Consider the following 144,179-nt stretch of genomic DNA (forward strand, 5'->3'; position numbering starts at 1 on the left):
CATGAAATCTAGAGTTAACAAAATGAATGAGAGTTTCAGTAAATGAGTTGAGACTGTGGTGAGGTCAGTTGATATCACTGAAGTCGAAATAGTGGTCTTGGAGTGGGACTGGGCTGTCACCCTCACCTCACCTCTGGAATTCAGCTGTTTATCAGTTTGTGAATCAAGTCTGTAACAAGCTCAGGAACTGAGTGGCCCTGGCAGAACCCCAACTGGGTGTCACAGAAGGTTATTGCTGAGCAGCTGCGTGACAGCACTGTTGATGACACCTTCTATCACTTCACTGCTGAGCGAGTGTCGACTGATGGAGGGGAATTGGCTGGGTTGGCTCTGTCCTTCGTTTTTGTGTTGGACATCCCTAGGAAATGTTCCACAATGTCAGTAGGTGCCAGTGCTGGAACAGTACTTGTCTTGGTGGGCAGCAATTTCTGGAACACAACCATCAGTATTGCCACAATGTTGGTAGGGCTGACAGCCTTTACACTACTTCTCCATTTCTTGATCTGATTTGAAATAAGTTTTCAACCAATTTGATTCACATCTATGATGTCAGGGACCAATGTAGAAGGCTCATCCACTTGGCATTGCTGGCTGAAGATTGCTGCAAATGCTGTTGCCTTGTCTGTTGCATGGATGTGTGAGACCCTCCATCAGTAAGGGTGGGGATATCTGTGATGCTTCCTGCAGTGAGTTTAATTGTCCATCACCATTCCTGACTAGGTGTGGCAGAACTGCAGAGCTCAGATCTGATCCATTGATTGTTGGATCACATAGTTCTATTTGGAGTTGCTTGCACTGTTTGGCATGCAGGTTGGGTAGCTTCACCAGGTTGGCACATTTTTAGGTATGCCTGGTATTGCTCCTGGCATGCCCTGGGGAACTCTCCATTGAACTCGGGTTGATTCCCCTGGCTTGATGTTAATGGTTGAGTGGGGGATATACCAGGCCATGAGATTTCAGATTGGGCTGGAGTACAGTTCTGCTACTGCTGTTGGCCCACAGTGAGGCAGAAGTTGCAGGGTCAAGAGGGCTGATTGTGTGGTTGTATTTTCCAGTGCATTGGTAGATGTAATGTGGTCCATCCAGTTTCATTTCTTTCTTGAGACTGTGCAGTGATTAATACAATGAGTGATTTGGTGGGCCACTGTCAGGAATGCAACTTTTAAAAGCAGGTTTTGTGATTTACACATGAAAGAAATGAAACTATCATGGTATTCAAACAGATGAAAGACTCAACAGACAATCAAGGTATTTTTCAATGGATAATTTCAGCTACATCACACTGTAAATTGTTGCTATAAATTCTGTACCTTAGAATTGTGCCCTCCACAATCACCTGATGAAGGAGCGGTGCTCCAAAAGCTAGTGTGCTTCCAAATAAACCTGGTGGACTATAACCTGGTGTTGTGTGATTCTTAACTTTAGAATATTACAGCACTACTAACAGGACTGCATGTAAACAGGCTCAGTCCAGTTAATCAATACATTCGGAAGGATTTCTTCCAAGTTTGATGACGCAATATTAGTCAAAACAGTCGACTTCAACCTGCAATGTTGCTCTTAACAAAAACCTCAGGCTGACACAAAGCTCTCCACCCCACTGCAATGTGGTAACTGGGCCTGGCCTGGGAATTGGAACTGGGACATTTGTAGACTGTGATCTCAAAGGAAGCGAGCAAACACAATTCCGACAGAGTAGTCCTCAAAGATGAGTAGCAAGTTTGAGACAAGGCAGGTGGTATGCCATCATGCACTTAGCTTAACTGCATTTCTTATTTACAGTAGTGTTTTGCAAAGTATAAAGAACTGTGTTTTTTATCATGGTTGGGGAGTTATATCCTCGTTGATCACAGTTGCTGCCTCTCGCTCCTCAAGTCAAATCATAGGATCTGTAACAAAACAATAAACTGCAGGTGCTGGAGATCGAAACCCCAGAAACAAAGTGCTGGAGAAACTCAGCAGTTCTGAGGGCATTGGTGAAGTGAAAAACATGTTACATTTCAAATTCATTGACTCTTCGTCTGAACGGACAAAAGGTCATGAGACTTGGAGCTTACAATATTTTATTCCCCTCAGAGATGCTGCTGGACCTGCGGTTCTCCGACGTTGTGCTTTTTATTTTGAACTTTATTTATAAAACAGATTGGAAAATACTAATCTGCAAAAGTGCATTGTAAACATGAGCATGGTGTCCACACTTGAGTTACAGAAGCACGCCTCAGTTTAAAAACAAGATTTAACTCAAAGTAACATTCCATCTCAAAATTAGCTGAGTTACACCAGGAATAAATCTCATCCACCGAATTTGGCACTTCAGCACAACATCGTGCAGTGTTGTACACAGCCACCTTTACCAAAGAATGATCACATGTCACAAAATTGAAGGCCAAGAGCATGTCTCTTTAAAGGAACTGAAGTCAAACTCTCAATTTTTTTGGAAGGATTTTTATTAAACCTGATTGAACATTTAAATCTCAGAGCATATTCTTTGCTTTTTTAAACAAAGTTTGTGGGAAAGTTCCCACATCTTGCTAAAGGTTCATTTCAGTCTGATACATAGGTCAAGCAAACATCACACTTTCCATTCACTTCTACAAATTGTTTGTAAAATCATGTCACGTTAAAGAACTGGACAGTAAATGCCACTGTATGCAACACGAGTGAAGCCTGTGACAGCAGATTTAGCTTTGGAGGGCAGTGTGTGTGCTTTCTAAATTCTGGGAGCACTTTGGGAGACTGCTCCCAGATGGTGATAGTGAGCATATCTGGAATGCACTGTTTACCTTTGGGAATCCTTGGGAGACAATCTGTGGTTTCAATAGTACTTGGCTTGCGTTGGTGTCCAGTAAGCAATTCATAAGTAACTTTATGTATTGTTGTTGACTACCTGAATGGTATTCAAATCTGCCAGGTTGCCTTCAATAGTGTGAATGCATTTATTGTAAATATTTGGAATATTCCAGAACTTCCCAGTGCTTGGCAAATTCAGGGGGGACAAAAAAATCACATTTGAGTAATTTGAAATTAAGAATCCAAGACGACGTAACCACTGAAGTATTCTATTCAATTAGTTAAATGGAGTGCTCACATTTAAAATACCCGTTATCCATAGGAATGGATGGACTGGCAGAATTGGGACCAAAATCCTAGCTGGGAAGTGTGAAATGTGCTTTGATAAAGTCACCTGCATTTACCAACAATAATTTGGCAAGCTCGGAAATTTAAAAAACAATATGAGTTTCATTGCTGCTCCAGTCGGGTCCCAAGCTCTGTGAAAAAAAATAACAACGGTCAGGTTTATTACATACACTCTGAAACACGTGTTCCTTCTACAGATCCTGCAAATTTCCCCAATGAGCATAGTCCATCCAAATGAAGTTGCTAACTTTGGCCAACTAATTTCTTTCCTAGCCTCAAAAGCCTGAAGAGTGACTAGAAGCAATTACTCCACATATGTGGGAACATTACCGATGAGGATTTTTTCCTTCAGCATTGACTTCCATATATTCAGTGCCCAGAACAGATAAAAAGCTTGTTACCTTTTTTCGAGCAATGATTCAGTGGGAGTAAAACGCTAACCTTTTCTTGCTTAATAATCAAGCTGCCTAAATTTTAAAAATGAACACTTCTTAATAGATCACTAGATCCTAACAAAATATTTTGTGCGAAACAAATCACATGATACAGTTATTCAGATAACAAAACAAGTTTGTTCATTGAAGAACCCAGAGGAAAAGGTCATGAAATAATGTGAGTTTGATATACCTCAATCATCATTTCAAGTGCATTCTCTGCATAAATTCTCCTTTTCCTCCTCGAAGTATTCAACTTCTTGAATAATTGAGAGAATGAAGTCACAGTTGTACAACACAAAATCAGACCCTTCAGTCCAACTTGCCCATGCTGACCAGATATCCAAAATTAATCTAGTCCCATTTGCCAGCATTTGCTCCATATCCATCTTAAACACTTTCTACTGATTATCAGTTTATTTTACTTTATCAGCACTTGAAATACTGACATTTTTTCTCTCCCAACATTGGTGAAAGAAATCATTCACCCAAGTTAGTTTTGTAATCTTTCACAAAGAAACAACATATACCTGAGTGCAACACAAAATACTGCAGTTCCGCGATATCTGGAAACACTCTAAAGGTGAGGCACTGATACTGCACAAGTTTGTCAGCACGGTTTCAATTACTGACAATAATTTAGTAATGTCTTAGCCTTCACATAGTTAAGGTAAATGTGAGATATCTGAATTTCATGAATTGGTTCCTATTGCACTTTGATCAACAAAAATTATTCTTGGTTTAATCTACTCAAAGGAGAAAGTGACGACCAAAGAAGCTGGATATCAGAGTCGAAAAGTGTCATGCTGGAAAAGCACAGCAAGTCAGGCAGCATCCGAGAAGCAGGAGAGTTGATGTTTCGGGCATAAGCCCTTCATCAGGAATCACAGGCTTCAGAAAAATAACTGGCGTAGACTTATGCCAATACATATGTAGAAGGGTCAGAGCATGTTACTATCAGATTAGAGACTAATTTCAGATTTGGTACCATTCAGTGCAACATTTCAGTATGATATTTACATATGTACCGAAAAGAGAAGTTGTCTAAAACTACAAGCTCTAGAATGATTATAGGATTAAACCTGGAAATAAAGCTGGTGAACAAGAATGGCAAAGTGAGGTCCCATCAGTATCGCCTTGGGCAGTGTCAAGTAAGAATTTGAGAGCAGAGTTGCCACTTTGGTGTAATCTTCAGTCTGGGCAAATTGCAGCAAAAAGCTGTTCAATTTTATCTGCAAATTATTGAATGCAAAATCCTCCTTGCACAATAATGAGGCAGCATTTTGAGATGTCATTTTTAAAATATATTATTTTCAAAGTTACTCACAATTAAGAGTGATCACTTGGTGCTGTCTGCATAACACAGTATGAAAAGGAATTAACAAAAAAAAATTATAACCCAAATTCAGAGTCACAAATTCATTGATTATTACATGATCCAGCATTTATAAGTAATCGATTTTTAAAAATAAATACAGATACATTTACTAACTATATTGGAGTACAATCAAGTTTCTTACTGAATAGTGACAGGATTGGACAGAGTCTGCATGGATTTAAGAGAGGGGAATCATACTAAGCAAATCTACTGAAAGAACCTACAGAGTCGAATATTAAAGTAAGAAATTGCAGGACATTTAAAAAAGCTTATCATTAAACATGGTAGACTGGGTTTTGTGAAAGAGAAACTATATTTGACAAATTTGCAACAGTTCATTGAGGAGATAACAAGCAGGGCTGATAAAGGGCAATCCAATGATGTTCTGTGTTTGGATTTTAAAAATGCAAATGATAAGATGCTACATAAAAGTTAATTGCACAATTTAGGAGGTCATGGTATCGGGGTAATATATTAGCATAGATTGGTTAACCACACTGGCTGTTGCCGAGTCCTCACTTGCAGTGCTGTATACAATGATAGCTCCCATATTTAATAAAGGATAAACCAACATCGGAGACCATAAAAAAGAAACTTAGCTGCTTCGAGGACAAAAGGGTTGACGTGTAAAGAATAGATAAGCAGAGGTGATCTTATGGAAACAAGATTCTGAGGAGCTTGACAGGGTGGATGTTGACCACACCAGTGAAGTCTCAAACCAGGGGACATTACATAAGGGAACATTCATTTTAGAAAAAGTAAAGATTTTTTTCTCTGTGAATGGCTAGAATTTTCTCACCCAAACTTTTGTGAAAGTTAAATGTGGGAGGGCAATGGTTGGGTTACTCTTCGGAGTAACATGGTTGTTCTGGCTTGTTGGGCTGAAGGGCCTGTTTCTACATAGTAGGGAATCTGTGATTCTATCTCAAATTATTTTAAAAGAGGGCAGATCAATTTTTGAAATATTGAGCAGTTGAGGGCTATGCAGATCAAGCATAAAAGAGGTGTTGAGGTCTGGGTTGGCCTAGCCATGATCTTATGGAATGGGGGAACAAGCTGAAGGGAATGAATGCCCTACGCCTACTCCGATTCCTTGAGGCTCCATTTCATGTTTTTTTTTATTTCCAAAGAAGAGCGTGATACAATGTGCTAAAGATCTCAGATGTTCTAGTTCAGATGGCATTGATTCATCAATCACAGCTATACAGACATGAGTAGGAATGCAATTCCCTCCATGAATAAAGGAAATCTACTGCAGAGCTCACAATAAGGAAATTCTTATCTTCAGTAAACTCTCCCATCACATCGGTAAAAACAATAACTGCAGATGCTGGAAGACCACAGCAGTTCAGGCAGCATCCAAGTAGCTTCGAAATCGACGTTTCGGGCAAAAACCCTTCACCAGGAATGCTGCCTGAACTACTGTGCTCTTCCAGCACCACTAATCCAGAATCTCCCATCACATTACCCAATATATCAGCTAAAGCAGGACGCACTGCGCATGCTCTAGCTAACGAAACGACCCCGGGAGATTGATGTCAGCACCAGACCAATGAAAGGACGGTGGGCGGAGCTGGATGACCTGGCCGGAGGTTGGTCCTCCAACCAATCAAAGTGAATGAAGGGCGGAGCTAAACTAAACCATGTGATCACCCTCGCGCGCGGAGCGGAGTCGCTGTAATGAATGCTCGGGAAGTTATGGAGAGAAAGGATACGGTAAGGAAAGAAATAAACAGGGAAACGGAAGAAAAACTGTGTTGCTATGAGCGGAGAGGTTTTACAAACAAATTGTGCACGTCGGAAAACACAAATTTGAACGTCCCAGTCCCGTGTTTACAGTAAACGGGGAATTGCCTTAGCGCGGCTGCGGGCCTGAGTGAGCGCCGCCATCTTTATTCGGGACAACGATTCACTGGACACGTGTGGAGCCGCCATCTTTGTAGGGGGCAAGGTGCAGCCAGGCGCATGTGCAGCCTTTCTCTAGTATAGAGTCATTGGGATCATAGCAGCCAAGACTGCTCTGATTCACCTCTGGGCTCCCGCATGACCACTTTGTCAAGATCCAGCTCCCTCAGTCTCGAACCATGGGTGTATTTTTGGTCTGTTTACTACTGTATTATTACTTTTATAGACCCTTTGCTAATGAGTTTTTCACTGCGGCCCAGCCCCTGACCATGTACTGCTCTATTATCAGATTACTTTTTTCTTGAATGTTTTTGATAGTCAAGAATTATTTTTTTCCAATAAGCAAGTGTATTTTCCTTCTATTTCTGACTATCAAATTCTGCACCATTTTCATTCCCTGTAATCCATTTTGCACTCCCTGAAACATCAACTGTGTTTCTCCTTCCAAAGCCCTGTTGTTTATGGAGAGGGTGATGTTTGACTTTCTTGTACAGCTGCAGTTTGTGTAGTGAAGGTGCTCCCACAATGTGGTTGGGTAAGTGGCATTATAGATTATTCATTCAGCAACAGTGATGATTTGAAGATAATGTCCAAATCAACAACAGTTTTTATTTTTATTATCATGCTTATAATTTCACAAAAATACTATTGAGAACTTTAGATATAAGGCCAGAGATGGAGATATTAGGTCAGGTAACCAAAAGCATTGCCAAAAAGCAGGTTTTGAGGGATGTCTTAAAGGTGGAAAGCAGACCTGTGAGGTTTTGGCTGCGAATTTCAGACCATGCTGCTCCAGCAACTGTAGAAACAGCCACACAGGTGAAGTAATGAATTAACAAATGGTTGGGAGTCTCGAAGAAAGTAGGTTATCGAGGTCTCAAAGTGTGTGTGGTGCAGGGAGCTAGGGATTATCACAGCCAGTAATTAAATCAAGTGTGAGAATTTTAAATTGAGGGATATTGGCCAGGTGCTGGCAGGTGACACTAAATTGGGTTGGGGTATCTGGTCGGCATGGACGGGTTGGACCGAAGGGTCTGTTTCCTTGCTGTACATCTCTATGGCTGTATGCTGTTGATTAAAATTAGGAGCCTTTTGATGAATCAACAAGCAGAGATTTAGACTTTCTTGCGATTACAGGGAGGTTCAATGTGTGAAGCTGGCCCTGAGTGTGTTTGGAAAATGAAGTCTGGAGATAACACAAGGTGGATGAAAGTATATGAGCTGAGACAAGGGTGGAATCAGCTAGAAATAGTGGTCTTGGAGTGGGACTGGGCTGTCTCACCTCACCTCACCTCTAGGGTTCAGCTTGTTGCCAGATTGTGAATCAGGGCAGTAACGCAATGTGGAGCTGAGTGGCCCTGGTGGTGCCTAAAATGAGTGTCACTCAGCTGGCTGTTGCTGAGCAGCTGCTGCTTGGTAGCCCTGTTGATGACATCTTCCATCACTTTACTGCTGATCGAGTGTGGAGACTGAAAGAGGGAAATTGGCTGGGTTGGATTGCCCTGTGTTTTGTGTTGAACATCCCTGGGCAATGTTCCACATTGTCGGTAGATACCAGTGCTGGAGCGGTACTTGGCTTGGTGGGTGGCAAGTTCTGGAGCACAAGCCATCAGTATTATTGCCAGAATATTTGCAGGGCCCGGAGCCTTTGCACGACTTAACCGTTTCTTGATGTTATTCAAACTGAATTGAACTGGCTTAAAACTCGCATCTGTGATGTTGGAAACCACTGGAGAAGGCTGAGATGGATCATCCCACTTTGCACTTCTGGCTGAAGATTGCTGCAAATGCTGTTCTCTTATCTGGTGCATGGATGTGTGAGGCCCCTCCATCAGTAAGGGTGGGGATATCTGTGATACTTCCTCCAGTGAGTTGTTTAATTGTCCATCACCGTTCACAACTGGGTGCGGCAGAACTGCAGAGCTCCGATCTGTTCCATTGGATGTAGGATCACTTAGCTCTGTTGCTTGCTGCTGATGCTGTTTGATATGCAGGTAGTACTGTTTGATAATTTCACCAGGTTGGCTCTTCAGTTTTAAGTCTGCCTGGTGCTGCTCATGGCATGCCCTCCTTTCCTGTCCATTGTGATGGGTGAGATCAGGATTTACAATCCCATGAGATTACGGATTGTGCTGGAGTACAGTTCTGCTGCTGTTGATGTCCCACAGTGCCTCAGAGATACCCAGTTTGAGATCCTACATCTTTTCAAAGTCTGTCCCAATTAGAACGGTGATAGTGTCACTCAACACAATGGAGGTTTTTCTCAACTTTAAGGCAAGTCTTGTGTCGCCAAAAGGAATGTGTGATGGTCGCTCTTACCGATACTGTCATGGCCAGATGTATCTGCAGCTAGTCAATTCATAACAATGAGATCAAGTATGTTTTACACACTTGTTGGTTCCCTCACCACCCGCTGCAGACTCAGTTGAGCAGCTATATCCTTTAGGACCTGGCCAGCTCAGTCAGTAATTCTGTTGCAGAGCTAGTCTCGATTGTGGACATTGAAATCCTGTACCTAGAGTACGTTTGACACCATTTTATTGCCTCAGTGCTTCCTCCAAATGTTGTTCAACATGAAGGAGAAGTGATTGATCAGCCAAGAGAGGGCGGGACGTGGTAATCAGCAGGAGCCATGAGACTTCCTGGTCTCCGGAGCCATTGCTGTGTACTCCCAGGGCAAATCCTCCCTGTCTGTACACCACTGTGCCACCACCTCTGCCTGGTCTGTCCTGCCGGTGGGACAGGACATATCCAGAGATTTCAGGAGAAAGTGAAGACTGGAGATCAGAGTCAAGAGTCTGGTGCTGGAAAAGCACAACAGGTCAGGGTGATGAAGGGCTTAGTCTCGAAACGTCGATTCTCCTGCTCCTCGGATGCTGACTGACTGTTGTGCTTTTCCAGCACCACACTCTCTATCTAGGGATGGTGATGGTGGTTTCTGGTCATTGTTTGTAAGGGATGATTCCGTGAGTATGACTATGTCAGGCTGTTCCTTGACTAGTCTGAGACAGTTCTCCACATTTTGGCACCAAAAACCATGTGTTAGTCTGGAGGATGTTGCACCATCGAGAGGGCTGATTCTGTGATTGTAATTTCTGGTGCCTTGTTAGTTGCCAACTGGTCCATCCAGTTTCATTCCTGTGTTGAGACTTTGCAGTGATTAATACAGTGAGTTGCTGGCTGGGCCGCTGTCGGGTTGGCAGGATTTTTTTTCGCCAATGACAATGGTTTCATGGAGATCAGGAGATTCCTAATACTTTTTTTTTTCTTGAATTCAGATTCCACCATCTGTCAAGATGGGATTCGAACCAGGACTTCAGACATTTGTTTTAATATTCTGGATAAAACCCTGGTTCTGTTTCTTTGTAAAACACTGTCCATCGTCCTGTCTCCTCCATCCTCCCCTCCAGCAACGAGTGAGGAGCACATGGAGTTTCTCTGTCACTAAGACTGAGATAGTCTGATCTGCTCCTTCTCTCCCTCCCACTAGCCCACTGAGCCAAACTGCCTCACGTGGTGTTCCTGGTTTTTGTCCTAAACCTACATCTTTCTCCAGTCTCTTGTCAAGCCTTATCAGAGCTCACCTTGACCCTTTACCCTAATCTCGCTAAACTCACTTTCCAACTCTCTTTCCTCCGCTGCCGCCTCATCACTCCCCTTCGCCAATTCATGGATATTGTTCCTTGTTCTGTCTGTTGGTCTTTTTTGGTTATGTCTTTCTCTCCCATTCTGTGAAAAACTAATATTTGACCTCACCGTTGTTTGAAAATCCTGCTCCATCTCCACTCTCCTTTTCCTTTCTGAATTCCTTGCATTTGGTGTCCCTCAACGATCTATCCTTGGTCTCTCCTGTATCTCACGTACATAGTGCCAGGAGGTGATATCATCCAAAACCACTGTGTTAGGTTTCACATGTACACTGACGATGCCCAGCTCTCCCTCCCCATTATCCCTCTCCATTACTCCACTGTTACTCAGTTATCAAACTGCTTATCACATTCCCACTACTCTATTAGCTGCAATTTCCTCCAATGAAACATTGTCACGTTTAAACCCATTGCCTTACCTTTACCTTTCTGCTGAGCCCCTCCCTCCCACTGGGAACTCTGAGGCAGAACGACACTCTTCACAATATTGCTGTTCTATCTGACCCCAAGGTGACCTTCTGATCAGACATCCACACAATCACAACACCGGGAACTCCAATCTCTTAAATGTTGCTCACCCCAACTCCATTGCTACTGAAACCCCTTACCCACGTCTGTGTCACCTTAAACTTGAATCCAAAACAGAACCCTTGATTCCGTGACTCAGAATCTGGTTTCAGACTCCCCTCTCAGTATTTACCCTCAGACACATCCTCTCTGTATTTATCCTGTCAAACCCCTTAAGAATCCCATCTGTCTCAATGAGATCACCTCTCTTTCTCCAAAATCCAGTGAGTAGAGTCCCAACCTTTTAACCCTTTCTTTAAAAGATCATCCCTCCAAACCAGGGATCATCTCATTGAATCTTCCCTGAAACGCCTCCAATAAAGTGACACATTTCCTTATCTAAAGGGACCAAAACTGCTTTCATTACTGTAGATATGGTGGTCTCACCAGCACTGCCACACGGTGCTCTCAGGTATATACTCCAAACTCTAATACTGAAAACTTTTGAAACAAAAAAATTCAATTCCCCTTCCTGATTCCCTCTTGTAACTGTGTGGTAGCTTTCTGTGTTTCCTGAGCAATTACCCCTGGTCCCTTTGTTGTGCAGCTTTCTACAGTTTCCACCATTTAAATAGTACTTTGTTCTTTTATTATCTCCTCCAAAATGAGCAACTTCCCATTTTCCCAAGTTACACCCCATCTGGCAACTTGTTGCCCCCTTCTCCTGTGCATCTCTCTCTTTTCATAATCCTCTTAGACCTTTACAGTTATGCCTTTTCTAGGAGATATCCCCCCTTCCCATTCTTCCAAACATTTATTGGGAGCACTGGGCAGTGGGAAGCAGGCAGAGTTGCTATCTTTTTAGGGATACGCTTTGGAGTGATTGGGAGGATCTTCCTACCCATTGGTCAGGATGGAGACAACTTGCCCATCGTTAGGCATTAGCCTTTCACACCCATGCCTTATTGATGAGGCAGAGCGGCAGCATGGAATGAAAGAAAAGAAAGTAATTCTTGTTCCCCATATCTCACTGGCGCTTGGATCATTTTCTCCAATGTGTTCAGTCACATAAGATCTCAAGTTGGAATCTCCTAGAAACCCACAGATTTCCCTCTGAGTTGACTCCTGATGTCCTCAAAGGTAATATGTACAGTAATCCTGGGCCACGAGGAGGGGATGGTGTGAGTTTCTAACTTGAACTGATAGTGACAGATTTTATAAACTTGTATTACAGGTGGACGTTCAGATGGTGATCTCAGTAAATATTCTGCTAAACTCTGGTTGAATTACTCGGTATATCAGGATCTGGATATTCGCATTGTGTGTGTGAGTATTGTGTTCCAGACCAATCCCATTTGCTGCTTAAAAATTCTCCTTTGAATCATCGCCTTCTCTCAAAAGGTCTCCCCAAACCTTCAGTGTGTCATCTAATCCTTTTATGCTGACCTGAAGAGTGTAAGTTTTATTATTCGAATGTGTAATTTTTGTATAAGAATACCTCAGAGAGGAAGCAGAATATTCTTAAAGGGGAGAATAACCATTTTGAGGGGAGGCTGTTTTTATTGGTATCAATGACATAGGAATAGAAGAGTTCACATTATTGGATCATTGGAATCTCTTGTGGAGTAGAATTGACCTCCATCAGAAGGATGGATTGTACTGGCACTGGAAGGGAACAGTTGCTAGTGCTATTCAGGAGGCATTAAACCAGTGAAGGAATGTGGGTAAACTCAGAGAGAGTGAGGGAAGTGCTCAGTCTGACGCTGGTACAGTTCAGACGTCAAACAGTCAAGGCAGACAAGGGCAAGGCACAGAATGAGCAGTTACACTGCATTTATTTCAATGCAGGAGGCCCGATAGGTCGGGCAGAGGAGCTCAGGGTATGGTTTTGAACATCGCACTGGGATATTATAGCAATTACAGAGGCATGACGTAATGATGGATAGGACCAGCAGCTTAATGTTCCAGTGTATAGATGCTATAGCAAAGATAGAAAGGGGGCAACAGAGAAGGGGGAGAGGTATTTTTGATAAGGGATAGCATTACAGCTGGGCTTCAAGAGGGTATTCCTGGGAGTACATCCAGGCAGGTTATACAGGTGGAACTGAGAAATAAGAAAGGGAAGATCTCCTTATTGGGATGGTACTATTGACCCCCCCCCCCCCAACTTCCCCAATAGTCAGCAGGGAGTTGAAAAGCAAATTTACTAAGAGATCGCTTATCTGTAAGAATAGTATGGTTGTGTACAAGACTTGACCTTCTTTGTTATTCATTCACAGGATGAGGGTGTCACTGGCTGAGCCCAAAGGGGCAGTAAAGAGTCAACCACATTGCTGTGGGTCTGGAGTCACATGTAGGCCAGACCAGGTAAGGATGGCAGATTCCTTCCCTGAAGGATATTAGCGAATCTGATGAGGTTTTTTTTTTTGCAATAATCAACAATTGATTCGTGGTCTTTAATAGATTCTTAATTCCAAATTTTTATTGAATTCTCATTCCGCTGTGTGCCGTGACGGGATCCAAACCCTGGGCCCCAGAACGTTATCTGGGTGTCTGGGTTATCCATCTAGTGATAATCTCACTAGGCCATTTGGCAGGGTGAGTGACTGAGGTATCCGTGGGGCAGCACATCAGCACCAAAGATCCCATGGTTTCTGCGGAAGATAGAAAGGGCTGGGGAGGGAGATATATCCCTGGTGGTGGGGTCTGACTGTAGGTAGCGGACATAGCAGAGGTTATTGGAGATTAGTGGGTGGCAGGTGAGGACCGGGGGATTATATTCTTATTGTGGTTGGAGGGGTGGGGGGGAAGGCGGAGGTACAGGAAGTGGAGGATATGCGTTGGAGTGCATTGTTGATCAAGTAAGAGGGAAATCCGGTCCTTGAAAGAGGAAACCTTTCTGGGATGTCCTGGAGTGGAATTGCTTCTCCTGGGAGCAGATATGGCAGAGGTGGAGGAATTGGGAGTACAGGATCACGTTTTTACAGGAATATCCTCGAGAGTAATCAGGAGAGCAAAAGGGGGACTTGAAATATCTCTAGGAAATAGTTTAACGAGAATCCAAAGAGATTCTACAAATACATTAAGGATAAAATAATAACCAGACAGAGAATAGGACCCCTTAAAGATCAACAAGGCCATCTATGGAACAACAGGAGGTGGGAGAAATACTATGCTATTCTATTCGAGAGAGTTTGGAGAAATAAACAGTGATAATTTGAAAAGTGTCTATATTACAGACGAGGAAGTACTGGATGTCTTAAACAGTAGCAAAATGGATAAATCCTTGGGACCTGATCAGGTTATCCCAGAAATTTGTGGAAAGCTAGGAAGGTGTTGGCAGTGCCCCTCCCTGAGGTATTTATATCATTGTTTTGACAGGTGAGGTGCTGGAAGATGGGTGCCATTATTTAAAAAAGGTGGTAAGGAAAGGCCAGGGAACAAGAGAACAGTCAACCTAACGTCAGTGGTAGGTAAGTTGTTGGAAGGGATTCTGAGGGACTGGATTTACATGTATTTGGAAAGACGAGGATTGATTAGGGCTAGTTAACATGGTTTTGTGTGTGGGAAATTCTCTCTCTCTAACTAGATTGAGTTTTTTTGAAGATGTGACAAAGATGATTGATGAAGGCAGACTGTGGGCGTTGTCTTTATGGACACTGAACGATGTTCCACAAAGCAGACTCGTTAGCAAGGTTAGATAACATGAAATGTTGGGAGAACTAGCCATTTGGATACAAAACTGGCTTGAAGGTAGGAGACAGAGGGTGGTGATGGAGGGTTCTTTGTGGACTGGAGGCCTGTGAGCAGCATTGTCCTGCAGGAATAGATATTGGGTCCTTAAATAAATGAGTTGGATGTGAATATATGAGATATGGTCAGTGGGTTTACAGAAGACACCAAAATTGGAGCTGTAGTGGACAATGAAGAAGGTTAGTTCAGAATGCAACAGTATCTTGACCAGATGGGCCATTGGAGCGAGGAATGGCAGACTGGGTTCAATTTAGACAAATGTAAGCTGTTGGATTTTGGAAAGGCAAATCAGAGCAGGACTTGTACACTTAATGGTAAAGTCCTTGGGAATGTTGCTGAACATAGAGACCATGGAGTGCAGGTTCATTGTTCCTTGAAAGTAGAGTCGCAGGTAGGCAGACTAGTGAAGGTGGTGTTTGGTATGCTTATATTTATTGGTCAATGCATTGAGTACAGAAGCTGGGACATCAAATTGTGGCTGGACAGGACATTGATTAAGCCATTTCAGGAATTATGTTTTAAGTTCGAAATTCCCTGTTCTGGAAAGGATATTGTGAATCTTGAAAGAGTTCAGACAAGATTTACAAAGACTTTGCTAGGGTTGGAGGATTTGGGCCACAGGGAGAGGGTGAATAGGCCAGGGTTAATTTCCCTGGAGAGTCAAAGACTGAGAGGTGACTTCATGGAGATTTATAAAGTCATGAAGGGCATGGATAAGGTGAACAGCCAGGATCTTTTCCCCCCAGTTAGGTGGGTTCAAAACAAGATCACATGGGCTAAAGTTGAGAGGGCAAAGATTAAAAACGGATCTAAGGGGCAAAGTTTTCATGCTGGGTGTGGTGTATGTGTGGAATGAGCTGCCAGATAAAGTAGTGGAGGCTGATACAATTACAACATTTGAAAGGCATCCGATTGGGTACATGAATAGGAAGAATTCTAATGATACGGACCAATAGCTGGCAAATGGGGCTCCATTTGTTGAGGATTCCTAGTTGTCATGGATAAATTGGACCAAAAGTCTGTTTCTGTGCTGTACATCCCTAGGACACTAATAAATGAAAATAAGATATGTTCCTCTTTTGTGGAGAGCCAGTAGAAGCACAGATAATTGTCCTTGGAGCTGAGAAGGTTAAGCAGTGATTTTGACCAGGTGCAAATTTGTTTCTAGGATATCTAATCTGCAGAGAGAGGGGAATTGTTAACAATGTCACAATTTTAGTAACTGTTTTCAGGTAATTGGCAAATAATGTGAATATGTGAACATTTTTTTATTCAGTAAGTTCTGAGTATCTGGAACAGTCTGAATCGCAGCTGGAAACAGACTCAGCAGTTATTCATAAACAGATTTGCAGCATCTCCAGAGGGAGAGGGTACATCCCAAATGGACTGAATAGCCCCAGCCCCTGTGCTCTGTGATACTGCCCCATTGACTGTGAATGCTGAAGCTCATCCCAGGGCAGAGAGAGGGAGGATCCCACCACTCACCTCACAATGGGCCCCGATGATTGATGTCAGCGCAGGCCAATGGGGGGCAGAGGGCAGTACTGGAGGACCAGGTTGTACCAGTTTGTCCTCTAACCAATCGGAGTGAATGAGGGCATCCTCAAGGCTGGAACTAAAGAAAGGCACATATCGCAGAGATCTGAGAAACTGGAGGACATGAGATAGGGAGCGTTCTGTGGCTGGTGAGGAATTATATAAATAAAGAAGAGTTGTGAGGCTGGATGAAGTGACAGTGATCGGGAGAGTTGAGGATGGAGGAATTTAGAGTTAGTGAGGATTAGAGTCCTAATGTTATACAGCAAGGAAACAGACCCTGTGGTCCAACCAGTCCATGCCGACCATAATTCCAAACTGACCTAATTGTACCTGCCTCTGCTTGGTCCACATCCATCCAAATATTTCCTATTTATGTACTTATCTGAAGGTCTTTTAAATATTGTAATTGTATTCACAGCTACCACTTCCTCTGGAAGTTCATTTCACACGTATAATTTTTTTTTTAAAACCCTAATGTCTTTTCTCAAATCTTTCTAATTTTTTCTCAAAATGAATGAACCCCAGTTTTGAATCCCCCTCGTTCCCCCCACCCCCACCCCCGGCTATTCACCTTATCTACACTTAATAAAGTCACCCCTCAACCTCGTGCACGCCAGTGAAAAAAATTCCCAGCCTATCCAGCCTCTCCTTAGAACACAATCCCTCCATTCATGGAAACATGCTGGTAAATCTCTTCTGAACCTGCTCCAATTTAATAACATCCTTCCTATAACAGCACAACCTGAAATGGACAGAGTATTCCAGAAGAGGCCTCCCCAACGCCCTGTACATCCTCAACATAACGTCCCAACTCCTGGACTCAAAGGTCTGAACAATGAAGGTAATTGTGCTAAGCTCCTCCTTAACCACCCTGTCCACATGGAACACACACTTCAAAGATGTGAAGCCCTCGGTCTCTTTGTTCCCATATCACTACTCAAGGCCCTACTTTTATTGAGTGTCAGTCCTGCCCTCGTTTGTTTTGTCAGGATGTTATATTTTGCATTTATTCCAATCCAAAAAATTTTTGAGTATAAAGGCAGTAGGAGTATAATTAAGAGGGAAATCAGGAGGCAAAAAAGGGGCGTGAGATAGCTTTGGCAAATAGGGTTAAGGATAATCCAAAGGGCTTTTGTAAATACATGAGGAACAAAAGGCTAACTAGGGAGAAAATAGAGACCCTCAAAGATCAGCAAGGCAGCCATTGTGTGGAGCTGCAGGCGATGGGCGAGATAGGAAACAAGTATTTTGCATTAGTGTTTACTGTGAAGAAGTACATGGGAGATATAGAATGTAGGGAAATAAATGGTGTCATCTTGAAAAATGTCCTTGTTACAGAGGAGGAGAAAGTGCTCAATGAGTGGCTCAGGAGCTGGTGCAGGGGAAAAGGATTCACGTTTTTTGGATCATTGTGATCTCCTCTGGAGTAGAGTTGACCTGCATAAGAAGGATGGATTGCAACTGAATTGGAAGATATCTAATACCTAGGCAGGGAGACTTGCTAGTGATACTCGGGAGACATTAAACCAGTGAGGGAGTGGGTGTAAACCCAAGAAGATAGTGAGGAAAGAGATATGTCTGAGGCTGGTACAGTTCAGAAGTCAAATAGTCAAGGCAGGCAAGGGCAAGGCACAGAATGAAGTCGGACTGAGCAGTTGCACTGCATTTACTTCAATAGAAGAGGCCTGACAGGGAAGGCAGATGAGCTCAGGGTATGGTTTTGAACATGGCACTGGGATATTATAGCAATTACAGAGGCATCACTCAGGGATGATCACCTTATTGGGGTTTTCTGCATGGATTTCATCCTGGGGCTCTGGTTTCCTCCCACAGTCCAAAGATGTGCAGGTTGGGTGGATTGTCCAGGCTGAATTGCCCACAGTGTTCAGGGATGTACAGGTTGGCTGGCCCTGGGAAATGCAATGTTACAGGGGGAGGTTAGGAGGCTCTCCAGGTCAGTATCAATGTGATGGGCCGAATGACCTGCTTCCACACTGTTGGGAGTCTCTGATAATTCTACTAGTTTTAAAATAGTTACAGAAAATAATATACCAGATCTAAAAGTTAAGGTTCTGAATTGGACAAAGGCTAATTTTGATGGCCCAAGGCAAGAACTTTCATCTGGCCCATCAAGCCTGCTCTGCCATTCAATAAGATCAGGGCTGAGCTTTCCATGGCCTCAGCTCCACATTCCTGCTCTCTCACCATAACCCTTAATTCCTTTCCTGTTCACAAATCTACCTTTTGCCTTAAAGGTATTCAAGTTGATAACATCAACTGCTGCACTCGGCAGGGAATTCTACAGATTCACAACCCTTTAGCTGAAGAAGCTCCTCCTGGACTCAGTCCTAAATCTGCTCCCCCTTATTTTGAGGTAATGCTCTGTAGTTTGACCTGCCCTCAGTGGAAATAGCCTCCCTGCTTCTGTCTTATCTACTCCCTTCATAATTTTATTGTTTCCTATCCAACTTCCCATTCTTCTGAATTACAATGACTATAGAACCAATTTTTTCAATCTCTCCACATACGCAAACCCTCTCAACTCCCAACTCAAACTAGTGACCCTCCTCTGTACTCCTTCCAGTGCCAGTACATCCTTCCTGAAGTAAGGAGACCAAACCTGTACACAGTACTCCAGGTGTGGCCTCAGCGCACCCTGTAAAGCTGCAGCATAACCATCCCTCTAGCAAGGAAGGACAATATTCCCTTCACTGCCTTAATTACCTGCTGCACCTGCAAACCAACTTCCTGTGAATCATGCACAAGGACACCCAGCTCCCTCTGCACAGCAGCATGGTGCACATTTTCACCATTTCATCATCCAGTTTGCTGTTAGTCCGACCAAAGTAGATGACCTCACATTTCCCAACATTGAACTCCATCTGCCAGACCCTGATCCACTCACGTAACTGATCTGTATCCCTGTGCAGACTTAGTGGCCTCTGCACACATTGCTCTACCTCATCTTTGTATCAAATGTGAACTCTGACACTGTACACTTGGTCCTCAACTCCAAAACATTTGTGTAAATTGCAAACAGTTGTAGTGCCAACACTAATCCAAACACCCCTTTATCCCCATTCTTTATTTTTTGTTGGTTAACCAATCCTGTATCAATGATAATTACCCATAATGCTATGCATCTTTACCTCATACAGCAGCCTTTTATGTGGCAACTTATCGAATGCCTTCTGGAAATCCAGGTACACCACATCCACCGAGTCCACCTTGTCCAACGCACTCGTCGTATCCTCAAATAATTCCAGTAAATGCGTTAAACTTGACCTGCCTTTCATAAATCCATGCTTTGTCTGCTCAGTGAGACCATTTCTACCCAGATATCTCACCACTACTTCCTTGAGAGGTTCAAGCATTTTCCCCACTACAGAAGTTAAGCTAACTGGTCCTTCTTGAAAAATAGTGGCACCACATTTGCAGCTTCCAGTCTGTTAATACCATCCCAGAATCCAACAAATTTTATTGAATTATCACGAGGTCTGTTTGTTATTTCCCTCCCCACCTCCCCACCATCTCTTTTAGTCCCTGGGATGCATTCCATCAGAGCCAGGAGACCCATCTACCTTTAGGCTGTTATCTTTCCCAACATTACCTCTTTACTGAGAATGATTGCTTCTGTATCCTCATCTGCCATTGCCTCCATAGGCCTGCGACAATGAGAGTATATGGACAGTATGTTCCTGTTAAGGGCAAGGCTGGGAGGTGTAAAGAATGCTGCCTGACGAAAGATATTGTGGGCCTGGTCAAGAAAATGAAGGAGGTATATGGCAGGTATAGAGAGCTGTGTTTGTGTGAATCCCATAGGAGTATAGGGACAGTAGGAGTATACTCGAGGTAAACCAGGAGGGCAAAAAGGGGACATGAGATTGCTTCAGGAAATAGGTTTAAGGAGAATCCAAAGTGATTGTACAAATACACTAAGGAGAAATGAGTAACCAGGCAGAGAATAGGTACCTGCAAAAATCATCAAGGCTGTCTGTGGAACCGCAGGAGGTGAGAGAGATTCTGTATGAGCGGAGAGGTTTTACAAACAAAATGTGCACGTCGGAAAACACAAATTTGAACGTCCCAGTCTTGTGTTTTCAGTAAATGGGGAATTGCCTCAGTGTGGCTGCAGGAATGGGTGCGCGCCGCCATCTTTATTCGGGGCAAGAATTCACTGGACACGTGTGGAGCCGCCAGGTTTGTAGGGGGCAAGGTGCAGCCAGGCGCATGTGCAGCCTTTCTCTGGTACAGAGTCATTGGACAGGATTTACACAGAGCACATTCAAACTCCGAGAAATGGATGTTTATTTCGGGATTTGTTTTATCATTTATTTAAATGATTTGGTATCGTAAATGAGTTTGCAGGTCATACAAAATTGGAGGTGTTGTGGATAATGAAGAAGGTGACCTCAGATTACAATGAGATATTGATCAGATGGGGTTTAATTTAGATAAATGTGAGGTGCTGCATTTTGGAAAAGCAAATCAGGGCAGAACTTGTACACTGAATGGCAAGTCTCTGGAGAGTCTTGCAGAACAAAGTGACCTTGGACTGCAGGTTCATAGTCCTTGCAAGTCAAGTTGCAGGCAGATAGGATGATGAAGAAGGTGTTCAGTATATTTTCCTTTATTGGTTCGAGCATTGAGTATAGGATGTGGGAGGTGATGTTGCTGTACAGGACATTCGTTAGGCCACTTTTAGCCTGCCTCCTATCAGAAGGGTGCTGTGAAACTTGAAAGGTTTCAAAAAAGACTTTCAAGGATGTTGTTAGGGTTGGAGGATTTGAGCTACAGGGTGAGGCATAAAAGGCTGGGGCTGTTTTGCCTGGAGTGCCATAGGCTGAGTGGTGATGTTATGGAGGTTTATACAATCATGAGGGGCATGGATAGGGTAGATGAACAAGGTGTTTTCCCTGGAGTAGTGGTGTCCAGAAGTAGAGGGCATTGCTTTCGGGTGAACGGATAAAATTTCAAAGGGGCCTAAAGGACAACTCTTTCAGGCAGTAGGTGGGATGAGCTGCCAGAGGAAGTGGTGGAGGCTAGTACAATTAAAACATGTTAAAGGCATCTATATAGACACATGATATGATTAGGAATCATCTACGGGGATATGGGCCAAGTGCTGGCAAATGGGAATAGACTAGGTTTGGATACCTGGTTGGCAAGGATGAGTTAGACTGAAGGGTCTGTGTCGGTGCTATACATCTCTATGACTGTGGGATCATAACAGCTTATACTGTTCTGCTTCATCCCTGGGCTCCCTCATGACCACTGTCAATATCTAGCTTCCTCAGTCTCGAACAATTGGTGTATATTTGGTCTGTTTAGTATTTTACTATTACTTTTACAGACATTTTTGTAAGGTAATTTTTCACTGCCGCTAGCCCCTGACCATGTGCTACTTATTAAATTTTTTCTGGAAAATCTTTGACCGTCAAGAATTTTTTTTCCCCAATAAGGAAGTGCATTTTCCTTCCATTTCTAACAATCAAATAATGCACCATTTTCATTCCCTGTAATCCATTTTGCACTCCCTGAAACATCAACTGTGTTTCTCCTTCCACAGATCCCAGTGATAAATGCCAAAGCCCTGTTGCCTGTGGAGAGGGTGATGTTTGACTTTCATGTACAGCTGCAGTTTGTGTGGTGAAGGTGCTCCCACAATGTGGTTGGGTAAGTGGCATTATAGATTATTCATTCAGCAACAGTGATAATTTGAAGGTAATGTCCAAATCAAGAACAGTTTGTAGTTTTATCATCATGGTTATAATTTCACCAAAATATTATTGGGAACTTCAGACATAAGGCCAGAGAAGAATGACCAAAACCATTGCCAAATAAGCAGGTTTTGAGAAATGTCTTAAAGGGGGAATGCAGACCTGTGAGGTTTTAGCTGCAAATTTCAGCCCTTGTTGCTTTGGCAACTGTAAAAGCAGTCTCATAGGTGAAGTAATGAATTAACAGGTCATTGGGAGTCTCAAACAGAATGGGTTGTCGAGGTCTGAAAGGGTGTGTGACGCAGTGAGCTAGGGATGATCACAACCAGGAATTAAATCAAGAGTGAGAATTTTAAATTGAGGGATGTGGGCCAGATGCTGGCAGGTGAGACTAGATTGGATATCTGGTCGGCATGGACGGGTTAGATTGAAGGGTCTTTTTCCATGCTGTACATCTCTGTGGCTCTGTTGTTGATTATGAATAGGGGCCTTTTGATGGATCAACAAGTTTTGGTAGAGGGAGTACTTGGGCAGCAGAGATTTAGTTTTTCTAGAGATTTAGTTTTTCTTGAGATTACAGGTTGAATGTGGGAAGCTGGCCAGGAGTGTGTTTGGATACTGAAGTCTGGAGATAACACAAGATGGATGAGAGTATATGAGCTGAGACAAGGGTGGAATCAGCTTAGTGGCCTTAGAGTGGGACTGGGCTGTCACCCTCACCTCGCCTCTGGGATTCAGCTGGTTGTCAGATTGTGAATCAGGGCGGTAACACAATCGGGAGCTGAGTGGTCCTGGTGGAGCCTAAAATGAGTGTCGCTCAGGTGGCTGTTGCTGAGCAGCTGCTGCTTGGTAGTCCTGTTGATGACATCTTCCATCACTTTACTGCTGGTCGAGTGTGGACTGATAGAGGGAAATCGCCTGGGTTGGATTGCCCTGTTTTTTTGTGTTCAACATCCCTGGGCAATGTTTCACATTGTCGGTAGATGCCAGTGCTGGAGCGGTACGTGACTTGGTGGGTGGCAAGTTCTGGAGCACAAACCATCAGTATTATTGCCAGAATGTTGGCAGAGCCCATAGCCTTTGCATTACTTAACCATTTCTTGATGTTATTCAAACTGAATTGAACTGGCTTAAAACTCACATCTGTGATGTTAGAAACCACTGGAGAAGACTAAGATGGATCATCCCACTTTGCCCTTCTGGCTGAAGATTGCAGCAAATGCTGTTCTCTTATCTGGTGCATGGGTGTGTGAGGCCCCTCCATCAGTAAGGGTGGGGATATCTGTGATACTTCCTCCAGTGAGTTGTTTAATTGTCCATCACCGTTCACAACTGGGTGCGGCAGAACTGCAGAGCTCCGATCTGTTCCATTGGTTGTGGGATTGTTTAGCTCTGTTGCTTGCTGCTGATGCTGTTTGAAATGCAGATGGTCCTGTTTGGTAGCTTCACCAGGTTGGAACATCATTTTTAAGTCTGCCTGGTGCTGCTCATGGCATGCCCTCCTTTCCTGTCCATTGTGATGGGTGAGAGCGGGATTTACAAACCCATGAGATTACAGATTGTGCTGGAGTACAGTTCTGCTGCTGTTGATGTCCCACAGTGCCTCAGAGATACCCAGTTTGAGATCCTACATCTTTTCAAAGTCTGTCCCAATTAGAACGGTGATAGTGTCACTCAACACAATGGAGGTTTTTCTCAACTTTAAGGCAAGTCTTGTGTCGCCAAAAGGAATGTGTGATGGTCGCTCTTACCGATACTGTCATGGCCAGATGTATCTGCAGCTAGTCAATTCATAACAATGAGATCAAGTATGTTTTACACACTTGTTGGTTCCCTCACCACCCGCTGCAGACTCAGTTGAGCAGCTATATCCTTTAGGACCTGGCCAGCTCAGTCAGTAATTCTGTTGCAGAGCTAGTCTCGATTGTGGACATTGAAATCCTGTACCCAGAGTACATTTGACACCATTTTATTGCCTCAGTGCTTCCTCCAAATGTTGTTCAACATGAAGGAGAACTGATCCATCAGCCAAGGGTGGATGGGACGTGGTAATCAGCAGGAGCCATGAGACCTCCTGGTCTCCGGAGTCAATGCTGTGTACTCCCAGGGCAAATCCTCCCTGTCTGTACACCACTGTGCCACCACCTCTGCCTGGTCTGTCCTGCTGGTGGGGCAGGATATATCCAGAGATTTCAGGAGAAAGTGAAGACTGTAGCTGCTGGAGATTAGAGTCAAGAGTCTGGTGCTGGAAAAGCACAGCAGGTCAGGCTGATGAAGGGCTTAGGCTCAAAACGTCGATTCTCCTTCTCCTCGGATGCTGCCTGACCTGTTGTGTTTTTCCATCACTACAATCTCAATCTCTTGGGATGGTGATGGTGGTGTCTGGTCATTGTCTGTAAGGGTTGATTTCATGAGTATGACTCTGTCAGGCTGTTCCTTGATTGGTCTGTGAGACTGCTCGGCACATTTTGGCACCAAAATCCAGATGTTAGTGAGGAGGACATTGCACCATCGAGAGGGCTGATTCTGTGGTTGTGATTTCTGGTGCCTTCTTAAATGCCGAGTGGTCCATCCAGTTTCATTCCTGTGTTGAGACTTTGCAGTGATTAATACAGTGAGTAGCTGGCTGGGCCGCTGTCAGGTTGGCAGGATTTTTTTCGCCATTGACAATGGTTTCATGGAGATCAGGAGATTCCTAATTCCAGTTATTGTTTCTTGAATTCCGATTCCACCATCTGCCAAGATGGGATTCGAACCAGGACTTCAGTCATTTGTTGTAATATTTTGGAAAAAGTTAAATACATTAGGTTTGTTCACTCACTTTAAATATCACTTACCCAGGTTTTGTTTCTTTGTGAAACACTGTTCATCATCCTGTCTCCTCCATCCTCCCCTCCAACAACAAGAGTTTGGAGCACATGGAGTTTCTCTGTCACTAAGACTGAGATAATCTGATCTGTAGCTTCCCTCCCTCCCACTCGCCCGCCGAGCCAAACTGCCTCACGTAGTGTTCCTGGTTTTTGTCCTAAACTGACATCTTTCTCCAGTCTCATGTCAAGCCTTATCAGAGCTCATCTTGACCCTTTACCCTAATCTCACTAAACTACAGACTTTCCAACTCTCTTTCCTCCTCCTCCCCATCAGTCCCCCTCCCCGATTCACAGATATTGTTCCTTGTTCTGTCTTTTCTGATTATGTCCTTCTCTCTCAAAATCCTGCTCCATCTCCACTCTCCCTTTCCTTTCTGAATTCCTTGCATTTGGTGTCCTTGGTCCCTTCTGTATCTCACGTACATACTGCCAGGAGGTGACATTGTACAAAAGCACATATACACTGATGATGCTCAGCTCTCCCTCCCCATCATCCCTCTCCATTACTCCACTGTTACTCAGTTATCAAACTGCTTACCACATTCCCACTACTCGATCAGGTGCCGTTTCCTCCAATGAAGCATTGTAGTGCGTAAACTCATTGCCTCACAAATTCCTTTCCCTAACTGCCGAGCCTCTCCCTCTCACTGGGAACTATGCAGCAGAACTACACTCTTCACAGTATTGCAGTTATATCTGATGCGAAGCTGACCTTCTGATCAGACATCTACATAATCCCAAACACCAAGAATTCCAATCTCGTAAACGTTGCTTATCTCCTCCTCACCCCAGCTCCATTGCTACTGAAACCCCTTACCCGTGTCTGTGTTGCCTTAAATGTGACGAATCCGAAACAGAACCCTTGATTCTGTGACTGATTCAGAATCTGGTTTCAAACTCCCTCCTCAGTAATTACCTTCAGACACATCAGTATTTATTCTGTCAAACCCCTTAAGAATCTGGTGGTGCGGTCTGATTGTAGATGATGGAAATGACAGAGGATGATGTGTTGTATCTGGGTGGAAGGTAAGGACTTAGGGGTGTGTTCTATCCTTGTTGAAGTTGGAGGTGTGGGTTTCAAAGGCAGAGATGTGGGAAGTGGAGGAGATATAGTGGATTGTATTGACCACATGGGAGGGGAAATTGCAGTCCTTGAAATATGGTGCCATTTGGTATGTTCTGGCTTCACTGGAACACTGCAGTAAGCATGAGACAGAGATGTTGGCCAGGGAACAGGCTCGTGTGTTAAAGTGGCAGGCAGCTGGAAGCTCGGTGTCTGTTTTTGCAGCAGAATGTAGATCATCAGTCGCCATTTCTGCCACCTCCACTGAGATGCTGCCAGACACAGGTTCCTGTCCCCTCCATTAACAGCTATGCACCCAACGCCCCCCCCCCCCCCCCCAGCCAGATGGTAATCCACTCCTTTGTCTTTCCAAATGTTCTGGTCTCTCTTTGGTTCTGTCCCTGCCTATTATTTACTCTTTAACCCCTATCTCCTGCAGTACAAAGATCTGCAGATTAGTTGAATTGGCCAAGCTAAATTTCCCATAATGCTCAGGGATGTATAGGTTAGGTGCATTATTCGTGATAAATATACAGTAATAGGGTAAGGGAATGGGTCTGTTGGGATACCCTTCGGAGGGATGCTGTGGAACTTTTGGGCTGAATGGCCTGTTTCCACACTGTCAGGATTCTAATTTTCCCAGCTCCCATCGGATCTGAGGAAGGGCCACTGGACAGATTCCTGTTCCCAGATGCTGCCAGACCTGCTGAGCTTTCCCAGCACCTTCTGCTTGTTGTTCCTGATTGACACCATCCATACACCTTCTGGGTTTGATTCAGACAGGGGGAGGATCCCACCACTGACCTCACAATGGGGTCCAGCTGATTGGTGGAAGCTTCGGACCAATAGGAAAAGGTGGTGGGACTAGTGGACCAAGTGGAACCAGCTGGTCATCCAAACAATGGGAGTGAATAAGGGGCGCGACCAGTGGGATGACACAGCACCAGTAACTCAGCTGATGCAGTGCCACGTGACACGGCCGTCGGTGAATGTGGGAGGCGGAAACAGGGAAGGGGAGAGTGGCCTCGGAGGCAGGGAGATAATGAGTCACTTTAGACTGGGAAGTTTTAATTACACTCTGTGCGGTTCGTAAATCTGAATTAGAAACTCTTAATCCCGCGTTTGCAGCAGATGGGAAAATGGCTGCAGCCCTCAGGTGGTGAAAGGTCCTGGGATATGGCCGCCATCTTTATTAGGGGCAAGGTACAGTGAGGCACATGTGCATGTCCCCTTCATAGGATTGGGGGGGGGGGGGGGGGGGGGCGTGCAACTTGAAGAGAAGCATTTACACATCAAGCACATACCGAGAAAAAAGTATGTTCTTATATTCTTCCTGCCCTGACTGTGAGTTTTGTTTTGTGAATTCATTTCTGAGGATATTAAATCAGAATAATTGAGGCTGGGATCTCAAAAGCAAGTTTTTACAGTCAATGGAGTAATCAGGATCTGAATATCATTGGCATTTAACTGTGGAAGGAGAAAGGTTTGTCTGATCTGTTTGTGGGAAAATATCTCCAATATTTTTGTTAAGCAGAAAGATGTACAAATTCGTGGTTTGATCACCCTTTGGGTGTGTGCTGTGTTCTGGGCCCTGCAGCAGAGGAAGGAGATATTGGCCTGAGAGGGAGCACAGATTTATCCAAATTACACCTTCTCTCTTTGTAAGAACTCTCAGATTCAGACCCAATCACCCACTTCATGATGTTAACCTGTAAACTTCATATTTTCAATTACCTGCAAACTTCCCATTAAAAGTCCTTTTGGACTCAAATTCCAGTACCTTTTCAGGTGGAATGTTCCAGCTTCTGACAACTGTCTGTTCATTCAGAAACTGCTGAGGTCCATGTTGACTCTGGGTTACAAAGGGCTGAATTGAAAGATGAGATGCTGTCCCTGAGCTCCCATTGAGATGCATTGGAACAGTACAGGAGGCTGAGGGCAGTGTAGGTGTGAGCAGACAATGAAAATGACAGGGCTGCACTGTGAGGGCTGCTTGGCTCAATGAGAGTGTTCTGGAGTTGGGTGTAAACAGAGTGGGGTGAGACAGGGAGAAGGTGAAGCTGAAACTCCGTTTTAGTTCAGGCCTTTCAGAAATTCACAGTCCCAATGGGAACAGCCAGTTTTTAAGTGATACCTGCGGAGTATTTGTTAACAGTTTTTAAAGTACTTTTCCTGAGGGCAGTTGAGAGTTAACCACATTGCTGTGGGTCTGGAGTCACATGTAGGCCAGACCAGGTGAGGATGACCGTTTCCTTCCCTACAGGACATTAGTGAACCAGATGGGTTTTCTAACATTCGACAATAGTTTCATGGTCATCATTCGCCTTTTCATTCTAGATTGTATTGAATTCCGATGCTGCCATCAGCCATGTTGGGATTCTATCCCTAATCATCGGAACACTGTACATATCACTCATCTGGCAGGAATACCATTAAGCCATTGCCTCCCTTTTTAGCAATGTTTAAAAGAAATTTCCATCATTCTGCGTGTACAATGTGAGATAAAATACTGCAACGTCCATGTGTCAGCCTCTCCAAAAGGTCAATCAACAGAAATTTGTTTGGGGCGAAATATTTCACTTTTTTTTGGGGGCGGGGGCGGGGTTGGTTATTAAACAAAAATGAATCCAAATAAAAATCTTATGCCACAGACATGTAATTTCTGAAGCCGGAGGGGGATTACAGAGACAGGGAGGGTTGTGGGGCCAGAGGGGGATTGTTGTCCAAACATCACTGTGGTGTACATGGACTGCAGCATTTCAGGGAGGCAGTTAACCACCACTTTCTCCAAGACAAGTAAAGGTGGCCAATAAATACTGGTCTGGGCAGCAAGGGCAACCCCCAGGGAATAAAACCAAGCAGTGACCTCTCTGAGCTGACTTGCTGAGAAGTTAAAAACCTCTCTGGAATTGGAGTGGACAGAGAAGAGAAACAGAGACATTTCACAGCTGCCCTCAGAGAGACCTCACCCTTGGAAGTACTCAGAGCTGGGGATCAGCTCAGTGAGTTTCAGTCTCTTCAAATATCAATCTTAATCGGTTTTATTTTATTAAATCTGCTATACTGTGTAAGGTGAGGATTTCTTTTTAATGTCTTAGTGTCTCTTGATTAAAAGTCTAAGATATAAAACGTAAGCATTAAGTTATTCTCGGGCAGTATTTTTCGAGCAGTAAGACTGTGCCTTTGTCTTGGTCTGTAGATTGTTAAGGCGGAGAGATGGCCTGTTGTAGAGTGGCGTGCTGTTCCTGTTGGATGTGAGAGATTAGGGAGAGTTTCAATTATCCTGATGATTATGTCTGCAGGAAGTGTGATTGCAAATCCTATTGGATTGCATGGATTGGTGGAGGAGTGATTAAAGGCAGTGAGGAATTGACAGGAGCCGGGGTGGGGGTGGGATGTGATAGGTGGCAGTCTCAGGAATGCAGGATACTGCAGATACAGTCAGGTAGATGGGTTACCTCCAGGAAAGCTAGGAGGGGTAGGTTGGTACTGCAGGAGTCTCCTGTGGCTATCCCCATCTCAGACAAGTATACTGGTTTGGAAAATGTAGGTGGTAATAGACTTTCAGGGGAATGTAGCGCTGACAGCCAAGTTACTGGTACTGAGACTGGCTTCGAACACAACGTGAGGTATATCCAGTTCCACACGATCGATGGTGATAGGGGACTCTCTAGTCAGGGGCACAGTCTGCCGTTTCTGCAGCTGACAGTGAGACATCAGAATGGGGTGGCACTGCCCTGGTGCCAGTGTCAAGGATGTCTCACAGAGGGAGCAGAATATTCTCAAAAGAGAAAATAACCAGTGGGAGGACATTGTACATTGGTGCCAATGACATCGGAAGGGGAAAACATGGGGTCCTGACGAGCAGGGAGATTTGCTAGTGCCACTAGGGAGGTATTAAACCTGTGAGGGAGTCGGGGTAATCCTAAAGAGATAGTGAGAAAAGAGGTGAGTCTGAGGCTGGTACTGTTCACAGGTCAGACTGTCAAGGCAGGCAAGAGCAAGTCACAGAATGAGATGCGACGGACGAGTTGCACTGCATTTATTTCAGTGCAAGAGACCTGACAGGTCAGGCAGGTGGGCTCAGGGTATGGTTTTGAACATGGCACTGGGATATTACAGCAATTACAGAGGCATCACTCAGGGATGGACAGGTCTAGCAGCTTAATGTTCCAGGGTATAGATGCTATAGCAAGGATAGAAAGGGGCCAACAGAGCAGGGAGAGAGGTGTTTTTGATTAGAGATAACATTATGGCTGGGCTTCGGGAGGATATTCCTGGGAGTACCTCCAGGCAAGTTATTTTGTTTGGTACTGAAAAATAAGAAAGGGATGACCATCTTACTGGGATTGTATTATAGACTCTCTCCCAACAGTCAGCGGGGAATTGAGACACAATTTTACCAGGAGACCTCAGTTATCTGTAAGAATAATATGGATGCAATGATAAGGGGTTTTAACTTTGCCAACATGTCCTCGGAGTGCTGTAGTGTTCAGGGCTTGGATGGAAAGGTATTTGTTCAGTGTGTACGAGAACATTTCAGATTCAGTTTGTAGGATGTACCTACTAGAGAAGGAACAAAACCTTGACCTGTTTTCTTTATTCATTCACAGGATGAGGCTGTCACTGGCTCGGCCAGCATTTATTGCTGCGTTTACCCAGAGGGCAGTTAAGAGTCAACCACGTTGCTATAGATCTGGAGTCCCATGCAGACCAGACCAGGTAAGGATGGCATTTTCCTTCCCTAAAGGTCATGAGTGAACCACATTGGTTTTTCCAACAATTGACAATGGATTCCTTGTCGTCACTAGATTATTTTTTTCCAGATATTTATTGAATTCACGTTCCAAAATCTGCCGTGATGGGATTCAAACCCAGGTCCCCAGAACGTTACCTGGGTCTCTGGATTAACTGTCTAGTGATAATTTCACTCCGTCATCACTGCCACTTAGGACATGAGGCAGGGTGATTGACTGAGGTATCAGTGGGGCAGCACATCAGCACAGAAGATCCACAGTATTGTGGCTTAGTGGTTAGCGCTGCTTCCTCAGCACCAGGGACCTGGGTTTGATTCCAACCTCAGGCGACTGCCTGTGTTCAAGTTGGCACATTCTCCCCAGTGTTTGTGAGGGTTTCCTTCAGGTGTTCCAGTTTGCTCCCACAGTCCAAAGATGTGTAGGTTAGTTGGATGAACCACGTTAAATTTCCCATCATGTCCAGATGCAGTAGATGAGGTTTTGGGATGTGCAGGCAAATCTCTGCCTGTTGAGAAAAGATCTTTTTGTGGTCTTGGACAGAGGTCAGAGGGAGAAGTGACCGCACGTTTTACATTCCCGTGGCGGCAAGGGAGGATCAAGGGTGTGGAGGGCGGGTTGGTGGGAGGGTGTGGACCGAACATGGGGGATGCAGAGGGAATGGTCTCTGCGGAACACAGGTAGGGTTAGGGAGGGAAATATGTCTCTGGTGGTGGGGTCTGACTTTAGGTTGCAGAAATAAGAGGTTAATGCGCTGTATCTGGAGATTAGTGGGGTGGAAGGTGAAGACCGCAGGGTTATATTCTTTATTGTGTCTGGAGGGGTGGGGTAAAGGCGGAGGTGCGGGAAGGGTATGTGTTGGAGGGCATTGTTGATCAAGTCAGAGGAAAATTACGGTCCTTGAAGTCGGCCTTTCTGGGATGTCCTGGAGTAGAATCCAAAGGGATTAAACAAATACATCACAGACAAAAGATTAACTGGACCAGAGAATAGGACCCCTTAAAGGTCAACAAGGCTGTCTATGGAACCACAAGGGGTGCGAAAGATATGCAAATATTTCACGTCATTTTTACTGGTGAAGTATATGGAAGCTCGAGAGTTTGGAGAAATAAACAGTGATAACTTGAAAAGTGTCCATGTTACAGAGGAGGTGGTACTGGATGTCTTAAATCGCATCAAGGTGGATAAAGCCCTGGAACCTGATCAGGTGTATCCTGGAACTTTCTGGAAATCTAGGGATCTGATTGTTGGGCCTCTCCTGAGGTATTTGTATCATTGATAGCGACAGGTGAGGTGCCATTATTTTTAAAAAGGTGGTAAGGAGTGGCCATGGAACAAGAGAACAGTGAGCCTGAAGTCAGTGGCAGGCAAGTCGTTGGAAGGGATTCTGAGGGACAGAATATCCATCTGTTTGGAAAGGTAAGGAATAACAGGGAGAGTCAATGTGGCTTTGTACATGCACAATTGTGTCTCACTAACTTGAGTGAGTGTTTTGAAGTGTCAAAGAAAATTGATTCAGCCAGGCGGTGAATAATGTTTATATTGACATTTAACAAGGTTCCACAAAGCAGACTGGTTAGCAGGGTTAGATAACATGGAATGCAGGGAGAGCAAGCCATTACAAAACTGCCTTGAAGGTAGGAGACAGAGGATGATGGAGGGTTGCTTTGCGGACTGGAGGCCTGTGAGCAGCAATGTGCTGCAAGGATGGATATTGGGCCCTTGAATACATGACTTGGATGTGAATATATGAGGTATGGTCAGTCGGTTTACAGAAGACACTAAAATTGGAGATGTAGTGGATAGTGAAGATGATTAGTTCAGAATACAACAGGATCTTGATCGGATAGGCCATTGGAGCAAGGAATGGCAGACGGAGTTCAATTTAGATAAATGTGAGCTGTTGTATTTTGGAAAGGCAAATCAGGGCAGGACTTAATACACTTAATGGTAAAGTCCTGGGGAATATTGCTGAACAAAGAGACCTTGGAATGCAGGTTCATAGTTCCTTGAAAGTAGAGTCACAGGTAGGCGGGGGAGTGAATGCAGCAATTGGTACACTCCCCGTTATTGGTCAATGCATTGAATGCGGCTGTTGTGAAGTCATTTTGTGGCTGGGCAGGGCACTGATTACAGCTCTTCTGGAGTTCTGTATTCAGTTCCAATCTCCCTGTTCTTGGAATAATGTTGAGAAACTTGAAAGGGTTCAGAAAACATTTGCAAGGATTTTGTCAGAGTTGGACAGTTTGAGCTATTGGGAAAGGCTGAATAAGCTGGGAATATTTTCCCTGGAGGGTTGGAGTCTGAGAAGTGATCTTATAAAATCATGAAGGGCATGGATAAGGTGAGCAGTCAGGGACTTTTTCCCAAGTTCGGTGGGTCCAGAACTAGAGGGTACAGGCATAAGGTGAGAGGGAAAATATTTAAAAGGGATCTAAGGGGCATCGTGTTCATGTTGAGGGCATTGCAAGTATGGAATGAACTGCAGAGGAAGGGGTGGAGGCTAGTACAATTGCAGCATTTAAAAGGCATCTGATTGGGTACGTGAAGGGGAAGGTTTTAGAGGGATAAGGGTGAACCGCTGGCAAATGGGACTCCATTAACGCTCTCCGTTATTGATCAATGCATTGAATACAGAAGCTGGGATGTCATATTGTGGCTCAACAGGACATTGATTAAGCCACTTCTGGAATTCTGTTTTCAGTTTGAATTACTCTGTTCTGGGAAGGATGTTGTGAAACTTGAAAAGGTTTGGACAAGATTTACAAAAACGTTGCCACGATTAGAGGATTTGGTCGACAGGGAGAGGCTGAATAGGCTGGGGCTATTTTCTCTGGAGAGTCAAAGACTGAGAGGTGACTTCATGGAGATTTATAAAATCACGAGGGGTGTGAATAAGGTGAGCAGCCGGGGTCCTATTTCCTCAGGTTAGGTGGGTCCAAAACTAGAGCACCTGGGTTTAAGTTGAGAGGGCAAAGATTTAAAAGGGATCTAAATGGCAACGTTTTCAAGCTGAGTGTGGTGTGTGTATGGGAGGGGCTACCAGATGAAGTAGTGGAGGCTGATAAAATCACAACATTTAAAAGGCTTCCAGTTGGGTACATGAGTAGAAAGGGTTTTGATGGATACAGGCCAATAGATGGTAAATGGGAATCCATTAGTTTAAGATTCCTTGTTGGCACGGACGAATTGGACTGAAGGTCTGTTTCTTTGATCTTAATAAATTAAGATGCATTCCTCTCTTTTGCGGAGAGCTAGCTGAAGCACAGATAATTATCCTTGGAGCTGAGAAGGTGAAGCAGTGATTTTAACCTGGTGCAGATTTGGTTCCAAGGTCTTGAATTTGCAGAGAGAGAGAGGAATTGTTAACGCTGTCACAATTTTTAGTAACTACTTTCAAGTAATTGGCAAATAATACAAGGTGAAAATGTGAACACTATTTTACTCAGTAAGTTCTGAGCATCTGGAACAGTCTGAACGACATAGATTCAGCAGGTATTCTGAAACAGACTTGGAATTTTACTTTTTAAGGAAAGATTTGGGGGGCTATGGGCACGTGGGAGGGGACTTGGGACAGATTTGCAGAATCTCCAGAGGGAGAGAGTACAGCCCCAATGGGCTGAATAGCCCCCAGGCCCTGTGCTCTGTGATACTGCCCCATTCACTGTGAATGATGAAGCTCATCCCAGGGCAGAAAGAGGGATTAGCCCTCCATTCTCATCACAATGGGGCCCGGCTGATTGACGGCAGCTCCAGACCAATGGGAGGAGAGTCTGTGTGGTCCTGCAGCCAATGGGAGTGAATGAGGGGTGTGGCCAGCAAGACGACACCTGTCCATGAGCTGTGCAGGTGCAGTGTCACTGTTTGGGGTTGGGAGAGACAGCAGAGACTGGGACAGAGGCTGTGGGACCTGAATTACAAACTCCCGGTAAATTAAAACCAAAAGAACTGCAGAAGATGTAAATCAGAAACAATAACCAGGATGTTCTGGAAAAGCTCGGCAGGTCTGGCAGTATCTGTGATGAGAAATCAGAGTTCAAGTTTAAGATCCGGTGTCCCTTCCACAGAACAGATGTTACTGAGAAAAAAAGTCAGTTTATGTGCAGAAGTTAGTGTGTGGGAGATAAAAGGAGTAAAGGATAGGTGGGGATAGAGTGAGAAGAACGGTTGGATAAAGGAGTGGGGGAGGGTGATTAGCTGTTAATGGAGACTGTTAGTGGCTAACCATAGGTAGTGTGTAATGACAGGCTGTGAGAACGAGGCCTGGTGTGTTGGATGGAGGGCTATGACATGAGGTTGTTAACTTATGGTTAGCCACTAACTGTCTCCATTGTAAGCTGTTCCCCACCTATATCACTCCACGATTGGAGCTACCGAGGACACAAACCTTTGGAATATCATCCCTAATTCCCTCTCTGTGCCTTAAAGATGTATCTAAAAATCGTTCTCTTTAATCAACATTTCCATCATTTATGAAGCATTTGAGGAGATTTGTCAATGTGAAAAGCTCCATACAATGCAGGTAGTTGTTGTTATTGTCTGACATCTGGAGAAACAGGGATGAGCCCTCTCTCTTTCATACCTGATGAACAGCAACAAAATCAGGAAGCACTGAGCATGCTCCAGCCCACAATGGGCCTCGGATTATTGATGTCAGCGCAGGACCAATAAGAGTGGGGGAACGGGAGCTAGAGGTGCTAGTTGGTCCTTCAACCAATCGGAGTGAATGAGGGGCAGGGCAATACTCAACCACGTGATAAACTTCACTGACAGCACAGTGTTGTTGTGGCCAAGGCATTGGAAATGTGTGAAGGTGAAGGGCAGGGGAAAGGAAAGACATATTGACCAGGAAGAGAAGGGAATTTTCATGGTATGGGATGAGAGGTTTTACAGAACTTAGTGCACGTTGTAAAACACAAATTTGAAAATCCAAATTCTGCACCATTTTCCCTCCCTATAATGCATTTTGCATTCCCTGAAATATCAACTGTGTTTCTCCCTCCACAGATACCAGTGATCGGTGCCAAAGCCCCATTGCCTGTGGAGAAGGTGATGTTTGACTTCAAAGTACTGCTGCAGTTCGTGTGGTGAAGGTGCCCCCACAATATGGTTGGGTAAGAGCTGTTATAGATTATTCACTCAGTAACATTGAAGAGTTGACAATGTATGTGCAAATCAACAACAGTTTTTTTTTATCATGGCTATAATTCCACAGAAATACTATTGAGAACTTCTGACATAAGGCCACAGATGGGGATATTAGGTCAGGTGATCAAAAGAATTGCCTAATAAGCAGGTTTTCAGGAATACCTTAAAGGAGGAAAGCAGGTCTGAGGGGGTTAGAGTGGGAATTCCAGACCGTGTTGCCTTGGCAACAGTAGAAACAGCCAGACAGGTGAAGCAATGAATAAACATCGTTGGGAGTCTGAAAGAAAATGAGTTGTCGGGATCTCACAGGTTGTGTGGTGCAGGAAGACAGGGATGTTCACAGCCAGGAATTACATCAAGGGAGAGAATTTTAAATTGTTGCTTGTTAATAGGAGTCTTTTATTGGATCAACAAGTTTTGGTACAAGTGAGCACTTAGGCAGTAGGGTTTTAGATACTCTTGAGATTATATGTAAGTTGAATGTGGGAGGCTGGCCAGGAGTGTGTATGGATAATGAAGTCTGGAGATAACACAGGAATGGACGAGTATTTCAGTAAATGAGCTGAGACTAGGGTGGAGTTGGGTGATGTCACTGATGTTGGAATAGTGCTTTTGGAGTTGGGCTGCTCCTCCTCCTCATCACCCCCCCTCCCCCATTCACAGATATTGTTCCTTGTTCTACCTGTCTGTCTTTTCTGGTTATGTCCTTCTCTCCCATTCTGCTACAAACTAATATTTGACCCCACCGTTGTTGCAAAAACCTACTCCATCCTGACTCTCCCTTTCCTTTCTGAATTCCCTTGTATTTGGTGTCCCTTAAGGATCTCTCCTTGGTCCCTCCTGTTTCTCACCTACATACTGCCAGGAAGTGACATTGTCCAAAAGCACCGTGTTAGGTTTCACATGTACACTGACAATGCCTCGCTCCCCCTCCCCATCATCCCTCTCCATTACTCAGTTATCAAACTGCTCATCACACTCCCACTACGCGATTGGCTGCAATTTCCTGCAACGGAACATTGCAATGGTTAAACCCATTGCCTTCAGTTGCTATTACAAATCACTTTCCCTTACTGCTGAGCCCCTCACTCTCCCTGGGAACTGTCTGAGGCAGAACCACACTCTTGACAATATTGCTCTCATATCTGACCCCAAGGTGACCTTCTGATCAGACATCTACACAATCACAAACACCAGGAATTACAATCTCTTAAAATGTTGCTTCTCTCCACCTCACCCCAGCTCCATTGCTTATGAAACCCCTGACCTGTGTCGGTGTTGCCTTAAACTTGACGAATCCAAAACAGAATCCGTGATTCTGTGACTGACCCAGAATCTGGTTCCAGACTCCCTCATGATGAGAAACATCCTCTCAGTATTTACCCTGTCAAACTCCTTAAGAATCCTACATGTTACAATGAGATCCCCTCTCATTCTTCCCAAATCCAGTGAGTAAAGTCCCAACGTCTTCAGCCTTTTCTTAAAAAATAATCCCTGCAAACCAGGGTTCATCCCAGTCAATCTTCTGTGAAATGCCTCTGATGAAATGATGTATTTCCTTAAATAAAGGGACCAAACCTTCTGTCATTACTCCAGATGTGGTCTGACTCGCACTTTATAAAGTTCCTCTCAGGTATATACTCCAAACAACTCCCTTTAAACTTGCACAGATGTTGTTGGAAATGCGCAGAAGATCATGCAGCATCTGTGAAGAAAAATCAGTTAAAGTTTCGGGTCTGGTCACCCTTCCTCAGATACGTTAACTCTAATTTCTTTTCACAGATGTTGCTAGACCTGCTGACCTTTTCCAGAAACTTCTGTTTCTCTTCCTGGTTTACAGCATCTTCAGTTGTTTCGGTTTTCATATCCTTGAAACTTGCCATCTCTCTTATAGAATTTGTCATTTCCACCTTGGAAAAAAGATTCACATTTGTTTGGTCTCCCCTACCCTGAGGAAAAAAGAAACCATGGCTAGTCACCCTATCATTGCTCCTCATAACTTTATAAAATTCAATAAAGCCACCTAAAGTGTCCAGTGCTGCAGGGAAATAGCCTCAGCCGATTCAGCCTCTCCCTATGGTTCACGTGTTCCAATACTTGCAACACCCTAGTAAAACCATTCTGAACTCTTGCAAGTTTCCCAACATCTTTCCTATAACAGGGAGACTGGAATTGAAAGCAGTCTGGGGATTCCAAAAGTGGCCGAGCCAATAAACCGTACAACCGAACCATGATCTCCCAACTCCTATACTCAATGCACTGCCCAATACCAGCTAGCATACCGCACACCACCTTCACTGACCTGTCTACCTTCAACCACACTTTCAAGGAACTGTCAACCCACACTGCATGGTCTTTTTGTCTGTCAACACTTCCCAGGAACTTGTCATTCAGAGGTTGAGTCCTATTCTGGTAACATCTTTCTGAAATCAGGGAGACCACAATTGAATGTAATATTCTAAAACTGGCCTCCCCAATGCCCTACTCAGCCACAACGTGCCCTCCTAACCCCTATACTCAGTGACAGAATCCCTACAGTGTGGAAGCAGGCCTTTCGGCCCATGGGACCATACCAACCATCGGAACAGCATTCCACCCTAACTCTGTACCCTACCATTACCCAAAGCTCATCCAGCTAACCTGCGTGTCTTTGGATTGTGGGAGGAAATTAAGAGCACCCAGAGGAAGCCCACGCAGACACACAGGGAGAATGTGCAAACACCGCACAGACAGTGGAATCGAACCAGAGTCCATTTATTGGTCAGCGCATTCCATTCAATGTTAGTGTCCCAAATGCCATGTTCAGCACCTGATCTCTCTGAAACTCTACTTTCCAAGAACTAAGCAGTTGTTCTGAGCTCTTCGGAGGGAATTAAGGTCAGGATGAGAAAACAGGAACTGGGTTGAGTTTTAGATCTACAAAATGACTCTCCATCTTTCCACTCTGTTTCTCCCCCTCCCCCCACTCTGTCTGTTCCCCATGCTCTGTCTCCCCACCCCCCAACAGTCTGTTCTCTTTCTCCCCCCTGTCTGTCTGTCTCTCCCCCTACCTCTGTTGGTCTCTGCCCCCCCCCCCTTCCCCCTGTCTGTTCCCCTCCTCTCTAAACCCCCTTCTGTCCCCATCTGTCTCTGTGCCACCCCTTTCTATCCCCCCCCTCTCTTTCCCCACCCATTTCTGACCCACCCTTCTCGATCCAACCACCCTCTGTCTGCCGACCCTCCTTCCCAGTCCCCTAGTTCTGTACTCCCCCACTGCAGGGCAAATATCTTGTCTATTCACCCTATCCATGCCCAGCCTGATTTTAAAAATCTCTTTAGGTCACCATTCAGCCTCTGACGCTCCAGGGAAAACAGCCTATCCAACCCTGGCAACATGCTATAATTCTTTTCTGACCTCTTTAAAGTTTAAGAACATCCACCTGATAGGAAGGAGAACAGAATTAAATGGAATATTGATTCGGCAACTTTTGCAATGTCCTCTACAGTCACAATATGTCATCCTAACCCCTATACTCAATGCTCTGACTGATAAAGACAGGCAGACCAACTGCCGCCTTCACTATCCTATCGACTTGCTACTCTACTGTCAAGGAACTATGAACCTGCACTCCAAGGACTCTTTGTTTAGCAGCACTCACCAGGAACTTACTATTAACTGTATAAGTCCTGCTAAAGTTTGCTTTTCCAAAATGCAGCAGCTCGCATTTTTCTAAACTGAACTCCTCAGCCCATTCACCCATCTGATCCAGATCCTCTTGTACTCTGAGGTAATCTTTTTCCCTGCTACTACACCTCCCATTTTGGTGTCATCTGCAAACTTACTTACAATACCTCTTATGTTCACATCCAAATCATGGATATAAATGGCGAAAAGTAGTGGATCCAGCCCCGATCCTTGTGAGACTCCACTGGTCACAGGCCTCCAGCCTGAAAAGCCCCCTCTGCCTTCTACCTTTGGGCCAGTTCTGTACTCCATGTGATCTAACCTTGCTGAGCAGCCTCCCATGAGGAACCTTGTCAAACACATTACTGAAGTCCATGGAGATCATGTCCATGCTCTGACCTCAGCAATCCTCTTTGTTACTTCTTCAAAAAAACTGAGTCAAATTCATGAGATATGATTTCCCATGCACAAAGCTGTTATTGGTATCCAGGATTTAACTCTGTACATTGGGGTCTGCGTTGCCCAGTTATAGGTGTTAATATTCTGGATGAAGTTCAAGGACGCCAGCATTTTCTCAGTGAGTCTGTATTGAGTCTTGTTCATGTCACCAACACAGGGGAGTTCCTTTTGAAAGGCAGTCCTTGTATCCCTTGCCCACCAGGAAATAGTGTACGTGTCCTTACCTCTGGATCAGGAGGATCAGGCTCAGAGTTGAGTAACAGCATCTTTGAAGAGGCTGATTAGTAAACCTGCCCAAGCCACCAGGCCATACTGTCTCCCAGCTGTCCCTGCCTGAGCCTCCAAACAGACCCTTCCTGTAGTTTCTCTCCTGTCAGACTCTCCCATTGCTCAGTTTGTCCAGGATCCCCTCCTGCTGCTGCACTGCTCCTGTCCCTCACTGACCTGTCCATCCCCCAGTGTTCACCACATTCATTCATTGTTTACAATCTCGTTGTCCCAGTCCTCCAGCCCCGCCCCCTCCACCCTATAGAGACAGCTCAGTGGTTGGCACTGCTGCCTCACAGCACCAGGTACCCCAGTTCGATTCCGGCCACAGGCGACTGTCTGTGTGGGGTTTGTGCATCCTCCCACAATCTAAAGATGTGCAGGGCAGGTGAATTGGCCATTCGAAATTGCCCATAGTATTGATTAAATTAGTTAGGGGGCATAGGTCTGTGTAAGTTACTGTTTGCAGGGTCGGTATAGACTTGTTTGGCCGAAGGGCCTGTTTCCATACTGTAGGGATTCTGATATATTGGGCAGCAGCTGCTGTCAATCACCTGGACTCCTGTATGATCGGGAGCTCGTGCTGTAGGAGGGGAGACAAGTGCATGGGTGCAGTGCTGGCAATTGTGGGATTATGCACAGTATAGGTCAGTGCCTGGGAAGGAGGCTGTGGGTGTGAGGGATTAATCTATCATTAGCAGCTTCATCCCTCTAGGAGCAGGACCCAGGGGAATGGCCCCTCTCTTGCTACCCTGACATGTGATCAGACTATCAGTGGTGCAGCGTTTTGCAGAAAGTTATTAGAACTCTTTTGTGAAGATTCAGGGTTGTTATGGAAAGGGACAAGGATGGGCCTGCAATTAGAATTCTAATTTGGCTCATTTTAGTAAGATGGGTCTTGGCCAGAGTGTGCAGGAAGCTGTGTATGCAGGATGGTTCTCATCAGGAGCTAGGAAACTGGATTCGAAGAGAGAGTGTGTGAGAACTGGGTGTGGAGGAAAGGAGTGGGGGGATTGGTTTGGATTTCAGTTCACAGAAGAGAGAAACTGTGAGACTGAGGTTTAAAGCTTTGGGAGAAACAAGAAAACTACAGTTTAATACTACAATTGTCTTATGAATTTCCATCCTGTATTAACAGTGGTAACTTGTGTGCTCTGTTGTATGGTACTGAAAGGGTGGATTTGCGGATGAGAAATACAAATTGAACTTCATGGTCAAATCTGATAGTTACTTGATCCGTGCCGATCTGAATATCATTGGCCTTTTCATCTGGATGGAAAGGTGTGCATTCTGTCTGTGGGCAAATATTTCAAATCTCAATGTGACTGGAAAAGTACTGAGACACAGCCAAGTCCATGTCAGCGTGGTGAGTGTGGAGAGAGAGTTCATTTGTTTTTGAAAGTCTGAAAAATCATGGTACATTTCCCAGGAACAATGAAGCCACAACTTTGCTTTGTAGAAGGACAAGTCTTTAATTAACCATGCAACCAGAAAGACACAAGGATACCTGCACCATGGGGAACACTATGAAAACGGGATTGTTGTAAAGGGGTTCATTCTCGATCATGGATTGTAATCCATTGGCATTGTCCCGTCGGTTCCAGCCCCGCAGGGAAACACTGGAAATATGATGGATGTAATGGAGGTTTCAGTTATTAAACTGTAAAAAGTGCAGAGCAATTTACAAGGATGTTACCAGGGCTCAGGGGTCTGAGTTATAGGGAGAGGTTGGACAAGGGAGGATTTTATGTTTGGAGCAGAGGAAACTGAGGGGATTCTTTTCTAGAAGTGTATAAGACCATGAGAGGCATGGATAAGGTGAATGCACTCAGTCTTTTTCCCAGGAACTCAAGGATTGGACGGCTTGATTGGATCAGTTGAAGGTTAGAGGAGAAAGAATAAAAGGGAAGCTGAGGGGCAACTGTTTTACACAGAGGGTGGTATGTATATGGAATGAGCTGCCAGTGGAAATGGTTCAGGCAGGAACACTCACAACAGGTAAAAGACATTTGGACAAATACATGGATAGGAAAGGGTCAAAAGCAAATGGGCCAAGTGCAGGGAAATGGAGTTAGCGTGGATGGACTTTCTGGTCGGCATGGGCCAAAGGGCCTGTCTCTGCTGTCAGACTCTATGACTCTAAGTGCATTTGCTATTTCTCCCACTAACTCTGTTGGTATCCTGGGATGTATCCCATCAGGGCAATGAGACTTGTCTACCTTTAGCTACATTAGCATATCCAGTTCTAACTCTTTCACGATAATGGTTATTATCTAGGTCCTCACCTTCCTCAGTCTCCTTATCAATTACTGGCATGTTCTTCGTATCCTCCACTGTGAAGACTGACTGCTGTGTGCTCATATTCCTGAACCCTGCTGGATAGGAATAACTAGGCACAGAACTCAGAGAGGTCTTCTTTGAGACTTTATTGATGAGACATGGCAGTTACCTGGATAGTGTACAAGCAAAACACCTTCAGGCAGCATCAAGTAACTCCCCACCTGTCCAATGTACAGCTCCCACTCTTATACCTTTGTGGTTTGGGACTTTGAATAGAGACTGTCTCTCAGTATTATCTCCATGGCAACGGCAGTTAGAAAGTCTAGTTCTGTTCAGCACTTTGTGGTTAAACCACACACCCCTCCCCCACACCCCTGTGGCTCCCTCAAGTATGTGATAGGTACTTCAGTTTCAGTGGGGCTGTCTGTCAGGATTCTGATGTGGAGGAGCCGGTGGACAAAGTTTAAAAACCACACAACACCAGGTTATAGTCCAACAGGTTTATTTGGAAATACAAGCTTTTGGAGTGTGCTGTGATTTTTAACTTGCTTAGGATTATCTCTATGGTAACAGTTAAGTGCTTCAACAATTAGAGGCCATATGTTCCCCAAACATCATGTTCCCCTCTAGCAGTATAAACTGTTATTCCAGCCCTGGGGATAGCTATTAATCACTTTTCTCCCCCAATCCCATCTCGCTTTCTGTTGATCTTTAAAGTTTTTCTAATCTCCATGGTCATTGCCAATCTGTATGCATTCTATTTCAGTTTGATAGACTCCCTTATTTCCTGAGCCACCCATGGCAGATTATTCCTTTTTTCCTAAAGTCCTTCCTTTTCCCTGATATATACTTTTGCTGAGCACTTCAAAAAATTTCTTTGATATTCCCGCACTGTCCGTCAACTTTCCCACCATAAAGTCTTTGTTTCCAGTCTACATTAGCCAACTCCTGCCTCATCCTATTGTCGTCTCCTTTTGTTTAAGCACTGGATCTTGGGATTGGATTTAATCTTCCAACTTTTCATCTTTGTTCTAAATTCAACCAGACTTATCAGAATTCTTTTATCAGATTACGTGGTGAGGCGATGTTTCCTGGGTGTTTTGGTTTTCATTGTCAGTGACCTTGGCTTTGTAATAAAGTACAGGATGGATATTCACACTGCGAATGTACGACGCAATCTAAAACCATAAATCACTGTCTCCCCTCAGTTTAAAATTGCAAAATCATTATCTCCTACACGCTTCCTCACGATCTAAGATTGGAATGCTAATCCACCTGACTATCTGTCATTTTCCGAAAATCTCCTTTGGTGAAGGTGGTGATTTTTGGATTCAGCTTTCCAGTTATTACCGCCTCTCCAAGAACACCCTGCTTTATCCTCAATCATAGAATAGCCTTTATCCACAATCATAGAATAGAATCTCAACAGTGTGGCAGGAGAGCATTGGCCCATCAAACCCCACCAACCATCCAAAGAGCATCCCACCTGGAGCACTCCATCCTTTTAACACTGCATTTCCCATGGCTGATCCACTGAATCTGCACAATCATGGAGACTGTGGACAAGTCCACACGACCCGCCGAAGCGCAACCCACCCATACCCCTACATTTACCCCTTACCTAACACTACGGGCACACACAGAAACACAAAAGGTAGCATGTGTACCTGAGATGAATGAACCTGGACTTAGGAAAATGTGACAACAATCACAACTAGTTAGAATTACAGAATCCCTTAGGCGCACAAAGAGACTATTCGGTCCATCGAGTCTGCAATGACCTGCTGTCCCACCCTACCTCCATAACCCCACATTTAGCATGGCTAACACAACCCACCTTACCTACACACTACAGGCCATGTTAGCACAGACAATCCATCAAACCTGCACATCTGTGGGAGGGTCACATATTATGTCTAAGTGCTCAGGATTGTGGATGAAGGCTCACAAATACTTGACTCTGACGCAAATCCTCTTTTATTTACAAAATAAAATCTGGGGGAAATTGCAGCCAGACAGATTTCCAATTATCTCATGAGGAAGAGAATTCACAACTTGTGCCCCTGACCCAGGATGCGCAGTGAAGTCACAGAGGTCTGGGAACCATCAGAAATGTAACAAGTTGTGTGCAAGGTGGGGGTGAGACAAGGACAAAAAGACAGTCTGTCACACGGGGGAAGGCAGGAGAAATTAAATTGCAGAAATGGTAGTCCCTCAAGGCCATGGGGAATGGATTTAGGGCTGGGAAAGAAACCAGGAAACAAGGTGAGCAGCTCTGAAAGAAATACATTGAAAAAACAGATTATAACAACATAGAGGGCAGAGTACACATTCTGAAATTGCTGCTCTCATTGGTGAGTACATAACGCTGTAAAGCCTGGGTCATTCTATTACAGCCAACACATGCAGGATAGGCCAAGTGTCCTCGATCTGTGCTGAACTTTCTGATAAATTTATTCTGACATTTGGAATTCAGGTCGGATGATGTTCATAAATTCTCAAATTGGACTTGACTTTAATATTCTGGAGAAATGTTAAATCAATCACAATGATCCCATTCTGCAGACTTTAGTCCGCAGCCCTGCATGTTCCAGCATCTCAGTTACATCCATGTCCTTTTATTCTAATGTGATGCTGGTTACTGCCTCTGCCAGTCCATCAATGAGTTCCTGCTCCCCACCATCTCTGAGTGAAATGAATTCTCCTCTCCCCTTCTTTCTGGGAATTAGTTTCAATCTAAATCCTCCAGTTTCTGACCTCTCAGTTAATGAATAGCTCCTTCCTATCCACTCGATCTGGATTCCTCAGCATTTTATCACTTCAATTAAATCTCAGCTCATCCTCCTCAGAAATCATCCCCAGACTATCCAATCTTTCCGCAGAGCAGATATTTTCCAATTGTAGAAACATTCTGATCAATCTCCTCTGTACCCTCTCTGGTGTGATCACATCAACCCTGGAATAAGGGGATCAGAAATGTGGGCAGTACTTTAACCGCAGTCAATTTCAGGGTTACCCTTAATTCTGTTTGCTAAAAACTGCTCGTGTCCTCCCTTTGCTTTTCTTAACTCTCTCTTTAAATCCTTCCTAGCTGATCTGTAACTCTCTATTGCTTCATCTGTACCATTTTGCCTCATCAACACATAAGCCTCTTTCTTCTTTTTAACAAGAGATACAATTTCTGTAGTAAACCATGGTTTACAAACTCTGTGCCAGTTGGGTCACCCCACAGACATTGACTTTCCAAAGAGAACAATCCAAGATTTTGTAACCTCTCCCAATCCAGGCAACATCCTGGTAAACCTGTTTCCACCTTCCCAAAAGCCTTCACCTTCTTCCTATAATGTGGTGATCAAAACGGCACACAATCCCCGAAAGGTGGCCTGATCATAGTTTTATTATCACTCCCCTGACTAAAGAAGGCAAGCCTGCCATTCACCTCCTTCACCACTTTCAGGGATCTTTCAGCTTGCAACTGAAGATCCCTCTGTATATCAGTGTTGCTCAGGACCCTTCCGTTTATTGTACAAATTCCTCTTGCTTTGTGTCTTCCAAAATGCATCACCTCACACTTGTCTGAATTAAAATATATCTGCAATTTCCCCACAAAACTTTCTGACTCATCTCTTTCTTGCTGTATCCTTTGACATCATTCTTCACGATTCACAACTTCAACAGTTTGTGCCATCTACAAACTTGCTAATTAAAACGTTTACATTTTCAAACTTTTCATTTATATATATTACAAGCAACAGATGTCCCAGCTCTGACCCTTGTGGAACAGAGGCACTGGTCACAGACCTCCAGCCAGCAACATACCCCTACACAACTGTTACTGGAAGAAATATCAAAGAGGAGCCTTGAGTTCTGTGCTGAGCACCACGACCAATGTTTATTCAGAGTTCCTTACTAATACAGGATGGGAAAGGTCCCTCTCTGGCTCCCCCAGATAAGTCCAGCATTTTGATGTGTTTACTTCATACGATCCCCCTGACCTGAACTCCAGAGTTTGGAATGTCAGCTCGGATATTTCCATGTTTCCTTTCCCAGTCTCTGATTCTCTCAGCTCATGCGGCTGCTTTGCCAGTTCTTTTACAAATGGTTTAACCCTATCCTTGTCATTGCACATCTCCAGCCCTCCCACTACCATACCCTGTGGTATCTGCATAGTCCATCCAGTCACTAATTCAAAGGGGGACTGTCCCGTCCCCTTTGCTGGGGTTGTCCTCAGTTTTATTAGGCTGCTAAATAGTACTCTAACCCATCGCTGTCCTGTCTCTGAGAGAGCCTTAGTCAGACTAGCTTTCAGTGTCTGCGTCATTCCTTCTACTGTCCCAGAGCTCTGGGGGTGGTATGGGGGATGGGATTTCTGTTCAGTACCAAACAGGGCACATAGCTAAAGAGCTATGTTCCCTGTAACATTTGTCCCTTGGTCAGAATCTGCAGGGGAATGCTTCCACCCATTGAGTAAACCTATTTACTAAAACCCAGCAGGACTTCCTTCCCTGGGATTGGGTGTGTGTGTAAAATCCATCTGTAATTGTTCCCATGGGCCCCTGGGTCCCTGCTGCTGCCTCCATTTTATTGCTTTCCCTGGCTCACACTGTGAACAGACTACACACCTTCGACAAAACCTTGCTGTATTTCTCCCTGTTCCAGGCAAGGATTGTAGTGGATCATCTGATATTGCATTTTATCCTCCCCAATATGGGCCAGCCCATGATATGTTTTTAATAATGTTTGTCTTATACAGTGTAGTGGCACTGCTGGATCATCCAGACACTGACGTGTCCTATTACTGCCCCACCCTTTTCCCATTCCTGTTTCTGCTGTTGTGGGACTGTTTCTGGGAATATCTTTAAACCTTCCTCTCTCACTTCTGTAGCTACGGCCATTGCCATCTCCTCAAATGTCTGCACTATTTCAGTCAGTATTTCACATATAAGATTATTAAAGGATTGGACACTCTGGAGGCAGGAAGCAAGTTTCTGCTGATGGGTGAGTCCTGAACCAGAGGACAAATTTTAAAAATAAGGGGTAGGCCACTTAGAACAGAGTTGTGGAGAAACTTCTTCACCCAGAGATGGTGGGTATATGGAATGCTCTGCCCCAGAAGGCTGTGGAGGCCAAGTCTCTGGGTACTTTCAAGAAAGAATTGGATAGAGTGATTAAGGATAGTGGAATCAAGGGTTATGGGGATAAGGCAGGAGCAGGATACTAATTGAGGATGATCAGCCATCATCATAATGAATGGTGGTGCTGTCTCGAAGGGCAGAAGGGCCTACTCCTGCACCTATTGTCTATTGTCTATTCACCTGCCTTATCCACAAACTTACTGCCCCATTGGTGTGGGGTTTTGACTACCTTGTGAGCTCTAATTCTCATTATTGCTGCTTCACTGGGAAAGTTAGCTGCTTCCACTAACTCTCTGACCTGTCCTTCATGCTCTACGTGCCCACAGACAGGGTGATGTACCCTCACCGAGCCCAGGCTATCACTTGGTCATGAACTATACCAAAGGCATGCTGTCTCTCTGTGTATATGCTGACTGCCTGACACCTGGCTAATGTCCGCGCTTCTGTCAGGGCTCGTGATGGTTCTGCCATTTCTGGGTAATTCTCCAAAAAAGTCCTCCAATAATTAAACAATCCTAAAGTTTGCCTTAACCCCTTCACAGTGTGCAGGTGGATAGTTTTGAAATCATGGTCTTTCGTTTCACTGGGATTGTCCCCCTCCGTTCCTGATTTGATCTTCCTGATGTGATGTCCCAGGTACATCTCTCCCTACCTTCCCACGCTCTGTGGGTTAATTTTAAGCCCGGCCTGCCTGACCTGACCCAATACTCTATGTAATATCCGGATATGTTCTTTCTCACCAACTGAGGCAATGAGGTGTTGGTAAGATTAAATCGATGCACTCCATCAGCCATATATCGGTGGGATATACTGGAATATTATGAGGTCCCTGAGGTAACTGGATCCAGGTCTACTGCTTTCCTCAGACAGTAAATACTAGCTTATTCTGACCGTTCTAGGTCCACAGTAACCCATTCACAATATCAAGGTCTGAGACTGTATCCTGTTGCAATTTTAATCCATTAAATAAAGTGGTGTGGTTCACTACTGTAGGATACTCTTTAGTGGCAGATTTACTGAGGGAGGTCTAATCAATAGTGAGGTGGGATGAGCTGTCCGGCTTCTGTGAGTTAGTCTGGGATACTGTTGGTCTGACTATTCCCTGCTTCTCTCAATCTGTTACTGTCACAATTATTGCCTTCTCAGCCCCAGCTTTAATGGGATCCAGTTTGGGTGGGGAGTGAGAGGGCCCTCGATCTTTACAGGATCTACAGATAATAACCCACATTCCTGTTTGAGTTACCCGCCCTGCTGTTTGGGTCCTAGCTATAACTCCCCAGATTCTGTGACTGTTCCAGTCTCCCTGCAAGGTAACTACTCTGGAGATGTCGCCTCTCCTTTGCTTCCTGTCCTGGGCCTGGCCAGATTGTACCCATATTAGAGTTTGTGCCTCTACATCAATAGTTGCTCTGAACTGTTCTAAAATGGCAACTTCCAGAATGGTCCCTTCCTCAGTTTCACACTCCCATATCTGAATATATTTTGCCATATCGATGATCTGCATTGGGACAGATTTATTTCATCCAGCTTCCTTGATTCCCTCTCCAACTGCTCTCATTTTAGTAATTGAGGGGTGAGGGGCAAATCCGTTTCGGTAACTGATATAGATGCTCCTTTTATTAATATTTGTTCTGCTGGTTCCCAAACACAGCGTCAATGAATATTCATGTGCCTACGTGAACACAGGCACACACACAATGTGAACATCTATCTCCCTCTCTCTGCCTACGTTCCTTGTCTATGTGCCCTTTCCTGCTTCCCTTGTAACATTGTGGGTCTGGTTACCCTCCCTGTACTGCAGTACCCTCCCTGTACTGTACTACCCTCCCTGTGTTTCTGAGTTTGTCTCAGCTCTCATGGCCCAATTCAGAATGTGATCAGAATGATCTCCCACTGGCAGTCCCACGTTTATAATTACAGTTAAATAGGGTCCCATGTCATCTGTTAAATACATCAAACCTATTTCATCATCACAGGTTGGGGTTTGGTAATCCCCCGTGGTCCTTACACACCTCAGGCTTCCTCTCTGTATGAGCCTCGATAATACCCTTGGTTCCCTGAGACACCAAGGTTATTTTAGCCCATTCAGTCTGTCCCCTCCCCAGTGTATCCCTGTAATATCTGTGAATGCCTGGAGGCAGTCATCGGCTGTGCACTGGGGGGGGGCTCAAACCCTCACCCACTCATTGCAGAGACAGGTTCTGCTGTACGGGCATCTTGGCATAAAGGATTTTGGCCTAACACCATCATCGGTGAGACTGTACCTCAACTAATTCATCCATATTGTCCCAATAAGGCCCGTTATTACCATTTCTCTATCAGGCTGGGTGTTAACACACCAACATCTGTTATTCAGCAGGTGAACGGTTCATGTTTGGTTTCTGTCAGTTCCCTTTGTTGCTCCCTACTGTCTGTCCAAGTTGACCTTTGATGCCCAGTGGTGCCACAGACACGGCCTTCTGGACCTTATAGGGCGGTGGGTCATCCCACCCATTGTCGTCCCTCTGTCCATACGTGGATGCTTTGTCATCTAACCCGTTCCAGTCAGTGTCACCATCCTCACTGCCTTCTGAGGACAGCGGGGCACTCGGTACCTCCCCCACTGTAACTACCACCTGGCCCTTTGGCTTTAAGGCCTCACGTCAGAGAGCCACCACCTTCACTTGTTCCTGTTTCCCATAATAATTCAACACATCCTGTCATTCCTGGAATAACACAGAGCAAAATGTGAATTTGGTTTTACTTGAAATATTAATAATTTGACATTCACTTTACATATCTTTAAAGGTGAAAATTCTACTCTGATTATTTAAGTGAATTTAACATGATCATACAGTGAAAATAACCCTCATAATCAACGATAATGAATGAACTGAATAATATGTGATTATTTGTACAAGTTCTTGCATTGAAAATTCAATTTTATTTAATGTTTGTCACCCATTACACCATGGGCATTGTTATTAGGGAATAAAGTAATGGAAGGATATCAGAGAAAATAAATAGACTTGAATTTTAGCTTCACTGGAATAATGAACCAAAACAATATTTGGAAATATGGGTAAACTACATAACAAAGTTTCCAGTGTCATTATTGACGTGAAAACTATTTTAGTTTGCTAGTTGTTTTGCACTAAGAATAATTGGAACTGAATTGTGATTATGAATTGACCATTTAAAATATATTTTAAAGAGAATAGTCATATATATTTTTTGGAGGAAATTAGGAAAGTAAATAAATATGTATACATTGGTATTAATAGTTTTAAAATGTTTAGAAGTTGACTGGGATTATTTGATTGAGAGAGGCTGCATGATTATTAAGACTAATTCACCTTTTTCATTGCATTGTTGGTTTCACTAGAATCTGTTGTGGTCTAAGCTCTTGTTGTGTGCAATGGACTGTCACTCATAGCTTAATTAACCTGCGAGTCCCTGATCAGGTTTCCTTTGTCTGTAAGACAGTCTGTAAGTTTGGGGCACACCTGCTTTTCTGAGGGGAAACAGAGATTCTTTTCAAAGGAAATAAGTGGCAGTTCTCACTGAGAATGTTTTCTACCACACACCATAAACAGGGAAGGGTTTTTCTGAAGAATTTCATTGTCTATCTATAAACTGATGGTACCTGTGTTTGTCAGTTTGTGGAGGATTCAGCACATTTGTTCTGAGCTGTTTTTATACAAGCAGTTGGCTCATTCTGTCTTTGCCAAAAATGTTGTTTACTTTCCCCTTTTACTGTGATTCTGCAGGTTAGAATATTCTGAGAGTCAATAATGTCCAATAACTGAACATTGAATGATTTTGACTCTAACAGAGCAGTGGCCTTGTTTTCAGCTCATTATTCACTTTCCATTTCCTGGTTGTGTTGAATGTTACAGAAACAGGCTCTGAGCAATGTTTCCATTCACTTGTGTTGGAGTCACTGACAGCCACGTGGTCAGTCAGTTTCAGGCTGATGGATCAGTTTCTCTGTCCTATTAGATGGTGGTCACTTGCTCAGTTTCCGATGGCTCACCTGAGCGTCAGTCCATCAGCTGCTGAAACCCTGCATCCAGCATTTGTTCCCTCTCACAGTGACTACTCCAATACAGTCCCAGCTTGTCTCCCACATTCACCTCCATATACTCAGGATCACCTCAGATTCTACTGTCTGTGTTCTTGCAGCAAGTTGTGTAAGACACCGACTTCAGTTTTAACCTGATCTATATTATGTTCAGAAAGATCATTTCAAAATGTGGTTCACTGCTTCTTCAGGACCTTCCTGAAGAAGGGCTTATGCCCGAAACGTCGATTCACCTGGTCCTTTGATACTGCCTGACCTGTGCTTTTCCAGCAACACATTTTCAGTTGTAATTGTAGTAACCAGTTAATTACAAGTTACTGACAAAATATTTTAAGAGAAGCTGCTATTGGTGGTGGAAATGCTGCTGGTTGGTATAAAAGAGGGCTGGGGTGAATACTGTACTCGGTTTTGATGAGAATGTTGAGCAATGTAAGATTCTTTTATCTTTGTTAATAAGAAGAGGCAGAGATTGTCGCTAGGACATCCACAAACATCTACCCTCACCACCACTGATGTTCAGTAGCAGCAGTGCCAATCAAGCGGGCTGCTTTATTCCGATGGTATCAAGTTTCTTGAGTGTTGTTAGGGCTGCACTCATCCAGGCAAGTGGGAGTATTCCATCACACTCCTGACTTGTGCCTAGTAGCGTTTGGACAGGATTTCAGGAGCCAGGAGTTGAATTACTCTTGTAGCCACTGTGTTTATGTGGTGAGACCAATTCCGTTCCTGATCAATGATTATTCACAGGATAATGTTGATAGTGGGTGTTCAGTCATGGTAACACCATCGAATGTCAAGGGATGGTGGTTAGGTTATGTCTTATATGTGATAGCCTGCATTTGTGTGGCATGTATGTTACTTGCCTCCTGTAAGCCCAAGCCTGGATATTGTCCAGATCTTGTTGTACTTGGACTTGGACTGCTTCAGTACCTGAGAAGTAAATTATTTATTAACACTAAATAGTCACGAGATTATGCAAATTCCTTTTTCTATCAAATGTCACGGACTGTATCTTATGGTCACTCTCCTATTCACTTTCATTATCTTTTTATTTTCTTCTTAATTCAGACACAAATGTTTGAACATCGATCAGTATAAAATTACATAAATTAAAATCACATAGCATGTTTCGACAAGTAAACTAATTGAATGAAATACATTACTTCTGTATTGTCTGCATTTTGACAAAAAATAATTCTCTTCAATAACTATTGAATGGCTCATTTATTGTCCTCAATCCATCAATCTAAGTATTATATTTCAGTCTTCAGTTTACCGATCTTAATGTACGTCTAATCAACATCAGAGCAAAGTGATTTTAAAATATTGAGTCAATTTATTTGTTCAGAATACAACATTTATTAGGAATTCACTATCCTTATAATAATTGCAGAATAATTTGTTTGTCTTTCTAATGTGTTTCGTCAGATCCATATATTATTTTAATCCATATTTTAATTTAATCCATTGAAACAATGCGATTGTTTTCAGGTTAACTATCCCACAATGGAACCAATCATTTTGCATGCAAAACGCTTTGTAAACTGACTTGCTGTTTTGAATAATCACAGTAATCTCAGCCTTATGAATTCAGAAAACTGGAACGACTTTTCACTGCAATAATTCCTGTTCATGTCTGCACATTGCACAGTCATGTAGCAAAATTAAATTTCTCCTTCTTACAAGTGTACTGATAGATTTTCGAAAATCTAAGTGTTGCTCTATCTAATTATTGTTCAGTTCAGTAGGGGGTATAAATGTGTAATAATGGCTCAGTACATGAAGTAATGTGAAGATATTGCAATGTACAAACTCACAATGATTGTGAATATCAATTTTTATTTTAACCATGGAAACACAGTTGAATTGATTAAATTATATTTCACTTCAATGCTCACATTCATTGTATTTCTAATCACAATAAGAGCAAACTATTTCATGTGACAAAATTATTTAAAATTCATCTCACTTTTTTATGGATACAAAATAGAATTAACACCCGTTTGTTCTTTCCTTTCCCAATCACAGTGAAGTTTGAATTGTAGAATGCTAGACTGATACAGCACGGAAACAGGCCATTCAGCCTAACTTGGCATTCCGGCCAAGTTTCCTAAACTAAACTAGTCCCATTTCCCTGTGTTTCTCCCATACCCCTTTGGACGTTTTCTATCCAATAAACTGTCCAAAAGTCTTTTAGATGTTGTAATTGTACCAGCCACTGCCCTTCCTCTCACAGCTCATCCCAATATGTGAAAAACAGTGTGGAAAAGTTGCCCCTCAGACCCCTTTTAAATCTTTCCTCCTCACCTTAAAAATTATTTACACCGTAGAATCTTTAAGACTGCAAAGTTATTAAAAGTTGAGAGGTATTTAGAAGCAGCATAATACTTTATTCATACTTTATCGGTGTTCAAACATTTGTGTCTGAATTAAGAAGAAAATAAAAAGATAATGAAAGTGAATATGAGAGTGACCACAAGATACAGTCCATGACATTTGATAGAAAAAGGAATTTGCATAATCTCGTGACTATTTAGTGTTAATAAATAATTTACTTCTCAGGTACTAAAGCAGTCCAAGCCCAATTCATACTTTAATCAGTGATGTGAAGCAAATAAATTCAAGATGTTGTGATCATTATAATGAACAACAGTTACAAGTTGAGACAATGTTGGTTGAAAAGCAATTCAGTCGACACTTAGATATTTTCTAATCAACTCTGAGGTGTTTTGACACATCTCTGTTGAAGGTGGGAATTGAACCCATGGCTCCTGGTCTACTAGTACACACATTACCATAATATTCCCATGCAGGAAGGGCAGGACTATAATCACATACTTACTGTGTTTATTCACAGGGAAAACTGCTCAGATATTTATTGTTATAATTGGACTAGGATTGTATTAGACAGTTCCATTGTGTAATGGATAAAAAGAATTAGTAATTTCTAATAATGATGGAACGAAGCAACAATGGTCTTAAATAAACATAAATCTCATGATAATCAAGTAAGTCAATTTGTTTGAAGCAGTTATTCATGTGCATAAGTTAAAATTAACCTGCTTTTTAATGCACATGAATTGGAAATAAAGCATTAGTCATTCAATGTGACTACTCAGCGATGGACAACTTCCCTCATTTTCAAAAAAATGTGATTTCTAAGAATTCAAGATTTATTGTAAAAGCATAGAACAAACATTTGTTAATTCTGGTTTATTTACACAAGGAACACGTGTAATTTAAATAATGCTTAACATGAAAAGTACTTAGCTCTTATTGTAATAATCAGAACTGTAACAATGTTAGAATTGAGGTGAAATACAATAAATACAAGATTGTAAACAAAACTGTGGATGCTGGAAATCACAAACAATCTCAGTAATTGCTGGAAAATAACTCAGCAGGTCTGGCAGCATCTGTGGAGAGAGTTGGGCCCAGTGACCTTTCTTCAGACTGCACTTTTTCTTACAACCAATTCAATCCAGCTAAGATTCCACACTTAAAATTATTTTTGCTAAGATTAAGAGATTGTAGAGTGCAATATTGTTTGTATCAGTTGATGTACTGAGACATAGTTCCACATATACAACTGGAGATATTGGATTTCAACAATGATTACCGGTTAGATTTTGGTAATAATTAGTTTTAAAATGGCTGATAACAAATTTAAGAATGATGAGAAAACCCCTATTGCAATGTAATTGTGCAATATGTTGGAAAAAAATTAAATATTTATGTGAAAAATAGTTAGCAATTTCTTAATTGATAAGACTGATTAATGATCCTTCCATTAATACGAGAATTCAAATAAAAGAGAATGAGTGAGTTAAAATGAGTGTTGGGTGAGAGAACTTTGGTTGATTGCAGGTGTGTTGACCTGAAAAGAATGTCAATATTTCATTATGATACTGGCCTTAATAAATAATGGATTGAACGAAAATGTAAATCTCATGATGGTGTGATAATTGAAATGACAATTAAATAATATTTAATGTGAGAATGCAACACTTAAGATGATACAATATTTTCAAAGCAGTTTGTACTGGATAATGAATTAAAATATTGGGTTAATTTTTTAAAAAATCTCACTTTAGAAGATTATTCATCAGAATTATTCTGTCATTGAAAAAACCTCATTTCTTCAAGAATTCTGCATTTACCTCATTTTCTGTCTTTTATCCACAGGGATCTGTACTGGAACCCTTCTGTTTGCGATGCAATTATATAGAAGTGACATGGATTAAAATCTAATTGGGTGAGTTAATAAGTTTGCAGATGATATAACGTTCAGTGCAGTTGGGGACAGTGTAGAGTGTTGTCAAATAATGCAGCAGGAAAAAGAGAAATTGCAGATATGGGCAGAGTAATTAAAGGTGAAGTTTAATCCATACAAGTGTGAGGTGTTTCACTTTGGAAGCTCAAATGTTAAAAAAAAGTAGATAGTTAATGGCAGGACCCTAACAGCTTTATTATTCAAAGGGATCTTGACGTTCAAGACCATGGCTCCCTGAAAGTGACCATGCAAGTAATTAGGTGGTTAGGAAGGCAAATAGCATGCTTGCCTTTATTGGTCAGGGAACTGGTTACAAGAGTCAGGAAGTCATGTTGTAACATTTTAACACTTTGGTTAAGGCATACTTAAAGTATTGTATTCACTTTTGTTCGCCATGTTCCAGGAAGGGTATGGATGCTTTGGAGAGGGTACAGAGGGCATTTACCAGGATGCTGCCTGGATTTGGAGAGGCGAGAAAAATTCAGATTGCTTTTTTGTGAAGTGGCGGAGACTGGGGGAAGACTTGATGGAAGTCTGTACAATCATTAGATACGTAGATAGGGTTGACGGTCAGAAAGTTTTTCCCAGAGTTGAAGCGTCAAAAACTACGTGACATGTGTTTAAGGTTAGGAGGGAAAGTTCAAGGGGCATGTAAGGGGCAATTTGTTTTGTACACAGGGAGTGATTGCTGTCTGGAATGGACTTCCAGGGTTGGTGGTGGAAGCAGATACATTAAGGCTCTTTAATGTTCATTTCGATAATTTGGAAGGATATGAACCAAGGGTAGGCAGAAGGGATGAGTTTCTTTTGCATTATGTTCAGCACAACATTATGGGCCAAATGGCCCATTCCTGTGCTGTACAGATCTTTGAGAGAAAGCTAATGTCTATCTCATATGACATTTAATCTAATCAATATTTAGCCACTGGTGTCAGAAATAGGAAGGAAATAAGTAGATAACGAACTTGACTATAATCTAAAAATATAGTCAATTAAATTTACAGAGGTAATTTTTTTATATTTGTTCTGAATTATCAGATTAGCAACTTTGATGGAGATGTGTTTAAATTGTTTGCAGTTATTGATGTTCTGACCCAAAATTACCCTTGTTAAACTGAAGATTGGACCAGAAACCTGTTAGAAAACTTGAAAATATTCAGAAAGGTGCGATGCACATCATAATTTCTTACTGCCTATACTACAATAACAAAATCTTTCAGGTCTACACCAAAAAGCATTGATTTGCAGCCAATGCTCATTATAAATATCTGAATGCTACTCGTTTCAACAATCAAAGTAATCTCAGCCTCATTTATAAAGAGATATCTTAGACATTTCACTAATAATTACTGTTTATGTTGACACATTGCTCGTTCAAACATTAATGAGATTTCTCATTAATATTCAGTTCAATGATAGCATATTAATAATTTAGTTATTAATATCTAATAATTGATCAATCCAGTAAGGGATATAACAGTGGAATTATGGCTCAGTACATTAACTGATGGAAAGATATTGTTGTGTTCACTCTCCCAATTATTGTGAATATCGATGTGTATTTTGATTTGATTTGATTTTTCTTCAACATGAAGTTTTATTGTATTTCTGATCACAGTAATAGTTAAATTTTTTAAAGCTAAAAAAATTCAAATTTGTGACTTTTTTGTCAACAAGAAAAAAGAATTTACATGCGTATGTTCTTTTCTTTATCAGAGTAAATTTTGAATTGTTGGAAGTTATACATATGTGTAAGGAAGGGGAGCTGCCTGCAGCTGAATAGTCACATTGAATGATTTTTTATTGCGATTACATCCTGCTGCTAATCATTCTAGTTATCTTTTCATTTCAGGAAAAACTGCTTTAAACATATTCCACAGTTGTATTTTGCATGAATTTACAATAAGCGCATGGTATGTGTATTTATCTTTCTTTCATTTCCATGATTTTAATTTTTAAGTAAGAGCATATGTGCTTAGTACCATATCACAGCAAACCCGTTTGGAAATATTGAATCACTTAATGTGTCAGTGTTCTAAAATAGATTACCAATTCATTGTTAGTCCAACAATCACACAGTAATTTAATTTAGGTTTTGTAACAAATATCGTGAGATTCACATTTCAATTTAAATCATTATTTCATAGTGCTAATTTTACTAAGAAAAAATTATCTTTTATTCCAGGTCAACACAACCACAAACCAAGCAATGATCCCTCATCCAACACTGACAGGAAATATCTGATATCTTCTCATTTGAATGTTCACAGAAATCATTGGATTCATATTCAGCCTTACAAATGAAGATACATCTGATTGTTTTCGACTCCAATTCTACATGTTGCGGATTGTAATATGACATTTCTAATCATTTTAAGTTTACAGTGACTAGTTTTAACACTAATTGTTACTTATATCTAATATGTAATCATTGATCAAATCAGTATAGTCGGCTTTAAGTGTGGAATTAAGTCTCAGTGACGTAAGCATATTGCATGGTACAGTTTCCTAATGGTAGCGAATGTTGATTTTTATTTTAATGCTGAAATCCTTATTGATTTGCTGCTGTAGGGAAGCCCTGAGCAGCCTGCCTTGGAATTAAAACACAAAATGGTGGAGGGGAGATAAATAAGACCAACAGTGTGTTTCAGTCTTAAGTTAAAAAAAGAACATTTTGTACAATCCTACTCCAAGTCCATAAGCATGCAATTCCAGACAGTCATACACCAGATAGTGATAAGAGAATGCAGGCACACAGAAAAATGACCAACCCTGACTTTCATTAATGAAAGAATAATTGTCCCAGTGAATGAATAAACACCAACTGCAGGATAGAGCCCAGCTAACTTCCACAGCGGCTGTCAGGGAAACCGGCAGGGTTTGATTGTCAGAAATAGTTACTATTTTAAAATTGCTCAGAACATTTAAAACTTTTCTAATTACATATTCTTGAGAATTGTAAATAAGGCATAGTGAGAGGCCCAAAGGACTGCAGAAATTAATTTTGTAATGTGAGGAAATAAAATGCACAGAGATCCCAAGGCCTGGAGATTATAGCACCTGTAAAACACCATGAACCAATAGGAAATTCGGGCTATCCATATTGATGTTCATCCAAGATTAGGTGTTCTACAGGATTGGGTGTCTGTATCATGATGGAACGACTGTAACCACATTGCATGTGGACATTGTAATACAGAAGGTGTGTAAAAATACTGCTTTTTACTGTACACATTAGTGTGTCATGGACCTCCCTTCCTAGATTGGCCTCGGGGGGATGATCCCTGCATTAACTGATTGCAGCATGAGTAAACATCTTCCACTTGCCTGAGTTCGGCCTATCTCCTCAGTCTTCATTCCCTGTCAGGGGAAATCACTCCTACAGCTATGGTGACATTTAAATTCAATACAAACACTTATTATCTGTGAAATTATTCCTTGCAGAGCGATATCATTTTCATGTTAATTTTTTAAATTTTTGTTTTCAAGAAAACAATGGAGGAACATCCATTTGTTATTTAGTTCAACTTATACTAAATTTTAAATTATTGACAGGACTACACATGGGGGTGGCGGGGGGAAGAACGATTCTTCAGCTCAAATGTCACATTAAGTGACAATTTCCATTTTTCAAATCATGTGACCTCCAAAATGATATTTATTTTAATTTCATTTTGAGGTAGTTTTATTTTCTTCCAACATTAGTTGTCAATGAACAATAATCACACAATTATTAGTTTTTTTTGCTACAAAATGACTCCCTGTACCAAATGTCATTGACTCTATGTTTAGTGCATAATAATACCCACTTTCCCATCCTCATTATTTTCTTCCTAGTTCTGACATTTATCTAAACATTTATCATGATAAAAGTTACATTAATAAAATAGACATGAACCAACCAAAAAAAAGTTGAACGATGTTCAATTGTTGCTGAGATTTTTTAATTATTAAAGCCACGTTTTATATTTTAATTTTCAGTTTATTTATCTTAATGAATAGACAATCGACATCAGAGCAAAGTGCATTCAAAATATTAAGTCAATTTATCTATCAGGATTTTAGAAACAATTATCAATTACAATAATTACGCAATACTTTAACTTAGGCTTTATAACAAGTACAATGTGCTTTTAATACCTTCCATATTTCTTAGTGTGAGTGCTACAACATTAAAACTTGTTTGATAAGGCCAATACGCCCACAAAAGACCAATAATTACCATTGCAACATCATTTGTAAGTATCTGACTTTTGCTCATTTGAAAGATCACAGTCTTCTCAGCCATTGAAATTCAGAGAACACCAGTTAATTTACACTGCAATATTTCTCTTCATTTCTGAACATTACTCAGTGGAATAGTAAGAGGAGATACCTCATTATTCTTAAATTCATTAATAAAATATTTCAAATCGATTTGTTGCCAAAACCTAATAATTGTTCAATTCGGTAAGGGGTGTACATGTGGAACTATGTTTTCATATAATAACTAATGCAAGGACATTGCAATGCACAATCACTCAATCATTCTAAATATTGCTTTTCATTTTAAACTTGGAAACACTTTTGAATTGATTTGATTAGAAATCACTTCAATGTTAACATTTATTGTGTTTTTAATCACAATAACAATTGAATATTTTTCACGTGCAAAATCATTGAAATCCCCATGAATTTTTTGAAGCACACAAAAAAGGGTTGGCATCTCTCTTCTTTCATTAAACAACCACAGGAAATGGTGACTTAGAAATCGTGTATTTTAGAAAGAATGAAAGTTGTCTTCAGCTGAATAGGCACATTGATTGACCAATTCATCATTTTGTTCCAATTTACGTGTAGATCAAAAGCATTGTAATTTGCATTTCTGAAAATGTGGAACTTATGAACATATAGAATAATTATATTCATTTTTATTTATAATGCACAGTAATCACACAATTCTGTCAAGTTGTCGTTCCACAAGTGATCATAAAAATCATGTTAAATTAAGACATTTGTTAACTCCCATCATTATTGTAAATTACTACTGAATTTTCAGAAGATTGTACACAGTATCCAACCATTTAATTCCAATCCAATTATCGCAATAAACATCTGATTAGTTTTCAGCCCTGCCCAGCCTGGTTGGGAATGTTATGAAGGAATCTAGTGCAACTCTGGTCGTGTATCTGTTACCAGACCAGAGTTGTCTGGTCGTGTCTCTGTTACCAGACCAATTTCAATTCCCACCTTGCACAGAGCTGTGCCAGAGCAGCTCTGAATGTTGAGAAGAAAATATCTAAGAATCGAATGAATTGCCTTTCAATTCAACATGAGATATGTTTTCATTTGTTGTTCATTCCAATAATCACAGTATCTGCTATATATATTCTTCAGTCCGCTAATAACAGAATGTATCTAATTACACTCAATCAATATTCTTTGCAAAATATTTGATAATGTTGCATTCACAAAGATGAAATATGCAAAGTAAAGATAGAACTTGATGCTTCAAAGGTATAAATATTAGAAAAAAATTAAGTTATTCTTCAGTTAAATAAACAAATGCCACTTCCTACTATATATCAATTTTTAGTTATTGATCTGTTTGAGTTGTCTGAAATTTGTTTTTAGTTTTCCATTCATCTATTTATATTGAATGTACGATTGAAATGTTCTGAAAATATCCGAGTGCATTCATTTGAAAATTGAATTTGCATATTTCTCTCTAATCCAGTTTATTGCATGATGACTTAACAGTGTTTTGTTCAGCAAACCTCCTGAATTCGGAAAAATTGTCTAATCTTAAATAAGATCTTTCACACCCAGTTATCAGTCTGTTCCTAATTCATGTAAATATCTAAATTTATTGAAATCAATGTTCACACAAAACAGTGCACATAAAGCGACACAAAGATATTCATCATCAGCTGATTACTATTCAGTGGAATAACCTGAGTAAGTATCTTATTGTTCCTAGGACAAATGACAACAATAAACATTTATTTACTATTCTATGCAGTTAATGCAATTGAGGTGCTATATTTCAGCTCAGTCTTTAATGTTGATTTATATTGTTTAAACCAATAATTCTACTTTATCACAGATATTGACTATACTACAATAATGTTGTAAAGCAAATCTTTGTCAATCTAACAATCTTTAAGCTCCTTTTTTGTTGTGTGTGTACAAGAGACAATTCAAATTATAACCATTTTTATTACAAATTGAACAAATACTGCATTTTAAATTTGTGAACTTCCCACATTTTTGCAAAAGGGTTAGCCTTCACTGTATATGTCACATTTAAAAACCTGCTATTTCAAATAATGAGTGCTACAAAATGATTATTGTTTTCATTTCATTGTGAGAAAAGAACTGCTTTGACCATGTTGATTTTTTTGGCATTTCTATTCCAACATTATTCATCATTGTACAAAAATGATAATATTATTAAAATCACATATACGCTACATGTCATTGACTACATTGTTCAGTTTCAAGCTCACTTTCATGACTTACGAATTCTCTTCCTAATTCTGACACAAATCTTTCAACATTGATCATAATATTGATCATTTAATTGATGTAACATATCTCTACAAGGAATCCGTCTAATGGAAATTCACAATTCTTGTATTACGTACATTTTTTACTTAAAAAAAGAATTTTGCTCAATAATCACTGAATGGCTCATTTTTCTTCAATCCATAAAGCTAGGTACAATGTTTTATGCCTCAATTTACTGATCTTAATAAATATCCAATCAACATCACAGCAAAATGCTTTTGAAATATTGATTCATTTTAATTCTTCAAAATACAGCATTCATTATCAAGTCATTGCCATTACAATAATGGCACAATTATTTTTAAATAAGTCTTTTGAACACATACAATGAGATTCACATTTAGATTTAATCTATTATTTCTGAGTACTAATAGTACAGTATGAAAATGCCTTTATTTTTCAGGTCACCTACCCCACAAAGGAACCAATGACTTCCCATCCAACGTCATTGCAAGTATCTGATGTTAGCTCATTTGAATGATCACGGTCATCTCAGTCTTAAAATTCAGGAAAATGTAATTACTTTTAACTGAATTAATTCCAGTTCATTTCCAGACATTGCTCAATCACTTGCAAAAAGAGATTATTCATTATTCTTTAATGCATTGACAGACTTTGATAATTCAATTGTTGCTGATTTAGAATAAAAATAATAATTATTCAATCTAGTAGGTCGCGCAAATGTGGATTTACGGCACAGTATATGAACCACTGCAAATGTATTGCAGTGCACAATCTCTCAATCATTGTAAATATCAATTTTTATTTTATCTGTTGAAACATAGTTGAATTCAATTGATTATATTTGACTTCAATGCTCACATTTATTGTGTTTGTAATCATAATACAGCTTACGGATGTTTCATGCAACAAAATCAAATGAAAAAGAATTAACATCTCTATTCTTTCATTCAACAATGGCAATAAATTTTCATTTTTTAAATTTTGAACATTTTGGAAAGAAGGGATGTTGTCTTCAGTTGAATTCTTGCAATGACTCAACTAATTCACAGTGTCCGCTACTTATTCTCTTTGGGTTCCTATGAAAAGAAGTTAACTAGTTATTCTGGTTGTAATTTCCTGGAAAATATTTGACAAATGTTGTGGTTTTAAAGCTGACAAGACTAAGTGCTCGTAAGTCATCAGTTATTTTGTTAGAAACAGCTTGATTCAAACATTTCGAACACAGACACACACATACACACACACACACACGCACACACACATTGTTATTCTGCTGTGTAACAAGAGGGAAAACAAGTCGCTTTCTTCGGCATTAAGTAAATATATGCCACTTCCAATTATTCATTAGTCAGCTAATTACCGACATTTGTCATTAAAAATTGCAATTCGTCGAAACATTGTTATGAACTTTGATCAAATTAAACTTTTAATTATTGTTTATTCATGAATTGGCGGGATTTTGTATTTTTTATTTTCATTACACCTATTCGTATTGAATGCAAGATTGACATTCTTTGACAATGCCGGAGAGTGTTCATTTGAAACTTGTTTTTGACGTATCTTTCACTGATTTTACTTATTGCAAAAGATTACATGGTACCTCAGTGGTTAGCAATACTGGCTCACAGCGCCAGGGACATTGGTTTGATTCTCTCCTCGGGGGACTGTGGGGACTTTGCACGGTCTCCCCAAGTCTATGTGACTTTGCTGTGGTGTCCTCCCACAATCCAAACATGTGCAGGTTAGGTGAGCTGGCCATGCTAAAATGCACATTGTGTTCAGGGATATGTGTATTAGTCAGCAGTAAATATGAAGAAATATGATTGGAAAAAGTGTTTGGGTGGGTTACTCTTTGGAGGGTCATTTTATTCAAACAAATGGCCTGTTATCGCACTGAGGTAACAGGGATGCTTTCGTGGCATCGCTAGTATTAAGGTGCAGCCCGAGATATAAGCCATGTTGGAACTGAAACGGAGGAATCTCCAGAGAGGCTGCAGAATGACATCGCATCCATTTGAGTTTCTTTAAATCACTGACGAGCAGGAAAATGTAAACGGCGAGGGCGAGTGGGGAAGTGAGGAAGTTGCAGCTGTGGTGAAAGTCCAACGGTCCTCCTGAGAGTGTAATTTCTTTCATTGCTGTTGCTGATTGAATGAGCCACTAACGTGCGAACTGCTCCAAAATATGATTCAGAACCTCTGGTGCCAATTCTCGCAAGTTGAATAACGACAGACACCTTCCAAATGAGGTCTTTCACAGACGACTTTGGGGTACATTTGACAGACAGACAAGTTCAGGAATCCGTGGTGCGCTGTGACACCAGCGCATCAGCTTCTTCCCTGTCTTTGAACCGGGCCGCCTGCGCAAGGAATGCGAATGCGGTAATGCTTTTCTTGGACGGATCAGAAGGGGGTAACTACACTCTCAAACAGAATGGCATATGATCAGAACCAGGTTGGAGAAAAACTTTACAATGCTTTGCACTGTTAGTAAATGGAAAATGGAATTGCATTGCATTGCACTACGAGAGAAGATTTATTCAAGCAAACTCGAAAGCAGGTTTGCACATGGGAAAGCAAGCAAGAAAGCTCCGTTCTTGTCTGTCAAAGGCTGCAGTTGAAGAGCAAAGCAGTTTCTGCCCAGTTTCGGACTGGGGACCTTTCGCGTGTAAGGCGAACGTGATGACCACTACACTACAGAAACAAGCCTCGGTCAGCCCCGCTGGAGGTCAGTGGCATACAGCACTGAAAGTTGAAGCCATTCTACCTTTCACCTTTCTGTTTCCATGAGCTCGTTGTTTAATGGGACTTGTTTAATTTTGGCTATGTGGTGAGCATGGACGAGATACACCGAAGTATCTGTTTCCACGCGGTGTACCCCAATAACGTTGTGTTGCTTACACCTGCTTTAAAGAATTTCGTGTTTGCGGAGCTTACCGTCGCAGTCTGTGGCAAAATCATTTAGTCTGTTCGACTGCTCACGGGAAAGGTAGTATTGTGAAACACTGCAGAAACGAATGACACCCTTAATTTTGCTCCGACTGACCATACTCCGTGAAAGTTTCCCAGATTCTCAGTTAAGGATTTTTGCAGCTGGAAGTTACCTCAGAAACCCTGTTAATTCGTAATGGATTGAGCGAATCGCAAAACAGAAAGCATTTAACACGGAACACAAACAAAACTGGAAAACCAAATGCATTTTCAGACACAGCGAGCATGAATGCTAAATGTGAGACAGTCCGGGGGCATGAGCCATAAAGTAATCACACAACTAACAACAGGGCAATTCCAAACTACTCTTTCAAACATACTGGAGCCTGAGTGCACCACCACTTCCCAGACAATGCTGCAAAGAGACAAAGAAAGAACATAATAAGAATGGGCCATAAAAAGTGAATTTCACCAATCACAGTCTCGATTAGATTACCTTTCCCTTCCGATGACTCCAGGACGGAAATGATGGAAGTGGGAGAAATTCAATAACATATGACATCGAAATAGATTGGAACGATTTTCTCATTGGCCAGAAAACCAAATAACGACGAGTCGACTCACCGTAGGACTCTGTTTCGCAACAGCGATGAAATAACAGTCTCCATTCGGTTCCAGTAAAAGCTCAACTTGCCTGGAACTGAAAGCAACAGTAGAGCTGCTTGCGATTTTCCTTGCGGGAGGCGAACACGATCATGACAGCACAGACACTTTGGAAAATTCGGCACTTTCCCACACCGCAGTCAATTCCCCGGGAAGCAAATCCATTTTTCTTCTGTTTTAAACAGAAATGCAGCAGGGATTGAAACAGCATTTTAACAAGCTGTGCCTTTGGAGCTGTTCAGCAGAAACAGCAGCGGTGGGATTCGAACCCACGCCTCTGTCGAGGCGGGAGCCTTAATCCAGCGCCAATGTTTTGCACTGTAAGTAAATGGAATTGCATTACATTTCACAACGAGAGCAGATTTGTTCAAGCAAATTCGAAGGGAAGGTTTGCACATGGGAAAGCAAGTAAGAAAGCTCCGTTCTTGTCCATGTAAAAGGCTGCCGTTGAAGAACAAAGCAGTTTCTGCCCAAATTCGAACTGGGGACTTTTCGCGTGTGAGGCGAACGTGATGACCACTACACTACAGAAACAAGCCTCGGTCGTCCCCTTATTAGCCATGTGATTGCATAAAGGGTCTGTACTGAGTTGTAATGGTCCATTTTCTATGATTCTTACTCCCTGTATTATCCGAGCAGTTCCATATTGGGCCTGTACTGCGGTGTAATGTTCTATGTTCTCTGAGACTAACTTCCTTTTTTAGCCGAGCGGTTCCACGAAGGGCCTGTATTGCGCTGTAACGCTACATGTTCTATGAATCTAACTCCCTGTATCAGCCGAGCAGTTCCATATTGGGCCTGTACTGCACTGCAATCTTGTATGTTGTATTTGTCAAACATCCTTTATTAGCCGAGCAGTTCCACGAAGGGCCTGTACTTCGTGATAATGCTCCATGTTCTTTGAATCTAACTTCCTGTATTAGCTGAGCGGTTCCATATAGGGCATGTACTGCGCTGTAATGTTCTATGTTGTATTCGTCTAATGTCTGGTGTTAGACAAGGGGTAGCATAAAGGCCTGTACTGCACTGCAATGCTCCATATTCTGTGAGTGTAACTTCCTGTATTAGCCGAGCAGTTCCATAAAGGGCATGTGCTGTAATGCTCCATGTTCTATCTTCTGGTTATCCTAGACCAGTATGGGCCGAAGGTGCTTTCTTTATGCTGTCAGACTCGATGACTCTATGATTCTATGACATTTCCTTTCCCAGATAATGACCTGATAAGGCACTGCAAAGTGTCAAAGTGGTGGAGATAGGCCTTTTCATGAGTTTTTATGATGTACAACGAGTGATGGTTTCATCTGGGAATCTGTTATTACAAGAACCAGTTTTGATCGGCTCTATCTCAGTATCAAGTCCACACAGTGAGAGGATGGTGAGGACTATATTCATGACGGTCCCCACAAGTTGATCTTGGGGCCTGTAGGAATCCTAACAAGTATGCTGACCAGTGAATGTTGGCTTTCAGTTATTGGAGTTTAAAAACAATTTGGCTGATTTCGCAATGAATGTATCAAGGAAAGGGTACTCCATTTCAGTGGTGAATTTTAGCATCAGGTGGCGATCATCGAGCTTTATAAAGAAACTCTTTAATGCAGATTCAAATGTCGCAAACATGTCATCTACATGTTGAAGATATGCAAATGGATAGAGGCTAGGTATCATGCCATCAGAGATGTGTTTTGCATGGTTACCAATAAAGATGTTAGGAAGAGTTTTCCCTCGAGAATATCCCATGGCAACACTATCTATTTGGTCAGACACGTTGTTATTGGAACTGAAGTCAACTGCACAAGGTGCTCAGTTCATGTGTATCATAGACTCCCAACAACGTGGAAACAGGCCCATAGGCTTAAGAAGTCCACACCGATCTTCCAGACAGTAAGCCACCCAGACCCATTCTCCTATTACTCTACATTTATCCCAGACTAATGCACCTAACCTGGAACACTATGGGCAATTTAGCACAGCCAATTCACCTAACCAGCACATCTTTGGATTGTAGGAGGAAACCCATGCAGACCTGGGGAGAGTATCCAAAGAGACACGGGGGACAATATTCACACAGACATTTACCCAAGGCTGGAATTGAACCCAGAACCCTGGTGCTGTGTTAACCAGGAAGCCATGATGCCACCAGAAAGGAAAAAAGAGATGATGTTTGGTGAACACTGAATCAGACACAAGTGGTATGTCTGAATTTCAATGGCTTATTTGAACTGTAATAATAATAAGCTGGCAATGTTGAAAGAGCACGTGGGCATGTTGTCACTCTCAGAACGTAGCTCTCATGTGGTCTTCGTAATCATGAGGGACTCCTTCACTGTGCATGTGGAAAACTCATTTAGATATGATTATAATAGTTTCACAAAGTATTCAGCCAATTCAGGCTGTGCAGATTCAGTAACAGATATGATAGGACAGAAAAGGGACATCGATTTTACATGTCATGGGGAACCCAGACTTGGTGGGTGCAGTGAACCGTGAGAACAATTTCTATCATTGGCATCATTCGGCAGGTTACCACCTTCAAACACGCAAGATCAACAGCTGGGTGCATCTGCGCATGCGTTAGAAGCAACAAATATAATTCCGCAGGACCCTGGTTCATGTAGGCAAACAGAATTTTTACAGACATTGCACTTATTCGATAAGAAATGCATCATGGAGACAACCAACCACTGCTGTATCCCCATGCTGACACCCCGACCAATCAGAGTCCACCTATCGGGTCTGAGAATTAAGATTGACGGCTAACTGTTTTTGCTGCAATGCCATTTTAATGATGAGCTAGCCAATCAGCATCACCTTTCACATTTCAACTCCTTTTGCAATGTTTTCGAAACAATAGAACTGGTTGCCACCTGTACGTGAGCAATATTACTGATATAGTTTGCTTGAAAGTCTGGGATTACAGTTTGGGATAAGGTTGATCACTTTTTGTTGCCTTAGAAATTCACCGTAAACAGAGTGGCTAGAAATTTGGTGAGTTCAGTGAATCTCTTTCTAAAAGTTCAAATTTGTTTGACTTTGAGACATAACAGCTTAGCTTTAATAAACATTCATTAGTGCACAAAACCCATCCATTCTGCAGCCGAGCTTTGAAACTGTTCTTTTAAGAAATCACCACAATTACAGGAATACTGTGAAGTTCAGAGACACAGAAAAAAACTACACCAACAAAATTTATGCTGGGAGAAAGTGAGGACTGCAGAGGCTGGAGATCAGTGTCAAAAAGTGTGGTGCTGGAAAAGGAACAGATGGTCTTGAGGAAGAGCTTATGTTGGAGACATCGACTCTTCTCATCAGATGCTGCCTGACTGGCTATGTTTATTTAGCTCCACACTTTTTGAACAAAATTATCAATTATAAATTCCACAATTTACATCCCACAGGACCTCAAGTAGTAATCAATGTCATGTTACAGTGCAGAAGGTGGCGGTTTGGCACATCGTTTCTGTTCCAGTTTGTTAAATGTTATCTTTTTTATTAATTTGTGGGATGAGGGTGTTGTTGTCTCAGCCAGCATTTATTGGCCATCCCTAATGGTGCAAAGAGCAGTTCAGATTCCAACACATTGCTGTGGGTCTGGAAAAACATGGAGACCAGACTAGGTAAGGATGGCAATTTCCTTCCCTAAAAGCCATTCCAGAATAAGTTGGGTTCTTCAAACAATCAGCGATGGATTCATGATCATGATTACTCTCATACTTGCAGAATTTTCTGAAATTCAAATTCTATCATCTGCCATGGCAAGATTTGAATCTGGGTCCCCAGCACATTACCTGGGTCTCTGGATTAGCAGTCCAACGATAACATCACTGGGTCATCGCTTGACCTGCAATATTAGATTATACAGAATAGCACTTATTCTCTAAACTGCAGTGAACAGCAGTCCCTGTGTATGCTATACTAAACAGCAATTTCTGAGTATATGAAACAGAAGTCCCTGTGTGTATTACAGAGAGTAGCTGTCCCTGTCTGTATTATAGAGAAGAGCAGATCATGTGCATATTGCCGAGAACATTTGTTCCCATGTATTTTCTAACCCTTTCAAGTTTCATAACATGCTTTGAAGAGAAAGAAAGCCTGATATGCAACACAATAATCCAAAAGTAGCCCAACCAATGTGCTGCACAGCTGCAATATGACCTCTCAACTCCCATATTCAATGCTCTGTCCCATAAAGGAAAACATACTAAACACCTTCTTCACTAACATATCCATCTGTGACTCCCCTTTCAAGGAACTATGAACCGTGTTCCAAGGTCTCATTGGACACTCCCCAGGACCTTACCATTAAGTGTATAAACCCAGTCCTGATTTTCCTTTCTAAAGTGCAGTACCTCTCATTTACCTAAATTAAACTTCATCTGCCACTCCTCAGCTCAGCAGCCCATCTGATCAAGATCCTGTTATACTCTGAGGTAACCTTCATCGCTGTCCACTCCACCTCCAATCTTGGTGTCATCTGCAAATTAATAAATATACCTCTTATGCTCACATTCATATAATTTATATAAATGACAAAAAGCAGTGAACCCAGCACCAATCCCTGTGGCACCCCAATGGTCACAGGGCTTCAGTCTGTAAAACAAACCTCCACCACCACCACCATCTGTCTTCTAATTTCAAGCCAGTTGTGTATCAAAATGGCTAGATTTCCCTGTATTCCATGTGACCTAATTTTGCTAACCAGGCCACCATGAGGGAGCTTGTCAAAGCCTTCATCAATCCTCTTTGGTGATTCTTCAAAATACTCAATCCAGCTTGTGAGACATGATTTCCCATGCACAAAGCCACATTGACTATCCCTAACCAGCCCTTGCTTAACCGGATGTGTGTAAATCCTATCCCTCAGGATCCCTCCAATAACTTGCCCACAACTGATGTCAGGCTCACCGGTCTATAGTTCCTGAGAATAGCAGGGTATAGCATAGAGAACAACAGTCCCTGTGAAAACAGAGAACAGCAGTCACATTGTATAATGCAGAGAACATGAATCCCTGTGTCTAATATAGAGAACATGAGTCCCTATGTATAATACAGAGAATAGCAATCCCTCTGTCTATTATCAGTGCATGGGTAGAATATAGAGAACAGCAGTACCTGTGTATAAGAAAGAGAACAGCAGTTCCTGTGTCTTATCTGGAGAACAGCAGTACCTGTGTATAATATGGACAACAGCTGTCCCTGTGTATCATATAGAGAGCAGCAGTCGCTCTGTCCAATGTAGAGGTCAGCAGTTCTTTTCCCTGCGGTGGGGGGTCCAGAACTAGAGGGCATAGGTTCAGCATGAGAGGGCAGAAAAAAATCAACAGGATGTAAGGGGCAACTTTTTCATGCAGAGGGTGGTGCATGTATAGAATGAGATGCCAGAGGAAGTGGTGGAGGCATTTAAATTAAATTAAACTAAATTACAGCATTTAAAGGGCATCTGGTTGGATATATGAACAGGAAGGATTTAGAAGGATATGGACCAATGCTGGCAAATGGGACGAAATTAGGTTAGGATATCTGGTTGCCATGGACGAGTTGGGCTGAAGGATCTTTTTCTGTGCTGCACATCTCTCTGACTCTGTGCCTTAAATACATCAGATCTTTGCTTCACATTGTTCTTAAAATCTCTCATTTAATACATCAAAGTGACTCTCATCATCATCAAAATCCGAACTGTTGATTACTTCAATAGCTTCATGTTCTCCCTTTTGTTTTCTGAAATGCCGTTTGCCATTAGGTAGAGCTGGTGGGTAACTTTGTAAAACTTCTGTTGTTGGGAATTGGAGTTGGTGGGAAGAGGCAGCATGTACCGGGGATGAAGTGACAACATTAAGAGTGAGTGCTGAACATAACACGCAGAAAGACTCAAACGAATCGGATGGTAGAACAAGCTGATTAGCACGAAGGCAAGTCTGACTTGACTAACCGAAAGCTTTCCGCATTCGGATCATAAAGAATACAACATATAAAAAATAAATCTACTGTTCGCCTTTTTTAGTGGGGACGTGCACCATTCCCCGAAACACTGCAATACTGGGATGATGCGTGAAGTTATCGGAGCAAGCTCCTGACACAACTTCGTCCTGCAAAAATCAGATTAATATTCAGTCCCTAAATCAGGGACTTACCAGATATTAAAACTGACAAGAACAGAACTACACATGATCTTAGCCAAAAGGCTGAAAAGCGATACTTGTCGTCTCCCTGACTACCTTAGGACCCAGCCGCTTCCTACATTTACCATCAGCCTGACTGTGAACAAAGACCTATAGCTCACGGCTGACAGTTTCATTGCTGCCTAGTCATTTCCAGATCTTCTGACCAGAGTAAACGATCCGTTTGTCCAGGTGAATTCATTTAATCTTTTCTATGAAACAGTTTGATAGTGAATGTAGATGACCAGCAATGTACCAATCAGCTACGCTGGGGCCGAGTGTACGTCACTAACAAGCCGGTAGTGTGTCTCTGACAGAGTATCAATGAGATTGCAGCAACCCACTGGAACAGAGCTGGACACAGGGAATGGTGCAGCACAGAGGGATGTACTGCAGCCTCTCATTGTCTGCGTCAGCTGTCACTCTGTATGGGCTCCTTCCCTAGTCCCACTCACCATGCTTTTCCCGATGATTGAATCCGGCTCCAGTGGCCCCTCAGGCAGTGCACAGCCAATAGTAACTACTGAATGAAGATGGTAGGGATTTACCTCCTTACCTTGATGAAATGTGACATTCGTTCAAAAATAATTAACCTCAACTCCCCGCCATCATGTATCTATGCCATGATTTGGAGATGCTGGTGTTGGACTGGGGTGTACAAAGTTAAAAATCACACAACACCAGGTTATAGTCCAACAGGTTTAATTCTGTTGGACTATAACCTGGTGTTGTGTGATTTTTAACTTGATATATGCAATTGCCTGGAGTTTGTGCTGTTCCATTCTCTGGTATAAACAAACTGAGCTGTTAATGGTAACAATTCCTGCCTCTCCACAAGGCAAATCAAGGCAAACAATTGAAACGGGTTCTAATTCTGATCGAGTACTATCACTGCCTGGAAATATTAGGCGACTGTTCTGAACGGAAATCCTTAGACTAATCCATCCATCTTGTATTATGTCAACTCTGATCTCCAAACCATTAAACTCTGCCAACCCCGTCAATTGAAATTAACAGAACCATGGTGGACCTGAAGTTCGATCGAGTGAATCAGCAACAAGTGATTTGGCTTTGACTCCAAATACTCGAATTGCAATTTGCTACATTAGAATTGCAAATCAAGATTCACAGAGTCGTGGAGTTGTACAGCACGGAAATAGACACTTTGTTTAAGTGGCTGGCATCCATCAGATAACTTGGATAAACCTAGTCCCAGTTATCAGCATCTGAATCCAGATGCTTTTCAAGTGTTGTAATTGTACCCGCCTTACAAACATCTACTCCATCCACCACCGATGCTGAGTTGAATCAAGGTGCACTGCAAACGTTTCCCAAAAATCCTTCGACAACACCTTCCAAACTGACAATTATTTCCACTTCGAAGGACACCTCCAATTTTGGTATAATTTGCAAACTTACTAAATATACCTCCTATCGCTATATTGAGACACTCAGAAACACATACATATACACAGACAGACACCCATACACACACACAAAGACACACATATCCCAAACAAACATGCACAAGCAGGCAGTCACACACACATATTCACAGATATTGCCAAGGACAGCAAAAGTGAAGACTTTAATAGAATTCATTTTTTCCTAAAACTAAATGACAAATTGGTAAATGTTCAGGAATGTGTGAGCTTACTGGAAATTTGTGCATAATTTTCGCTGGATATCTTGCCTTTAACAAGTTTGTCAACTAAACAAGCAAAAAGTGGTCTGCTTAGCAGATTGTGAGACTCTTTTGAAAGGATGAAGGCTGTACTGTATTCCCGTTGAAATAAAAACCAGCAATGTGTTAAAAAATACATCCAAAGAACTGTGATTGCTGGAAATCAGAAACAAATTCAGAAATTGACTGAGTAACTCAGCAAGTCTGGCAGCATTTGTGGAGAGAAAACAGAGTTAATATTTTGGGTCCAATGACTCTTCTTCAGTACTGCGTTTTTCCAGCAATTGCAGATTTTGGTTCCACCATTCCATTTACCTTCTCTATTACTCACTGAACTCCAATGTCAGCTTTTTCTGATTCACAGATGTGGAATTCCAAATCCCTCTGTTCTGTAGCTATCTGCAGTATTTCTCCATTTAAATAATATTAAACTCTTCCATTTTTCCTGACTTTCTCCTCCTTATATTCCACATGCCAAGTTTTCACCCACACATTTAACCTATCTAGAATGTTCTGCCCACTTGCCTTCCTACTGATTTACAAACTTGGTGACAGTACATTCACTTCCCTCACCCAAGTCATTATTAATATGTTGTCCCAGGACTGTGGCACTCCACTAGAAACTGGTTGCCATCTATACCAGCTGCTCAGCCATGCATTCATCTGCTCTATCCTCCTATTCCTGTCCTCACTAGCTTGTAACACCGTGAGTAATCCAGATATTATTACTCTCGAAGACCTCCTTTTTAAATTCCTGTCTAACACTCTATTTTCTCCCTTCAGAAAATCATCCTTTTTCCTTCCTATTGTTCCAATGTGTACAATGACCTCCTGCTGATCCCTCTCCCCTGAGAGAATATTCTGCACCCTCTCGGAGACATCCTTGATCCTGCACCAGGGAGGCAACACATAATTATGATTTTTTGTTGCTGGCCACAGAAACGTCCGTCTGTGCCTCGGACTAGAGAGTGTCTGAACACAATCAATCTCTTTTTAGATTAGATTACTTACAGTGTGGAAACTGACCCAACAAGTCCACACCGCCCCGCCGAAGAGCAAACCCACCCATACCCCTACATCTACCCCTTACCTAATAATAAGGCAATTTAGCATGGCCACTTCACCTGAACTGCACATCTTTGCAGTGTGGGAGGAAACCGGAACACCCGGAGGAAACCCACGCAGACACGGGGAGAATGTGCAAACTCCACACAGAGAGTTGCCTGTGGCAGGAATTGAACCCAGGTCTCTGGCGCTGTGAGGCAGCAGTGCTAACCACTGTGCCACCGTGCCACCCATAAACCTGACATACCCCATAAACCTGCCACTCCTGAAACCTGACATACCCCATCTCAATACCAGAAACTTGGCTGTTTGTGCTCAATTAGAACTGTTGAATGAAAGAGTTTTCTCTGCAAGAACGACATGAAGATGTTCAAGGTCCTCTAAATACCATTGAGCACAATACTCTTCATTACGGGTCTTATTGTCTTAAACCGATGATTTTTATGACCTTGGTGTTTTGGTGACTGATGTGTTTTCAAACCATGTGCAATGCATAAGGATTTCTTTCAATTTCTTATAAGAAAAAAAACTGCTTTCCATGTCGATTTCTAATTATTTTTTACTCTCGAGTTATTTGTCGATGTGCAATAATCACAAAATTATGGAAGATCCCTGTATCTTATGTTCACTGCAATGTGCACTTTCACTATCTACTTATTTATTTCATACGTCTGACATGAATGTCTAAACATTGGCCATGAACAAAAAGTTGTAAATTAAAGCTACATCTCAATAAGCAAACCAATGGATGGAAACATGTAATTCTTGTAATCCTGCATTTTTGAAACAAAAGCAATTCTGCTGAATAATCACTGAATGGCTCATTTTTGTGAATCATAAAGCTCGCTACCATATTATATTTTTCAGTTTACTGAACTAAATGAATACCCAATCATCATCACAACAAAGTGCTTTTAAAATATTGAATCTTTTTTTTAGATTACAACGTAATTTTCCAGTCACTGCCATGACAGTAATTTGCACAGTTATTGGAGTTAGTCTTTCTAACAAATATAGTGCGATTCGCATTTTAATTCCATCAATTGTTTCTTCGAACGAACACTCCAACTTAAAAATCAATTTACTGTTTAGGTGAACGATCCCATAATGGAACCAATGACTTCCCATTCGATGCCTCATTGTAAATATATGATAATTGCTCATTTGAATGATCGTGGTAATCTCAGCCTGAAGCGTTCAGAGAACTGTAATTACTTTTCATTAGAATGACTCCAGGTCGTTTCTCCACATTGCTCAGTGAAATAATTAACTGAAATTTCTCAGTATTCTTAAATGAAATGATATTATTTTGGCAATTCAATTGTTGCTATTATCTAATCATTGTTCAATATAGTTCAAAGTATTACTACGAAATTATGGCTCATAAATTAAATACAGTAAAGATTTTGCAGTGGGCATTGTGAATATCAATTTTTATTTTGACCGTGGAAACAGTTGAATTGATTTAATTATGTTTAACTTCAATGTTAACATTTACTGTATCTATAAACACAATACAAGTTAATCACTTTTCATGGAACAAAATCATTTAAAATTCTCATTTATTTTCCTAATCATTTATGTTGCAAATGCATATTAATTTTCTTTTCATTCTGTGATAAAAAGCATTGAACATATAGAACTATTTGATTGATTAAGTTTCGTTCATCAGTGTACACTGATCAAATGATTCGGTTTTTTCTTATCATGAATAATCACGAGATTCATATTTAATTAAAGTCATTATTGCTTTGTTACATCATTACTGTAAATTACTAATTCGGTTTGTCAGTTCCTTACACACAGGACATACGCAATTAATTCCCATTCAAATAATTACAAGAAACATCTGATTAATTTTCATTTGAGTTGCCGCCGTAAATATATGACTATACACTTGCCCTTCCCGGATGGTAACATTATGACGGGTTTTTGTGGAGCTCTGACAGTTTCTCTATGACAACATCAGGAGGAATGATTTCAATTTCCACCTTCAGCGGAGATGTGTCAGAGCAGTTCGGAAATTATAAAAAGGAAAATATTAACAGTCGAAATTCCTCTTCAGCAAAATAACCAAATGCAACTTCATTTTATTCATTGGTCAGCTGATCACCTACATTTGTAACTAAACATTGCAATTCATCTAAATACTGGTATGTGCATTGATCAAATTAAAGTTCTAATTATTAGTCATTCATGAATTGTCAGGAATTTGTTTTTATTTTCCATTCACCTTTTCATAGTGAATGTAAGATTGATATGCTGTGAAACTATTAGCGTGTTTTCATTTGAACATTAGTTTCTCTGTCTCTCTCTCTCTCACTCACGTATCTCACTTCATGCATGATGGCTTCAAAGTACCTTGCTAAACTTAAAGATTTTGTTGACTTTAAGTAGTATCTTTAGCACTCACCTATCAATTTAATCCAAAATCATAGAATCATAGAGTCATAGAATCCCTACAGTGTTGAAACAGGCCATTTGGCCCAACAGTCCACACTGACCATCCAAAGATTAACCCACCCAGACACTCCTTTGCTCGATTACTCGACATTTCCCCTGACTAATACACCTAACCTAGGTAAAAACAATGACTGCAGATACTGGAAACCAGAGTTTAGATTAGAGTGGTGCTGGAAAAGCACAGCAGTTCAGGCAGCATGCGAGGAACATTAAAATCGATGTTTTGGACAAAAGCCCTTCATCAGGAATACAGGCTGCATTCCTAATTAAGGGCTTTTTCCCAAAACGTCGATTTTACTGTTCCTCTGATACTGCATGCATTGCTGTGCTTTTCCAGCACCACTCTAACAAAATCTAATACACCTAACCTAAACATCCGTGAACATTATGGGCAATTTAGCATGGCCAAGTCACCTCAGCTGCACATTTGTATACTATCACAATGTTATTGAAATCAATGCTCACACAAAGCACGATACATAAAGCCACACAATGGTCTTCATGACCATCTAATTACTGTTCAGGAAATCATCTGAGTAATTGTCTTATTGTTCCTGAGATTAATCACCACAGTAAGCGTCTGGTCATCATTCCCTCCAATAAATACAATGGGTGTCTCTGAAATTTCTGTTCAGTAATTATTCATGATACTTGTTGCTCAAAGCAGTGTCTGTTCTTATTTACGAGTGGCCAATGATTCTAACAGCCATTGATCTTGATCATATTGTTACTGAGCGCAATAACCACAGTAAACATCTGGTTATCATTTTGCGAACAAATACAAGAGCTATCAACTTACTTTTCAATTCAGTAATTACACATGATACTTGTTGCTGAAAGTGGTATTTATTCTTTATGACAATTGGCCGACGACACTTGACAGCAAGACATGTTGATAGTCCTGATTTGTTCATATTTTCAAAAAAGTTTTCAGGCCATGTATTTCAAAAAGAAGTAATTTGACTTCGTCCAAATTTAAATGTAAACGTTTTCAGATATTTTCCATTCAAAGTGTTTATTTGCTTATTCAGATCGAACTTGAATCTTGCCTCTGTAAATTGAATTTATTGTATTTTCCATTCGTGGAAGTACTCATTACTTGGTACTCATTTTCATCTTAAATCTGATGGAAATTTGAAATACTGATTTCAGTGAAAATTGTATGAATTATACATGAGTGGTCTCTAAAAGAAAATCACAGAAGGCTAGATAGAATTCTTGAAAAGCCTGTATATTTGAATAAAAGAAAACATTCCTTCTAAAAAACAAAGTTAAAAATTACTCAACACCAGGCTATAGTCCAACAGGTTTATTTGGAAGCACTAGCTTCCGCCTGATGATGGAGCAGCGCTCTGAGAGCTAGTTCAGCAAAATAATCCTGTTGGACGATAGCCGTGGTGGTGTTGGATTTTTAACTTTGTACAGCCCAGTCCAACACTGTCGCCTCCAAATCACTCCAAATCAAAACAGTCCTAAGTCTGTGGTTTAACAGCTTAACATTCCTGCAACTAGATTATAATTCTCAGTTTATCAATCTTAATAAATATTTAATCAATGTCATTTTTAATTCCCGGAAAACATCCAATCGTTTTGTTTGTGAAAACACAAATTTTAATTGAAAATTCATTGTTATCACAATATGTGAATTATATTTTAACTCTCCAGTGATGTGAAGTGACCCTTGGACTGAAATTGGACGTTCTAAATTCACCGACAGGCAGCGAAATCGGGACAAATACAAAATTAGTTAAACTAAGTCAAACAGCAGCTGGAATCAATCAGCTCCAGGATGAATCAGATTTTCTTACACCTTGACTTCCAGCCAGTGCCTGAGCATTATACACCTCGCTTGCAAATGTCAACAATGAAGGGTTTTCACACCAACACATTGGATTCTTTAAATCCAGCTCATAACCATATGTGGACGTTTGTCACAAAATTATTAATCATTTTACAAATCATGGAAAATATCTCAAAGCTCTTGAAATAAAAGTAATCACTGCACATAAAGCCACACGATGGTATTCAAGGCCACCTAACTACTGTTCAGTGCAAAATCTTTTGTCAATATTGTATTGTTCTCAAGACGAATAGCCACAGCAAACATCACGCTTTCACAACATCTCAAATATATACAAGATACCTTCTTATAATTTACACACTACATCTTCGCCACCCCAATAATCACACTTCATTGTTTACGATGAAGGATGCTGAAAGTAGCATGTTTTGAGGTAAAGGAATTCCTAAATATAGGCGAGTTTTCTGATAGGGTTCCTCAGTCATCATGATAAAAATGTAATTGCGGCTCAGCACATTGTAACAAATCCCCATTAAACTTTTTCATGTATTTAGTCAGAGACAATGTTTAAAAATTTCCTCTGTAAATGCTGCTGTTTTTTGCTATAATTCCCGTGTTCCTTGTCTAATTATTTTCTTTGTAATGCTTACACAAATGTGTGAATATTGATGACAAGAAAATTTGCATGGATTATATATTGTATTTCTACAGAAGAAAAGCTGAGTCAGCAAGTACAGATTGCAGGAGTATCTGAGAATGTTGAATGATTAATAATGACTGCATATCGAATGTATTTTCCAAAACATCATGCCAGCATTCTAATGCTCAGTTCACTGATACTAATTATTATGTAATCCATATCACAGCAAACCCGCTTGGAAATATTGAATCACCTTAATGTGTCAGTGTTCTAAAATAGATTACCAATTCATTATTAGTTCAACAATCACACAGTAATTCAGTTTAGGTATTGTAACAAATATCGTGAGATTCATATTTCAATTTAAGTCACTATTTTGTAGTGCCAATTTTACAAAGAAAAATGGCTCTTTTATTCCAGGTCAACACAACCACAAACCAAGCAATGATTCATCATCCAACACTGACAGGAAATATCTGATATCTTCTAATGTGAATGCTCACAGAAATCATTGGATTAATATTCGGTCTTACAAATGAAGATACGCCTGATTGTTTTAGACTCCAATAATTAATGTTCAATTCTACATGTAACAGATAGCAATATGACATTTCTAATCTTTTTTTGTTTGCAGTGACCAGTTTTAACACTAATTGTTACTTATATCTAATATTTAATCATTGATCAAATCCAATATAATCGGCTTTAAGTCTGGAAATAAGTCTCAGTGACCTAAGCATATAGCATGGTACTGTTTCCTAATGGTAGCGAATGTTGATTTTTATTTTAATGCTGAAATCCTTGTTGATTTGCTGCTGTAGGGATGCCCTGAGCAGCCTGCCTTGGAATTAAAACACAAATAGTGGAGAGTAGATTAACAAGACTAACAGTCTTTTACAGTCTTAATGAAAAAAAAGAACATTTTGCACAATCCTACTCCAATTCCATAAGTATGCCATTCCAGACAGTCATATTCCAGATAGTGATAAGAGAATGCAGGCACACAGAAAAATGACCAACCCTGACTTCATTAATGAAAGAATGATTGCCCCAGTGAATGAATAAACACCAGTTGTAGGATAGAGCCCAGCTAACTTCCACAGCTGCTATCAGGGAAGCAGACAGAGTTTGATTGTCAGAAATAGTTACTATTTTAAAGTTGCTCAGAACATTTAAGAAGTTTCTAATTACATACTCTTGAGAATAGTGAATAAGGCAGAGTGATAAACCCATAGGACTGCAGCAATTAATTTTGTAATCTGCGGAAATAAAATGCACAGAGAGATCCCAAGGCAGGCGATTATAGCACCTGTAAACACCATGAAACAAGAGGAAGCTGGGGCTATCCATAGCGATGTCCATCTAAGATTAGGTTTTCTACAGGATCGGGTGTCAGTATAAGGAGGGAAGGACTGTAACCACGTTGCATGTGGCCATTGTAATACAGAAAGTGTGTAAAAATACTGTTTTTTACTGTAAACGTTACAGTGTGTCATGGACCTCCCTGCCGAACTTGGCCTCGGGGGATGATCCCTTCATTAACTGATTTCAGCATGTGTAAACATTTTCCACTTGCCTGAGTACTGCCGATCTCCTGAGTCTTCATTCCCTGTCAGGGGAAGTCACTCCTACAGCTATGGTGACATTTAAATTCAATACAAACACTTATTATCTGTGAAATTATTACTTGCAGAGCGATATCATTTTCATGTTAAAATTGTTTTACTTTTTTCGTGTGCAAAAAAACAATGTAGGTACATCTATTTGTTATTTACTTCAACTAATACTAAATTTTAAATTATTGAAAAGACTACACTGGGTGTGTGGGGGGAGGGGGCGGGGGAAAGAACGATTTTTCAGCTCAAATGTCACATTAAGTTAAAGTAAAGACATTTTTCAAATCATGTGACCACCAAAATGATATTTATTTTAATTTCATTTTGAGATAGTTTCATTTTCTTCCAACATTAGTTGTCAGTGAACAATAATCACACAATTATTAGTCATTTGCGACAAAATGACTTCCTGTACCAAATATCATTAACCCGATGTTTTGTTCATAATAATGCTCACTTTCCCGGCCTAATAATTTTCTTCCTAGTTCTGACATTTGTCTAAACATTTATCATGATAAAGGTTACATTAATAAAATAGACATGAACCGACCAAAAATAATTGAACTGTGTTCAATCGTTGCTGAGTTTTTTTAAATTATTAAAGTCACGTTTTATATTTTAATTTTCAGTTTATTAATCTTAATGAATATACAATCGTCATCAGTGCAAAGTGTATTCAAAATATTAAGTCAATTTATCTATCAGGATTTTAGAAACAATGATCAAATACAATAATTACGCAATACTTTAACTTAGGCTTGATAACAAGAACAATTCGCTTTTAATACCTTTCATATTTCTTAGTGTGAGTGCTACAATATTAAAACCTGTTCGATCAGGCCAATATACCCACAAAAGACCAATAATTGCCATTGCAACATCATTTGTAAATATCTGACTTTTGCTTATTTGAAAGATCACAGTCTTTTCAGCAATTGGAATTGAGAGAACACCAGTTAATTTACACTGCAATATTTCTCTTCGTTTCTGAACATTACTCAGTGGAATAGGAAGAGGAGATACCTCATCATTCTTAAATTCATTAATAAAAGTTTTCAAATCGATTTGTTGCCAATACCTAATAATTGTTCAATTCGGTAAGGGGTGTAATTGTGAAACTATGTTTCCATATAATAACTAATGCAAGGACATTGCAATGTACAATCTCTCAATCACTCTGATTATTGCTTTTCATTTTAAACTTGGAAACACTTTTGAATTGATTTGATTGGAAATCACTGCAATGTTAATATTTATTGTGTTTTTATTCACAATAACAATTCAATATTTTTCATGTGCAAAATCATTCAAATCCCCATGAATTTTTTGATGCATACAAAAAAGGGTTGGCATCTATCTTATTTCATTAAACAATCACAGGAAATGGTGACTTGTTAGAAATCATACATTTTCAGAAAGAATGAAAGTTGTCTTCAGCTGAATAGGCACATTGATTGCCCAATTCATCATTTTGTTCCAATTTACGTGTAGATCAAAAACATTTTAATTTGCATTTCAGAAAATGAGAAACTTCTGACCATATAGAATAATTAAATTGATTTTTTGTATATAATGCACACTAATCACATAATCCTGTCAAGCTATCGTTCCACAAGTGATCATAAAATCATGTTTAATTAAGACATTTGTTAACTCCCATCATTATTGTAAATTACTACTGAATGTTCAGTAGATTACACACAGTATCCAACCATTTAATTCCAATCCAATTATCACAATAAACATCTGATTACTTTTCAGCCCTGCCCAGCCTGTTTGGGAATGTTATGAAGGAATCTTGTGCAACTCTGGTCGTGTCTCTGTTACCAGACCCGAGGGTACAATTTCAATTCCCACCTTGCACAGAGCTGTGCCAGAGCAGCTCTGAATGTTGATAAGAAAATATCTAAGAATCGAATGAATTGCCTTTCAATTCAACATTAGATATGTTTTCATTTGTTGTTCATTCCAATAATCACAGTATCTGCTATATATTTTCTTCATTCTGCGAATAGCAGAATGTATCTAATTCCACTCAATCAATGTTCTTTGCAAAATATTTGATAATGTTGCACTCACAAAGATGAAATATGCAAAGTACAGATATTCCTTGATTTTCGTTTGTTCTGAAGAGCTGAGTTCAGACTGCACATAGAACTTGATGCTTCAAAGGTATAAATATGAGGAAAAAATCAAGTTCTTCTTCAGTTAAATAAACAAATGCAACTTCCTACTATATATCAATTTTTAGTTATTGATCTGTTTATGAGTTGTCTGAAATTTGTTTTTTGTTTTCCATTCATCTATTTATATTGAATGTAAGATTGAAATGTTGTGAAAATATCCGAGTCCATCCATTTGAAATTGAATTTGCATATTTCTCTCTAATCCAGTTTATTGCATGATGACTTAACTGTGTTTTGTTCAGCAAACCTAGTGAATCATAAAAATTGTCTAATCTTAAATAAGATCTTTCACACCCAGTTATCAGTCTGTTCTGAATTCATGTAAATATCTAAGTTTATTGAAATCAATGTTCACACAAAACAGTGCACATAAAGCGACACAAAGATATTCAGCTGATTACTATTCAGTGGAATAACCTGAGTAAGTATCTTATTGTTCCTGGGACAAATGACAACAGTAAGCATTTATTTACTATTCTATGCAGTTAATGCAATTGATGTGTTATATTTCAGTTCAGTCGTTAATGTTGATTTATATTGTTTAAACCAATAATTCTACTTTATCACAGATATTGACTATACGGCAATAACGTTGGGAAGCAAATTTTTGTCAATCTAACAATCTTTAAGCTCCTTTTTTATTGTGTGTGTACAAGAGACAATTCAAATTATAACCATTTTTATTACAAATTGAACAAATACTGCATTTTAAATTTGTGAAGTTCCGACATTTTTCAAAAGGGTTAGTCTTCACTATATATGTCATGTTAAAAATCTGCTATTTCAAATCATGCGTGCTACAAAATGATTATTGTTTTCATTTCATTGTAAGAAAAGAACTGCTTTGACCATGTTGATTTTATGACATTTCTATTCCAACATTTTTCATCATTGTCCAAAAATGACAATATTATTAAAATCGCATATATGCCACATGTCATTTACTCCATTGTTCAGTTTCAAGCTCACTTTCATGACTTACGAATTTTCTTCCTAATTCTGACACAAATCTTTAAACATTGATCATAATATTGATCATTTAAATTGATGAAACATATCTCTGCAAGGAATCCGGTGTATGGAAATTCACAATTCTTGTATTACGTACATTTTTTACTTAAAAAAAGAAGAATTTCGCTCAATAATCACAGAATGGCTCATTTTTCTTCAATCCATAAAGCTAGGTACTATGTTTTATTCCTCAGTTTACTGATCTTAATAAATATCCAATCAACATCACAGCAAAGTGCTTTTGTGATATTGAATTATTATAATTCTTCAAAAGAGCATTCATTATCAAGTCATTGCCATGATAATAATGGCACAATTATTTATAAAAAAAGTCTTTTGAACAAGTATAATGAGATTCACATTTACATTTAATCCATTATGTCTGAGTACTAATATACAGTATGAAAATGCCTTTATTTTTCAGGTCACCTACCCCACAAAGGAACCAATGAATTCCCATCCAAAGTCATTGCAAATATCTGATGATTGCTTATTTGAATGATCACGGTAATGTCAGCCTTAAAATTCAGGAAAATGTAATTACTTTTCACTGAATTAATTCGAGTTCATTTCCAGACATTGCTCAATCACTTGCAAAAAGAGATATTTCATTATTCTTGAATGCATTGACAGACTTTGATAATTCAAGTGTTGCTGATTTATTTAATAAAAAATAATGATTATTCAATCTAGTAGATTGCGCAAATGTGGATTTACGGCACAGTACATGAACCACTGTAAAGATATTGCAGTGCACAATCTCTCAATCATTGTAAATATCAATTTTTATTTTACCTGTTGAAACATAGTTGAATTCAATTAATTATATTTGACTTCAATGCTCACATTTATTGTGTTTGTAATCATAATACGACTTACGGATGTTTCATGCAACAAAATCAAATGAAAAAGAATTAGTATCTCTATTCTTTCATTCAACAATGGCAATAAATTTTGATTTTTTAAATTTTGAACATTTTGGAAAGAAGGGATGTTGTCTTCAGTTGAATTCTTGCATTGACTCACTAATTCACAGTGTCCGCTACTTATTCTCTTTGGGTTCCTATGAAAAGAAATTAACTAGTTCTTCTGGTTGCAAATGCCTGGAAAATATTTGAGAATGTTATGGTTTTAAAGGTGACAAGGCGAAGTGATCGTAAGTCATCATTTATTTTGATAGAAAGAGCTTGATTCAAACATTTCGAACACACACACACACACAGTTATTCTGCTGTGTGACAAGGGGATAAACAAGTCGCTTTCTTCGGCATTCAGTAAATATATGCCACTTCCAATTATTCATTAGTCAGCTAATTACCTACATTTGTCATGAAAAATTGCAATTCGTCTAAATATTGTTATGACCTTTGATCAAATTAAATTTTTAATTATAGTTTATTCATGAATTGCCGGGATTTTGTTTTTTATTGTTTTCCATACACCTATTCATATTGAATGTAAGATTGACATGCCTTGACAATGTCGGAGAGTGTTCATTTGAAACTTTTTTTTTCGTATCGTTCACTGATTTTACTTATTGCATAAGATTACATGGGACCCGGTTAGCAATGCTGCCTCACAGCGCCAGGGACATTCGTTTTATTCACTCCTCGGGTGACAGTGGGGACTTTGCACGTTCTCCCGAAGTCTATGTGACTTTGCTGTGGTGTCCTCCCACAATCCAAAGATGTGCAGGTTAGGTGAGCTGGCACGCTAAATCGCACACTGTGTACAGGGATATGTGTATTAGTAAGCAATAAATGTGAAGAAATATGATCGGGAAAAGTTTTTGGGTGGGTTAATCTTTAGATCTTTCAAACAATTGGCCTGTTATTACACTGAGGTGACAGGGGTGCTTTCGTGGCGTTGCTAGTATTATGGTGCGCCCCGAGATCTAACCCATGTTGGAAGTGAAATGGAGGAATCTACAGAGAGGCTACAGAAAGACATCGCATCCATTTGGTTTTCTTTAAATCACTGACGAGCAGGAAAATGCAAACGGGGAGGGCGAGTGGGGAAGTGAGGCAGTTGCAGCTCTGGTAACGAACTGCTCCAAAACAAGATTTAGGACCTCTGGTGCCAATTCTCGCACGTTGAATAACGACAGACAGCTTCCAAACGGTCAGCGCCGTTGGACTGGTTCAGCCGAAACAGCAGTGATGGAATTCGAACCCATGCCTCTGTAGAGACTGCAGCCTTAATTCAGCGATTTAGACCGCGCGGCCACGCTACCAACACGCCCAGCGCGCCATTTTCTTGCACTTCCAATTGTGCTCCTGCATAGCAACAGCTGCAAACTGACGTGAAAACGGTTCTATGATCCCTCTCCGACTCGCACAGTTGCGGGGATGTGCCCGTCTACAATATCAATTTCTCAGCAGATAACGATAGCCCATCAATCCAGACAAAAATCACTGGTAAACTGAGTCTATCTTCTCAGACTGGATTCAGCTACAAATGTATCTGTGAGTGCGTGCAAATATATGATCGGTTATGATTGGGTCAAATTACCATGAGCTACTTGACATTACTGCAATTTCAATTCTTGCTTTGCTAAATGATTTCACCCATTGCTCAAAACAGGACAACTTTCACGTTTTCACGGAACACGAAACACACCGGACTACAGAAAAAACGCACGAAGCTGAGCAGGCCGTGTCCCAAATCGTACCGTGTAGCATAGTTTCAGTCACTGTGTCTGTTTTGCAGAATAAGGTTCCCAAAGAATGATCCACCCTAAAACCGGAGGTAGCATTACAATCCGAGAACGCTCTCGGTCAGATCCACCGACGTCAAGCCGGTGTTCTTCTCTGACCACTGCCTCCTGCTGGCCGACTGTCACCTACAGGACGAACAGCGGGCGGGCAAGGGAACGTGGAACACTAAGCTGTTGACCCCGGGAAACATCGAAGAGCTCAAGAGGGATTACGCAGGTTGGAGAACCGTGAAGCCTCTCTTTGAGTCTCCAGCGGACTGGTGGGAAACGGTAAAAGGGAACATCAAGAGGTTCTTTATCCTCAAAGGTGTCCAGGAGGCGAGAGAGAGGCGGGGAAAACTGTCCCAGCTCCAGGAAAGTATGCAGAACCTGCTCCTGCTGCAGACGATGGGGGTCGATGTCACGGAGGACCTCAAGGAGGTGAAGGGCCAGCAAGCCTCGCTCTTTGCCTCGGAGGCCTCCAGGATAATCTTCCGGTCCAGGGTCCGCTCGGTGGAGCAGGACGAGACGTGCTCGCGTTTCTTCTTCCAGAAGGTGCACAAAGAGAGCTCCGTGCTCAGCAGCCTGAAGAAAGAAGATGGCTCGGTAACGTCATCTCAGGCTGACGTCATGAGGATCAGCAAATCCTTCTACGCCAGCCTGTATGACTCGAAGCCAACCGACAGCGCGGCCTCCCAGTCATTCCTGTCCTCTATCACGGAGGTCCTAGATGACGGAACACGAGAGAGGCTGGACCAGCCGCTATCTCTGGATGAACTGACCAAGGCCCTCGAGTCCTTCGGAAAGAATAAAACTCCCGGAAGCGACGGCTTACCGGTCGAGGTTTATTCCGCTCTTTGGGACTTGATCGGCCAGGACCTGCTGGAGGTGTATGTCAGTATGCTTCGGGCAGGTACCATGAGTGAATCCATGAGGAAAGGCATCATCACCCTCATCTACAAGCAGAAGGGGGAGAGGGAGGAAATTAGAAATTGGAGACCGATCTCACTGTTAAATGCAGACTACAAAATCTTGTCAAAGGTCATCGCCAACCGGGTCAGGTCTGCTCTGGGATCGGTGATCCACCCGGACCAAACCTGTGCTGTACCGGGCAGGAAGATCTCTGAGAGTCTCGCACTCCTCAGGGATACGATCGCCTATGTGCAGGACAGAGGGGTGGACACCTGCCTCATCAGCCTGGACCAGGAGAAAGCCTTTGACAGGATATCGCATACATATATGAGGGATGTCCTCTCCAAAATGGGCTTTGGGGAGGGAATCAGAAATTGGATCAGACTGCTCTACACCAACATTGTCAGCGCAGTCTCAATCAATGGGTGGGAATCAGATAGCTTCCCTGTAAGATCTGGAGTCAGGCAGGGATGCCCTCTCTCACCCGCCTTGTTTGTGTGTTGCATAGAGCCATTTGCCGAATCCATCAGGAAGGATGCGAGCCTGAGAGGGGTGACTATTCCTGGCAGCGGGGGCCTGCAGGTTAAGGCCTCCCTGTACATGGATGACGTCGCTGTTTTCTGCTCGGATCCGCTGTCCGTGCACAGACTCGTGTGCATCTGTGACCAGTTCGAACGGGGCTCGGGGGCCAAGGTAAACCGAGGCAAGAGCGAGGCCATGCTCTTCGGGAACTGGGCCGACCAATCCTCTATCCCCTTCACCGTCAGGACTGACCACCTGAAGGTGCTGGGTATTTGGTTCGGGGGGGCTGGGGCGTGCGCCAAGACTTGGGAGGAGCGGATCAGCAAGATGAGACAGGAACTAGGCAGATGGGGGCAACGGTCGCTCTCCATCGCGGGAAAAAACCTGGTCATCAGGTGTGAGGTACTCTCAGTATTGCTATATGTGGCACAGGTCTGGCCTATCCCCAGGACCTGTGCCGCCGCAGTCACCTGGGCCATCTTCCAATTCATTTGGAGATCAAAGATGGACCGGGTCCGAAGAGACTCTATGTACAAAGACCGGTGCAATGGGGGAAAAAACACGCCCAATGCCACCCTCACCCTGATGGCCACCTTTGTGTGTGGCTGCATCAAGCTGTGCGTGGATCCCCGGTACGCAAACACCAAGTGTCACTACGTACTGAGGTTCTACCTGTCCCCGGTGTTGCGAAGGATGGGCCTGGCCTCGCTGCCGCGGAACGCTCCGAGTAGTTGGACCGTTCCGTATCACCTGTCCTTCGTGGAGAAATTTATGAGGAAAAACACCTTTGACCACAAGTCCATCAGGAAGTGGTCAGCACGTAGCGTCCTTGAGACCCTTCGGGAAAAGGAGAGGGCGGATCCTGTCGAGCGGTTCCCTGAGCAGACTGTCAAAGCCATTTGGCAGAATGCCTCATCGCCAGAACTTTCCAACAAGCACCAAGACGTGGCTTGGCTGGTGGTGAGAAGGGCTCTGCCTGTGAGATCCTTTATGCACGCCCGGACTCTCTGCCCTCGAAGTGGCTGCGGGGGGGACGAGACTGTCACACACCTCCTTCTGGAATGTGCCTATGCAGAGGAAGTCTGGAGAGGAATGCAGTGGTGCTTGTCGAGGTTCGTCCCGAGCAGCGCCGTGACGCGGGACTCCGTGCTCTACGGCCTGTTCCCCGGGACTCGCACCGAGACGAACATTAACTGCGCCTGGAGGATCATCAACTCGGTGAAGGACGCTCTCTGGGCGGTCCGAAACCTGTTGATCTTCCAGCTGAAGGAGTTGACCCCGACCGAGTGTTGCAGACTGGCACATTCCAAGGTCCAAGACTACGTGTTGAGGGACGCGCTGAAGCTTGGGGCAGCTGCCGCCAAGGCGCGGTGGGGAAAGACCACCGTGTAAGATCGGCCTGCCTAAAGAAGAACAGGGGGCCCATGCGGACGTTTTTTGGGCTCTGTTGATGCCTCAGCCAAATATATGTATATGTACAAGATTGAAAAAGGCACAGGATTGTAAATGACAAGGATAAATTTGAATCTGTGTTTGTAAATATGGACATATGTATGGCATGATCAAATGTACAGACCATCAAATCATTTTATGAATAAAGTATATTTTTGAAATATAAAAAAAAATCCGAGAACGACAGATTACATTGTGAGGAAGGTCTGACCTCGGAGCCTGTTCGAGATGCCACTTTCCTTGCCTTTTACCTTAACAGTGCAATTTGCTGCAGAGATGTTCACTCCTGGACACGAGCCACATGGATACCAACTGAGTTGGAAACCTGAGTGGGAATCGATGAGAAAAAGCGACTCAATAAAGTTTAACAAGTTCCATGGTGCTTTTTAGAAATGCAGTTTCTGTTCACCTCAATCTAAAAGGCAGTTTCTGAACATAGTAACAGAAGTCAAAAGGTAATTACCTCACCCCACCCCCACTCCGGAAGAGGTGCTAACTGCCCTTGATTGCTTTTTGTTCTCGATGTGAAGAGCTCTCACGCCTGAGTCACCTTCACGTCTCTGGTTGCTGAGTGAATCACAAAGAAGGACTTTCTCCAGAGCTGCAACTGCCTGACTTCCCCACTCGCCCTCCCCGTTTACATTTTCCTGCTCCTCAGTGATTTAAAGAAAACCAAATGGATGCGATGTCATTCTGTAGCCTCTCTGTCGACTCCTCCGTTTCAGTTCCAACATGGCTTAGATCTCGGGGCGCACCTTAATACTAGCGACGCTATGAAAGCACAGGTCCAGAGGTTCCTCTGAGAGTGTAATATCTTTCATTGCTGTTGCTGATTGAATGAGCCACGAACGTGCGAACTGCTCCAAAACATGATTTAGGACCTCTGGTTCCAATTCTCGCACGTTGAATAACGACAGACAGCTTCCAAATGAGGTTTTTCAGAGACGACTTTGGGATGCATTTGACAGACAGACTAGTTGAGGAATCCGTGGTGCGCTGTGACACCAGCGCATCAGCTTCTTCCCTGTCTTTGAACCGGGCCGCCTGCGCAAGGAATGCAAATGCGGTAATGCTTTTCGTGGAAGGATCAGAAGGCGGTAAATACACTCTCAAACAGAATGTCATATGATCAGAACCAGGTTGGAGAAAAACTTTACAATGCTTTGCACTGTAAGTTAATGGAATTACATTGCACTTCACTACGAGAGCAGATTTGTTCAAGCAACTTCGAAGGCAGGTTTGCAGATGGGAAAGCAAGCAAGAAAGCTCTGTGCTTGTCTAGGCTGCAGTTGAAGAACAAAGCAGTTTCTGCCCAGTTTCGTACTGGGGACCTTTCGCGTGTGTGGCGAACGTGATGATCACTGCACTACAGAAACAAGCCTCTGCCGTTCCTGCTGCAGCTTTGTGGCATCCAGCACTGAAAGTTGAAGCCATTATTCGTTTCCAATAGCTCGTTGTTTCCCAGCGTAATTGACATCTTGAAAACGTAAAAAAAAGACACGTGAAATTGATGATAAAATATTGACAAGGATGTCGTCAGTGTTTGGACCGTAGGGCGAGGTCGACTAGGCTGGGACGACTTTCCCTGCAGCGTAACGGCTGCGACATGATCTGATGGAAGGGTTGGAAACTGAGTATTTACGTGTTTTACCCAAGTTGGGGTGAGTTGAAAACTCGAGAGTATAGGTTTAAGGTGAGTGGGCTGAAATTGACAAAGGACCTGAGGCACATTTCCCACACAGAAGGTTGTGCGTGTATGGAATGAGCTACCAGAGGAAGCGGAGGAGGCTCAGAAAATTGCAAAGGTAATCGGATCATTTTCTGGATAGGATGGGTTTCGAGGGTTTGGGGCCAAATACTGGGGAACTGGACTTGTTTATATTTGGCTATGTGGTGAGCATGCTCGAGATACACCGAAGTATTTGTTTCCAAGCGGTGTACCCCAATAACGTTGTGTTGCTTACACCGGCTTTAAAGGATTACTTTTTAGTGGAGCTTGCCGTCGCAGTCTGTGGCACAATCCTTTAGTGTGTTCGACTGCTCACGGGAAAGGTAGTATTGCGAAACACTGCAGAAAGGAACGACTTCCTTACTTTTGCTCCGACTGAACATACTCTGAAATTTTCCCAGATCCACAGTTAAGGATTTTTTCAGCTGGAAGTTACCTCAGAAACCCTGTTAATTCGTAATGTAATGAGCGAATCTCAAAACAGAAAGCATTTAACACGGAACACAAACAAAGCTGGCAAACCTAATGCATTTTCAGACACAGAGATGCATGAATGCAAAATGTGAGACAGTCCGAGGGCATGATTTATAAACTAATCTCACAACTAACAACAGGGCAATTCCAAACTACTCTTCCAAACATACTGCAGTCTTAGTGCACCATCACTTCCCAGACAATGCTGTAAAGAGAGAAAGAAAGAACATAATAAGAATGGGCCATAAAAAGTGAATTTCACCAATCACAGTCTCGATTAGATTACCTTTCCATTCCGATGTCTCCAGGACTGAAATGAAGGAAATGGGAGAAATTCAATAACATATCACATCGAAATTCATTGGAACGATTTTCTCATTGGCCAGAAAACCAAATAACGACGAGTCAAGTCACTGCAGGACTTTGTTTCACAACAGCAATGAAATAACAGTCTCCATTCGGTTCCAGTAAAAGCTCAACTTGCCTGGAACAGCAGAGGTGTTTGCGATTTTCCGCGTGGCTGGCGAACACGATCCTGACAGCAGAGACTCTTTGAAGTATTTGGCTCTATCCCACACCACAGTTAATTCTCTAAAGCAAGTCCATTTTCCTTTTGTTTTCAACATCAACATGCTGTGGGGACCAAAACAACACTTTAACAATGCTGCCGCGTTGGAGTTGATCAGCAGAAATGGCAGTGGTGAGATTCGAACCCACGCAATTAAACATTTATATATATATATACACACACACACACACACACACACACACACACACACACACACACACACACACACACACACACACACACACACACACACACACACACACACACACACACACACACACACACACACACACACACACTCAACCCTCCACCACAACACTATCCCCTGTAACTAAACAGATATACGTAGAAATGCACAAATACACAACTGTTGACCACCACATTGTTTTATGCCATTAAACAGATATTCTCAGAAACACACACACACAAACACACACAAAACCCCCGACCAGCATGTTGTTGCCTGCCATTAAGCAGAAACACACGCACAACCCTCAAGCACCACATCGCCTGCCATGAAACAGATATACTCAGAAACAAACACATACAACCCTCCACCACCACCCTGTCACCTGCCATCAAACAGATATACACAGAAACAAACATACAATCTTCTACGAACACCCTGTCTACTGACCTTAAACTGATAGACACAGAAACATACACAACCCTCCACCACCATCTGTCACCTGCCACTAAGTACACAGACACAGAAACATAGACACTCTACCCTATAACACCACCGTGTCTCCTGCCATTGAATAGAGATACGCAGAAACACACACAACCCTCCATGACCATCCTGTCTCCTGCCATTGAACAGGTATACAGAGAAACACACACACCATCATGTCTCCTGCCATTAAGCACATATACGCAGAAACACACGCACACAACCCTCCACCACCAACATGCCACCTGCCATTAAACAGTTATACACAGAAACACACACAGCACCCTCCACCACCACCCTGTCCCTAGCCCTTAAATAGATATACACATTAACACACACGCACACAAACCAATATGACTACCCTGCCTCCTGACATTAAACAGGTAGACACCGAAACCAACGCACAACCCTGCACCACCACCCTGTCTCCTGCCTTTAAGCAGATATACACACAAACACACATACATCCCTCAACCACTCCCCTGCTTCCTGCCGTTAATCAGATATACACAGAAACACACACGCACAGCCCTTAAACAGATATACACAGAAACGCACACACATCCCTCAACCACTACCCTGTTTCCTGCCGTTAATCAGATACACACAGAAACACGCACACACACAACCTCCACGACCACCCTGCCTCCTACCATTAAATAAATATACACGGAAACACATGCACAACCCTCCAACACCGCAATGTTTCCTGCAATTAATCGATTTTACACAGAAACACATGCATAATCTTCCACCACCACCAGCCTGTCTCCTGTAATTAAGCAGATATATACAGAAAAACACACACAACTCTGCACCACCTCCTAACACCTACCATTAAACATACATACACAGGAAATAAAACACACATGGACAAACATCCCCCCCACCAATACTCTGTCTCCTGACATTAAACAGATATACACAGAAACACACACACACACCCCTCCATCACCACCCTGTCTCCTACCAGTAAGCACATAGACACAGAATCACAGACAACCTACCCTCTACCCCCACCCTGTCTCCTGCCATGAAAAAGATATATGCATAAACTCACATACACACACACACACACACACACACACACCTCCATGAACACCCTGCTTCCTGCCATTGGACAGATATACACAAAGACACACACACACATCAAACTGTCTCGTGCCAGTAAGCACATATACACGGAAACATTACACACACACACACACACAGACAAACACACACACATGCGCACACACACACACACACACACACACACTCACTCAAATCTCCTTGACCACCCTGTCTCCTGTCATCAAACAGATATACATGGAGATATACACACACACAAAACCTTCCACGAAATTTATAGCTGAGGGAGCGGCAGTTACGATGCGATTAGGCAAAATTTAGGAAGTATAGGATGGTGAAGGAACCGGCAGGGGATGGGCACATTAGAAATGTGAAGCTTATTCAAGGAAAAGCTCCTGAGTGTCCTACATAATTATGTACCTGTCAGGCAGGGAGGAAGCTGTAGAGCGTGGGAGCCGTGGTTTACAAAGGAAGTGGAATCTCTGGTCAAGAGGAAGAGGGAGGCTTATGTTAGGATGGGATGTGAAGGCTCAGTTAGGGCACTTGAGGGTTACAAGGTAGCCAGGAAAGACCTAAAGAGAGAGCTCAGAAGAGCCAGGAGGAGACATGAGAAGTTGTTGGCGGATAGGATCAGGGTAAACAATAAGGCTTTCTATAGGTATTTAAGGAATAAAAGAATGACAAGAGTAAGATTAGGGACAATCAAGGATATTAATGGGAAGTTGTTTGAGGAGTCGGAGGAGTTAGAGGAAGCACCAAATGAATATTTTTCGACAGTATTCAATCTAGAAAATGACAATGTTGTCGAGGAGAATACTGAGATACAGGCTACTAGACTAGGTTGGATTGAGGTTCACAAGGAAGAGGTATTAGAAATCCTGCAGAGTTTGAAAATAGATAAGTCCACTGGGCCAGATGGGATTTAGCTTGGGATCCTCTGGGAATCCAGGGAGGAGGTTGCCGAGCCTTTGGCATTGATCTTTCAATCTTCATTGTCTACAGGAATAGTGCCAGAAGACTGGAGGATAGCAAATGTGATTCCCCTGTTCAAGCAGGGGAGTAGAGACAACTCTGGTAATTATAGACCAGTGAGCCTTACTTCAGTTGTTGGTAAAGTGTTGGAAAAGTTTATAAGAGATAGGATTTACAATCATCTAGAAAATAATAATTTGATAATGGATAGTCAGCACGGTCTTGTGAAGGTTATGTCGTGCCTCACAAACCATATTGAGTTCTTTGAGAAGGTGACCAAACAGGTAGATGAGAGTAAACCGGTTGATGTGGTGTATATGGATATCAGCAACGGATTTGATAAGGTTCCCCACAGTCGGCTATTGTTCAAAATTTGGAGGAATGGGATTGTGGGAGATATAGCATTTTGGATCAGTAATTGTCTTGCTGAAAGAAGACAGAGGGTGGTGGTTGATGGGAAATGTTCATCCTGGAGTCCAGTTAGTAGTGATGTGCCGCAAGGGTCGGTGTTAGGTCCACTGCTGTTCATCATTTTTATAAACGACCTGGATGAGTGAGTAGAAGGGTGGGTTAGTAAATTCGCAGACAACACTAAGGTCGGTGGAGTTGTGGATAGTGACGAAAGATGTTGTATGTTACAGAGAGATATAGATAAGATGCAGAGCTGCGCTGAGAGGTGGCAAATGGAGTTTAATGTGGACAAGTGTGAGGTGATGCACTTTGATCAGAGGAACAGGAATTCAAAGTACTGGCCTTATGATAAGATTCTTGGTAGTGTAGATGAGCAAAGAGATCTCGGTGTCAAGGTACACAGATCCTTGAAAGTTGCCACCCAGGTTGACTGTGTTGTTAAGAAGACATTAATATAGGGATCGAGTTCTGGAACCATGAGGTTATGCTACATCTGTACAAAAGTCTGGTGTGGTCGCACTTGGAGAATTGTGTACAGTTCTGGTCACCGCATTATAAGAAGTATGTGAAAGCTTTGGAAAGGGTGCAGAAGAGATTTACTAGGGTCTTGCCTGGTATGGAGACAAGGTCTTCCGAGGAAAGTCTGAGGGACTTGAGGCTGTTTTCGTTGGAGAGAAGAAGTTTGACATGTGACTCAATAGAGACATATAAGATAATCAGAGGGTTAGATAGGGTGGACAGGGAGAGCCTTTTTCCAAGTACGGTGACGTCGAACACGAGGGGCATAGCTTTAAATTGAGACGTGACAGATATAGGACAGATATCAGACGTAGTTTCTTTACTCAGAGAGTAGTAAGGGTATGGAATGCTTTGCCTGCAACAGTAGTTGATTCGCTAACTTTAAGTACATTTAAGTCGTCATTGGACAAGCAGATGGACGTACATGGAATCGTGTAGGTTAGATGAGCTTCAGATTGGTATGACAGGTCAACGCAACATTGAGGGCCGAAGGGCCTGTACTGCGCTGTAATGATCTATGTTCTATGTTCTATGAGCACCCTGCTTACTGACCTTAAACGGATATACGCAATAACGCACATGCATACACAACCCTCCACCACCACCTTGTCTCCTGCCAGTAAGCGCATCGATACAGGAATACAGACACTATACTCTCCACCACCATCTGTCTCCTGCCTTTAAGCAGTTATATACACAAACACATACGCACACACATCCCTCGATCACCACCCCGTTTCCTGCTGATTATCAGATATACACAGAAACACACACACACAACCCTCCACCACCACACTCTCTCCAGCCCTTAAAACAGATATACACACAAACACGCACACATCCCTCTACCATCACCCTGACTCCTGCCCTTAAACAGATATACACAGAAACACACATACATACAGAACGCTCCACCGCCACCCTGTTTCCTGCAATTAAACAGATATACACATAAATACACACACACACAACTTTCGACCACCACCAGTCTGTCTCCTGTCATTAAGCAGATATATACAGAAAAACACACACATAGTTTGAAGATATTAGGAGGAAGGTGTAAAGGAGATGTCAGAAGTAGTTTTTTTTAAATATACAGAGTGCTGTGAATGCATGGAATGCGTGACCAGTGGTTGTGGTAGAAGCAGAGTTATCGAGGACATTTAAGCGACTTCTCGACTTGCACATGGATAGCAGTGAGTTGAGGGGTGTGTAGGTTGTTACTATATTTACATTAGGATTGAATCTCCGCACAACATCGTGGGTGAAAGGGTTTGTTCTGTGCTGTACCTTCTATGTTCTATGTTCTTTGACAAGGGTGAGTCGATCTCTGACTACTTAATGCCAACTGTAAAAGATGTTTAAAGACGTCATTGAGTTGCAAAGGTGTCAGCACTATAAGTATGTTTTGGTCATTGTCGATTTCTTTTCCTTGATGGGTTGAAGCTTACCCCACTTCCAATGTTAGTGCTAAAACTGTTGCAAATATTTTACTCAAGGAGATTATTACCTGCTTTGGTATTGGATTTTGTCTACCTTCTGACAATGCCCCCCACCCCCATTTTATTGGAGATATAAATGAGGAATTATGCTCTCATTTTGGGATCCACCACCAACTGTTTTGTGCTTATTTCCCACAAGCTGCAGGGTTCGTGGAGCATGGTGACCAGAGTCTGAAAAGTAAACTTGCCAAATGGACTTCTGATACAGGTCTTTCCTGGGTTAGGGTGGTGCCGCTGGTATTGTTCCACCTACAATATACTCCTGTGGGGAAACCTCGCTTGACCTTTTCAAGCGCTCACACTCTGTATGATCTGAATGATAAAATGCACTGTATCTGATCCGCAGGACGCACTGCAGAAATTATCCCATCCCAGCAGACTGAGCTGCCTCCATTGATCGAGCTGTCTCTATTGGTAGAGTATCATACAGTTACAGAGAATATCCTGTGATGACATCCTCGAAGGTACTTGCTACAAAAAAGCTGAACACTGTGATCAGCGCTAACACAGAGGCCCAGCGGGCCCATAAACCAGAAATCAATGGATAAAGAGATTTTTCTTTTTCGAAGACTCTGATTCAGACCATCATCTTTAACACTTTTTTTTAAGATTAGATTAGATTACTTACCGTGTGGAAACAGGCCCTTCGGCCCAACAAGCCCACACCGCCCCGCCGAAGCGCAACCCACCCATACACCTCCATCTAACCCTTAACTAACACTGCGGGCAATTTAGCATGGCCAATTCACCTGATCTGCACATCTTTGGACTGTCCCACTAACTTTCTGGGGAGAAAATGGATGTGGGCGAGCGGACAGACTCAGCTGGTTCCAACCTTTACACCCATGGTCTGTGTGATAACAAAAGCCGAAACCTGGAATTGTTTATCTTGCTTCTGAAAAACAGGTGAGTAAATTTTGAAGGTCATAGATATTTCTTCCTGGTGTTCATGAAATGATCTAGAGCAGAGTACGGTTCCCTGAGTATGGTCTGACTTCTGGGTTATGGACTGTGATATTCTGCTCACATGATCTGAACACATACCAAGTAATGACTCAGTCACAAGATCTGCTGAATCGGATTCCGTGAAGAACAGAAGCCGATGTAATGAAAAGAGCCATAAGAATGGGAATGCAGCAACTTATTTTCCAGACTCGAGGAGAGTTCATAGTGCTGTTTCCAGGGGTCAATATCTGTACAAGTAGACTGAAACAGCTTTGGGTGTTATTGTACTACATCTTTTGTATAATGGTGCAAAAGCATGGAACTTTTGTGTAGAGGGGATAACTTCAAAATCCTCAATGAGGCAAAACACACAAATGAGGTAAACAACAAAGTAACCACATAATTTGGTGTTACATCATGGGGGGAACTTCCCTGCTCAAATTTTGCTCAAAATCGCGCTCTGTCTAATTCCTAAGACTGAGAATCGAACAGTGAATGGTCTATGTCAATAAAAACTACTCTGATCTCACAACTTCAGCATTTCATACTCACCCCCTTATGTATGTCTGGCAATAGCAATTGATCCCTCACTGTGTAACTTCAGCACACGGAGAGAACAAATTATCATAAGGACAACAGTCATGTATGGGACTGGGATTTGACCCGATTCTGTTGCAACCAATCGATTCAGCTGTAATTGAAATTGCTTCCACCTTTCCTGTGTCGGCAACAAGATTGCATAGCTTAGTGGTGAGTTTTCATGCATTGAATTAGACCCAGCATCCTTTCTCACGTTGAAATATACAGCGATATAAAGACTTGATGAAAGACACGGGCAGTGTTTAATGGACTTTAAAGATGTTCGGAATGATGCGGCCATGATGCCATGTCATTAGAAACGATGGAAATGAGGTTTACTTGGAGATAAAGCCACTAGAAACGAAAAGAAGTGGTTTAATGGGATGGTGGCATAGATAAGGAATAATGCGGGAGAAATCAGGAAAGACTTAATTGTATCCGAAAAGAGGTTATCCAGCTGATATGAAGTTGTTAAGAGTAAATACGAGGGAAATTTCCTCGTTTAGGTGAGTGGAAACTAGAGGTTAGAACTTCAAACCCATCGGGGCACAATCAAGAAATTTAGAGTAGGCATTTTTTATTCTGACAGTTATTGAATTCGGAGATGAATTTTCGGAAATATAATCATTTTAGGAGCTTATTCAAGAATATTTGAAAAGCGTGTGCAGGCAGACAAGAAGTGAATTAGATAAATTAAATTAGATTACTTGCAGTTTGAAAACAGGTCCTTCGGCCCAACAAGTCCACACTGACCTGCCGAAGCACAATCCACCCAGACCCATTCCGCTACATGCACCCCTGCTCCTAACACTACGGGCAATTTAACACAGCGAATTCACCTAACCGGCACATTTTTGGACTGTGGGAGGATACCGGAGCATCCAGAGGAAACCCACGCAGACACAGGGAGAATTAAACAGTGGCAGTGATTCTGGGCTGCCTGGATGGGGATGAAAAATGGAAACATTATCGAATTGGTTAACATTCATAGGAAAGAAATTGCATAACATCTGCAACTGAAAATGTTAAGGATGAGAAGAGCTGGTGGAGTTGGAAGGTGCAGCAACTCATTCAACATGAAATATTATATACTGTAAATGCACTGAGCTGTTTGGTTTAGCTCTACATTAAATGGAAGTCGGTTAGCTCAGTCCACTGACTAACTGGTTTATGAGAAAAGTGAGATCAACAGCGTGGGATAAATTTTCGCACTTTCTCAAGTTTCCACAAGGATCATCATCTCCCCCACTCACCTGATCTGTAATACTGTGGTGCCTCTAGTGAGCAACATTTGGCCTGTCGATGTAAAACATCATTATCGTTGCCATCTGTTGGCTTGAACATTTGGTCATAATCAACCGAAAGGGGAGTGAGTCTCCGCTTGAAAAATCCTGCGTCAAGACTCAACCTTATTCCAGATGGACCCTTTGTTCCTCCCTACAGCAAAACTACTTGCCCAGATCCTTTACCAAGTTTACTGACAACAGGCAAACTCAACAAAGAGATAAATCTAATACTTTCGATTGATTGAATGAGCTGTGCAGCTTGCAGGAAATTGAATGATATGAAACGATTTATACAGACTTTCCCAGGATGTATTCCAGTGCTGGGTCAGCAATTTGAGGAAAGTTATTAAGCTGAAACTTATCCTCTGTTTCTCTATCAACAGATGGATATTCACTGGGGGAATATTTGCAGATATTCTGTTAATAATTGGCATGTTTAACAAAGGCAAATCTTTTCCCCACGTCAGAAACTGGACTTTTCAAATAAGTGCTACTTTACTCAACATTGTTTTCAACTGCGCTTCAGTCTGATGTTTCAATAATCCCTGGTCAATGTCAGTAACAGCATCTTTAGATAAGCATTGAACATAAAACCTTGGCATGTTATGCACCTTTGAGTATTCGGCTCTGACCAATTGCGCGACTGTTGCCGCAGACAGCGAAACTGTCACGTGACCTACACGTACCTGGAGAAGTTTAACTCAACTGCTCTAGTTCTGCTGTGATGATTAGATTCCCTACAGTATGGAAACAGACCCTTCGGACCCAAAAGTCCACATCAACCCTCCGAAGAGTAACGCAACCAGAACCATTTCCCCTCTGACAAATGCACCAACTCACCTGACCTGCACAATCTTTGGACTGTGGGAGGAAACTGGAACACCCGGAGAAAACCCATGCAGACACGGGGAGAATGTGCAAACTCGACACAAACAGTCCACCGAGGCTGGAATTGAAATTTGGACCCTGTTGAGGCTGCAGTACTAACCACTGAACCACAACACTGTGGGAGCTTTGGTGGTGATGTGCTGCCCACTGGTACCTCAGTCACTCACCCTGCTTCATTTCCCTGAACCGTCGTGTTCTGAAATTAAACCTAAGGCAGACAAGGTGAAACTGACATGAATCTGTGATTATTGAAGCATCAGGTTCACGAAAAGGATACAAAAGGGACACAAAAAATGTGAAAAATAGACTACATCGAAAAATGGGTTTCCACTGGTTCCTGCGTTGTTTACAAACAATGTTACATTACCGCTGTCGCAGGGCTTTTCATTCGATCAGCTTCAATCGGCACAGAATTCGAATCAACGAAACATCACCAACTTCCTTCTGAAAGTTCATACAGGTAACATGAACCATATTGCATTCATTTAAATCTTCACCATTCCTACATCCAAGAACACGTTGCACAGTTTGCATGAACATTGAAGATGTTAGAATGTTATGCAATAACAAAAATTCAATTACAGTTTAAATCATAAAGTAGGTAGAATGCACAGAAAGACTCAGCATGTCAGAAATTCATGTGACCAGAACTGCAGCCTAGCAGAGTGGAAATCTGTCCCTGAATCCCAATATCCACACGTTTGCTTGCTCCATGTACCCAGTTGGAAACCTGTGTGGAGGAGCATGCAGTCTGACAGAGCGCCTGAGAGAATCCTTCACTGTCTGATCGAAAGCAACAATAGCAGCTGTCTGTTCTGGCTATGAGAGCGGTGGGGTAAAGGGGAGCACCTTGATATTCCGTAGTGTCGATTCACATTGCCCCCATCATGTTAATTTTGAAAACCCTCTGTAAGAAACAGCACAGAAAGAGAGGAACAGTAGGAGGCTTGTCCAAACACGTGTCCTACTATCCGTTTGATATCATCATGGCTGACCAAACACGTCAATGTCTTTACCCAGCTCATCCACAACAACCTGTCACACAACGGGATAAAGACATTTAAGCAATCGACAATTTCTGTGCAACTTTGAGAGGGAAATGTGTTTACAGACAGTGGGTTTCTGAACGAAGTTTGCAGGTTTTGCGGGTGAGCATCTGATTTCGGTCCGATCATGACTCCGTAAAAACTCACAACCAAGAAGGCAAGGAATTTCCTCTAGTCAGTAGCAGGGACGAGAACTCCAGACGACAGGAATTGGCGATGAATCAGCACAACAATCAATGATTCAGCTGAAAACTGAACTAACCTCCAATTCTGGTGAGGTTCAACCCACAAACTTTGAATAGCAAAGGTACCAAATTTGTAGCAATCTGACACGCTTTTTATTGGGCCACAGAGCTGCAGTCGCCACAATTTTACTGCACCCAAAGTTGTGGTTGTTGGAGAAAATGTCAACAATCACCAGGAGATGCGGGGAATTTTTCAAGGAGTAAACCTTTTATTTGCAAACAAAAACAGTGACATTCAGAAAACAAATGCTTGAATCGCCCCGAACCTCAGGGTCCATGGCATAGAATCATACAGTCATTGATATATGCAGCATGGAAACAGAACCTGCTGTCTAACTTGTCCATGCCGAGCAGATATCCCAACCCAATCTAGTCCCACCTACCAGCAACTGGCCCATATTCCTCCAAACCCTTCCTATTCACATGCCTCTTAAATGTTGCAATTGTACCAGCCTCCACCACATCATCATTCCATTCACGTACCACCCACTGTGTGAAAAAGTTGTCCCTTGGGTCTCTTTTTTAATCATTCCCCTCTCAAACTAAAACTATGCCCTCTCGTCCAGAACTCCCCGATCCAGGGAAAAGACTTTTTTCTATTTATAATGTCCATGCTCCTCATAATTTTGTAAACCGCAATAAGGTCACCCCCTCAGCCTTCGATGCTCAAGGGATAACAGCCCCAGCCTGTTCAGCCTCTTCCTATACCTCAAAGTCCAACCCTGGAAACATTCTTGTAAATCTTTCTGAACCCTTCCAAGTTTCATAACATCTTTCCAATAGGAAGGAGACCAGAATTGCTTGCAATATTCCAACAGTGGTCTAACCAATGTCCTGTACAGCCGCAACATGACCTCCCAACTCCTGTACTCAACACACTGACCAAAAAAGGAAAGCAGACCAAACGTTCTTCACTATCTTATCTACCTACTACGAACCTGCACTCCAAGGTCTCTTTGTTCAGCAACACACCCTCGGACCTTACCATTATGTGTATCAGTGCCGCTTTCCCAAAGTGCAGCACCTAGCATGTATGTGATTTTAGATTAGATTACTTATAGTGTGGAAACAGGCCCTTCGGCCCAACAAGCCCACACCGCCCCACCGAAGCAGAACCCACCCATACTCCCTACATTTACCCCTTACCTAGCACTACTGACAATTTAGCATGGCCAATTCACCTGGCCTGCACATCTTTGGACTGTGGGAGGAAACCAGAGCACCCGGAGGAAACCCACATGGACATGGGGAGAACGTGCAAACTCCACACAGTCAGTCGCCTGAGGTGGGAATTGAACCCAGAACTCTGGCGCTGTGAGGCAGCAGTGCTGACCACTGTGCCACCATGCCACGCACTATTTTAATTCCATCACTTCTTACCCTTTCTTTAATCATGTTTTTTAGCTTATCAAAATGCCCAACTGTGTTAGTCAGAATTACCTCACTCCAGCTATACAATAAACCAATAATGTTAGTTCCCATTATCGTTCTACTTCTGCCACTATGGTTTTTCATAATTCTACTTAATATTATTCGACGGTCACTATTACGTATTCTACAGCCACCTGTGCTACAATGAACTTCCATCCCAGACTAACCTGTCATGATTAGATACTTATCTACTCTATCTATCACAATGTTTCCCTGTTCCAAGCTGACTCTACGAACTACTGATTAGATATTTAATGTCATATCTTTCCGTCTACAAGCGTATCAAGCAGGCTGACTTAACTATCAATTAATTATTTAAAGTCATGTCCTTAGTATGTATTGCCAGGACTTGTCCCAAACTGCCATGATGATATTGAGTAGGCGAGGCTGACTTTACTGATTGTTATTATCTCAGCCTGCCATTGTAACCTGTCAGCCCAGTCTGACTCTGCTTATTGGTGTAAGAACATCCCACTATTCTTATTCCATCCTGTCACACTGGCTCCATCCTGCCCCAGTAACCTTTTGACGAGTGTAACTTTCCGCAGACCCCTTGTAATAGATCGCCAGTAGTTTTCGTGCCTTTACCCTTCCCATGCTTTCATGCTCTGTATTTTCTGTACAGTGTTCGGTTCTTTCATCAGACATCTGTTTAGCTTTACCCCACTTTCCAGTACCTGATCCTTATCCATGTATGCTCTAGCTTCTCAAGTTTTCAGCTAAATACTCCTGAAATGTTTTGCTGACTCATACCTTTACGAACGTTCAAACAGTGAATTCCAAATAAACAACACTCTAAGAGTGTAAACGCTCTTCCGAAATCTCGTCTGAGCACCCTCTCCCTTGTGTTTAACGGAGATCCCTGGTTGTTAACTCTTCCCATAAGAAGTTTGTTCCTATCACACATACCGATCCCCTTAATGTGCACCTTAATCACTTCCTCACTCAGCCTTCTTCGCTCCCAGAAAAAGAGCCTGAGCAGAGCTCGTCTGTCTTCGGCAAGGCGATAATGTCGTGCTGGAAAGGTAAAGCAGGTCAGGCAGCATCCGAGGAGCGGGAGAATCGACGTTTCTGGCATAAGTCTTTCAACAGGACTGAGTGTTGTGGGTGTGGGCTGGGAGATAAATGGGAGGGGGTTGGAGTTGGGTGCAAGGTAGCTGGGAAAGCGAATGGTGGTTCGAGGCAGGGGAAGAGGTGATATGTCAGAGGGGGAGAGAGGTGTGGGTCCGGAGGGCGGTGCTGAGTTTGATGCTTCAGACTGTAATAATGTGTAGCGAGGGGTAATGTGGAAGCCATTGAAATCCACATTTGTCCCATGTGGTTGCAGGGTCTTAAGGCAGAATATGAGGCGTTAATCTTCCAGGCGTCAGGTGGTAACGATTTGGTGGTGGCTTATGCCCAAAATGTCGATTGTCCTGTTCTGCAATTCACATGACAGGATAGATGTGAATAACAAAGGCTAAAAACAGGACAAAGACTTACAGATACAAAGTTAATGGAATTAGACACAGTGCATACAGAAACCATTTGGCCAGTTGAGTCTGCACTGTGCCATGGAAGAGATTCACACTCCCCCACTCTATATTTCTAAATCCGCAATTATGATCCACCTATAAAAATGGAAATTGTTCCAAAAGCTCAGCGAGTCAGGGAGCTCAGTGGAGAGAAGTTACAGTTAACATTGCGAATTAAAAACAGTTCCGAGGAAGGGTCTGTTGACCTGAAACGGTCATTCTGTTTTCCTCCAGCTGCAATTCTGACTTTTGACTCTGATTTACACTTACAGTCCATTTAGATTTCCTTTGCCATTGACCTGAATTGCACACCTTTGCATTGTGGGAAGGAATCAGAGCAGCCAGAGGAAACTTACACGAGAGAGAGAGCATGAGAGTGCGAATTCCACACAGTCAGTCAAACAATTCTGGAATCGAATGCGGGTTTCTGGCGTGGAAATGTGCAATTCTACCCACTGATCCCTCCCAATATGCAAGCATTCATCCTGGAAGCGAATTGAACCGGATCTCACGCAGCGACATGCAGTGGTACTATTCAGAAATTTTATGCGAAAAGAAGCCTATTTGGTATTACTGGATATTAACATTCGCTTAACTATCCGAACACTTCATAAAATCACTTGGCCTATAGCCTCGTCTGTCTTGGCATCTTAGAATTCACATCTGAATACTTCTGAAAGTTATGAGGATTTCTGCATCTCCAACCTTTGTATGCACTGTGTTCCATATTTCAACCAATTGCTATTTCAAAGCATTTGTCTGCGCATTCACTCAAATCTTTCCTCTTGTATACTTAAGTCTATGCCACCTTCCCTTCCCCCCGTGATCGATCTCACCATCAAAGAGAAACGTTGATTTCAGTCTACACCATCCACATTCCTGATTATTTTGTACATCTCAATCATGTCTCCTCTCTACTTCCTCTGCTTTAAGAAAAACATCTCCAGACTATCCAATTTCTCTTTATAATTGAAACTCTTCTGCCCAGACAATATCCTGGTAAATCGCTCCTGCATCATTTCCAGTGCTATCATATCCGTGGTATCATGCGAATTGCAGAATTGCACACAATAGACTAGATAGAGCCAAATGAGCAAGTGAAATAAATGATGTAGAAGTCCATAGAAAGAGGTACTTCCAAATAAATTTTCTTTTCCTCACTGCTACCCTGTGTCCTTTTGCTGAGCCTGATGTTCCAATAATCTATGGTCCTTGTTGTAAAAGCTGCGACATTAGAAATGATCTCACAAACACGGTATTGAAATGGATTGATTGGTTTGAAAGTGGGGACATGGTTCTTATATGATGGTACAGAGGCACATGAAATGCCAAAGCTGGGAGTGTTCCTGGTCAAACGCGGGGAGGAAGGGCATATTTGTCTCCGTTTATTAGATTATTAAGATACAACAGCAGCATTAACCCGCACTGCAGATTGGCTCAGCTGAAGCGTGCTGGAGTCTTAAGCAAGAGTTCGATTAATTGAAAGCATTCTCTGAAATTTTCCTTAACAATGCGCTGTTTTGTTACTTTGACAGTAAGAGCTGTTTTTGATCACATCGTCTCCAAATCAGCCTTTTGCTCCTAGTAAACATTCCAATCCAGCATACATCACTTTCATTCCGACACAGCCGCATATCATATTCGAATTCCCTCTGTGATAGTGAATTTACAGGCCAAGAACAGACCCTTTGGACGTCGAAGCCTGAGCTGATCCACTGTCGAAACCTATCACTAAATTCCAAATCAATTCCTTCTGCACCCCATCTACTCATGCATCTGTCCAGATGCACCTGAAATGGATCTACCATGTTTTCCTCTTCTACCTCTGCTGGCAACACTACCCAAGTACCTACCACCCTCTTAAACTTTTCACCTCTCATCTTGAACGTGTGACATCCCATTATTGAATCCCTCACCTTGGGAAAAAGCTTCTCTCTCTCTACCCTGGCTATACCCTTCATGATTTTGTAAATGTCAATCAGGTCCCCCTCAATCTCGTTTTCGTTAATGAAAACAAACATTATCTATTCAACCTCTGTTCAGAACTAACACCTTCCATCCCAGGCAATATCCTCAGAAACTTTCTCTGCACTCTTTCATAAACGTGCACATCGTTTTGGTAATTTGGTGACCAGAACAGTACACAGCATTCTAAATGCGGTTGAAACAAAATCTTGTCCAATTTTAGCAAGCCAGCTCTTATACTAAATGCCCCGTCCAGTGAAGGCAAGCACTCCATGTGCCTTCTTATCCACTCAATCCACCTGTGCAGCTACATTCAGGGTACAAAGTATCTGAACTCCCAATCGCTCTGCTCTTCCGTTTACAGTATATTTGGCCTGAGAATTAGACTTCCCAAAATGCATCACCTCAGATTTGCTTGGATTCAACTCCATCTGCCAATTATCCGCTCAACTCTCCTGTCTATCTATATTCTCCTTCATTCTTTGACACTCCCCTATGATATCTGCTACTCCACCAACCTTCGTTTCATGTGCAAATGTAATGGCGATATTTGGGCCAGCAACCCTTGGAGAATGGAGCATGGCAGCTGGTAGTAATTAGATTTGATGAATAAAATCTGGAATATAAACCCGCTCAGAGGAACAGTGACAAAAAGGTTTACTTTGTTGACAACCCATTCATTCATTTCCCTTCAAAAGTGAAATCTGCCGTCCTGAACGAGACCTGCCAATATATGACTCCAACCACACAATAGTATGGTTCATCCATAAATTCCCTCTGCCTCAGGTCAAGGAGAGTTAAGGGTGAAAAACAAGTGCTGTTCAGATTATGATGGTCACACTCCGTGGGAGAATAAGGAAGGATAAAAAAGATACATGGATGACGGGGATAATTGGGAGTCATCTCAGCTTGGACTAAAATTCAACTGCTTATCTAAACTAAACAGACACAAGGTTACCCACGCCGCAATGAAGTCAGGTCCATGTGGGCAGGGTCTTCAGGAAGGAATTCAATTACCCGCTGAAGTGTAAACTCACTTGCTCAGTCACAACTTGGACAGGTTATTCATCACTCCCACATGTGAGAAGGAATCAGTCAGGTGATCAACCTGCAGAGTCACCATCAGGTTTACAAATGACAGCAAGGGCGCGATTCTGATGTTATTTCAGGTATTTATCCCATCCAAAAATGAACCATGTTTGGATGCCTGTTTCCAGTGGAGTACCACTGTTTCCTGATGTAGATCGATAATTCAAACTTAGTTGTAGGAGTCATGGTTTAGAAGTTTACAGAAGATACAACAATTGGTTGTATAGTTGACTATGATGAATAATTTCAGGGACCGCAGGGATGTAACAATCAGGTAGAAAGGAAAAATGGCGAATGTAACTGAATCCAGACCAATAAGTGGGAATGAATTTGGGGAGTTGAAACAATAACAGTGGGGATTCTGAGTGGTGTACCGGAACAAAGAGATCTTGGAGTGGACATTCACAGATCTCTGAAGATTGTTGGACAGGGAGATCAATTGATTGAGAAGGTTTTTGGATATTTTCTATTGTTGACCACAGGCTGAGGATGATATTCGATCTTTAGCAAGCGCCAGTTTAGGAAACAACCAAAGGAATGAGCACAAGTCTGGTCAATGCAATAGTCAATTTTTTAAAAATTGTATGATAAAAGGTGGAGGGCTGAAGTATAACTCTTTGACCATCAAGGCCGCTTCATCACTCAATGAATTTACCACTGACTCCTCTCCAAGTCATGCTGATATGTTCCTTGGAGGGTAATTTGCAAACGGTGACATTTCAGTGCATCTTCAACCTTGTATTATAGTCGGTAAAGTTTTTGAACATTGAAGCTTCTGTCAACAAAACCTGGATGACATACTGCAGTGAATCTTCGAGGTGGTGCACTATGCTGCAATTGTGCCTTAGCAATTAAGGGAATAAATATTCAGGTATTGAAGAATGTGCAGTTAAGTGACTGCATTGTCGTGGATGGTGTCCAGTTCCTTCAGTGGTATAGAAGCAGCAGCCACCAAGGGAAATGAGAGAGTTCTGTTAAAAATCTAATTTGTGCGTTGCGGACAACGTAGGCTTCACGGAGATGAGAATTGAGTTAATAATCAAACAAAATCCACCGACGGACATGTTATTGTTGTCAACTTCTTCATATGGGCGGTCAGGTTCCATTTCTCCTAAATACTCCCTCCCAGGACGATTACACGGAGGAATTAAGTTACAATGAAGCCATTGAATTTCAATCGAATATGATTAGATTCTCATTTGTCAGAGTTATCATTGCTGCATTTGGTCCTTTTGTGGATCAATCCGATTTCAATCGCTTTCTGATTTCAAGTTCCAATTCCCATCTGCTCCTGAACTTTCAACCCGTTTCCTCACCGAAATTTCTCCACCTGTCATATAACTTCGTAAGGACGCTGTAAGAGCCAGCAGAGATTTACAAAATGTTGCTAACTCTGTAAAAAATGGAGCTTCGTGGAATGATTGGTTAGGCTGGGATTATTCTCCTTGAAACAAAGGCGGTGGAGGAGAGCTCTATAATCACATAATAACAATTATAAACGTTCAATATTCACTGGATCTTGACAGGATAGTTGTAGGCAGGTGGCTTGCCCTATGGTGTGAGGAGAGCACCAATCGAAATGAACACAGAATTAGGTATTGCCTATTTATTTCAGAAATGATGAATAATTTCTTTGCTCAGGGGCCAGAAAGTCTGTGGCATTTTTGTGGCACCCACTGTTGAGGTTGAGTTGTTGGGTATTTTCAAACTGTGCCAGATAGTTAATCAGAAAGATGATGGAACTTTGTCGAGGTAAGTGAGCAGAATCGAGTTGAAGATTATCAGATCAACCATGAGTTTATTGAATGTTGGGGCAGACTCGATGGGCTGAGTGGCATACTTCCACTTTGTTTAACATTTGGACTAATGCCTTATTTTATTCATAAGCTCAGAATTGTGAGGGGATGAGCTGAAGTGATAGGAAATATTTATGAAACAGATCAGACAGATCAGGAACAAGGCTCATAAACTCAGGAAGAAGAAATGTGCTGAGGCCGGGGTGCAACAAATGACACTCGGACAGCACAGGTGGCTGTGTCCAGAAGCTGTGATTGCTGAAGAAAGTTGGTGGACCTTATACAGTTGGCAACTCAGTGATCACGCTGGATGATGGATCGTTGTATGATTCACACACAGCAGAAAGTTGTGGAAGAATGAAAGGTTCATTCCATTGGAGAAGCTTTCTGCAGTTCCGATTCCGAGTGACTGTTTGAAATACTGATCAAAACATTGTGTGAAGTGTTAGGTTAAAATACTCATGAACAACCCCACTGGATGAACTTGTGCTCCCAATCTCTTGTTATCTGTTTCTCTTTCTTTCGATGTAACTTCACAGAAAGACAAGATGGAATGTGGGGCAGAAAGAAAAATGCGTTCTTTCTTATTACAACAATTTAATGCACAATTGAATAGAATGACTGCTCTCGCTCTTCATTTCGACTTTAATGTGGTACCGATTGCTCGTCAATCTCCCGTGCAGCGAAGGGCAAGAACAAGATTCTTGACCCAGTGTGACGTGCAAAGGAAAACTGCTGGAGCGGTTTGTGAAGTTAGCAACCAGAGTGTGACTCGAATCCGTGAATGTGGAGCACAACAGTATAATAACCCACCACCATACTCGCTCGGTCTCCTCAGCACATTTTGTAAAGCAGTGACATGTGACCTCATCAGGTTACATGCAGTGAACGTCATGGATGAGAAATTTCCAGAGCGGAATCGAATCCACACCATTCTGTTTCTGCTTTCACTAGAATTATAATGACAGCAAATTCCAATAAATAGCCATGCTGGTCAGAATGAATAGCTGTCATTGATACATTCTGAGTCTGAACTGTGTCAGAATCAAACAGAGAACAAGACTTTTACGTCATATTCTCACCTTCATTTGACTCATAATTTCTTCAGTGACTTCCTCTCTCACGTGAAGAAGCAGCCATGGAGAGGTAAATAAAGGCGATGTTGTGGTTCAATGGCCTTTCTGATATGGCGAACCTGAATTGGATTAAATCGCAAGAAACGCTGTTTGCTCGTTTCATTTTTATTTTGCTGCAACCTGACAATGTTCATTGTAATATCGGAAGTGAATTAGATTTATCTCATTGGAACGATTAATGTTGTATTCAAATTTGCTCCGACTTTATTTCAGCTTAAGGAGAATACTTCTTAGAAAAGCAAAGGGTTAAAGTGCAGTTTTGTTGCTCGTTACTTTGGCAGATTTCACCGAGTATTAAATGGACCAAACATCATGGTGTTTGTCCTCACATCTTGAACGCATGTGATTAAAGCACAAAGTCGATCTCCAAGCAACTGGTCACTTCCTATTCATTATGCAATATCTTCCCAACGCAATAAAAAAAATCCGCTCAGTTCCATTTACAATGCTTAAAGTGGAATATTATGCCAAATCTTTCTAAACTTAGAGTTTTGGAATCGAATCTTATTCAGCTGCACATCTTCACGAAATGTCTTTACATTTAAAGTCAACCAACTTAGACATTGTTTCCCGCAACTTCCGACCGACTACACCCCAGCTCTGCATCTTTACCGAGCCACACGCTGTCTCTCTTCTTGTGAAATTTATTCCTTGTATGTCACCAAATGTGCCATTTCAAATATTTTGAAAAACAGATTCTCCGAGTGACAGCGATTCTGTTCTCATCATTTCTTTGTCCTTCAAAGGTTTTATTCAAAGTATTTGAATGCCTGACATCTAGAAGTTTAATTACTTGTAAGAGGGAATTTTCCACCCATTTACTCTGTCCAAGCATTTCATAACTGGAAAAAAACCCACTAAGTCTTCCTTGGTTCAGCGATAATTGTTCTCAATTTTGCAAGAAGACAAGTGAATAAAATCTCATCCTCAGTCCACCCCGTCAGCATCTTCTCTAATGGCTTTACACCCCAGTAAACACCAACAGTATCCTCTCCGATAGAATCACAGAATCCTACAGTGCAGAAAGGGCATTTCACTCAATCGAGCTGGTGTCGACTCTCTGAAGGTCATCTCACCCAGACCAAGCTCCCCTCCCTATTCCCGTATATTTCACCTGAGGAAGAGGGAGCCCTCCCCCTTATGATTTCAAATAAACCTGTTGGACTATTAGCTGTCGGCCAGTGACGTCTGAACCTGTCCCCACGTTACCCATGGCTAATTCACCTAACTTACTTAATTCACTTCCTGGACAGGAGACGACAATTGAACTTTGTCAATCAACCTAACCGTCCCACTGAACAGCAGTGCAAATTACTGAGACAACGTTCCATCATAGTGAACAACTGCTGTATCTTTTTAAAATGGCTTTATACCCTGGTAACAGCCTCATCAAAACAAAAGAACCCAAATTCAATGTATCGAAATGCTACTCTGTCCTTTACAATCTAATTCGTGCTGCGGGAAATGTTTCTGCACTCATATTTGAATGCGTTTATGTTGTTTCTTACTCAGCTTCCTGCTTCTAGTAAATAATTCAATCCAGAACAAGTCTGTCAAGTGCTTTTCATTCCAACACAGTCACAAGGTGTAGTTTGCAGAAGTCACGTGTTTGGCCGTTCACTTACACTCTGCCTCCCTGAGAGCTGTAGTCCTCCCCACCTTTATTCAGGCAGCACTGTCCTTCGTGTGATATGCCCCATCGAGAATGGAAGGACAGGTATCCATACCCGCCCTTGGGAATGGAGTGACAATTTTAAAACGTTTACACTGTCCCCAGCGAAAAATTGAGCCCTGTGACAGGCGGGGACACTAACCATTATACTACAGAGGACAAGAGTGTCAAAGGAGGCCCTTCAACCAAATGTGGCCACACTTGTCAAAAACAACTGCCTAATGAACTGAATCCCATTTTAGAAAGTTTACCTCACAGCCTTATATGTCTTGGCATCAAAAGTTCACATCTGAATATTTATTCAGGTTGTAAGGGTTTCTGCCACTCTGAAAAATGCAGACAGTGTATTCCAAATTCCAACCTTCCACTGGCTGATAAAGCTTTTTCGCACATCTTCTCAAAGTTTTCTGTCTTTCTCCTTAAGTCTCTGGCCCTGACTGATCGATCCCTCTATCAGTGGGAAACTCGTTCAGTGAACCCTGTCCATACCCTAACCAAATCATGTCTCCTCTACATCTCCTTTACACTGCGACAAACACTCCACTCTGTCCTGTCTTTCTTCACAACTGAAACTCTTCAGTCCAAACAATATCCCGGGAAATATCTCCTGCAATTCTCTCAGTGTGATCACATCCCTGCTATAATATGACTTGCAAAACTGCACACAACACTCTTGCTTGAGCCTAATGAGCATTTGTTTCAAAATTTCAGTATTAGTATGAGGGCGATTCTGGCTAAGCAGAATGTATTACCCATTCCGAATTGCCCAGAGGACAGTTGAGACTCAACCATATTGCTATGAGTCTGAAGTCACATGCAGACCAGACCAAGTAAGGATAGCAAATTCAATCCCGAAATGACATCAGTGAAACAGATTTTGTTTTCAACAATTGTCAATGGATCTATAGTAGTCATTAGATTCTTCCTTGCAGATATTTTTTGAATCCAAATTTGACGATCATGACATGGTGGGATTCAAGCCCGAGTACCCAGACTATTACCTCGGTCTCTGGATTATCAGTCCTATGAAATTATCACAAGACCAACGCAGAAAGCCATAAAAGCTAATCTTTTCCAATGAAATGTCTTTTCACCAAAACTGCCCTGGGTATCTTCCATGAGCCTGACGCTACAATTGTATCTGGCCTATGTCAGTAAAAGCTGCTACATGGGGATTGATTTCACAACCACGGTATCCAAATGGATCGATTTGTTTGGAGGTCCCGATGGTGGTATTGGGGCACGTTCACCCAACAACAGTAACCGCAGCAGCAGCACAGACAGAACAGTATGAATGTAAAGAGAGTGATAGATTGGGCATTGCCTCAGAGAAATGAGGGGACGGACGGAAAGGAGGTTTAATGATCGTGGGAAGGACCGGAATCTCTGACAACGGGTGCGTTTGAATTCTGATATATGAAACGCAGAGATGCGAGAGAGCGAAACTTGAAGGTAAAACAATTAATTTATTAACGTGTGTCACAAAAAGGACAACGGAGAGAACACAGTGCCGTGATTTGGTTTCAAATCGAGGTTGCTGTGGTCACAATGCAAAATACCGACAACCACGATCACAGTAACCACAGAACAGGATGCTTGCAAGCAGCAATATGTATACTAGCAGAGGAAATGTTCGGAAGAACAGCAAATGTACAATATCAGTCCTCAGCGAACAGTGACAGACATGTGGGAACTGAAAATGGCCTGAATCTTTCAGTTGGATGTCCTCAGAGGCTGTGGAGATCCCTTTAATGAGAATGTTGAAAACTGAGATTGATAGATTTTGACAAAACATCAAAGACTCAGGGGACAGTACAGGATATTGTTGAAATGTATGCTTCAATAGCATTTTAGCATAACATCGGCGACTTCACCAGCTTCCTAAAGTTGTAATCAGTGTTGCAGATAATCACACACAATCCCAGTTCCCAGCCTCGGAATCAGAGAAACTGCAGCACAGCCGCCCAGATCCAAACGGAAATGGGATGGGAATGAGTGCGCGGAGTTACTCTCTCGCTCCAGTGATGCAATAGGTGAGCGTGCAGTCCTTTTATGATGGTATAGAGATGGAAGAAATTCCTAGATTGAGAATGCTCCTGATCAAGGGAATGGTTTTTCCCCGTTTATATTCTCATAGGGATCTACAGTGCATCTTGCTAAGACAGCTGAGTGGCAGAACTGGAGCGTGTTGAGCCCTTAACTTTGCAGTGGTGGGTTTAAAAGATGATTTTGCTATTTGGATCTGTGTTTCCGACACTGGCGGTGGCAGCTGCATTTTCTTGCATCAGCTCAGTATCAGTTTCTTCCACACAGTCAAGACTTCAAACTGGAGAAGGTGGTGTTGGGGTGATATCTTAAACTAGTCATCCTTGGGGGTTGGGACACGGAAATGGGTGATGTTTAAGTTCGACGAATAAAACCTGGAATGCAAGCCTGACGACAGGAACAGAGATCATGACTTTAATTTCCTGCAATCCCATTCATTCATGTTCCTTATGTAGGACATCTACAATCTTCACCCAGTCCTGCCTACGAGAGACTCCAGGACCAGAAAAAAACATGAGCTGACCCTTAATTCAGAAATCCCCGTCATGTGGGGAAGCAGGCTAGTCGGCCCTTCCAGTCCACATGGTCCATCCGAAGCGCATCCCACCAGACCCCACGGCTATTCCCTGTTCCATAAGCCTGCATTTCCCATTGTTGATCCCTGTAACTGGCACATCTTTGGTCAGAGGGAGAAATAAAAACACAAACACACAGAGAATGTGCAGACTGCCCACAGACAGACACCCGAGGCTGGGATCACAGCCGGGTTTGTAGTATAGCCAGACAGCAACGAACGAGGGGCGAAGAATAAATGTTGTCCAGACCAGTCATACTCACACCCTGTGGGTGAATGAGAAATAATGAAAACACATTCACAACATGGAAAACGGAATTTGTACCTGTGTGGACACAATTTGAAAGGATCACAACCACAGAAATCCATCACTTCCTCAGCAAGTTAATTGCGCATGTAAAACACCTTCTCTAGAAAAATGCCTCACATGTCTTTTTTTTTAAATCTCTCTCCATCTTGAACATATGCCCTCTCGTCTTGAAATTCCCCTCCTGGGAAAAGGCCGCTATCGTCAACTCTAACTTCCCTCTCATAAACTTCTGTCAGGTCGCCGCTCAAACCCCGAACCTGGAGTGAAAACAGTCGCAACGAGGAGAACGTGAGAACTGCAGATAAGAGATCAGAATCGAGATTGTTGTGCTGGGAAAGCACAGCAGGTCAGGCAGCATTTGAGGAGCTTGAGAATCGATGTTTCGGGCAAGAGCCTGATGAGTGACACTTGCGCGAAAAGTTGATTCTCCTGCTCCTCAGATGCTGCCCTACCTGTTGTGGTTTTCCAGCACCCCGATATCAAATCTTAAAATAGTCTCAGCCTATCCAGCTTTTCATTAGAACTCAAACATTCCATACACGGCAATATGCGTGTATACCTTTTCTGAACCTGCACCAGCTGAATAATATCATTCCTACAACTGGGCTACCAGAACTGGACATAATATTCCAGAAGAGGCCTCATCAATGTCCTGAAAAACTTAAACCACGTCCCAACTAGTGTATACAAAAGACTAAGCAATGAAGGGAAGTAAGTTAAATGTCTTTGAACCATCCTGTCTGTATGTGATGCAAACTACATGGAATTATGTACCTGCATTCCTAGCTTCCGTGTTCTCCAACACGACGTAAAGCCCTACTCTTTTTGCTGTACCAAAATGGAATACCTTCCACTTATCCAGATTGAACTCCATGTCACATTTTTTTTCAGTCCAACGACTCATTGGATGAAGATCCTTTTGAATCTTAGATAATCTTCCTCATTGTCGACAATACTGATGTCGCCTGCAAACCGACGCAGCATGCCTGCAGTGAGTTCCACTGTTTTCTCATATAGATCAATGATTCATATTTACTTGTACTGGCCGTTATTTAGCAGTGTGCAGATCATGCAACAGTTAATCATGCAGTTAACCATGAGGAAGAAAGTCGCAGACTGCAGGAAGATATCAAACAATTGGAAATAAAAATGGTGAAAGCAATTTATTCCAGGGAAGTGGGTGAAAGTGAAGTAAAATCAAACTTCAAACCAGCCGCCCTCGCTCCAGTTGTGGCACTCAGTTATCTCAGCAAGATGCACTGTCGATTGCTATGTTATTATAAAAGGAAACAAATTTTGCCTTCTGCCCCGCCTTTGACCAGGAGCACTCCCAACCTCTGAATTGCTTGCGCCTCTCAACCGTCATAGAAATGCCATGCATTCACCGGTTGTGTTACTTGAGCCATTGAGTATCTATGCGACCTCATTCCCATCCCGATTTCAAATTGGATCTTCGTGACTGCGCCATTCAGCTCCTCTTATTCTAGGGCTGGGAATTGGGACTCTGTGGCAGCAGTGGTTACTGACTTCTGTGGGAAGCTGGTGAAAGAGCCGATGTTAAACTGCATTGCTATTGCAGCATACATTCCAACAAAAGCTACACTGTCTCCGGAGTCTTTGATGTTTTAGAGAAATCAATTTATCTCAGCCTTCAGCATATTAATGATGGAATCACCACAGCCACTTGGGGCACTGAAGTTAAACGGTCAGCTCATTCTGAGTTCCCGCATATCTGCCACTGTTCGCTAAGCATTGATATTGTGCATTTGGTGCTCTGCCTAACATTTCCTATGCTACTGTACTTATTACTACTACGTTGCGTGCTCATCTGTGGGGTGCAATGATCGTATAGTGGTTAGTATTCTGCGTTGTGGCAGCAGCAACCTGAGTTCGAATCCGAGTCACAGCAGAAATTGCTCTATTTGTTCCAGTCTTTTGTGAAACACAAAGGAATCAGTTACTTTAACATGGTAATTCTCTCCAAAGTGATGACTGTTTTCCTTCAAGTTCTGCTCGCTCACATTTCTGTGCATCTGAATTCAAATCCACCCGTTCTCAGAGGTTTCTTCCCTCCTACGATCACGAACCAAACTTTCCATCCCAAACCCTCATTTCATTAATTTAGGGATGCCAGTGTTGGACTATGGAGTACAAAGTTAAAAATCACCCAATACCAGGTTAAGATCTTACAGGTTTAATTGAAGCACTAGTTTTCGGAGCGCTGCTCTTTCATCATGTGTTTGTGGAGTCATTTCCTATTTCATTAAGGCACTGCAGATTCTAACACTGACTCTCACGTTGATACTGATCAGTCTGTGTGGCTGCAGTCACTGTTGCTGGGTGAACGTGCCACAACCCACCACCGGGACCTACAGACCATTTAATCCATTTGGTTACCACTGTTGTGAGATCAATACTCATGTAGCAGCTTTTACTGATATGGACCAGATATTATTGTGGGGTGGGGTGGGGTGTGTTCGGGGTGCGGTCAAGCTCAGGAAAATGGCACAGGACAGTATTGGGGAAAAGCGACTTCACTGGATAAGATCAGTTTCACTGCTTTTCGACAATGGCCGAGCGCTATTACCACTGGCCACTGTACTGTTTATTCAGACACCACGGACTCGGGTTTGACTCTGACCATGCTAGGTGGTAGAATTTGGATTCAGTAAATATCTGGAAACACGAATCTAATAACTCCTGTAAATCTATAGCCAACTGTTGAAAAAAACAAAACCGTCTGACGTCATTTAAGGAATGAAACAGCCATTCTTACCTGTTCGGGCCTCCATGTGACTCCAGACTTACTACAATATGGTTGAATCTCAACTACCCGCTGTGCAATTAGGGAAAGTAATAAATACTGCCGAGCCAGCGACGCCCTCATACTGTAACAGAATCGTTAAAAAAAATGTTCATTCGGTTCCAGCTAGCTTACTGTGTGCAGTCCTGCAACTCACAGAAGAGCATGGATGTGATCACACTGGGAATAATGCAGGAGTGATTTACTGGGATATTGTCTGGGCTGAAGAGTTTCAGTTGTGAGGAGAGATTGGACAAACTGGGGTTGTTTGTCGCCGAGCAGAGGAGATTGGAGAAGACATGACTGAGATGTACAAAATAATGAGGGATATGGATAGGATAGACTGAAAGAAGCGTTTCTTATTGATGGAGGGATCGAACACTGGGGCCAAGAGATTTCGGGAAAAGGCAGAAAAGTTTGAATAGATTTTCGGAAAGGGTCAGAGAGGCGGAAATCCTTCTAACCTGAAAAAAAAGAGATGTGAATTTGTGATGGTAAAACATATAAGACTATGTGCTAAATCATGAAAAACTTGATTCAGGTCGTTAAGCAGTTGTGTTGGACAAGTGTGGCCATAACAGGCTGAAGGGTCTCCTTCGATGTTGTTGTCCTCCACAGTATCGTCGTTAGTCTCCCCGCCTGTCATTGTGCTCAATTCTCCGCTGGGGGCATCGTAAAGGTTTGAAACCTGTCGCTCTGTTCACCAATGAAGGTTATTAATGCTTGGCCTTCCATTCTCGATGGGACATGTCACAGGAAGGACAGTGCTGTCTGAATCAGCTGGGGAAGGACTGCAGCTCCTGGGGAGAGAGAGTGTCAGTGAAAGTGCAAACACGTAACTTCAGCCAACTGCACATTGTGTTTGTGTTGCAATGAAAACCATTACATAGAGTTGTTCCTGACTGATGTGTTTAATTAAAGCAGGAATCTGAGGAAGCAAACAGAGTAAACTCATTCATACCTGAGTGCAGAAACATTTCCAGCAGAACTACTGAGGTTATACAGCGTAGAACCGCGTTTGGATGCATTGAATTCGGGTTGGTGGGCGCAGCTTGCTTTCACTGGGCGGAGTTACCAGTGTGTAAAGCCATTACACATGATACAGATAGTGTTCAATGAGATGGTACGTTTGCTCAGTGGTTCTCACTGCTGTTAAGTCTGTAGGTTAGGTGGATTGGCCATGTTAAACTGCGCTGATGTGTACATGGAGTGAATTCAGTAAGTTAAGTTATGTAGCCATGGTTAACGCAGTGATAAGGTCAGCAGTCACACGATGTCAGATTTTATTCCAGCAGTTTATTTGAAATCACAAGCCAGAAACCTGCGGGGATAGAGACGAGAGCTAGGTCTGGTTGAGATGCTGTTCAGAGTGCCCCTACAGACTCGATTGGCTTAATTGTACTTTCTGCATTGGAGGGAATCTGTGATTCTATCAGAGAGGACACTGCCAGCGTTTACTGGGCCGCTAAGACATTAGAGACGATGCTGATGGCGTTTAGTGGGGATGGAGTTTTATATATTTGTGTTTTGGAAAATTTGAAACTAAAGCAAGGAAAACCGAATGGAAGTTTTCCAGAGTATTTGAGGTTTGGAGAGAGTAAATAGGTGGTAAATTCACTCTTTCAAGTTCATAAATTTCTGCAAGTCAAGATTTCAAAACCATCGATGTAGGACAAATAAATGATGGGAGCAGAATTTCTGTCACTCAGACAATCCGTTTCCAAAATATTTGGAAAGGCACATTTAGAGACACAGAAGCAGTGAGTTTCACCAGGAGAGAGACAGCCTGTGGCCAGGTAAAAGTGTAAAGGAGGGTGTAGGGGGTAGAAGGTGCGAGGAAACAATGTCTAATTTGGACGACTTCAGATGCAAAGAAATATCGGAAACGAATGCTGCTAAGTAAGATTCACTAAAAAACCTCAGAGTTTTGAAAGATTTCTATTAATATTCCACATGAAGCATTATAAATGGAACTGAGCAGATTTGGTATATTGTCAAGGAAAGCTATTCCATAATGAATAGGAAGTGACCCGTCTCTTAGAGATCGATTTCCTGCTTTAATCCCATGCCTTAAAGATGGGAGGACGATCGCCATGATGTTGGATTCATTTGATATGCATTGAAATCTGCCAAAGTAACTGAGCATCAAAACTGCCATCTTGTTTTGTAGTTCAACCTTCTGTTTTTCTCATGAGTATTTTCTTTAAGCTGAAATAAATTCGGAGCAAAATTGAATGCAACATTTAACGTTCCAATCATATAAATCCAATTCACTTCCGATCATTGGAATGAACAGAGTGAAGTTGCAGCAAAATTAATAAAATGAAACGAACAAAACTGCATTTCCGGGAATTTTACCCAGTTCAGGTTCAGCGATATGAGAAAGACCATCGAACTAAAACATCACCTTCACTTCTCTCTCCGTATATACTTCTTCACGTGAGAGAGAAACTGCCTGAAGAAATTATGCGTCAAGACGAAATGTGCGTGTGAATGTGACGGGAATTTCATGTTTTCTGGTTCATTCTGAGACAGTTCCGACTCGGAATAAATCAAGGACAAGGTATTCCTTCCAAGGACGACGTCATTTCCTTGGATTTTGCTTGGATCCAGACGCTGTTTCCTAGATAGCAAGATATTAGAAAGCCAAGTGACGTTGTTTACTGAGACATAAAATTATCAGAAAAGATACAACCGGTTTCATCGGGATGATAGAAAGAATGAAGGAGTTTATTCACGAGATTCGGAAATGCTGGAGCAAAAACACGCAAATTTGATTAAAACAAATGAGATTTTCACATAACGCGAGGTTTGAATGAGTAAATTGGGGAAAGTCGCTCTTTCGAGTGAATCAAGAACTTTCATCAGAGCTTCAAAACCATTAGTGAATGATTAAGAAAAGTTTGGATGAGAGTTTCTTCCACTCAATAGAGTTATTTCAATCGTGAACGGCTTTACAGAAATAAAACGTATAAGCTGACTTCAGAGTGTTTTAAAAGATACACGAACAAACGTACAAGGAGAGAATTTACCATTGAGTGAAAGTCAGTTTGGTTGCGTAACAATTTCGAATTTGTTGACTTCAGATACAAAGACATTTGATGAACACGTACAACTGAATAAGACTGAGTATAACAAGTTCATGGATTGGTAAGCTGTGGCGTATTATTCAAGATGAATCTCTGTAAATGGAGCTCATGTCCTAAAATAACTGCAGACGGAAGTTATATCCTAATGAGTAGGAATTGAATCGTCACTTGGCGAGGCAACACCTACTTTAAAGATTTGACCACATTCACATGATGTTATGTATATTTCGTACATTCTTAACTCCACCCAAGAAATCCGCCAAGAAGACTGGGTCCTTTTGTATTATTAACCCTCTGTACTTCTCTGCAGCACGCCACTTAAGATAAAATATGCTCAGACCAAAATTCAGTTCGATACAATATTCAAACGGTCCTATGTGATTTCTTTTTTTTATTATTGCAATAACCTATGTGAGTTTGCAACAAACTCTATAACATGAAACCAGTTCAACATCTATTTTCCCAGAATTTAAAGCAGTGCACATGGGAAACGTTATCCATCTGCTGAAAAATCACCTTTGGCTCTTTCTCCACCTACGTTTCTTCAAGTTTAGATACTTGCAGTATGTTTGTAGATCAAGTAGTCATTATCCAGAAAATGTCGTTTCTCAAGCCACAAACACGGGTATTTTCCCATAAACTTGGCTTTGCTCAATATCACCTTCTGTCTGTATCCCTCAACACGACGACAAATTGAAGCTGCTCCATGTGAGACTCAAACTTAAAACTTCGGCACAGCACAGCCAACTATACTGGAACAGAGATACCGTGCACTGGTCACCTTCAGCACAGGAGCAACACATTAATGCTTACCTCCACATTCCTGGTTTTACTTTAACGTTTGGGAATCTGACTTTCTCTGATTCTGTGGCTAGTAACGGGGATTATATGATCATCTTCACCAGTGGTTCTGTCCCCGCGTGAGGAAAGTGGTGAGGTACTCATTGTAAAGATGGGTAGATTGATGAAATGTACAATTTCATATTTTGCCTTCAATAAACCATGAGCTTTTTATTTTGTTTTGCATCTGTAGAAATTTTAAAATCCTCATCTTAACAGACTCAATGACAGATCTCCATTGTGTCTCTGGCATCAAATTCCAAAGTGTAACCCCCCCCCCCCCCCCCACCCCGAATTCTTCCACCACAGTCCGCTGTTTGGGAAGTGTTCCTGTTGTGTGAAATGCACTTCCGCGTGTGTCACGTGCTGCTCCCAGCATGCGCTCTGGCACTGCACTCATTTCCCTTCTGACACTTGCTCACTCTGTTGCTGTGATCATACAGTGACTTGGTGTCGCACAGCCCAGGAAAATGATACAGATCAAGGTTTTTGCATTGTTGAGTTCAATTGTCAGTTTAGCCTTATTTTGGATTTTGAAATTGTCTGTTCTGTACAAAAGTGCGTGTCAAAAACATCTGAGTGGAAGTTAGGTGTTCCGAATAATGACATTGAGCACTATGCACTCTCCTCCAGTCTGGAAAACAATTCCTCACAGGCAATTTAATAGACAATACACAGCAGGTGCAGGAGTAGGCCATTCTGCCATTCGAGCCAGCACCACCATTCATTATGATCATGGCTGAACATCCTCAATCTGTATCCTGTTCCTGCCTTAGTCCCATAACCCTTGATTCCACTATCCTTAAGAGCTCTATCCAAAGCTTTATTGAAAGAAAACCTCCTGCTGTCTCGGGTTCTTCATTCCGTTGACTTCATATCTTCACAGAATTCAACAGACCTTGTTACATATTCATTTCCTCATTTTTGTTCAGATCACTGTGTGCAGAGTGTGACAATGGGAGTGCACTTGCCTCAAAACCCAGAGATCAGACCATAGTCTTGGAACTGTACTGTGTTATTTATCATTTCACCAACACCAGGGAGAAATATCTGCTGCTCTGCATAATTTACGCAATTCAATTATTCATAAGTTCATCAGCAACCTAGTGTCAGTGACGAGATGACCGCGAGGTTAAGGCAATGGACTGCTCGTCCATTGTGCTCTGCACACGTGGGTTCAAATCCCGCTGTCATTGACTGTTCTCCAAAGACCACAGCTATTGAATTGAAATCGGGACTCCAATGGTCAGTTTATATGTATCAATGCTATTACAAATTCTCAAAGCATAGTTTGAGCCTGTTGACTAAACTGCATTGAAATCTAGGTTGCATTGGGATAATGAAAAAGAGCGTGATTGTATTTTTCATGTCAAGTTGCTGTGAACGTTTTTTTGTATGAAAGACATCCAGGAAAATCAAATAACGAGAGCTGCGAAGTGAATGTTTATGCAAAGGGATTCTTAATGAATGTTTTGTCAGATGAAATCTGGAGGAGGTTGAGTCGAAGTAATTCATCCTGGTGAGAAGACCACAGCGAGACAACACAAAATAATGGAGATACTTCAAAAGGGGCAGGGCGTGGGTGTAGGGGCATTGAGAACTGGCTGTAAATGCACAGTGGAGAATTGCCGCTGTGGGTGCCGTGCATGGGCACGGAGAGACTTACACATTGGTCTCGCCCTCGCCTCTTGCTCTCGCCATTGATGAATGCTGATCATAAGGCACAGATAAACACAAGATGTGGGAAGCAAGCTCCCTCTCGTTATGCACACACTGGATGCATCACATTGAACTATGAACAACTGGAGAAATCAGCATGTTACCAATAGGGAGTGAAACTAAACTGTGGATCAATAACCGCAGATTCATGCAACATAAACATGAAAAATGATTTAAAATGTAGGGTGTTGTTTTGCTCGCTGAGCTGTAGCTTTGATATCCAGACGTTTCTTTACTTGGCTAGGTAACATCATCATCAGTGGCGACCTCCAAGTGAAGCGAAGCTGTTGTCTCCTGCTTTCTATTTATATTTTTGTCCTCGATTGGGTTCCTGGGGTTTGTGGTGATGTTATTTCCTGTTCGTTTTCTGAGGGGTTGATAGATGGCATCTCGATCTAAGTGTTTGTTTATGGCATTGTTGTTGGAGTGCCAGGCCTCTAGGGATTCTCTGGCGTGTCTTTGCTTAGCCTGTTCCAGGATAGATGTGTTGTCCCAGTCGAAATAGTGATATTTTTAATCCGTATGTAGGACTACGAAGGAGTCTTGTCTTTTTGTGGCTAGCTGGTGTTCGTGTATCCTGGTGGCTAACTTTCTTCCTGTTTGTCTTACGTAGTGTTCGTGGCAGTGCTTGCATGGAACTTTGTAGATGACGTTGGTTTTGTCCACGGGTTGAAGTGTGTCTTTTAAGTTTGTTAGTTTTTGTTTGAGAGTGTTGGTGGGTTTGTGTACTACTAGGATTCCGAGGGGTCTTAGTAGTCTGGCTGTCATTTCTGAAACTTCTTTGATGTATGGTAAGGTGGTTAGGGTTTCTGACTGTGTTTGGTCTGCTTGTCGTGATTTGTTCTTGAGGAATCTGCGGACTGTATTTTTTGAGTATCTATTCTTCTCGAATACGTTGAATAAGTGGTTCTCCTCTGTTTTTCGAAGTTCGTCTGTGCTGCAGTGTGTGGTGGCTCATTGGAATAGTGTTCTGACGCAGCTTCGTTTGTATGTGTTGGGATGGTTGCTGGTGGAGTTAAGTATTTGATCAGTGTTTGTCGGTTTTCTGTATACGCAGGTTTGTAGTTCTCCGTTGTCCTTTCTTTCTACTGTGACGTCCAAGAATGCGAGGTTGTTTCTGGTTTCTTCCTCCTTGGTGAACTTCTTGCCTGTGAGGGTGTTGTTGATGATGTTAAATGTCGTTACTATTTTGTTTTGTGATGACAAAGGTGTCATCTACATAGCGGACCCAGATTTTTGGTTTGATTGTTGGTAGGGCTGTTTGTTCTAGTCTTTGCATTACCGCCTCTGCTATGAATCCTGATACCGGAGATCTCATGGGTGTGCCATTGGTTTGTTTGTAGATATATTGTTGAAAATGAAGTCGGTGGTGAGGTACAGGTCCACGAGCTTCATTATGTTTTCGTTGGTAATGTGATTGATGGTTGTTGTTGCGTCTGTGATGGTCTCTTCTAAAAGTGTGGTAAGTGTTTCCTTTGCCAGGTTGATGTTGATGGAGGTGAACAGTGCTGTTATGTCGAATGAGATCATTGCTTCTTCTTCCTCTATTTTGGTTTTTTTGATGATTTTTAGGAATTCCTGGGTGGAGTGGATGGAGTGCTGTGACTCTTCTATGCGGCATTTCAGTCTTGCGTGTAGTTCTTTGGCCCGTCTGTAAGTTAGTGTTCCGGGTAAAGAGACTATGGGTCTGAGGGGGGGCTCCTCGTTTATGGATTTTTGGTAGTCCGTTTCGACGTGGCAACACATTGATCCTGGGACAATCTAAGCAAAGACATGCCAGAGAATTCCCAGAGGCCTGGCACTCCAACCACAACGCCATAAACAAACACATAGATCTAAATGCCATCAACCCCGCAGAAAAAGAACAGGAAATGACATCACCACAAACCCCAGGAACCCCATCCAGGAGAAAGATATAAATAGAAAGCAAGAGACAACAGCTTCGCTTTACTTGGAGGTCGCCACTGATGATGTTACGGAGCCAGATAATGAAACGTCTGGATATCAAACCTACAGCTCAGTGAACAAACCTAAACCTTAAACCTTAACCTGAGCTACAAACCTTCATAAACCTTGCGATTTAAAGTGTCTTTATACGCATATCATTAATAGACTTTTCGTTATAATACCCATCTGGTTGAAAGAAGAAGACACCACATTTCAAGATGGATGACAACGTTACCAATTTTGTTTTGACATTGAGATCTATTTGATCATTTTACACAGTGAACAAGTTCATTTTAAATAATGCAAACCACATTCTCTCACCTGGAATAAAAGTGTGATTTCAATATAAACATTGTCCTTGCTAAGTCGCAGTTACTCAACATGAAAAATAGGATGTAATTTTTATTAAGCTTACATCAATTAGCACCATTATCTTACTTCGGCTTGACTGCAGTATGCACATGCTAACTATGGTTTAAGAAAGAATGACTTTTGGAAATAATGATTCGGTGGTGACTAAAAATAATATTAGGTTCTCATGATGCAGATATTCCACCAATGGCTCCAGTGGTAGAAATGTTCAGTGGGCAGTATTTCTATGATGGTATAGAAGTATGTGAGCTGCCAGGGATGGGAGCTCCCACTTCATCTGGAGCAGCGTCTTTTGACGTGGACCAGGGAGCATTGTGACATCAGGCTGGGAGTTCGAACCACACCTGGAGCAGCTTCTGTTGACATGGAGCAGCAGGGAGCATTGGCACATCCGAATGCAAGATCCATCCTCATTTGGAGCAGCTTCAGTTAGCATGGAGCAGGGAGCTTTGCGAGATCCATCTGGGAGCTCCACTCTCACCTGGATCAGCTTTTAATGACATGTAGCGTCAGGGAGCATTGGGACATCAGAGTGATAGATCCAACCTCAACTGGACTTCTATTGACATGGAGGAGGGAACATTGGGACATCAGACTGGGAGCTCCAACCTCACAAGGACCAGCGTTTAAGGACATGTAGCAGCTGGGAGCATTGGGACATCAGAGTGGGAGCTCCAAATTCAAGTAGAGCCGCTTCTATTGACATGGAGCAGCAAGGAGCATTGGAACGTCAGGTTGGGAGCTCCAACATCACCTGGCAAAGCTTGTATTTACATGGAAGAGGAGGGAGGATTGGGACATTAGGCTGGGGGAAAAGATATTCAACTATTTTAATCTGAAGTAAAATATGTTTCAACACCTCAGATGTTAATTGATTTACGAAGAATCTTTCCCGGGAAAATAATTAACTCTTTAGATAGTAAAGACAAGTCCTGAAAATATTCAACTCAGGAAAACGCATTGGTACAGAGAGAAATGGGAGTGATGTTTCATGTCTTTGTCTTTTCTTTTCTGGCCGACTCTGCACTGGATTACATTACCGGAAGGACATTTTCATTCATTTCCTGCAAATACGGACAGGTCATTAACGTAATCTGAATCTGAAAATTAATGGGAATATGCGATGTTATGATTAGGCTGGAGTTTACCTCAAATTATGGTGAAAACGCAGCAAAGTCAGTTGCAATTTCCAAGATCAGCAGTGACCTCATTGATTGGCTGATCAGATTGTGAATGGTCGTTTTTTGAGGACAATTTGAAGTGAATCAATGATGGTGATTATCTTTGCTCTTTGTTCACCTTGTGACTGTTACTGTTATTGCTCGTGTCCTTGTTAACACCACAGCTCTGTAGCGTGTAAAATCTCAGCTGTGCATCTGGCCAGTGGTACAACCATTCGTATAGCTGGCTACGGATCAGGCGGTTGTCAGTTCGACTTTTACTTTGCGCAAGCGCACTGTGGAGATTCATCACACATCCAACCTAATCATTTTTGTAATGCTGAGGTGGATAATATTTGAAATTTTCATCTTCACGAGCGAAAATTCTTTCACTGTCTTCGATCAGTTAAACATTGCCAAATACTATCAGAGTAAAAATCACACAGCACCAGATGGTATTGAACAGACGTATTTGGAAGCATCAGTGTTCCATGCACTGCTTCGTCATCAGGTGTTTGTCAACTGTTGGAATCTAAAATTTCTTTGTGTGATTATTAAATGTATCCACCCCAGTCCAACACCAACACCTCCAAGTCATGGGTACCGTCGACACCACGAACGGTCGGTTAAAGTCCAGATGATTTTCCAAAAGATCGCGCATATTGACACACGCACCAAGTTTCTGCAGAAAAACACCCACTTGATGAAGGAGCGGCTCTCCGAAAGCTCGTGCTTCCAAATAAACCTGCTGGACTCTGCCCTGATATTGTTTAATTTTTAACTTTGTCTATTCAACTCAAACACTGGCACTTCCATATCATAGACAACATCAGCCATGTCCCACCGTTGTCAGAGAAGGCAATCCTGGAATAGCCCAATACATTGCACATAGGTACGTTTCATTTTCAGAAACCACCGCAGTCAATCGCTGCAGCTCCTATGTATCAAAAGGCAGAAAAGAAATAGCTGAGACTCAGTTTTGACAATATTTTGAAACTCTTTGGGAAGTGGAATCAGAGGAGAATGGAGGATTAACTGTCCGACTGTGCACAGAGAGGGAAGGCACTTTTCCCTTCTTTGATGAGCTGGGGTATTGACTGATCTAAGGCATGAAACAGATTCCTGGTAGAGCTGCTCTCGCTGCATCAGGAACAAGAGGTCCTGATTTCCTGAACGGTAATGAAACCCAGGCCACTCAGTTAAAGCGCTGAATACTAACCACTAGATCACCAGGGGTGATGGCAGAAGCAGTTGCACCGTTTCTTCATAACACAGTTTTTGGAATTATATCACTGCAGATATGTTTCCCCTCAAAAGCGATTGAATTATCGAGTGTTTACAGCACAGAAATGGGCCCCTTCACCTCATTTCCCAGCACTTGGTCTGTAACCTTGTGAACTCTGACGTTTCACCTGAATGCTAATTTCTCTGGAACGTTTTAATCTCGTAAAACACAATAAATGGGATTAAAGTTTGAGATGGCAACTGAACCCCATTTTTACCCATAGACTGAAGCACGCAGACACATTTCCCCAAGTGTGACGCAGGCCTCGGGAGAAAACAAGGAGAATGTAAGATTTCACCGACTTGTCTGATGTTGTCCCATTTCAGAGTTCAACACCAATGTCTGGTTACAGCAAAGAAAGGAAGCATTCAGCCCCGCCAATCCCAGTGTTCCTTGCCCATTGTTTCCCCATCACTCTGTAGTTTATACTGCCTCACCTCGTTCTTGCTGCCAAACTTGATCACTGCTCACTCCCGCTATTTCCTGTCCTGCTGAACGGTTTGCCTCAAGGTCTTGGAATGAAAAACAGGAATGGCCTATTTGAAGCACTTTTCTAGTTTACAAGGACAGTGTCATCGCCACTGAGCAAGCACATTGCCAGCTCAGAGAGAAGGTCTCATCCTTTAGAAACTGAAATGCAAAGATGATTGGATAGCCTCAGTATTGTAAACCAACCAACAAGACCGGAATAGGGCCGAGGGGATCACGCAGAGAAGGATGGGAGAATAGAATGGCGAATCTCATGATGTCCAGGGTGATGTTAACAGAAATCTTCCCTGGTAGTATAGTGATGAGGATTCAGTGATTTCACTGTCATGGCTTGTTAAAGGTTAACCTTTACAGGAATCAATATGAAATGCTGCCTGATATTTCGAAGCAGAATGATGTTGTGCAGCAGACAGAATCGTTTCACTGCATGACAAAATAGGAGAGCTCAGAAGAGCCAGGAGGAGACATGAGAGCCATGAGGAGACATTAGAAGTTGTTGGCGGATTGGATCTGGGTTAACCCTAAGGCTTTCCATAGGTATGTCAGGAATAAAAGAATGACGAGAGTTAAATGAGGGCCAATCAAGAAAAATGGTGGGAAGTTGTATGTGGAGTCAGAGAAGACATGGGTAACACTAAATAAATATTTTTCGACAGTGTTCACGATATAAAATGAAACTATTGGCTAGGAAGATACAGAGATACTTGCATCTAGATTCGAAGATATTGAGGTTCACAAGGAAGAGGTATTAGAAATACTGCAGAGTGTGAAAATAGACAGGTCCTCTGGGCCAGATGGGATCTATCCTAGGATCTTGTGGGAAGCAAGGAAGGGGATTGCCGAGCCTGTGCCATTGATCTAGATACCATCATTGTCTACAGGAATAGTGCCTGAGTACTGGATGATTGCAAATGTGGTTCCCTTGTTCAAGAAGGGTAGTAGAGACAACCCTGGTATATACAGACCAGTAAGTCTCACTTCACTTGTTGGTAAAGCTTTGGAAAAGGTTATCAGAGATAGGATTTATAATCATCTAGAAAATAATAATCTGATCAGGGACAGTCAGCACGGTTTTGTAAAGGGTAGGCCGTGCTTAACGAATCTTATGAGTTTTTTGACAAAGTGACCAAACAGGTGGATGAGAGTAAATAGGTTGATTTGCTGTATATGGAATACAGCAAGGTGTTCGATAAGGTTCCCCCAGTAGGCTATTATACAAAATGCGGAGGAATGGGATTGTGGGAGACATAGCAGTTTGAATCAGTAATTGTCTCGCTGAAAGAAAACAGAGTGTTGTAGTTGATGCAATATGTTCATCTTGGTGTCCAGTCACTAGCGGCTTTCCGCAAGGGTCGATGTTGGGTCCACTGCTATTCGTCATTTTTATAAATGATCTGGATGAGGGCTTAGAAGGGTGGGTTAGTAAATTTGCGGACAACACTATGGTCGATAGAGTTGTGGATCGTGACGAAAGATGTAGTAGGTTGCAAATAGACATAGATAGGATGCAGAGCTGGGCTGAGAGGTGGCAAATGGAGTTTAATGTGGACAAGTGTGAGGTGATACACTTTGGACGGAGTAATCAGAATGCAAAGTACTGGGCTAATGGTAAGATTCTTGGGAGTGCAGATGAGCAGAGAGATCTCGGTGTCAGTGTACACAGATCCCTGAAAGTTGCCACCCAGATTGACAGGGTTGTTAAGAAGGAAAACAGTGTTTTGGCCTTTATTAATAGAGGGATTGAGTTCTGGAATCAGAAGGTTATACTGCAGCTGTACAAAGATCTGGTACGGCCACATTTGAAGTATTGTGAACAGTTCTGGTCACCGCATTATAAGAAGAATGTTGACGCTTTGGAAAGGGTGCAGAGGGGATTTTCTAGCATGTTGCCTGGTATGGAAGGAATGCATTACGAGGAAAGACTGAGGGCCTTGAGGCTGTCCTCGTTGGAGAGAGGTGACTTAATGGAGACATACAAGATAATCAGAGGTTTAGATAGGGTGGACAGGGAGAGTCTTTTTCCAAGTATGGGGACGGCAAGCACGAGGACCACAACTTTAAAGTGAGGGGAGATAGGTATAAGACAGATGTCAGAGGTAGTTTCTTTACTCAGAGAGTAGTTAGGGCATGGAATGCTTTGCCTGCAACCGTGGTAGATTCGCCAAGATTAAGTGCATTTAAGTCGTCATGGGAGAGGCATATGGACGTACATGGAATAGTGTAGATGGGATGGGCTTCAGATTAGAATGACAGGGCGGCGCAACATCGAGGGCCGAAGGGCCTGTACTGCGCTGTAATGGTCTATGTTCTATATGCTACAGTTCCCCATCAGCAATGTCATCGGCAATTGCCTGACATTCAATCAGTTTCAAACAAGAACGGAGGGGGCGTCAGGAAAACGGAAGGGGAATAGTGGTTTGTGAGAGTTAACTACATGCCCCGTGGAGCCAGGTTCAACGTAGATACTGAATATCGGTTTTCCTGTTTACCTTGGTATACTGATCACTACGGAGCAATTACCCAATATTGTCTGCCCTTTGTGTGTGGTTTTTTTGGACATTTCACCTCGGTTCAGTGCTCTGGGGGCCCACACTTTTTTAAAATTTGGCACGTTTTACTCAGGTCGGTTTTGCAGCTTCATATTAAGGCCAACAATTTTAGGAACAGACAGACATCATTCAGACCATCAAGTCTACTCCTCTATTAAATGGTTTCATATCTGATCTGATAACCTTGAACTGCACTTTCTTGCCTTTCCCCATAACGCTTGATGTCTTTTCTGTTTGAAGATCTGCCGATCTCAGCCTCATTACACCTAATGACACTTCCTCAACAGCCTTCTGCTAAAAGAAAGTCCACTGATGCAGAACTGTCTGAGAGAATAAATGCTTCTTCATCTCTATATCAATTGTGAGATCCGCATTCTAATACAAAGTTAAAAATCGCACAACACCAGGTCACAGTCCAACAGGTTTAATGGAAGCAATATCGTTTGGAGAGCTGCTCCTTCATCAGGTGGCTGTGGAGTACACAGTGGTAAGGTACAGAATTTATAGCGAAAGGTTACAGTGTAATGTCACTGAAATTATACATTGGAAAAATACCTTGATTGCTTGTTAAGTTTTCCATCTGTTAGAATGACTATGTTTGGTTCATTTCTTTCTTATGTAAATCGAAAAACTTTCTTTTAACAGTTACATTCTCAGGTGGACTTTACCAATTAGTGTCAGCACAGATAATATGTTGAAGGTGTTAGTCCCTGTGTGCTGCGTCCATGCCATAATGTTTAGACTGACGCTAATCTAAAAAAAAACAAACGCTGCAGGCAAGAATGCCTTAAGACATGGTACATTGGTGAAGCTGAACGGAGGCTACAACAAGGGAATGGGCGCTACGCATTAATCAACAGACAGGTGTGCCCCTTCTCAGTTGGAGAGCACTTCAGTGATCCAGGACATTCGACCTCGGATCTTCGGGTGACAATCCTCCAAGGCGGTCTTCGGAACAGGCAGCAGCTAAAAGTGCCCCCACAAAGACAGATAGCTAAATTCGGTACCCATGGTCATTGGGTTCATGTCACAGGACAGGTGATCCCATTGCCCTATCTACAAACAGTGACCCTCCTACACACACACGCACACACACACGCACACACACGTCTGCGGGGTGAATTTGTACTTGCAGATTTACATTGTACTTTGCTCAAAAACTGCATGGATCCATGTATGTCTCTGGGAACTCATTTTTATTATCTAGAATCAGTCTAAACATTATGGAACAGACAGCAGCACGGGGGTGGAGGTGGGGGGGGGGGCGCAGACACCAGTTGTTAAACTTCACCTGAGAATTAAACATTAAACTAAAAAGGTTTTGCACTTTTCATGTGAAAGAAGTGAAGCTAACATTGCCATTGTAACAGATTGGAGACTTAGCAAACAATCAAGCCATTTTTCAATGTACAATTTCAGTTACATCACACTGTAAACATATGCTATAAATTCTGTGTCTTACAACTGTGTACTCCACAATCACCTGATGAATGAGCAGTGGTCCAAAAACTAGTACTTCCAATTAAACCTGTTGGACTATAACCTGGTGTTGTGTGATTTTCAAATTTGCATACCCCAGTCCAACTGATTTCAGCGCTTCTTCGCATTTGATTTCATCTCCGATATGCAATTCTCACTGACTCTGATAGAACTGCTAATTTTGCTGTTTTATGATGTCAGGAAATCATGTTCAATTTAAGATTTCCATAAGGAACAACAAATTTTTTTCCCTGACTGGAAATCAACATTGGGAAATAGCAGTGAGACAGCTGAATTTCAGCACGTTCGCACCAAGGATGACATATACAATGCTTGGAACTTTTCTTGATGACTTTGTTTTTGCCTATTTTGTTCAGTTGAAAAATGACAGTTATTGAGTTTTTAAAAGCATGGCGAATGGTCCTTCAGCCTATTGCATCATCATCAGTTATCAAACATCTGGCTTGTAAACACAGTTTCCAGCACGTGACTCATCGACTGGTGTGTTCGAAAATTTCAAGTCTTAGTTAAATTGTTATTCAATTTCTTAAGGGCTTGAGTGGAACAAAAAGCATCTCTGTGAACTAACTTTTCAAAAAGACAAACTCTTTCTCGGGGCCATTTGTCAGTTTTCCTCAAGATGCTGCGGAAAATGTTTCTGTACTCACATCTGAATTGGTTTACCCTGTTTCTTCCTCAGCTTCCTTCTTCTATCTATTAAATGGTTCAGATTCCAGTACAGACACAAGGTGCAGGTTGCGGAAGTCACGTGCTTGTACTTTTATTGACACTCTGTCTCGCCGGGAGCTGCAGACCTTCCCCACACTGATTCAGAGAGCACTGTCCTTCCTGTGACATTGCCCATGGAGAATGGAAGGACAGGCATTAATAACCCGCACTTGGAAACCGAGCGACAGTTTTAAAACATTTCCAGTGCCCCAGCCAGGAATTGAGCTCCTAACTCCCGCATAACATACGGCGACACGAACCACTATACCAGCAAGGACAACAGTTTCAAAGGAGACACTTCAGCATTTTGTGGTTGCATTTGTCAAAAGCAACTGCTTAATGACCCGAATGGTTTAGCCCATAGCCTTACCTTCTCGAAGATGCCTTGGCAGAACATATTCTCATCTGCATTTTCCTTCAGGTTATAAGGGTTGCTGCCTCTCTTACACTTACAGACTGTGTGTTCCAAATTCCAACACCCGCCGGCCTAAACCGCTTTTCTCCACATCTACTTTAATCTTTCTGTGTCTCTCCTTAAATTTCTGCCCCCCTGTGATCGTTCTTTCCATCGATGGGAAGCGCTTCTTTCAGTCTACCTTATCTATACCCCTCACAAACTCCTCTGGTCGGTGACAAACAGCCCAAGTTGGTCCTGTCTCCCTTCATGACTGAAACTCTTCAGCCTCGACACTATCCGAGTGAATCTCTCCTAGAACTTTCCCAGTGCGATCTCATCCCTGGACAATTCTAGCACTGAGCCGAATGAACATATTTCCATTCTGTAATAGCATCGGGGGTGGCTCTGCAGCATTTATTGCCTTCCGGTTTGGAGTCACGTGGACGCCACACCAGATAAGGACAGTAGTGTCAGTGAAACAGATGGGTTTTTCAGACAACGTATTCTTAATTCTAGGCATTTATTGCATTCACATACTATCATCGTCGTGGTGTGGTGGGAATCCAACCCGTGTCCACAGAACATTACCTGGCTTTGCTGTGTTAACAAACCAGCGATAATCCCACTAGGCTATCGCAGAAAGCCCTCCTGGGGGATCTTTTCCAATAGAGTCTCTTTTCCCCAATTATTCCTTATGCCCTTTTATTGAGCCTCACGCTCCAATAATCTCTGGTCCATGTCAGTAAAAGCTGCTAAAAGAGAATTGATCTCACAGCCACGATATCCAAACGGATAGAATGATTTGAAGGTGCCAATGAAGAGATTGGGGCAACAGTGAGTGCAACGGCACAGACTGGATGGTACCAACGTGAAAATGTATGTTAGATTGTGCAATGCCTCAGTCAAATGGGATGAGAGACTTAAAAGGGTGCGAGGGAGAGACATCTTCGAGAACTTTTGGGTTTAAATCCTGGTATTTGAAACGCAGAACAACAAAATTCGATGGAAAAGAAATCATCACCTCGCAGAATATTATCTTGTAAAAAACGATTAATTTCTTACCATGTTTCACCAAAAGTAAAGCTTTGAGAGAACTGACCGCTATGGTGTGGATTAGAGCCGAGGTCGCTGCAATCACAACGCAGAATGCGAACTACTAAACGTATGGTGCAGTGGAAGGTTGCAGCAGTCCACAGACCACGCTTGCAAACTGCAACCAATATGGTAGCAGAGGAAATGTCAGGAAGAATGTACAATATCAGGACTTAGCGACAGGCATGTGGGAACGTAAAATGAACCGAATCTTTAACTTTCGCATCCCCAGAGACTGTGGAGGTTCCATGAATGAGAGTACAGGAGAATGGGATTAATGAAACTCTCCAAACTTTTGGGAGAGTGCAGAATATTGTTGAAACGTATGCTTCAATAGCATTATATTTGAACATTGGCTACTTCATCACTTTGCCCACACAAGGCAGGACCAACTGCTACAGGCAATCACACATAATCCCAGTTCCAGATCCGGAATCCGAGAAACTGTGTGAAGCAGCCAAGAAGATCCAATTGGAAACTGGGATGGAATGACAGGAGAGAGACGCATGTATTTCCGAGGTTGGTCCTGGTCAAAAGCGGGGTGGAAGGGAATACTTGCCCCCATTTATAATATTATGATCATAAACAGTACATGTTGCTGAGACAGCCGATTGGCGCATCCAAAGCATGTGGAGACTTTAACTTTGGGGTGGCAATGTACGAAATTTCATTTTCCTGTTTGGATCAGTGGTTTTGACATTGGCACCTGCTTTTGTTCGCATCAACTCAGAATCAGCTTCTTGTTCCCAATAAATACTGCAACCTGGAGAAGGTGGTGTTGTGGTTATATAATAAACGAGTCATCCTTGGGGACTCACACACGGAACTGGTAATGTTAAAGTTCGACGAATAAAACCTGGAATGGAAGCCTGACCTCAGGAACAGACACATGCCTTTGTTATCCTTCAATCCCATTCATGCATGTCACTTATACAGGGGATGCTACCATCTTTACCCAATCCTACCTACTTGTGTCTCCAGGACCTGAACGAAATAGCTGACCCTTCATCCGAGAATGACGACCCTGTGGGAAAGCAGGCCATTCGGCCCTTCCAGTCGACACCATCTCTCTGAAGAACATCCTAGCAGACCCACATTCCATAACTGTTCCGTTCCTCTTCATTTCCCATGGCTGACCCCAGTAACCTTCACACCTTCAGTCTGTGGGAGGAAACTCACACAAGCAAAGAGTGAATGTGCAAACTGCACACGGTCACACGAGACTGGGATCGAATCCATGTCTCTCGAGCAGCGAGGCAGCAGCGAATCAGGATGAACAACAAATGCTGTCCTGACCAGCGACATCCCCACCCTGTGGATATATCAAGCAGAATAAAAAACACATTCACAACATGGACAACGGGACTTGCGTCTGCGTGGACATGATTTCAACCAATCGTTCATCCTGGGTAGATACAAGGACACCGATATCACAGAGAAACCAACGCAATGCGGGATTCAATTACCTGCTGAAGTGGAAACTCATCGACTCAGTCAAACTGGAGACAGACAGTTCAACAGTCCCGTGTATGGGAAGGGCTCAATGAGCAGAAGAACCTCCAGAGTAACCAGCAAGATTACATATCCCAAAAGGAGATCAACTAAACTGTCAACCCTGCTGTTAATCCCAACCAACTGCCAGTTTCATAGTGTCAAAGTCATAGGCTCACGCAGCATGAAAACAGGCCTTTCACTCCTACCAGCTCATACTGAACATAATGCCAAACTAAACGAGTCGCATCTGACGGCTCCTGTAATTGCTGAGGGTTAGTAATGCCCTTGTGATATTATTACTGCATTGTTAATATGAATGTCCAGATATAATTCTGTGGACACTGGTTCAAACCCTGGCATGGCAGATGCTGGAATTTTATTTAAATAAATACCTAGAGTCTAATGATGATGTTGAATCAGTAGATCTGATTCACTAATGCCTGAAAGGGAAGGAAACTGCCTTACCTATCTGGTGTCTGGCTGGTGTGTGACTCCAGATCCATAATATCGTGGTTGATTCTGAACTTCCTTCTGGGCAATAAGTAGTGTACTAGGCATGTATGAATAGCTTTTTTTAATCCCACTGAAACTTTCCAATTCATTTATCGATCCAAATATCCTGTAAATATTGTAAATGTACTTTCATTCATCACTGCCTCAGGAAGTGAATTGCACACATAAACCATCCTCTGTTAAAAAAAAGCCTCTCATCTCTTATTTTAAATCCCTCTTATCACTTTAAACATTTACCCTCTCGTCTTGAAGTCCCCCCTCCTTGGAGAAAAGACAGTTACAGTTAACTCGAGCCGAACTCTCAATAATTTATAAATTTCCATCAGGTCGCCTTTCAAACTCCAGTGCTCGAGTGAAAGTAGTCTCAGCCTATCCAACCTTTCGTTATAACACAAACCTTCCCCACTCGCCATACGCTGGTATTCCTGTTCTAAACCTACTCCAGCTGAATAATTTCCTTGCTATTACTGGGCGGCAAGAACTGGACACAGTATTCCAGAAGACGCAACACCCAATGTCCGATTCAACTTCAACAGAACGTACCAACTCCTACGCTCAAAGGACTGAGCAACGAAGGCAAGATGACATTTTTTTTAACCATTCTGTCTATATATGAAGTAAACTAAAATTAATTATGTACTTGCATTCCTGGCCTCCGTGTTCCATAACACGATGCGACGCCCGATCATTAATTGTATAAGCCCTACTCTTATTTGATGTAGCAAAACGCAATATCTTCCATTTATTCAGATTGAACTTCATGTGACATTTTTCAGCCCAAAGACGCAATGGATTAAGATCCTTCTGGAATCTTAGATCACCTTCTTCACAGTCTCCTATTCTGCTGTCCTCTGCAAGCTTATGAACCATGGCTTCGATGAGTTCTATTGTTTTCTCATATAGGTCAACGATTTTTATTTGTTGTGGCCATCATTTAGCAGTTTGAAAATCAGGTAACAATTAGTCATGTCGTTAACCACGAGGAAGAAAGCCATAGACTGCAGGGAGATTGGAAACAATTGGCAAGAAAATGTGCTGAAAGGAATTCAATCCAGTGAAGTGAGTGATAATGAATTTGAGGACGCACAATGAGAACAGTGTGAATACTGAGAGGTTTAAAGTAATAAAAGAGAAATTGGAGTAGACATTCACGAATGTTTGAAGGTGATTGGACAAGGGATCAAGTGGTCTCGAGGGGTTGGAGATACTTTCTGTTCTTGACCGCAGTTGGGAATATAAGAGCAGGGAAATGATGCTGAAACTTTAGCAACAGCCTATTCAAGATCAATGGACAGGGGAATCAGAATAACGGAAGTGCGTACTGCAGGTGCAGGAAATCAGAATCAAGATTAGAGTGGTGCTGAAGAAGCACAGCAGGTCAGGCAGCATCCGAGTTGCAGAAAAAAATAACCTTTCGGGCAAACGCCCTTCATCAGGAATAAAGCTGGGAGCCTCGAGGGTGGAGAGATAAACGGGAGGACTGGGTCTGGGAAAAATTTAGCTGAGAGTGCAAGAGGTGGATAGAGATGGGGTTAAAGGTGATAGATCGGAGAAGAGGGTGGAGCGGATAGGTCGAAAGGAAGATAGACAAGTGGGACAGGTCAGTAGGATGGTGCCAAGATAGAAATTTGGAACTCGGATAAGGTGGCCGTGGGGAGATGAGGAAACTGGTGAAGACCACGTTGATGCCCTGGGGTTGAGGGTCCCGAGGTGGAAGATCTGGCGTCTGGTGGTGAGGGAATGGTGTGGAGGAGACCCAGGAACTGCATGTCCTTGGGAGAGTCGGGGGACGTGGTAATTGATGTTTTTGGTCATGGGGCGTTGGAGTTGAATGTTGCGGGTTCCCTGGAAATGTTCTCTGAAGCGCTCTCCGAGAATGTGTCTGTTGGCCCCAATGTAGAGGAGACCGCATCGCGAGTAACAGATGCAATAAATGACATGTGTGGAAGTGCACACGGACATTTGATGGATATGGAAGGCTCATTGGAGCCTTGGAAGGATGTAAGAGGGAAGATGTGGGTGCATGTTTTGCAATTCCTGTGGTGGCAGGGGAAGGTGCCGTGAGGGGAGGGTGGGTCATTGGAGGGCCTGGACTTGACTAGGTAGTCGTGGAGGAAAGAGTCTTTGTCAAAAGTGGATAGGGGTGGGGAGGGAAATATAAATTTCCCTGTCACTGCAGGAAGTGCAAAACCTGCACCCACATCTACCTCCTCACCTCTGTCCAAGGCTCAAATGGAGGCTTCCACATCCATCAAAGTTTCTCCTGCACTTTCACACATGCCATTTCTTGTATACATTCCGCCCGATGCGGTCTCCTCTAAGTTGGAGAGAGGAGATGTGTTCTCACACAAGACTTCAGAGAATATCTCCAGGATACCCACAAGAAATAACCCCAGTGCCCCATGGCCAAACATTTCAACTCCTCCTCCCACTCTCCCGAGGACATGAAGGTCCTGGGCCTCCTGTATCGCCACTGCCTCACGACCCGATGCCTGGAGGAAGAAAGCCTCATCATCTGCCTCGGGACCGTTCAACCCCATGGCATCAATTTGGACTTCACTCGTTGCCTCATTTCCCCTCCCCCTACCTTACCCCAGTTCCCACCTTCCAGCTCAACACTGTCCGCCTGACTTGTCCCACCTGTGCATCTTCATTCCCACCTATCCAGTCCACCTTCTTCTCTGCCATATCATGTTCACCCCCCACCTGCATTCACCTACAGCACTCTCCGCTACCTTCTCCCCAGCCCCACCCCCTTCCCATTTATCTATCCATCCCATGTGATCCCAGTCTCATTCCTGATGAATAGCTTTTGCCTGAAACGTCCATTTTTCCTGCTCCTCAGATGCCGCCGGACCTGCTGTGCTTCTCCAACACCACTCTAATCTGAAGGGGAGTCAGTTGATTGAGAGGGTTTTCGGATATTTTCTATTGTTGACCACAGGCTGTGGATGATAGCAGAACTTTAGTAACCACCAGTTTAGGGAACAGCTAAAGGACTGAGCACAAGTCTGGTCACCGCATAAATCAACATTTTTCTTAAAATTGTAAGATAAAAGATGGAAGGCTGAAGTATGCAACTTTGCCCATCAAGACCGTTTCACCAATGAGTTTCTCACTGATTCCTTTCCAAGTCAGGTTGCTATGGGCCTTGGAGGGTAACTTGAAAATGTTGGCGTTTCGTTGCATCTTCCAACCTTGTCCTTATAGTCAGTATCGCTGTTGAGCTTTGAAGGTTGTCAAAAATGCCCGAATGACTTATTCCAGTGCATCTTATAGTTGGTGCACTCTGCTGTAATTGCGCCTTAGCGGTGAAAGAAATGAATATTGCAGGTGTTGGAGAGGATACACTCAAGTGACTGCATTGTCGTGGACTGTGTCCAGTTCCTTAAGTGTTATTGAAGTTATATCCATCTAGGCAAATGGAGAGAGTTATATTCCATGTCTCATTTGTGGCTTGCAAACGATGTAGGATTCACAGAACAATGAGTTGAGTTTATAACCAAAAAATGTCTCAAGAACATGTTATTGTTGTCAAAGTGTTTATGTAGCCAGTTTCTATAAGTTTTTTCCCCCGAAATAACAGCTCTGTGGACACTTACACGGGGTAATTTGTTTACAGTAAAGTTATTGAATGTTAATGAGATAAGATTAGATTCGCATTTGTCAGCGTGATCATTACTCTATTTCGTCCTTGTGTGGACCAATCTGATTCCAGTCGCTGTTTGATTTCAAGATCCAATTCCCGTCTGTGCTTGAAATTTCAACCGTTTCTTCGCATAAATGTCTCCACCTGCCTTAATAATATGTAAGGACGCTGCAGGGGACAGCAGAGATTAATGAACATGTTGTCAACACTGGAGAAAATGTAGCTTCGTGGAATGATTGGTTAGGCTGGGATTATTCTCCTTGAAACAAAGGAGAGGGAGGGGAGCTCTATAATCACATAATAACATTTATAAACGTTCAATATTCATGGGATCTTGATAGGGTAGTTATGGGCAGGTGGTTCACCCTTTGGTATGAGGAGAGCATCAGAGGACATGAACTCAGAATTAGATATTGCCTATTTAATTCAGAAATGAGGAGTAATTTCTTTGCTCAGGGGCCACTGGATCGGTGGAACTCCTTGCCGAAATTGTTGTTAAGGCTGCGTTGTTGGTATTTTTAAACTGTGCCAGACAGATATTTAACCAGAAAGATGATGAAGCTTTGTCGAGACAATGCTGGAGAATGGAGTTGAGGATTATCAAATCAGCCATGAATTCGTTGAATGGTGGAGCAGACTCGATGGGCTGAATGGCCGGTTTCCAATCCTACATCATTTGGTCTAACGTCTTATTTTATTGATACCTTTAGAATTCTGAGGGGATGGAATGAAGTAATAGAAAAGGTTTCTCAAACTGATCAGACAGATCAGGAACAAAGCTCATAAGTTCATGAACAGGAAATGTGCTGTGGCCTGGATACAACAAATGGCACTGGGCACACCGCAGATGGGTATGTGCAGATGTTGTGATTGCTAAAGAAAATTGGTGGATCTAATATTGTTGCCAACTTGGTGATCACGCTGGATGATGGATCGCGGTATGATTCACACAGCAAAAGGTTGTGAAAGAATGAAAGATTCGTTTCATTGGAAAGGTTTTCTGCGGTTCCAATTCAATTGACTGTTAAAAATACTGATCAGAACTTTGTGTGGAGTGTTACATTAAAATTCACTATCCCACTGGATAAACTATTGCACCCGATCTCTCCTTATTTGTTACCCTTTCATTCGATGTAAATTCATAGAAAGTCAAGATGGAATGAAAGGAGAAAAGAAGCGTTTGCACTCCTTTTCATTATCCCAATGTAATTTACAACAGAATCAAATTGCTTTACTTCGACTTTGATGAGGTATCGATTTATTACAAATCTCCGGTGCAATGAAGGGCAAGAGCAAGATTCTCCACGTTAAATGTTGCATTCAATTTTGCTCCGAATTTATTTCAGCTTAAAGAAAATACTCATGAGAAAAAACAGAAGGTTGTACTACAAAACAAGATGGCAGTTTTGATGCTCAGTAACTTTGGCAGATTTCAATGGGTATCAAATGAATCCAACATCATGGCGATCGTCCTCCCATCTTTAAGGCATGGGATTAAAGCAGGAACTCGATCTCCAAGAGACCGTTCACTTCCTATTCATTATGGAATAGCTGTGTCTTGACAATAGACAAAATCTGCTCAGTTCCATTTATAATGCTTCATGTGGAATATTAATAGAAATCTTTCAAAACTATGAGTTTTCTTTTTGCTGAATCTTACTCAGCTGCAGACGTTTCCGATATTTCTTTGCATCTGAAGTCGTCCAAATTAGATATTGTTTCCTCGCACCATCTACCCCCGACACCGTCCTTTACACTTTTACCTGGCCACAGGCTGTCTCTCTCCTGGTGAAACTCGCTGCTTCTGTGTCTCTAAATGTGCCTTTC

The 144,179-nt window shown here is 42.2% G+C and overlaps 1 long non-coding RNA gene and 1 other non-coding gene across 6 annotated transcripts; one reads left to right on the forward strand and one right to left on the reverse strand.

The window, feature by feature from the left end:
* Positions 1-6,530: 6,530 nt before the first annotated feature.
* Positions 6,531-63,496, forward strand: LOC140456927 (uncharacterized). 5 transcript variants are annotated; one of them, XR_011953214.1, is made up of 9 exons: positions 7,122-7,390; positions 12,244-12,335; positions 13,289-13,376; positions 21,871-21,977; positions 27,330-27,437; positions 30,568-30,676; positions 35,716-35,822; positions 55,910-55,979; positions 58,183-63,496. It is a non-coding gene; the product is annotated as an uncharacterized lncRNA (long non-coding RNA). The 5 variants fall into 5 exon arrangements; XR_011953212.1 differs by lacking the exons at positions 7,122-7,390; positions 27,330-27,437 and adding an exon at positions 6,531-6,666; XR_011953213.1 differs by lacking the exons at positions 7,122-7,390; positions 21,871-21,977; positions 27,330-27,437 and adding an exon at positions 6,531-6,666.
* Positions 63,497-72,103: 8,607 nt separating this feature from the next.
* On the reverse strand, positions 72,104-72,294 carry LOC140457249 (U2 spliceosomal RNA). The gene has a single exon (XR_011953352.1). It is a non-coding gene; the product is annotated as a U2 spliceosomal RNA (small nuclear RNA).
* Positions 72,295-144,179: the final 71,885 nt, after the last annotated feature.

The sequence above is a fragment of the Chiloscyllium punctatum genome, chromosome 31 (genome assembly GCF_047496795.1).
Source record: "Chiloscyllium punctatum isolate Juve2018m chromosome 31, sChiPun1.3, whole genome shotgun sequence".
Classification (NCBI taxonomy): Eukaryota; Metazoa; Chordata; class Chondrichthyes; order Orectolobiformes; family Hemiscylliidae; genus Chiloscyllium; species Chiloscyllium punctatum.